The 144,179-nt window shown below is 42.5% G+C and overlaps 2 protein-coding genes, 1 non-coding gene and 3 pseudogenes across 4 annotated transcripts; 1 reads left to right on the plus strand and 5 right to left on the minus strand.

Annotated features, from left to right (window-relative positions):
- Positions 1–14,407: 14,407 nt before the first annotated feature.
- On the minus strand, positions 14,408–17,003 carry LOC120603849 (L-lactate dehydrogenase B chain-like; annotated as a pseudogene).
- Positions 16,994–50,078, plus strand: APMAP (adipocyte plasma membrane associated protein). Its single transcript, XM_039864720.1, is given in 12 exon segments — positions 16,994–17,182; positions 26,637–26,759; positions 30,073–30,104; positions 30,107–30,187; positions 39,651–39,712; positions 39,715–39,751; positions 41,031–41,159; positions 42,539–42,713; positions 43,294–43,355; positions 43,358–43,427; positions 43,888–44,080; positions 49,281–50,078. Coding segments are annotated over 12 exon segments (1,260 nt in total). The 5' UTR covers positions 16,994–17,096; the 3' UTR covers positions 49,491–50,078.
- On the minus strand, positions 36,818–37,710 carry LOC120603869 (dnaJ homolog subfamily A member 1-like; annotated as a pseudogene).
- Positions 39,106–39,209, minus strand: LOC120603936 (U6 spliceosomal RNA). Its single transcript, XR_005653235.1, has one exon. It is a non-coding gene; the product is annotated as a U6 spliceosomal RNA (small nuclear RNA).
- Positions 50,079–53,631: 3,553 nt separating the features above from the next.
- CST7 (cystatin F) lies at positions 53,632–65,423 on the minus strand. Of its 2 annotated transcripts, XM_039864709.1 has the most exons (4): positions 65,209–65,420; positions 56,524–56,696; positions 54,487–54,603; positions 53,642–54,302 (listed from the first exon to the last, which is right to left on the minus strand). In XM_039864709.1, exons 1-4 carry the CDS (start codon positions 65,396–65,398, stop codon positions 54,225–54,227), a joined length of 558 nt encoding a protein of 185 aa, XP_039720643.1. In that variant the 5' UTR covers positions 65,399–65,420; the 3' UTR covers positions 53,642–54,224. The 2 variants fall into 2 exon arrangements, with proteins under 2 accessions (XP_039720635.1, XP_039720643.1); XM_039864701.1 differs by having other exon boundaries at positions 53,632–54,603; positions 65,209–65,423.
- Positions 65,424–68,242: 2,819 nt separating this feature from the next.
- Positions 68,243–69,638, minus strand: LOC120603928 (dual specificity mitogen-activated protein kinase kinase 5-like; annotated as a pseudogene).
- Positions 69,639–144,179: the final 74,541 nt, after the last annotated feature.

Below are 144,179 nucleotides of genomic sequence, written 5' to 3' on the forward strand. Positions count from 1 at the left end.
TTAAATGACCTCTAGTCTGAATTATATAAGTTTTTCCTTCATCGTTGGGAATTTTGCTGCATAACAGGATCAAACCAAGTAAATATATCATTTCTGGGTTTTTGAATACCAGTTGTGTCTGTTTCGTTTTTTAGTGTTATTTTGAGTTGCCTTGTTTTTATTTGTCCTACTTGGACTCTGTAGGGCTTCTTGGATCTGTGGTTTGATATCCATCTTAGTCAGTTTTGGAAATACCTCAATCACTATTTCTTTAAATGTAGTTTTGGCCTATTCTCTCTTCTTTTTTGAGGACTGCAAACTTCCCATATGTTAGAATTTATCACATTCTATTTTCTATATCTGTTAGTGCCTTAGACTCAACTGTTCTGAAAGCAGAGCCTGAGGTAAATGCTTGCATGCAGGAAATTTACTTAGGAATGTGATTCCAGGAAGAAGTGTTAGCAATGGGAGATATGAATTAGGGAAGGAGGAAAAACCAACACAAGATTATATATAATATAGTTAGTCAGCACTGTGGGCAACTGTGGCTTGATCTTGTAGGACTTACGAGGAATTTTATTAAATGTGTCTCCAAACCATCTAACTCAAGAGCTAGCTGTCAGAAATGTGGCTTGGCCTCTCAACCTTCTCTGGAAACTGCAAATGCACTTAGGGAAAAAGTAACCCCCCAATTCTGGGCTCATCTTCCTGGGCCTCTGACCTTTTGGGTCAGAGTAATTCTTCACCATGTTCAGGTTCTCCAATGTCTTCTAGCAAATATTTAGTTCATCATTGTTCCCATTGAGAGTGTGAGTCTCAGTTACCTAGTCTGCTATCACACAAAGAGAATATCTTGCATATTATTCCTAAAATGCGAGATTCTGAATTCCAACATGCATTTCACCCAAGCATTTTACATAAATCATCAAGATCTGCATGTATTACATCGTACTTGTTTTTTCTCTTCCAATATGATGTGAATATTTCCCCATCAGTATACCTGGACCCATCTTATTCTTTGTAATGAATGCCTGTGGGCAGCCATTGAATTTGAGCATTTATTTAACCATTATTAATGAACATTTAAGATGATTTAAATTTGGCTACATCAGAAACAAGACTGAGATGATATCCAAGCATATCTTTGCACCATGGGATCAAAAGTTACGATCGACCGCTGCAATGACAGGAATGTTGTGCTTCCCCTAATTCATATGTTGAAATCCGAACACCCAAGGTGATAGTGTTGGGAGGTGGTACCTTTGGTAGGTGATTAGGTCATGAATGTGGAGCCTTCATGAATAGGATTAGTGCCCTTACAAAAGACCCCAGAGAGCTCCCCTGCTCCTTCCACCATGTGGGGACACAGCAATTAGATGGCCACCTATGAACTAGGAAGTAGGCTCTCATCAGACACAGAATCTGCCTAAGCCTTGAAATGGGACTTCTCAGCCTCCAGACTGAGAAATAAATTCTGTTGTTTATATACCACCCAGTATATGATATTTTGTTATAGCAGGCTGAATGGACAAAAAAAAACAAACTGTTATTCTACCGATGTGGCTTTTGTGTGTGTGTGTGTGTGTGTGTGTGTGTGCGTGGATATAGTCTAAGAATACAGACTGTACATAGAAACTTATACAGTAAGAAAAAGAAATGTGTCACAAATAGAAGGACCATTATAATATAATTGACTTGATACAAGATTATCTTGATCCTGAAGCTTAAAGAGCTAGGAATTACTAATAGAGTGTGTTATAAATCACTCATTAGATGTAGAGGTAGAGATTAGCCAGTGATAAAAAGTAATAGAATGATTTTCAAACCATTACTTTTCTAGTCATTCTGTTTTTCTGGAACAATTTCCCTTGAGAGCTGTAGTCAATACTTACTACAACCTTTGAGCTTTGTCTCTATGTGGAACTTTGGTTCAGAAATAGCCTTTATGATTGGGTCATATGAAGGCATTTTTATAACTTTCATGTTCAAGGCACAAGAGAGACATTTTATTATAAAATTATCTTCTATCAAATCATGTTTTGGAAGCAACTTCTTGTGCTAATGTTTTATTTCCAAACTATTGGGTTGGATGGAGATTTCTGCTTTCTTGAGTTCAAGTAATTGAGACAACGATAAAAATAAATTCTATTTTCTCGCAGAACTTGCTCTAAATCAGTTACATACTGATTGCTATTCCAAGAGCTATGGGTTCTTCGGGTCCAGAGGGCTTTCCAAATGCAAGTTCTCTGCTGAGGCTTGAGTTCATGACATGCTGCTGTCTGTGGAACATGTGGTAGTAGTCACCAGGCAAAGCTTCCAAGGCCTAGGCTCACCTAGTGGCTCAATGAAAACACAGGTTCGTGGGCTCTATCTTGGAATTGCTGAGCTTGGATCTCAGGAGGGTGGAGTATGAGAATCTAGATTTTTAACAATTCCCAGGTGTTTGTACAGTCTGCCAGGCCCTGTAACATATAACAAACATATAACATATAACAAACATAAATAGAAATGTGTACAAAACAAATGTACAGATTAACAAATTAATTAATAAAACAAAATCCAGGTAATCTCCAGCAAAATCATGACATGAAACCTTGTCATCATGTCAGAAATCACCCTCTGCCCATTCCTCCTCATAATCTATGCCCCCACTGGCAAGTATTAGCCCTTCAGGGTCCCAGCCCAGAGGAGGGTTGTTTTATTAGGGCCTTGCCAAAGTCTCTGCAGCCCCCGTCAGCCCAAAGCTGCCTCTTAGATGTTTTCTGTAGGCAAGCAGTCCTTCAAGTTTGTGGTGGGGGTGATTATCCCAGTCTCCAATCTTAGATTACTGGACTCAAGAGTCCTACCCCTCCCACAAGCTAGAACGCTATATATATTTCCCTATTTCCTCTTTAATCAGTGATGCTCAACTTTGACTTTTAAAAGTATCTGGGATTGATCTTTGGAAACATGGCAGAGTGAGAGACGTTCCTAGATCTCTCCCCTTGAAACAACAATTGCTGAACATCTAAAACTCAACAACAACAACAAAACACACCCAAACTGCATAACAGCATGTCTGAGCATGGGATCTGTGCATAAGATCTACACAGGTCAGAATCCTAGCGGTTGGACGATGGACTGAGAGAAATAAAGGAGCTGTCTCTCTAGGCTGCCGGATCTACCTGTAGGAGGAGGAGGAGAGGAGAAAGAGTGGCCAGTTCCCTGAACAGCTCTGCCTGGGAGAGCTGTGAGCTCCCTGCAGCCAGTGGCAGGGCCCAGTCATCAGGGCAGAAGGGAGAGAAGCAGGATGGCAGAAAAACAGCAGTTGATTTTTACCGGCCATGGTTGCAAAACTGAGGCTGAACTGCAGCCCCTAACCCCCAACCCAGAGAGCCCATCCCCCTATATCCTCTGAGATGGAAAACCAGGGGAATCTGAGCAAATGCTACCGAAACTCTTGCTAACACTGACAGGGACTGAAACAGAGGGTAGCGAGCGGGATTAAATAGCTATCAGGGGTTGGCTCCGTAATGTAGTGGTTAGCATGTCTGCTTTACATGCAGAAGGGCCTGGGTTCATGCCCCAGGTGCGCCAGGCCCCTTGGGTGCACACTGCGAGTGTGTGGGAAGAGATGTTCCGCCTTCAGAGATCCAGTTCTTAAGGAGAAATGGCAATATCTATAGATCAGGGGTGGAAGTGGGGGAGGGGAATGAAAGGGGGAAAATATATATATATATATATATATATATATATATATATATATATATATATATCAGAAAATAAAAATGCATTTTTAAGGCTTTATATGAAGCAGGGATCCAAGAGGCTTAGATGTCACCTACTGGAAGCCAAAGGAAAAGTGCCTTCTTTGCAACAGGCTAAAGAGAGACCTTTATGTAATCTTTCTGGAAAAAAAAAAAGCAGAATACACTTCCATTAATGCCTAGGCAGAGAAATAGTCCATTAAACACCATGAACAACCAAGGTGACAAGGTATCTCAGAAAGAAATAGAAAAATCTCCAGAAAATAAGCTTATAGACATAGAAATATGCAACTTAAATGACAGAGAATTCAGGATGGTACTTCTGAAAAAACTCATTGGGTTCTGAAAGGAGTTATATCAACAATTTCAGGATGAAAAAACACCTAGATGAGCAGAGTAAGGAGATTGAAACCTTCAAAAGAACCAAATAGAACTTCTGGAGATGAAGAACACACTGCAAGACTTGAAATAATGAAATAGCAAACTTAGAAAATAGAGTCGACCAAATCGAGGGAAGGATCAATGATATGGAAGACAGAAATCTAGAAACAGAAGGAAGACGAGAGAAACCGAAGAATGAAAAATAATGAAAGAGAAATATGAAAACTAGCTGATACTATGAGGAGAGGAAATATATGAATAATGAGCATAATTGAAGGAGAGGAAAAGGAGCAAGGATTAGAAAGCATTTTCAGACAAATAGTGAACGAGAATTTCTCAAATCTAAGGAATGAACTGAAGCTTGGAATGCAAGAAGTCAACAGAATACCCAATTATCTCAACCTCAAAAAGCCTTCACCAAGACACATCGTATTAAAATTATCAAAAATCAACAACAAAGACAGAATTCTCAGGACAGCCAGCAAAAGGAAGATAGTAACCTATAAAGGAAAACCTATTAGATTATCCTCGGAATTCTCAGAGCAAACATTACAAGCCAGAAAAGAATGGAATCAAATATTCAAACTATTAAATGAAAGGAACTACCAGCCTCGAATAATGTCTCCAGCTAAGTTCTCCTTTAAATATAAAGGAGAAATTAAGACCTTTCCGTACATACAAAAATTGAGGGAATTCTCCACTACAAAGCCTGCAGTACAGGAAATACTGAAAGGAGTCAGCTCACCTAAAACAAAATGATAAAAAAGAAACAAAACATAATTAGGAGTAAAATGACTATCAGGCAAATAGAAGCAGAGGAGTGCAACATTTACTAAGAACAGGGGATTATTAGCTTAAATAATAAGAAGAGAATTGTTATAACAAGATAGTAAAGAATGTACAGCATACATAGGGACAAATTGTGATAACAATGACTGAAAAGGGGAGGATTCAAAGATCAAAATTTACAAAGGAGAATGGAGATAAGGCAAACACAGAAGAAAATAGACGACTGTATATATATAAATATCCTTTTCATATTCATGATGGTAACCACACAGAGAAGATTCAGAACTGAAGCATATAACATAAAACAAGAAGAACCAGAGAGAAAACCCCCAAAAGCCAACTAAAATAAAAACAAAAACACAAGGACAAGGAAGCAATGGAAACACCAAGCTACCAGAAAACAAAAGATAAAATGGCTATAAGAAGACCTCATATTTCAGTAATCACCCTAAATGTAAATGGACTGAATTCACCAATAAAAAAGCACAGAATTGCAGACTGGATCAAAAACAACACCCAACCATATGCTGCCTCCAAGAGACACATCTCAGCTCCAAAGACAAATATAGACTCAAAGTGAAAGGGTGAAAAATGATATTTTAAGCATATGGCATTCTGTGAAAAGCAGGAGTAGTGGTACACATATCATATGAAATAGACCTCAAAATAAAAAAGGCAAAGAAAGATACTAAGGCACATTTCATAATGATAAAGGGAATCATGCACCAAGAACACATAACATTAATATCAGGAAGCCCAGAAATATATAAAGCAATTACTAACAGAACTAAAGGGAGAAACAGACCAAAACACTATCATAGTAGGGGACCTAAATACCCCTCTGTCGGATATGGAGAGATCGTCCAAACAAATTCAATAAGGAAATAACATCCTTAAATGATACATTAGACCTACTGGACATAATTTATATTTACAGAGCCTTCAATCCCCAAACAGCTGCTTATACATTCTTTTCTAGTGCACATGGAACATTCTCTAGAATTGACCACATTCTGAGACACAGAGATAGCCTCAACAAATATAAGAGGGTTGAAATCATACCAACAATATTCTCTGATCATAATGCTTTGAAACTAGATATCAACTGCAAAAAGAAAGCAGGAAGCACCACAAATACATGGAGATTAAACAACATGCTACTGAAGAATAACTGGGTCAGAGAAGAAATAAAAAGAAATCAAGGTATACACAGAAACATGATAATGATAGTACAGCATATCAAAACTTTTAGGACACGGAAAAAGCGGTCATAAGAGGAAAGTTCATATCATTACAGGCTATCTCCAAAAGCAGGAACGAGCCCAAATAAATAACCTAACACTGCATCTTAAAAATCTAGAGAAGGAGGAACAAATGAAGCCTAAAATCAGCAGAAGGAAAGAATCAAAATTAAAGCGGACATAAATGAAATGGAAAACAAAACAAACAAAACAATAGAAAAAATAAATGCAAAAAAGAGCTGGTTCTTTAAGATTAATAAAATTGATAAACCAGTGGGCAGACTCACTAAAGAAAAAAGAAAAGGACAGAAATAAACAAAATCAAGGGTGAAAGAGGGGAAAGTACGACAGACACCTCAGAAGTACAAAGGATTATACAAGTAAACTATGAAAAAATACATAACACCAAATTTAATAACCTAAAGAAATGGACCAGTACTTAGAAAAATACAATCTTCCTAGACTAAACCAAAAAGAACTGGAAAATCTAAATAGACCAATCAGCAGTATGGACATTGAAACAATCATCAGAAACCTACCAAAAAATAAAAATCTAGGACCAGATGGCTTCACCAGTAAATTCTATCAAACATTCAAAAAAGATTTAACACCTATTCTCCTTAAACTATTTCAAAAAATCAAAGAGGAGACAAGACTACCCACCTCATTTTAAGAGGCCAATATTACTTTGATACCAAAACCTGGTAAGGATAACACAAAAAAAGAAAACTACAGACCAATATAGCTCAGGAACACAGATGGAAAAATCATAAATTAGCTACTAGCAAATCGAATACAACAACATATTAAAAAGATTATACACCATGATCAAGTGGGCTTCATCCCACTTGACACAGGGATGGTTCAACATACGCAAATCGATTAATGTGATACACCACATAAACAAATTTAAAAATAAGAATTGTATGATCATATCAATAGATGCAGAAAAAGCCTTCAACAAGATACAGCATCCAATTATGATCAAAAAACTTAACAAAATTGGTATAGAAGGAAAGTACCTTAACATAAAAAAGGCCATATATGACAAACCCTCAGCCAACATTATACTTAATGGTGAAAAACTAATCTTCCCTCTACGATGAGGAACAAGGCAAGGCTGTCCACTATCGCCACTGTTATTCAATATAACATTGGAGGTCCTAGTTAGTGCAATCAGACAAGAGAAAGATACAAAAGGCATTCAAATAGGAAATGAAGAAGTCAAACTCACTATTTGTGGATGACATGATTTTCTACATAGAAAACCCTAAAGACTCCACAAGAACACTACTAGAAACAATAAGCAAATACAGTAAAGTCTCTGGATACAAAATCAACATTCAAAAATCCATAGCATTTCTATACTCTAATAATAAAGTATCAGAAAAAGAAGTAGAAAAAAATTCCTTTTGCAATTGCAACAAAAAGAATAAAATATCTAGGAATAAATCTAACGAAACGTGAAGAATCTATATAATGAAAACTACAAGATCATATTATAGAAATTGAGGAAGATACAAAGAAATGGAAAGATATTCTGTGTTCTTGGATGGGAAGAATCGATATAGTTAAAATGACCTTATTACCTAAAGCATTATACAGATTTAATTCAATCCTCATCAAAATTCTATCAGCACTTTTTAAAGAAATAGAACAAAAAAATCATCAGATTTTTTGTATGGAAGTGCAAAAGACCCCAAATTGCCAAAGCCATACTGAGAAAAAAGGACAAGGCTCGAGGCATCACTCTGCCTGACTTCAAGTTATATTACAAAGTGACAGTAATCAAAACGGCATGGTATTGGCAGCAAAACAGACACACAGGCCAGTGGAACAGAATCAACAATCCTGAAGTAAACTTATATTTATATGGGCAAAAAATTTTCAACAAAAATCCAAAAACATACAGTGGAGAAAGGAAAACCTCTTCAATAAATGGGGCTGGGAAAACTGGAAAGCTACCTGCAAAAGAACGAAATTAGACTGTTGTCTATCACCATACAAGAAAATTAACTGGACATGGATTAAGGGCCTGAATATAAGACCTGAAACAATAAAATGCATAGAAGAAATCATGGGAATGAAACTCAAGGACCTTGGACTTAAAGAGGATTTTATGAATTTAACTTCAAAGGCAAGGGAAGTAAAAGCTAAAATAAACGAATGGGATTATATCAAACTAGAAAGCCTCTGCTCAGGAAAAGACAACCATCTGAATGAGAAAATATATTTGCAAGCAAAATCTCTGATAAAGGCATATTTTCCAAAATATACAAAGAACTCATACAACTCAATAACAACAAAAAACCTAATGATCTAATCAAAAAATGGGCAGAGGTCCTGAACAGACTCTTCTCCCTAGAGGACATATAAATGGTCAATAAACATAAGAAAAGATGGTCAACATCGCTAGCTATTGGGGAAATGCAAATCCAAACCACAATGAGATACCATCTCACACCTGTTACTATAACTATATATCAACAATACAAGTAATAGCAAATGCTGGAGAGAATTCAGAGAAAAAGGAACCCTCTGCTGGTGGGACTGCAAATTGGTACAGCCATATGGAAAACAGTATGGAGAATTGATCTGCCATATGATCCAGTAATCCCCCTACTTGGTATTTACCCCAAAGACTTAAAACCCATATCCGAAAAGGTATTTGCACACTGATGTTCATAGCAGCATTATTCACTGTGCCCAGGACATGGAAGCAACTGAAGTGTCTTATGATAGATGATTGGCTAAAGAAGCTGTGGTACATACATACAATGGTATATTACTCAACCATAAGAAGAGATGAAATACTGACATTTGCGACAACATAGAAGGACTTTGAGATAATCATGCTAAGCAAAATAAGCCAGACAGAAAAAGTTGAAAATCACATGATATCACTTATATGTGGGATATAAACCTAAAAGCAACAAATGAACAGGACAAACAGAGACTCATGGACACGGACTATAGAGTAGTGGTTACTGGAGGATAGGGGTTGGGATAGTAGGGGATAGGTAGACAGTTAAAAGGGGTCAAATATAGGGGAGTGGGGGAGGGTGATGTGGGTAAAGGGGATCAAATATATGATAGCTGAAGAAAACTGGACTTCGGATGGTAAACATACAATAGAATATACAGATGTCAAATGATAATGTACACATGAAAATTATATAATTGTACTAACCAATGTTACCCCAATATAGTTAATAATAAAAATAATATCCGGGTGCTTTTAAAGCTCATAATGCCCAAGCCACATTCCAGATCAATTACACAGGAAATTCTTGGGTGAGATGCAAGAATCAGCATAGTTTAAATCTTCCCAGATGAGTCTAATGTACAGCCAAAGTTGAGAACCACTGTTAAAGTTCAGCACTCTGGAGTGACACAATTCATGATGATCCACTGTGTCGGAAACCAGCCGACCAAGTCAAACCGGGTACCTGAATGGGGGAGCGGGGACTGAGAAAAAAAGAGAAGACAGACAGGGTGCAGGAGGGAGAACAGATCTCACAACTGTCTCTCCGAGTTTATTTCTTATGCTTCTTTTTATACACAATCTGTTCCTTTGTGTATCCCAAGATAACATAATTAAAGTAACATCCTGAAGATCGAGGTACAATCCACACTTCCTTTGACACTCCCTTCGACACTCCCTTTGACACTCCCTTTGTCTATACTTAATCTTCTTCTTCCTGGAATTCCACAGAACCAGCCTTTTCTTTTTTGTGCAAGCAGGCCTCCCGAGATAATCCATGCACTCTTTTGAATTTGGGGAGCTTTAGCTCCCTACACCACTGAAGCATTTGCCACTATTCCACAGCATACACGTTTATTTTTCTTTTGAGGCACTCAGGTGCCTTTGAGTCTAGTCACTACCACTGCAAAGGTTACAACACTCCTGTTATGTATGGAGTCTAACCACTGGGATGGTCCTAGCACAGGTGATTTAAGAGGAAGCAAACTGGAACAGCAGCTCCATGATGTGGCAAGGGCAGGAAGAAGTGCTCATCTGTTTGTCTCTAAGGAGGTGACAAGACAGAGGGAAAGAATCCTACTCTAAATAAACCCAGAAGTAGAAAGGGAAGAAAGCCAGATATTGGCTGTCCTAGTACAATATTAAACCAGTAAGTATCAAGGAGTTGAGAAAACCTGTTGGAATAGTCCATCTGCCAACTTCTCTTGCAATGGGGTGAAATTTTGTGGGTAAGAGCCACCAAACTGGGTAACCTTGAGTTGTCCTATTCTCCCTGCGTCTGCAGATCCAAACTTCTGCCAAGTAGTTTGGATCAAACAGATATACCTGGGTCCAATCCCCTGAACAAACAGATATACCTAGGCCTTTCCTAAAGGACATCACCTTACCTAACTACACATCTCTTTTTTCCTGAGAATCTAGGAAATCTTTAATGCTTACAAGTTTGCATCTGTTTGTTCAAAACAACAAAGCAGTAATTGACCATAGAGAAATGATTGTTGCTTTCAAGAAATGGTTGCTGGCTATAATGAAATGTGATAAGTGAGCGACAAGTGCCAACCATGAAATGTCAGTGTTAAGAGTTCCAAGAGAATAAGAGACAGGTGAGTTCACTTTTCAACAGAAATACCGACCATGAACATCATGCCCATGGCAGACATTGACTGCTGAATGTCTTTCCTACTGAGCACATTTTCCTGCCAAGTCTGGGGTGACCTTAAGAATCTTCCTCATTAAGCCTATTGAGGCCTTTTTCTCCAGTCAGCTTATTTATAATCCTCATTATAAACATCATTCCATGTGACAGTCCTGCCCTGTTCTTGCCTGTACTTTCTAGTCTGCTCTTTTGGGTCCTGTTGAATGGTCAGTGGGCCATGGGATGCTGTCCTCTAAAACAGATAATCAGAGAAGCTTGGGCACCTCAATGAAGTTGGGAACATCAGATTTTCAGTCCAGGAATCCAGACATTGGCCAAAGAGACCATTCATTGGTATGGGATACTCGAAATGGGAAGTCACGGAGAGGTTGGCTTGAGGAAACAATTGTGTGCCATAGGCATGCTCAAGCAGAAAATGCTGGTATATCACATGGAATGTGCTCAGGTGCAAGCACAAACTGTCAGCTGACAGAAGCCTAGATGCACATGAGATTGCTTCCCTCATGTAAAAAGAAACCCCGGGGGCAGGTGGTTGTTGGGTCAGCAGCTCAATGATTCAACCAAGGACCTTTGGTTTTCTTTTCTCAGCATATTGTTCTCTAGACTTCAAGTGTCTCCAATAGTCATAAGTCACTGCTGCCATCCTAAGCATAACTCTGGTGTTCAAGGCAGGAGAAGAAAAGGCAGGGCCAATACTATCTCTCCCTTTTATTGGAAAAGTAAAAACTTTCCCAGAGGAAAAAATAATTCCTAGATTTCTGCTTTTATATCATGGCAAGAACCTTGCCTGTGACCACCTTAGCTTCAAGAGCTGGAAAAGTGGCAATGTATCTTTTCTAGCTCTAGCGTAGAGGGTGGCAAAAAGTGAAGGCCAGCTAAACAATAGGGCTTGCACAGAGTCTTGGAGGGAACGCAGAGACAAAAACATCATGAGGCATAAGGAAGTGGAGAGGATCTTTGCTCCTGTTTATCCAGGTCTTTTTTCCAGTGTCTGTGAGGCCTGGTTGTATTTTCTGCATTGAGTTCCACAAGATTGTCCCCATATCCTTTCTATAAATCCCTCCCTCATCTTCAACTAGCATTTGTGGATGTCTCTTTCTGGCAACCAAGTGATCTCAAAGATGTTTTTTTTTTCCTACTGTGGAGAAGCTAGTCTTTATCCTCTAACTTTATACTCTGTGTGGTGTCCCTGAGCTAAACCAGAGCTTCCCATCACAGCACAACGACTTAGCCTGAAACCCTATTCCAAGCAGGCCACTTCTCCTGTTCTCCTAGATCTGGGAAGAGGAAGGACTCAGTCCATTCCTGCTCTTCTTCACTCCTTTCAGACAATTTTTCCTTTGTTACTCCTAACCTTGAAGTTTACCCTGATTGTCGCCCCTTTGTTGATCAATCCTTGGGTACCCCACACTGCTCCCCTAGCCTGTTCCTTGTCTTTTACCATCCCTTCAGCCTTCCCATAATAGTCTTACTCACTCAAGGCATAGTTCACAGGTCACTTCCTCCAAGAAGCCTTCTCTGGTCACTCCCAGCTAATTGGACTTGTTCTTCCAGCCTACAAGGCACTCTTTGATTCTTCTGTGGCATTGTTTTACATTGGTGATTATGCTTCTTATTTCCCTTCCCAGACTGTAATATTCCTGCACATTGACTTACCTTATTTCACCTTTGTTTCGTCACAGCATTTCACTGAACACCTGGAAGGCTTTCAGGAGATATTTGTGGAATAGAAATAGCATGGGATTGGGAAAAAGCACTGAACTAGAAATAGGGTGTGTTTCTAGTTTTAGCTGTGAGACACACTATTGGCTGCCTGCCCAGCATCACTGCTTCCACATTGTCAGAACCCTGATTTTGTTGAGATAAGCGCCTTCCATGTTGGCCAATGTTTCAATAGAAGTAGAAATCACCCCCAGTCTTAGAGCGTGTGTGTGTGAGGATGGTGGTGGGAGGATGGGTTCTAGATGGTCTAACCCAGTGGTTCTCAACCAGGGGCTATTTTGCCTCTCAGGGGACATTTGGCAATGTCTGGGCACATTATTGATTATCATGACTAGGTGGGATGCTACTGGAATGGAGTAGGTGGAGGCCAGGAATACTGCTAAATATCTCACAATGCACAGGTGAGCTTTTCCAATCCTGCCCTCCAACCCCCAACAAAAATATTATCTGGCCCAAAATGTCAACAGTATTAAGGTTGAACCTGGTATAACCAATCATAGGTGTCCCACCCTACTGCCAATAGCAGAGTAGTAGTTAGGCTGGAGGGTGGGGCGGAGGGGAACTGAGAACTGAAACAAACCACAACTGACAAAGTGGACCGCTCCATGACTCGTATACAGAAAAATGACACTAAATTGTGACATATAACATGAATGATCTAAGCTTAGACCATTTAACTCATTTAGTTCATTCAGACCATGTGCTCCAAGACCACTGACTCCTTCCAGGGACATTCCTAGTTTACAAATCTGACTATCCTTGCCAAGACCATTTACGAGTAACTCCAGCCCCCAAACCCCAAGATGACCCTTCTATAACTCCAGAGCTTTGAGGAGCCTCATGGGGGCTCTGGTGCATTCCTTTGCTGTAGCAAGTTTAATAAACCTAACTTGTTATGTTTTTTATGGAGTAATAATTGCCATACAGCATTATATTAGTTTCAGCTGTACAACATAATGATTTGATATTTGTATATACTGCAAGATGATCACAAGTCCAGTTAACATCTGTCACCATGCATATTTTTTTCCATGTAATGAGACTAAGATCTATTCTCTTAGCAACTTTCAAATATGCAATAAGGTATTATTAACCTGTCACTATGCTGTACACTAACATTATATTTTTATAGATATGTTCCTGGCTATTTTGGTTGGAGGGCTTTAATACTGGGCATGGAATACAAATAACTCTAATATGATGAGCTAAGTCCTATAATTAGGGCATGTTCAAAGTGCTTTAGAAACAAATACATTTTCTGCTTATGAAATCAGGGGAACAATTTTCAGAACTGATGCTTGGGAACAGGTCCTGAATGATAAATGTTTTTGGCCAAGTGGAAGTTAAGGAAAGCATTATCACAGGGAGGAAGAATAATATGGACAAAGACAGGAAGGCATAGAATTAGAAATAGCAAGCAATCGAGTCCGAAACATGCAATTCAGGGCAGGAAGGATAATCCAGATAGGCAGGAAGGGCCAGGTCATGCAGTACTGTTAAAAGTGGGCCAGATTATGCAGTACTGTTAACTGTCTCTGATGTAATAGCTATTCTGGTTGTATTCAACAGGGAATGAAATAAAATGTCCATGCCTGAATTATGACCTGGGATCCCTGCAGACTTGGATTTATAGAACTCTTCACTTCTCTCATGCTAGTCTTCATCTCTTTTCCTGTGGAGCAGTCATGTGGTATTCTAGTGCTATCTAGCACTGAGAAAGGTAAGGGCACATTTCCATCAGGAAAGCCTTCGAGTGCAATGAGGAAATTCTGAATATTTTGTTTCAAATATGCCTTTTCTATAGATGATGCATAGTAACAGGACTTGGTTTCCTCTGCCTGTAAATTCTCTTCTCTGTTTATCTTTCAGCTCCTTCATCTGTCCAATGCTCTCACAGGATCATGTTATTTCCCTTTAATGCAAATATTACATTTAAAATTTTATATTTATTATGATCTGATTAAAGTAATCTTTCCTTTAGTTAAATTTCCATAAGTGAGCAAATTTGTCTGTGGTTTGCTCATCATCATCTTCCAGCACCTAGAAATATACCTGGCTCACTAAAATAATTAATGAATGAACTGATGATTGCTTCATGCTTGTTTAGACTTTATTTATTGTTATTTTTTCACATTATTATGGTTAATTTTATTTGTGCAAGCATTAAACCAAGCATGGGCTTTGATTCTGTGGGCCCAGATTCATATATTTAGAAGGATAAACGTGTGATCCATGTACATTGATGGCAACTAAAGGCTCATGGTTAATCACATTGTAATTTTTAAATTTCCACAGCCTAAAAACCTGAAGTCACAGGTCTTTGAGGTCCTTCCGGTTGTCTCACAGGGTAGCTTCACTTTTCTTGAGTTGAGTAATCTCATCATCTTTAGTTTCTGGTTGATAACACTGGTTAATCCTCAAGCATTCAGGATACATGGAAGGCTCAGGAAGACTTCATTCTCAATGCCATACATCTCTTTCACCATAGTTGGCAAGGGACAAATCCTGGATAGATTTTTCAACATGGATTCAATGAAATCAGCCACATTTAACCCAATAGCCCAGTTGGTGTATCCTTTTAGTTTGATGACTTCATAGGCACTTTCAATTACCATCTTATGCACATTCTTCCAATTTTCACTACCATTGTCCATTACCATTTCTGGATTCAGTTCCTGGAGAGAAACATTTACCACATTCATTCTATTCCACACAGCCTCACTTCAGTTGCCATGTTCTTTTAAAATCCATTCATGGCAACTGCTGGGATGAATGCCAAGTTTTTTGGTCATATGATAAAAAAAAAACCTAGCAGAATCCAGATTACATCCACTTCCAATCACAGGGTACTTGGGTAATCCACTTAGTTTCCAGGTAACATGTGAGAATGTACACTGTGTTCGGAACCACAATTATGATGCAATCAGGACTGTACTTGATCTAAGGAATAATAAATTTGAAGACATTAACATTCCTCTGTACCAGATTGAGACAATTCTCCTTCTTGCTGGTGCACTCCTGAAGTTACCACCACAATTTTAGAATTGGAGGTCACAGAGTAATCTTAATGTGCCACAATTTTAGGTGTCTGAAAGAATAAGCTCTCATGCTGCATACCCATCACTTCTCCTTTGAGTTTATCTTCTAAAACATTCACAAGAGCAAGCTCTTCAGCCAGACTTTCCCAGAATGCTGATGGAACATGCCATACCAACTTGTGCAACACCTACTACAGTGATCTTGTTATTTGAGACTGCTGCCCCTTCTGCAACTGGTGCAGTTTTTCCTTAAGAGTTACCATTGTGCACAGGAGAGAGGCTCTCCAGACCATAGAAAGAGTCACTAGAAGAGCTTTATTTACTGTTAATGATACTTTCCATTTATACTCTGTCTTTACTTCTAAAGATAACCTTTTGATATGTTAAACTAAAAATTTTTAACTTCCATGGCTGAAAGTCTTTTTGTAAATAAAGTTTTATAAAGCCAAAAATGCTAGCCAAAAGACGGGTCTTGGGGCATGGAATCTAAACTAGCAGCAGCATCCTAGATAGAATAGACAGCATGTCCGCAGTCCCAGAGATCTGCAAGCATTTTATACATCAAGAAGGGAGAAGAAAGTCGTAGTCTGAAAGAATTTACATAAGCTATAGGCAAAGAGGTGGGGTGAAGGTAAGAAATGTCTGCTCCCGTAGATTAGCTGGGGGCAGCAGTTGGGAAAGCCCTCGTGTAAACAAATGGGGCTCCTGGAGTTAAATGATGCCTGGCGAAAATAATCTGTAGAAATAGCCACCTGGAAACTAATCCAAAATTCCAACAGGAAAAACGGGAATGTAAAGTGTTTTGTTAGCTGATCAGCAGCTATTATTAACAGGCTATCAGTTCTCTCACTTTCCTGCCGCTGTAATTTAATTTAGAACATCTCAGAATTTTTATCGCTTTTATAAACTTTATCGAATGTCTGTTGTAACTATTACAAAAAGACTTAACACTCAACATCTGGCCTTACCCAAAGGGACATATTCTAACCCGTTTTTCCCTTAATTAGATTGGTTTGGAAAAAGTATAATTTTTAGGTGGGGGTTATTGCACTTCTGTGTCTCGAAGAATATGAACCCATTGTTTTTTACGCTGCCTGTAGAAACCGGGGTCTTTGTCATTTAATAAGTAGCGCCAGCCTCTCTGCCAACACAAATTACCAACACTTCAGACCAGCACTGTCTAGGTGCACAAGAATTGTCGATCACCATCAGAAACGAAATGAAATGAGAGAAGGCAGCGCAGGCGCTGTGCTGGGCCGCGCGCGTTCCAAGTTCCAGAGGCCGGCGCTGACCAAGGCTCTCACTTGGGTCCGGCTTCCAAGACCCGGGTCCGGCTGGGGGAAACTTGACGTTCCACACTCTCGAATTTGCCTGACAACTCGCTGAGAGACGTTCAGGAAGCAGCTGGACGAGCGACCGGAAGGGGCGGATCCAGACACGTCACTTTTGCGCGCGGCTGAGAAAGGGGTGGTGCGAGGCGCGGGGCGGGTCGCGGCGGCCTTCGGGACCGCACTAGTCTGTCTAGGAGCCGCTCCTGCAGCCGGTTGTGGCAGTCGCAGCATGAGTGAGGCGGACGGACTGCGGCAGCTCCGGCCCTCGCGGCCACAGGTCATCACGGACGATGGCCAGACCCCTGAGGCAAAGGACCAGAGATAGGCTGGGCTCCTAGACCTGGTCCGCGAGCTGCTGAGTCTACTCCCAGAAACGATGATGGCAGTTACAGCAGCAGGGTCAGTTTGATGCCAACCTTGGGCTTACACCGTGTCATTTAATATCCTCGGCAAAACTCGTTTTATGGGGAAGAAACGGTCTCTGATCAAGCGGATGCACCTGCCGGGTCCTGGAGACTTTCGTCGCACTGTGCGCCCTATCGCGGCGTTATCTCTGGCTTTCTGTCCCAAGACCACGTAAAGCCACACCTGCCCCTCCTGCCCCTCACTCCCGCCCCAGCTTCCAGAGCGATGGCTTCCTCGCCTTTCCTCCGCTCCCCGTTCCCTTCCGTGCTGTCCTTCCCGCTGGCTCACCTGATTCCCGGGGACAGCCTACCTAGCCACGGCCCGAGTCTTCCTGGCCCCACGCTTTCACTGTCCTGAAGGGAGGTCTGAAAAAATGTTCGGGTCGCTCCTCGTGATCCTTGAAGGACAGCTATACTATAGCAGGAGCGTTTTTGCTCTAAAATGCGATTTACAGAGAAGACTTTTTGGTAATATCTGACTCCTGGGGTCAGTGGAAAGGTCAGGAACATGATATAGTCCTGACTGTAGGATGACCAACCATCCTGATTTGACCTGGACTCAGAGGCTTCCAAGGGTGCAGGACTTTGAATGCTGACCTTTGCAGAGAGGGACAAGTTGGTTGCTTGATTGACTGTGGATATTGTGAAATCATCTTCTGCTGATGACTGAAGAGCTTTTTAGAAGGGATTTGCAAGGACTGGCAATGCTTTACTACAGAAATCATTAAAACAAGGTATTGCTGTGTACACTTTTACATGAAAAACGAAAACACAGCTTGGCCCTGAGTTTGCCATGAGGTGCAGTGTGTTGGAAACCAAGGTATACAGCATCTGAGGTCACTTGTTGGATGGGTCCAACTCTCAGCTGGATTCCTCTGACACTCTTGGCCCTGGGGCACAGGGGCAGAGTTAAATTGTTTTTCAATTTCTCTGTGGGGATTTCTGACTTAATGGCAGGGTAAATTGGATGTTCCAAAGTCATCATCTGCTGCTTGTTTTTTTACAGTGCGCCTTTTACATTGTGTTCATTTAAGATAGTTTCTTGACTTCTTGTCGAACATTGTTCTTATTTTTTCTGTTTTCCTCTTTCTCTTACTTGTTTGATCCCTTTTCTATATATATGTAATGGTCTCTTTCATAGTGAGTTCTTATCACCCACCTTCCTTTCTGCATTTATTATCATAATGCTATGTTTTTTTTTTGTTGTTTTTAATTATTTGTCTCGTGATTTTCCTCTATATTTCGTTTCTTTTGTGGTCATTTTTAGTAGTTCATCTTATTGTCTTCTTGATTACCTTAGAAGTTGAAGGTTCACCACAAGAAATGAAAGTATTGTGTATAGTGATTGAAGTAAGGGAATCTGAAGCAAGTAGAACCCTGACAATCACAGGATAAACTTTAGATGTGCTAAACAGAATAAAAGCCTTGAAAGATACATTATTCAATTAACAGAAGTAAGACAATAGATTTTAGTGGAAGGGACACCTAGCAATACCTTGACCTTCTTCTGACTCTTGGCGTGAAGGTGGTGTTAGCTGTTTCATGGATGAGGTTGTTGAGGTCTGTGTGAGTGATGTAGTTTATATAAAGTTACAGAATATTGAAGTCAAAGAGAAATGAAAATGAGTAAAGGAGGATAGAATTGGCAGCTGGACAATGATTGAGAAGCATATTTTTAAAATTATGCTTTGGAAATAGGTTTTATGCCAAAGTTCTTAAATTTCTGTGTTCTAGCTATAATGGAGAATGCAGGCATTAAATCTTTTTATTCAGTGCAGAACATAGATGAGCTAAGCACTTTAACATACCAGTGCAAGCTTGTAATTAGTATTATTTGACATCAGTTTCCCCAGATGCTTTAGAAACTTTATTGTCAGAATGATTGTAACTCTGAAACTGTTCCTTCCCTTGTGAAACATAGTTCTGTCTGGGAAGAGAGAATAGTTGTTTAATGTCCACACATAACTCTTTAGGACTGAAGAGTGAATACATTGAAAATTTAACAGCTGCTTTTTCAATAGTTTTTTTCTAAAGGATTTTAGACTAATTAAAATTCTCTACTAGGTCAATTTTCCTTTTTCCTTTTTAAGACTGAAGAGTAGGGGGTGCAGTGTAGAGAGACAGATTGGGCTATCATAAATTCATGAAGTCATGAGGAGTTAGGAATCTTAGCTCTTTCCCCCAGGTGTGTGGTTTCGAGTGGCTCTTTTAACTTCTTAGTTATTTTCAATGCTAAAATAAAGAATTCTATAGTCTAAGAGCCCCAGTATAAACGACTGTGAAAGATGAACAATTTCAAGGTGCTTCACTTAAAAAGACTGTTTGACTCTATTGTTTGATTTTCTCAATTTTCAGGGATTACCTTGACACCTGGGGTTCTGGTCCTTGTGGATTTGGGGCTTATAGATTTTCTACAAGAATCACAGGTCGTTTTTGCTCTCACAGGGTCTGTTGGTCAGGACTTTAGACCATGACTTGAGGCTCTGATGTCCTGGTACAGAAGGGGTTAGAGAACCCCCATCATATTTGGCTGGTGAAAGAACAGGATTTTGTAAATCGTGACTGAGTCAACAGTAATGGTTAAATCCTGTTGCATCAGAGTAACGTCTCTTGTCCTTGGAGATGTAGGAAATTTTAGGATTCAGATGTCCTCAAGGAGGTGAGCTGATCACCTGGGCCTCTTCCAAGAGATTAGGGCAAACAAGTTGATTTCCCAGACTGTACCTAGAAAGTAAGTTGACAGCTTTCCTGAATGTGTCAGCACAGATTAGGAAGGAGAGTATGATGTGATGGGCTTTGTAATTGAAAATGGATAGGGATAAATGTAGTGTCCTTTATAATGCAGGTATGCAGAGGCAACACATGGAGGAAAGGCAGAATTGTAATTGTGAGTTTGCAGGAACCAGCAGTGAGATAGGCCTGCCAAAAAGTTAATGAACCTTGGGCTAAAGTAAATTTGTATGGGTACAGAACACCCCACCCCCACCCCAAGGACTCTACAACAGACAATCAGGGACTCAGATGCCTCCAGAGAGCTGCAGTCCTGCTACCTACCATTTTCTGAAAATTTTTGTATTCCAGCACCTGGTCTTGGTGTCAGTCCCATTGGTTTTTGTACCAGCCTGATGTGGTACTGTCTGCAGCAAGTGTGGGGCTGGGAAAGGAAAGTGCATGCATGTCTGAAGAGTGAAAATACTTGTGCGGCTGCCCTGCAATTTGAGTTTTATAGGCACAGATTTGCTACTTTAAAGAGAAGCTGGAAACTCAAATTTTTCTGTGAAATTTCCTTATTTTTCAGTTTTGGCAACTAACCCCATTTTGTGGAGTGACAGTTTATGGTTTAGACTAGAACTTTGCTTTGATTTGTGGGCACCACATTTTATGGGGGACTTTGAGAAATAGGAAAACAACCAGGAAAGAGAATGTTCTACAAGCTCTACCATCTGCAGTACTCCCATAGGACTGACTGGGAATTCGTTGCCTGGAGAGGAAAGAACTGAGGGTGGTGTGACCTCAGGCATCAATTCTAGGGAGGGCTGTCTGAGAGGGCAAGGATTTGCTGCACCTGAGGGCAGAACTGTACCTAGTCGATGTGAGCCAGGGGAAAGCATGTTTCTTAGAACATGTTGCATGAGATGACCTGAGCAGCCAAGATCCTTGCGTAAAAGATTAGGGAAATGCTCTGTATTCTGGCCTCTTTGGACATTGACCGTGCTTGCTGGCAGGCACTTCCCTGGTCTTCAGGGCTCTGTGGGATCTGCCCTGGCAGTGTGCCTGACCTGTTTAAGCAGCTTCCACTCACTCATTCTGTCTCAGGCTCTCTGCTATGGTCATTCTGCCTCTGTAATCAAGGCATGGGAATGGGGACTTTTAATTCTTTTATGCATGTATGCTTTACTCATATGCCAAGAATTTGTTGAGTTCTACTGTGTTTCCTCTGCCTGTGTTGCTCTGCCACAGATACTTGATTTCACCCAGCTTCACTGAATATCTCTATTCAGAGATTATTTGCTTTGACCCCTGTGTGTGATCACAGCCCTCTGCATCACTGTAGTGCCCCTGACCCTGCTGTATTGTTCTTCATTGTTCTTCCACTGTCTGGCATTTGCTTATTTATACTAGAATACAAAGAGGGCAGGACACTTTATTTTATTTATGGCTATTTTCTCAGGGCCTTACATAGTACCTGGCACATGTATATAAGTGATTATTAAATGCTTACAAGTGAAAAAATAGTAAATAAGGCTGCTGCCTGATGTCATAGCCACTTGGCCATATTCAGCTGTTTAAGTTTAAATTAATTAAAATGAACTAAAATTAAAAATTCAGTTTCTCATTTGTGCTCTGTTAGGGAGTTTGAGGGATTTGGGGGCTGATCAAGGAAAAAGATATGACTATGAGGTAGCAGCAGCACATATGAGCTTTCTTAGGTGACATTGACAGGATTGCACATGGGGAACATCTCACAGCGGAAATGGGCCACAATCCTAAGGGGAGGAGGGCCAAGGAACTCCGAAGGAGAGGGGAAATGAAGAGAGGGCTCCCTGGTCAAGGTGAGTCTCTGGATCAGAGAGAGTTCCAAGGGCAGCAGTGGCTGGGGCAAGGCCCTCTTATCAATGAGCAACAGCTGTCAGGTGTGTTTTCACAGATTATGCAAAGCAGGCAAACTCTAAATCGCTAAATATTTGCTTGTTTGGGCTATTTTAAAAAATAATTGAATATGTAAAAGTTGGAGTTTGGCACTGGTGGGCCTTTTGAGCTAATGGTTCTCACAGCCTGCAATGAAGAAATAAACAACCTAGGGTCTGATTGACAGAGGTGGTCTTTGGCTCATTTATGTAACATGCTAGTCTCATTTCAAGTGCTCAGTAGCCACATGTGGATAGTGGCTGCTCTATTTCTGTCATCACAGAAAGTTCCATTGGACTACTCAAGGAGTTTAAGGTGCTATTTGTAAAATGTGAGCACAGAACTTTCCAATAGAGGCTAGCTGATGATCACCAGACTTCTTTCACTGGGAAGGGAATTAGATAAGGTTGGTCATGTCCAGCTGCACATCAGGAACAACAGAAGCATACTAAAAAAAAAAAAGGTTTTCTAGGCCCCTGCTGGACCTGCCATTCTGAATCTCTGGGCCTTGTTTAAAGCCACCCTGATGATTTGGTATAGGTGATCCAGGGGCTGGCCAGTCTTATGGGCACCGGACTGGGTGGCCTCTAAATTCTTCAGCTTTTATAGTTTGTGATTGTAAGAGGGCGTTAGTTAGGTCTTCAGCAGGGATAGGCCATGTGGGACACAGGTCATCTTGGACTTCTGGCTGCCTTTCTAGTTATCAGCACTGATGCTTTCAGTTCTGGCTGGACTTTTTTTTTTTGGAGATAAGTGAGCCTTTTACCATTGTGTGAAGGGGCAGCCAGATATTCAAGTAGGATGTCACAAGCTCTGAATCAGATTAGTAAATTTAGATTAAAAAGATGTAAGCTACAGTGTGGTAAAGGAGAGTTAACAATATAGGAGTCTAAGACAAATGAGAAGATTCTGTTTTATGTAGAATCATGTTAGGTATGAAAAAGGTAAAGTAGCACTTTGGCCAGAGTGTCACCATTTTGTTAACGACAGCCCTATGGTGACAGATTGCACAGTGGAGCTTCTCCCAAGGGACTGCTTCTCTGCCTTGGTGGGGAGGGGTGATTGTATCAGCTTCCTTTAAGGAAAGGGACTCCTCTCTCTGTTAGACCCTACCAGAATGCCAGAGTGGTCAGCACTCACCACTGACAGCCACACATCTTGACCATTTGTCTCTCTTCAAGGTTCTGCTTTTGAAAGAACCACATGATCAAAGTCATTGCTGCCACTTGTAAACAGCCCTGCCTTACTGTACAGATACTTTGTTATTTCCATTATGTTGAAAAACTAAGCCACTTAAAGAAAATCACTTGAGTTACAGTGTCCCAGCCTCTGGAGTGGCAGTTTGCATAGTTGAGTCATTGACTTTTTTTTAAAAAAGTATCTTTGAGATATAATTCACATACTATAAAATCCACCCACTTAAAATGTTCAATTCAGTGGTCTTTAGTATACTCATCGAGTTTTGCAACAATCACCACATTTTCATCACTGTTAATTTTTTTCTTAAATTGAGGTGAAATTTAACATAACAAAATTATCCTTCTTAGACTGTGTAAGTTAAGTGTTATTAGTGTTGGACAATCACCAGCTCCCTAGTTTCAAAACTTTTTCATCACCCCATGAAACACCTTATGTGCATTAAGTAATCACTCCTCATTTCCCCCTCCCACCCACATGTCCATCAGCAGATAAGTGGCTAAACCAATTGTGGTCTGTATTTAGCAATGGAATATTATTGAGCCATAAAAAGGAATAAAGTCCTGATATATACTGCAACTTGGGTAAATCTCGAAACATTATTCTGAGCAAAAGAAGCCACTCGCAGAAGTATTGTTTGATCTCATTTATATGAAATGTCCAGAATAGGCAAACCACCATTAAATTTGGTAATGAGTGTTTTGAACTCTGACTTTGAGGGCTCTAGGTCCCGGTATCCTCTCCCTGTCTTCTTGACTCTGGCAGGCGGTATTGCTAATGGTGATCACAGGCTTAGAGTCAGACCTGGCACTTGTTCGTACTCTTCCATTGGGCTATGGGCAAGTCACTTGTGCTTTCTCTGTCCACTTCCCTTGTTTGTAAAGCAAAGAGATACATAGTTCTGCTTGGTTACCCATGTAAATAAAGCACATTACATGGCACATTGTTGTCACTGTTTTTATCATTACTCTCGTCATGGCCCTTACTCTTTTACTGCTGTAGACCTTTTAGGTTGTATTAACCTTCTATCGTGTGGATTAATAGCTGATCTGTGCCAGAGATGCATTTTTATCCACTGTGTTTTTATACACCTGATCAGCATCAATTAGTCACCTTAGAAGAAGGTTGTGTGGCCCTGGGGTTTGAAGATAGGGCTGGGAGGGAGGGGTTGGCCTGATTTTTCTTTTCCTTTCCTCTTCCAGGACCCTGGGCTCTCTCGGCTTCTTCTGACAGGATCTGTGGGACTGGACCACCTTCTTTCCCAGCTAGCAAAGGAGGTAAAGACTAACAACTTGGCATTTTACCTGGCGAGGGGTGAGTTTTAAACCTCATGTGAGTGAAGAGAAGGAAGTTAGGAACAAAATTCATTCTTTTAGGTTATTAGAATTCTCATCGGCAAAGGGAAAATGACAAAAGTATAAAAGAACTGGTTAGCATTGTCCCCTATGCTGTCCTGCTCTAGAGGAGAAGGTAGCAAGAAGAAATGAAGCCACACTCTCAACTCTACTTGGAAATGCTCTCAGCTAAAATGTCCTAGTTCATCAGTTACAAGTTCTGCTTTCCATATCACTGCAAGGAACAATTCAACCAAGCTTTCTGCCACCATATAACAAGGATCTACTTTCTTTCTTATAATAACTTGTTCCTAATAACTTGTTCCTGACATCATTCTGAGCCTTCACCAGCAGTGCCTTCAATGTCCATATTTCTGCTAACAGTCTGTTCCTGACAGTTTAGATATTCTCTAAGATGATATATGCTTTCTCTACTGTGCTCCTTACTTCCTTCTGAGCTCTTGCTACCAGAGTCTCTTTAACGTCATATTTCTTCTATAGTCTGTTCAAAGAAATATAGACTTTCTCTATCTTCCTCCTCAAAATTCCTGTATCCACAGCCTGATTCCAAAGCTACTTCCATGTTTTCATGTGTTTGTTACAGCAGCGTCCCACTTTTATTATTAAACTAATAAAACTAGTTTAATTAGAAAAACGTATTTAGTTTTCTATGGCTGCCATGACAAATGACCACACACTTAGCGGCTTAAACAACACAGATTGATTATCTTATAGTTCTGGAGGTCAGAAGTCCTGGACAGGTTAGTGTGCTGAAATCAAGGTGTCACAGGGCAGTGTTCCTTTCTAGAGGCTCTAGGGGAGAACCTGTTTTCTGCCCACACAGTTTGTTGGCAGAATTCAAACACTCTTTAGTTGTGCTGTCTTAAATGTCTAAAGGATGACATTCTATGAAAGCCTCTCCCTCTCCCTTCCTTTGCATGTCTTTCTCTTTGCCTTTCATTTCCACCTACCCCTATAGAAACAGAATGATTTATTTTGTTTTCTGTTTTATTTAATAAAATCATGCATATTCAGAACTGGGCAGGACTTTGAGATTCTCTGTCCCACACTACATTTCACAGAAGGGAGTATTGGGCTTTGGGTGAAGAAACTCACCTGCAGTGGCTTGGCTGGTTGTTGGGAGGTTAGGACTGGTACCCAGGCCCCCATATTTCTACCTGGAACAGTTTTATGCAGCAGAAGACTATCCTGTCAAAATGATACAAAATACTACCCTTAAATTAGTTTCGTTAAGTGTAAGTCTTGATTTTTTTCTTTAATTCACCTTTTTTCCCCCTCATGTATAGAAAAAGATGATCTCCATCTTAGGAGATCATGATTTTATTTACTTTGAGTTAATCTTTATGTCAAGTGCTTAGTAAATTTGAATGCACTTAACGTAAGCGACTCATGATCTTGTAAAGTTTATTTAGTAGCAAGAGGCTAAGTGTGCTAACTTGTTTACCAGATGAGAATGATGTATATGAGAATCGTTTGAGAGAGATTTTTAGTCACTGTTGGTCATTTGTCCAAAATTTTAATGCAAGATTCCCAAGGTAGCTTTCAGATCTTCCTAAGGCTTTAGTAGAGATGACTTGAAATTGTAATTTTATAGATTCTTCGTAAATAACTGTCAGTATTTGTCAGACTATTCCAGGTGGAAGAGCAGGGATTACCTTTGAGTTCTTAACGGTATGGTCTGCAAATGCCTGGGGAATTAGATGCTCAGGAAGTTGTTCTGCTTCCATCTCTTCACGAATTTGACTCTGTTGTTTATCCATAAAACCTGAGAAACCTGTACTGAGTGTTGCTTCTTTGAATACATGTGCCAGGAAATAGTAGCTTTTGGGAAACACCTGTCTACCAAGTAGATGAGTGTCTCCTTTCCCTTATTGCAACTGTTTACTCCATTACGTTTTGTGTTTTTTCTCTTTAAAACTGTTAGAGGGTTCAAGATACAGCCTATCATGCTCTCTGGAAAATTACTGTTAAGAGTGCTCCACACAGCTGGAAGGTTAAAAAAAAAAAAAAGCATGTTTGCCAATGCTTGCAAACAGTGCTAAAGTTTAATCGCAAGCCATAGAGGTTGGCAGCCTTGTAGTGGGCAAACTGGGTGAGAGGCCTGCTCCTACTAAAAGAGCTTTAGGACCAGCCGAGCTTGTCACCATCTGAGCCTCTGCTAATTGCCTTTGTATGTTTTATTTTTGGTAGCTCCTTTACTGGTAGAGTTTTCCGAGTGACATTCTTGATGCTAGCTGTCTCCCTTGCTGTTTCCCTGCTTGTAGCCATAATGCTGCTGGATTCTCTCATAAATCCACAGCCTGTCAGGTGACCTGTCCCAGCAATTCTCGGGAGGTGTTACCCAGCAAAATATAATAGGCTGGGATGGTTTCTAGAGTAATTAAACCAATCTGGTCTGAACGGTAAGTTATTATGAGAAATAGAGATGTGAGATTTCTTTGGTGCCTGCATTTTATGTTGAATTAGATGTTCCACAGAATATATACATGGTATTGCCCATGTTTTTGTTTCAAAAACAAAGCTGTGTAAACCAAAAACAAAAATCAGAAAAATCCCAAATAAGAGAAGCTTCAGTATTAGACACAAGTGACCTGAATTCATATGAAGTGGCAAAAGCAGATACAAATGAAGGTTAAGTTTAAGTTACCTGGTTTAAATTTTATAAGTAACTGATTTTTAAAAAACTTGTAATTAGTGTTCTCTTTTTCCAAAGTTACCATTCATCAGTGGGGACCTTTGAGTAATGCCGTTCATTATAACTTGAAAAAATAGTGTACAATTAGGAGGTCCATGAAATGTATTCACATTTTTAATTATAGTGATGCAGAGCCAGGTTCTTATAGGTATGATTTCTGACATTGATGTCGAGGTGGTGTAAGTGGATTGCACAATCTGGTTCAGTAAGTTCCTGTTTTTCCTTGCAACCGCCCAGAGGGGTGAGCTGTCTGAAGTTTAAGTGAGTCCATGTAAGGTTTTAGAAACTTCAGAAAGAACCATTCATTAATTCATTATAGAGTGAATATAATATATACAACTGTACAATGTGTTGGTGTTTTGTAAATAAAATTAAGGTTTTAGATTGGGTTCAGTTCACTAAAAATGCATTCAGCACCTATTATGCTTGAGGCAGGTATCCAATTAGATACAAAGAGGACACAGTTCTGATCTTAGATTGACGTATGTTAGAAGAGTCAACTTTTTGCTGTTGGATTTAGAATTAGTAAAGGTACAAGGTGTTGTTAAAACACAATTAGCTTGCATAAGATTGAGAATGGGCCAAGGCCTGGACACTCTAGACCCTTCCAGAGTGGATTTTTATACAGTGGTTTTAGTTCTAGGGAGCAAAGTCACCTGGAAGGTTGTGGGGCCTTGCCCAAAATCAGCCATCTAAAGCCACCTTCTTTTCCTTTTTGGAAGATTGGAGGACTGTTATAACAAAAGTGACATCCTGATTTCTGGAGGATGTTGACCAATATCTTTCAGAATACATTTAGCAGGAATTAATGTGAGTTTACAGGAGTTAATAAGAGTTAACAGCTTGCTGGCTTTAACCAGAGACCATGTGGCCTGGCTGACCATGAGTGCTGATTTGGGTTTCCTGAGGTCACTGTTGCTTGTGCTTTTGCCACCCTGCTGCAGGAGTGGGGGCCCTTCTTGCCAGTCCTTTGTATTTTCTCAGATGAGTTTTTTCTTGTCTTCCTATTGAGATAATACTCAGGCTCCTTTTGGGTAGGGATAGTGTAGGATATACTAATTGGTTTGATTCTACAAATATTTCCTAGGGATGTCCTGTGTGTAGAGAAAAAGGCAAGGTCCAAGGACTGGATGAGAAGGGCTGGCTGAGTGTCCTCTATCCTTGGACTTTCTATGCTTGTCTGTGTTCTTCAGTCTTCACATGTACCTTGGGAAGTGCAACCTTTCAGAATTTGAACCCAGGTGTGTTCAACTATATAGCACAGGCTTTTTTTTTCATGAAAGCATGAAAGTTGCAGTTCTGTTCTTCCTTTGGAAATAAAACTCCTAGTTAAACCAAGAGTGTTTTTATTAAATAGGTAGAAAGCCAGAATTGGGAGCCTGGCAGAGAGTGAAGGAGGGGCAGTTTAATTTGAGGGAAGTTGTGCTGTGTCCTGCAGAGGTGCCCACTCATAGCTGGTGGCAAGGGTGAAGTGCTTTGCCAGCAAGACAGAGCTTTTCTGTCATTCCACATCATCAGCCCACCCTTTTCCCTTAGTTCTCCCACTCTGGTGGGCTGGCTAGGAAACTGCCTTGCTGTAGGGCAAATGGGAGGGGAATTGGGAGATAAACCCCCCTTCCCATAATCCTCACTCCCACCTCTTCTACAGTCTTCTTTGGGAGCCTCATGTATGCCAGGTGCTTGCAGCAAAAAACGTGGAATAATTTCCTGATCTCATGTGCTCTGTTGGGGATAGACAGACAATAAAATAACAGAAGTGAGAAGCTGAAAAGGGCTAATAGAATGAATCAAGTAGAGTGGTGGGGGAGACTGGGCTTTTGGGGAAGGTATTGAATATTGTATTGGGTGGTCAGAGCAAGCCTCACTGAGAAGGTGAGGGTAGAGGGAACAGCCAGTGCAAAGGACTTAAGGTAGGAGATTACTAGTATAGTCAGGAACCAGTAGGGAGGGGCTGGCATGGAGGCAGAATGAACTACTGGGAGAGGAGGTGAGAGAGGTGACAGGCCAGATGGTATAGGGCTAAGAGCCACTGCAAGGACTTACATTCTGGGTGAGGTAGGGCTGTCGCAGGGCATTGAGCAGACAAATACTGTGATCTAACTGCAGGGCTCCTGTGGACTGCTGGGTTGACAATAGACTGTAGGGGACAAGGGAGGAAGCAGGGGAGAGATGGTGGCCTGGACTAGGGTGGTAGCAGAGGACATGGAGTGAAGGGGTTCAATGATGTCTTTCTTTTGGCAGTGGCATCAGCATGATTTGCTGGGGGATTAGGAGAAATAGCATATTTGCATGTGGATGGGAAGGACCTGAGGAGAGAGAAGAGTTCCTGGAGCCCAGTCTGTGTGAAAGGAGAGATCCAGGAGCCAGTGGAGTCCAGCTTTAGAGAGGAGCCAAGTGGGTCCTGAGAGTGTGCCTGTGCTGGACAATGGGGCAGTGGTTCCAGTCCCAGGATAGCTCCCTATTGTGTGTTATGTCTTCTTCACGAAGCAAGAAGCAAGGCTGTCAGCTGTGAAATGTCAACATGGCTCCTCTCCAGCTCTGTTGAACTTTCATGAGAGGGCAACCATTGGGACTATAAATGCCAGGGTGTGTGATCAGAGGGTGTGAGGAAGTCTAGCCAGCTGTTAGGCATTGGACCAATAATGAGAAGCTCAGGTGGGTGGAAGCCCTGGAGTGTTCTCAGGCAGCAGATGATTGCCAAAGTTATTGTATTAGCCATGTTTATATTTTCATTTTTATTTAGTACTATGACTTTCTGATATCCTAGGACAGTTTTTTTCTTAATCTTTGTATTTCTGGCAAATAAAGATATTATTGGAATGAAACTTGTTTATCAAACTGAATTATGTATGTCATAGATCCTTAGTAAACACTCTCTTCATATATTTCCTATAAACAAATTCCTATAATTGTATTATTTTACAGCTTTAAAGAACGCCCTCTTTTGCTTGGTGTTCTCAACCAAATACGAAGTTACGACAAGTGGAAAGGCTATTTGAAAATCAACTCATTGGGCCAGAATCCATAGCAAATATTGAGGGTAAGTAGACCTTGGAACTTAAGAGTCTGGGGTGACTTCGGGACTGTCTGTTGCTTGAAGTGGGGATTCTGTAGGAGCAGCCACAATGGCACCCTGCCCTTGGGGGAAACCTTAGCGGCAGATGTGGGATGTGCATATGCTTATTGAGCAGACACCCCTTGGGAGCATCTCGGCTCTCCCAGTTGTGGGCCATTTTAGTACTGGGTGATTTTGAGTTCATGTCTATGGAGCACTTTATTCTGTTCAAAGTGTTGGACTCATTATGTTTAGTTCATTTATCAAAGTTAGCAGGTATTACTTGATAGATCATTGTTTCTTAGCTCAGTTTATCTTTGTATACATTTCGTTTTTGAAAAGAATATGAATGATTCTCAATATTTCCATTTTTTTTTAAAGTTCACAATGGTGGGTATATTTAAGGTTAGCTATCTTCTTCAGGCTTGCCCAAACCTAAGAACTAGAATTGGGTTTGGTTCTAATACTTGAGTCTCTAACCACCCGAAACAAGGCATTTTCTGTCAGTGAGAATTAAGCTTAGGAATCAAAAAATAAAATTAATGAAAAGGTTGCAGAACTTAAAATGGTGTGAGGATTTCTGAACAGCTTAACTGGCACTCTGCTCCTCATTCCTTAGTACAATGTGTTTTCCGTGGAGTAGTTGTGAACCCTTGCATCTGGAGTGCTCCTCTGTTTTGTTTTGAAGGCAGGTCAGGGCTGCTCCTGTGGTGATGTTGACCAGCTTGGCTTTCCCAGGCCTGCTGTTTAATGTGGGACCCAAAGACTGGTGCATTTCTGCAGTTGTTTGTTTGGCTGGCAAAGTCAAAATTACTTCCAGAAGTATATAGGTGCTTCATGATAGAACTTTGTATTTCTTCTAAAAAGACATTGACATTTATTATTGATAAATTTTACAAATTTTATGGGATTTTTTTGGTGAAAAATTAAATATTGATATTTAAAACAAACTTCGAGGAATTAAAGTGATTTTTTAAAACCTTTCAAAGAGAATGTTTTTCTTGTCTTTTTCCTTTCCACTTGGGCTAACATCTCCTTTTATTGTGTCACCAGATAAAGGAGCTGGTTATCTTCTTCTCCTTTTTTTTAAAAATTAATTTATTTATTTTAAATAGTTTCAAGTATTAGTACATTGGTTAGACATCTATATAGTTCATAAAACGATCCCCCCAATTGCTCCCTCCCTCGGCCCTACATCTAGCCATTACCTTAATGCTAACTGCATTCCCTATGCCACGCTCCCCATCCCCATGACCATCTATCAACTACTAATTTGTACTTTTTTAACCCTTCACCCTATTCTCCCAGCCCCCCAAAACCCCTCCACTCTGTCCATCACCAAATTGTCCACTATATTTGTGAGTCTGTTTTAGATTAGTTTGTTCGTTTTGTTCCTTAGATTATGCATATAAGTGAAATCATAGAATATTTATCTTTGTCTGACTTATTTCACTCAGCGTAAGAACCTCTAGGTCCATTCATGTCATTGCAAATGGTAGAATTTTATTTTATTTTTTAATGGCTGAGTAATATTCCATTGTATATATGAACCATAATTTCTTTATCCAATCATCTGTAGATGGGCATTTAGGTTGCTTCCATATCTTGGCTATTGTAAATTGTGCTGCCATGAATATTGGGGTGCATAGATCTTTACAAATTATTGTTTTGGTTTTCTTTGGATAAATACCCAGAAGTGCAATTGCTGGGTCAAAAGGTATATCCATTTTTAATTTTTTGAGAAACCTCCATACTGTTTTCCATAGCGAATGTACCAATTTGCAATCCCACCAACAATGTATGAGGATTCTCTGTTCTCTGCATCTTTACTAGCATTTGTTTTTTGATTTATTTATGATAGCCATTCTGACAGGTGTGAGGTGATATCTCATTGTGGTTTTAATTCGCATTTCTCTTAATGATTAGTGACTGTGAGCATCTTTTCATATGTCTATTAGCCATCTGTATTTCCTCTTTGAAGAAGTATCTATTCATATCTTTTGCCCATTTTTTAATTGGATTGTTTGTTTTTTTGTTGAGTTGAATGAGTTCTTTATATATTTTTGATATTGACCCCTTATCAGATGTATCATTTGTGAATATTTTCTCCCAATCAGTCTTTTTGGTTTGTTGATGGTTTCCTTTGCTGTGCAAAAACTTTTTAGTTTGATGTAGTCCCATTTGTTTATTTTTTCTTTTGTTTCCCTTGCCTGGCAGATATAGCGAGAAAGAAATTCCTGTTAGTAATATCAGAGAGTTTACTGCCTATGTTTTCTTTTAGAATTTTTATCGTTTCTTGTCTTACATTTAAGTCTTTAATCCATTTTGAGTCTGTTCTTGTATACAATGTAAGAAGGTTGTCTAGCTTCTTTTTTTTTTTGCATATATATGTCCAATTTTCCCAACACCATTTATTGAAAACTTTCTTTACCCCATTGTATATTCTTACCTCCTTTGTCATATATTAAGTGAGTGTATAAGTGTGGATTTATTTCTAGGTCCTCTATTCTGTTCCATTGATCAATGTATCTGTTTTTATGCCGGTACTATGCTGTTTTGATTACTATAGACTTATAGTATAGTTTGATATCAGGTAGTGTGATACCTCTAACTTTGTTCTTCTTTCTCAAGATTGCCATGGCTATTTGGAATCTTTTATAGTTCCATATAAATTTTAGGATTATTTGTTCTATCTCTCTGAAAAATGTCATTAGCATTTTGATAGGGATTGCATTGAATCTATAGATTGCTTTGGGTAGTACGGCCATTTTAATGATGTTGTTTCTTCCTACTCATGAGTACGGTATATGCTTCCATTTATTTGTATCTTTTTCAATTTCTTTTTTTCAATGACTTATAATTTTCTGAGAACAGGTCTTTTACTTGCTTGGTTAATTTGATTCGCAGGTATTTTATAGTTTTTGATGCAATTGTAAATGAGATTGTTTTCTTAATTTCTCTTTCTGCAAGTTCATCATTGGTGTATAAAAGCTGGTTATATTCTTGATGACATTTCTCGTTAGACACACAGTCAGGACCTATCTAGTTAGCTCCTGCAGGTGTTGCCTCATTTGGAAGTTGTCATTTGGATGGCCAGCATGTTGCTAACAGTAGAGGGAGGCACCAGGTACTCGATTAACAGGCTTTAATTTATTTAAAAATAGACTTTATTTTTAGACTTTATTTTTATTCTAAAAATAGACAGAGATTTCCCATATACCCCCTATCTCCACATATGCACAGCCTCCTGCCAACATCCCACACCAGACAGTACATTTGTTTCAACTGAGATGTCATCATCACCCAAATTCCATAGTTTATATTGGGGTTCACTAATGGTGTTTTACATTCTATGGGTTTGAACAAATGTATAATGAAATGCGTCCATTGTTTTAGTATCATGCTGAGCAGTTTCACTGTCCTAACAATCCTCTGTGTGCTGCCTATTTATCCCTTTCTCCCCTCAACCCTTGGCAACCACTAATCTTTTTACTGCTTCCGTAGTTTTGCCTTTTCCAGAATTTTATATAGTTGGAATCATACAGCATGTAGCCTTTTCAAATTGGCTTCTTTTACTTAGTAATACGCCTTTAAGGTTTCTCCATGTCTTTTCATGCCTTCATAGCTCTTCCCTTTTTATTCCTGAATAATAGTCCATTGTCTGGATGTACTACAGTTTATCTGTTCACTGATTGAAGGACATCTTGGTTGTTTCCAAGTTTTGGCAATAATTAATAAAGCTGTTATAAATAGTCACACACAGATTTTTGTATGGACATGTTTTCAACTCATTTGGGCAAATACCAAGGAGCACAATTTGCTGGATCTTATGATAGGGGTATATTTCTTTTTGTAAGAAACCACCAAACTCTCTTCTAAAATGGCTGTATAATTTTACGTTCACACCAGCAATAGATGAGAGTTCCTATTGCTCTACATTCTCACCAGCATTTGGTGTTGTCAATGTTCCAGATTTTGGCCATTCTAAAAGGCGTGTAGTGGTTTCTCATTGTTTTAATTTGTAGTTCCTTAATGGTATATGACGTTGAATATCTTTTCATATGCTTATTTCTTCTTTGATGAGGTATCTATTTAAGTCTTGTGGCCCTTTTAAAAATCAGACTGTTCATTTTTTTATTGTTGAGTTTTAAGAGTTCTTTGCATATTATAGGTAACAGTCCTTTATCAGATGTGTTTTCTGCAAATATTTTCTTCCCGTCTGAGGCTTGTCTTCTTATTCTTTTGACAGTGTCTTTATAGAGCAGAAGTTTTTAATTTTAATGAAGTCCAGCTTATCAGTTCTTTTTTCGTGGATTGTACCTTTACAATTGTATCTAAAACATCATTACCACATCCAAGGTCAAATAGTTATCTCCTCCTGTGTTATCTCTGGGAGTTCTATAGTTTTTCATTTTACATTTAAGTCTGTGATTCATTTTGAGTTAATTTTTGTGAAGAGTGTAAGGTCTGTGTCTAGATTCATTTTTTCTTTTTGCATGTGGGTGTTCAGTTTTTCTAGCACTATTTGCAGAAAAGACTATCTTTGCTCTATTGTATTGCCTTTACTCCTTTATCAAAGATCAGTTGACTATATTTATGTAGGTCACAGCATTTTGAGACCCCATGAAAAAAAAGTTTAATGAGAAAAAAAAACAAGCCCCCCCCTCCAAAACACTGATCTTTTTATCTATTCTTTTGCCACTACCACACTATCTTGATTACTGTAGCTTTGTAATAAGTCTTGAAGTCAAGTAGTGACAGTGCTCCCTCTTTGTTTTTTAGGATTGTATTGGCTATTCTGGATTTTTTGTTTTTCCATATAAAAATTAGAATCAGTTTGTGGATATCTAAAATAACTTGCTGGGATTTTGATTGGGATTGCTTTGAATCTATAAAGCAAATTGGGAAGAATGACATCTTGACAGTATTGAATCTTCATACCTATAAATATGGGTTATTTTTCCATTTACTTAGTTCTTTGATCTTTATCAAAGTTTTATAGTTTTTCTCATTTAGGTCTTGTACATATTTTATTATATTTGGACCTCAATATTTCATTCTTTTGGATGCTAATGTAATTGGTGTTCTGTTTTTAATTGCAAATTTTACTTGTTCATTGCTCGTGTATAGGAAAGCAATTGACTTTTGTATATCATGCAACCTTGCTATAATAGGTTTTTTGTTGTTATTGATTCTTTTGGATTTTCTACATAGGCAATCATTTCATCTGCGAACAAAGATGATTTTATTTCTTCCCAATCAGTATAGCTTTTCTTGTCTTATTGAATTAGCTAAGATTTCTAGTACAATATTGTAAAGGAGTGGTGAGAGGGGACAACTTTGCCTTATTCCTGATCTCCATGGGAAAGTTTCTATTTTGTCATCATTAAGTATGATATTAGCTCTAGATTTTTTTTTTTTATAGATGTTCTTTGTCAAGTTGAGGACATTTCCCTCTATTCCTAATTTACTGAAAGTTTGATTATGAATGGCTGTTGGATTTTGTAAAATGCTTTTTCTGCATCTCTTGATATGGTCATGTGATTTTTCTTTAGCCTGTTGATATTGTGGATTACTTAATTGATTTTCATATGCTGAACTAACCTTGTATACTTGGGATAAATACCACTTGGTTGGGTGTATAATTCTTTTTATACGTCATCGTTGGGTTCAATTTGTCAATATTTTCTTAAAGAATTTTGTATCTTTGTTCATGAGAGATGTTGGTTCATAGTTTTCTTATAATGACTTTGTCTGGTTTTGGTATTAGGGCAATGCTGGCTTCATAGAATGAGTTAAGAAGTATTCCTTCTGCTTTTGTCTTCCGAAAGAGATTGTAGAGAATTGCTATCATTTCTTCCTAAATGTTTGCTAGTATTCACCAGTGAACCTATCTTAGCCTGGTGTTTTCTGTTTTGGAAGGTTATTAATTGATTCATTTTTTCATTAGGCCTATTCAAATTGTCTCTTTCTTTTTACGTGAGTTTTGGCAGATGGTCTTTCAAGGAATTGGTCCATTTCATCCAGGTGATCAAATTTGTGGTCATAGAATCGTTCATAGTATTCCTTTATTATCTTTTTAATGTCCATTGGGTCTATAGTGATGTTCCCTTTTTCATTTCTGAAATTAGTAATTTGCATCTGCTTTTTTGGCTAGATGATTGTCAGTATTGTTCTTTTCAAAGAACTAGCTTTTAGTTTTGTTGATTATCTTTATTGATTTCCTATTTTCAATTTCACTGATATATGTTCTAATTTTTATTGTTTCTTTCTTCTGCAAACCTTGGATTTAATTTTCACTTTTTCTAGTTTCTTGATAGCTTAGATGGTTGGTTCTAATATATGCATTTGATGCTGAAAATTTTTCTCAAAGCACTGCTTTTGCTACATCCTACAAATTTTGATAAGTTGTTTTTTTTTTAATTTTTATTTAGTTTAAAATGTTTCTTTTTGAGCTTTTATATTTGAGTTTATTCTTCATTTCACTTTTAAAACACTACTATAAATATTAAAACAAAAAACAATAGCAGGTAGTGAACATATTATGGTTATAGTCTTTTGCTCATTCACTACTGCATATAAAATGCCAAAAGTGAGTGTCATTCACTGGCTCCATTAAGAAGTCTGACCCTGAACACCACCCCTAGCATGATGTTCGTCATACTCATGTGCTTCTCCATTGTAATGGTGCTGTCTTTCTTGACTTAGATCAAAATTCATCAGTTCTACCTGATCCATTTCATCAGTCTCTTCTACTTCCTTCCTTTCAGGTAGGAGGTTTTCAAGCAAAGAGAGTTTAGCAGGAGAAAGAAAGTCATTCTTAGGAAAGTTTGCCTTAAATTTGATGATTAGGCAACCCTTTTCATTTGCTCTATAATAAATGGCATGCCTTCATTTAGCATACACTTGATATCTACATGCTTGACAATCTGACCTGGATGAGAGGTGATGACTATGGTTTGGTTGTCAAGAGTAGATATTGACTTTTGGAGGCCACACAATGCTTCAGCCAGCTCTGTGTCCATACACATGAAAAGATCTTCTTGTCAAGTAAAAACAGCATGGTCTTTCTGATCTAAAACTATGGTAATATCTCTGCGCTCAAGTCCTGGTTCTTGGTCTCTTTCACCATGGAATGTTATCTTCTGGCCATCTTTCATGCCTTTGTCCATATGAACTTCTAGAATCTTCTTATCTCAAACTATCTTCTTTCCATTGTAGTTTTTACATCTGTCTTTAGGTCTGATCTGTTTCTTATGGCACCGGCACTCCATGCACATAGACTGAATTTGCTGAACCATTCTGGGTCCTATCTGATGAATTCTGATTTGCATCCCAGTACCTTGACAATTAGGACAGCATTGTACTGCTCCTTTCTTACCACCTTGGCCTTTACATTTGTCACAAATTTTTGTAGAGCTAGTTTTCTTGTTGCACCATTATATAATTTTTCTAAGATTACTGAAAGCTGATGCACAACATATTTACCTCTCCTTTCTCTGCATTCTTCCTCCTCCTCCTCCAAAAAACATATCAAAGGTGTCCATGTGGGAGCCAAAACCGCCATCTGCTCCACCTTCTTTATGACTGTTCTCCTTTGTCATATAATTCCCTTTTCTTTGCATCAGAGAACACTTCATAAACTTGAGAGATCTGTTTAAATTTCCTTGCTTCATTTGTATTCTTATTAGGGTGATAATTCAAGTCTAGTTTCTTGTAAGCCTTTTTCAGTTCTTCCTGGGCGGCATTGGGTTTGACCCCCAAAACATCATAGTAAGTGATTTTTTTTCACCATTTTTGACAGCAGGTGAGCGGGCCTAGCTGGTGTGGGGCAGCAGGAAGAAGCGTGTTGTTGTGTGCAGCTCGGGCAGCCGCGACTCCTTCTAGTTCAAAATATTTTTTAAGTTTTTTTTGAGATTTCTTCTTTGACCCTTGTGTTATTTAGAAATGTGTGTTATTTAATCTCTAAGTATTTTGGGATTTTTCTAGCTGTCTTTCTCTTGTTGATTCTTAGTTTATTTATATTCCATTGTGGTCTGAGAGCAGACATTATATAATTTCTATTCTTTTAAATTTGTTAAAGTGTGTTTTATTGCCCAGAAGATGTTCTATCTTGGTGAATGTTCCATGTAAGCTTGAGAAGAATGTATATATTCTAGTGTGTTTGGATGATATAATTGATAGATGTCAATTATATCCAGTTGATCCATGGTGCTGTTAAGTTCAACTATGTCATTATGGATTTTCTGTCAGTAGGACCTGTCCATTTCTGATGGAGGGGTTCTGAAGTCTCCAACACTAATAGCAGATTTATCTGTTTCTCCTCGTGGTCCTGTCAGTTTTACCTCTTGTATTTTGACTATTCGTTATTAGGCCTATACGAAGTAAGAATGTCTTCTTGGAGAACTGACCCTGTATCATTATGTTATGTCCTTTTTTATCCTTGATAACTTTCCTGGCTCTGAAGTTAGCCCTGTCTGAAATTAATATAGCTTTTCTAGCTTTCTTTTGTTTAGTGTTAACATGATATATCTTTCCCTGTTCCTTTATATTTAATTTATGTGTCTTTATATTTAAAGTGAGTTTCCTGTAGACAACATATAATCGGGTCTTCTTTTTTTTCTTTTGATCTGCTCTGACTTTTAAAAGTCTCTGTCTTTTAATTGGTGTATTGAGACCATTGATGTTTAAGGTAATAATTGATACATTTGGATTAATATCTACTATATTTATTACTGTTTTCTATTCATTGCCCTTGTATTTTGTTCTTAATTTTGTCTTCCATTTTCTTTCTGCCTTTTGTAGTTTTATACAATTCCATTTTCTCTCCTTAGCATATCAGTTACACTTTTTTAAAAGCATTTTTTGTGGTTGCCCTAGATAGAGCCTGTAACATACATTTTAAAAATATGTAATGCTTTATGAATTTGCATGTCATCCTTGTATAGTGGCCATGTTAATCTCTGTATTTTTCCAATTTTAGTATATGTGCTGTTGAAGTGAGCACTTAACATGCTTTAATTTTATCCCGAGGGACCTCCTAGCAGTTCTTTTAGTTGGATATGATCAGCCTCATGTGATCAGTCTGTGAGGCAGATGTGAACACATGCCCCCGAGTGCCAGCCCAAAAGCTTATGCTCTTCAGAGAGTAGAAAATCCTAATGGTTTTGTCACTGACTAGTGTCTGCTCCACTCTTGTTCTGGTGTCAGGTTCAAGGCCACATGCTGATGCCCTAGGCCCCCATGGTTTTATCGCTACACATTTCAATGACTTTTTGTTCTCAGCATCACTTCTTCATCTTCAGAACTGCCATTTTCTCTCTGGAGATGGAAAACACCAACAAGCCACCTCTGTTGTAGAAGAAGGTGGTATAAACACAGTTCTTAGGCTAACCCAGCCTAACATGCTTATTTCTTTTTCTTTTTTTTTTTTTTTTTTTTTAAACAGATGTGATGTTTACTGGTACAGCAGATGGCCAGGTCATAAAATCTGAAAATGGTGAAATAGAGGCAGACCATCATGCGATTGGTTGGGGTCAGGCCCGTGCAGTAAGTCAGCAACAGTCCCCCCGACATACATCTCTTCCATTCATTCAGAAAGGAGCCAAATGGCCTTGTGTAAATTAGGTTCACCCTTGGAGAAAAAGAGCCCTGACCACCTGGCAGAGAGCTTGACTTAGTTGTTACCACATGCTCTTCATTTGTTGCTGGTCCCTGGACCTCACGATGCCTGGTTTTCACCTTGCATCGCAATTTCCCAGCTAGGCAGTGGCCACGGCACCTGCTGATTACTTCTCGGGCCCCACCAATTGCCATTCTGCAAAGGCCCTTGTTCACTTCTGAGGTAACTTGGAGAAGATTAATAGGTGGCGTTTGAGTGTTGCTATAGCAAAGCAGTTGGCTTTGTCATTACTTGGATGCTTAAATGTGTTTCCTCCATTAGCTTCTCAGAAATTTTAGTATTGTTAATCAAAGTGAAAATATCCTGAAGTCACTCTAATTTTAGAAAACTGGAGTGGAAGAATCTCACTGTTGAAACACTGGTAGTCCAGACTTTTTATTAGTTATCATATTTTAATAGCTAGAATGTTTTTATAAAAATGATACATTTTCATTGTGAAATGCAAACAACACAAAGGTACAAAGAAGAAAAAAATCACTCCAGTCTTCTCAGATTAGCATTTTAATGAATAAGTTTTCAGATATCTTTCTGTTCATGGATGCTCATACATACTATTATATGTAATGGAATAATGCTATGCATTTGGTTCTTTAACCTGCCTTTTTCCACTCCATATTTGGTTGTAAGTGCCCTATAGTAAGCATACTGCAGCAGGCACTCCTGCCGTAAGCACTTCTGCAGTGAACACTCTGCAGTAAGCATCCCACAGCAGGTACTCCACACTAAGCACCCTACAGTACGCACCCCTGTAATAAGCACCCCACAGTGGGTGCCCCTACAGTAATCTCCCTGCAGTAAGGATTCCTACAGTGAGTATCCTAGAGTAAGCACCCCACAGTGGGCACCCTGCAGTAAGCACCCTGGAGTAAGCATCCCATGGTAGTCACATCTGGAGTGAGCACCCTGCAGTAAGCACCGCACAGCAGGCACCCTGCAATAAAGACCTCCACAGCGTGCACCCTGCAGTGAATATGCATTACCACAGAATACTGGGTGGCGAGGTCTGCCTCCAATGCCATGGTCTTTTTTATTCTCTGTAGTACTATGCATATTTAAGAAGAGAGGAATGAGGTGCTTAAACACTGATAGGGGCGCACAGGCAGAATCTTGCACCAGCCACCAATTCCTGTCTGTTTCTTTCCCTAGAAACCGGAGGCAATGAGCCATGTGGGAGACCCATGGGCATCCGGGCAGTGCCCAATGGGACCCTTTATGTAGCTGACACATACAAGGGACTATTCGAAGTAAATCCCTGGACGTATGTGACAATATCTTGTTTCCTTCTGTGATGATTTATTTTATTTTATTTATTTATTTTTGTTATTTTATTTTTTATTTTTTTTTTAGGCAAGGCAACCCTTGATTGACCTCACAGATTGCAAGGACCTTGTCAGCTTACAATCCTTATTTTTTATTTTTTATGCCTACAGCACCTGGTCTTCCTAGGTGGTCTCCATCTAAGTACTAACCAGGCCCGACCTTGTCCTTCTGTGATGATTTAAAAGGAAAATGTCCCTTTAAATAATATGTACATAAGTAGATTTAATAGAATTTGTTCAATACATAAATAGATTTAATAGAATTTGTATTGAACTAATATTTTCTTATAGAATAGTACTGAAAGCATTGCCTACGTATATCAGCTAGTATAAGTACCATATAAATCCCTACTCATGACTGCACTTGGTCACTACTTTAATTTTCTCTGGCATTTGTGCTTTAGCCACAGGTCTCAAGAGGACTTATTTTGAGGACGTATACCTCCTTCTTCCATCTTTATTTTTCATTGTCTTTTTACGTCATGTTTTCTACCTCTCAGTCTTCTCTTTTTTCCTTTCCCTTTGTCTCTTTTTTTTCTTTTTCATCTTTCTCCATCTCTTCCTCCTATTCTTCTCTTCCGACTGGTCATGATGTCACCTTGACCAGTGGTATAACATTTGCTGTATGTGCTTCAGCAGGAGAGGGTCATGCTATGGAAGAGTTTATTATCATGGTTGGTGCATGGGGCCCTGGGCTTAAGCACCAAAGACTGACTGCCTGGATAGCCTATCTGTATCATTGGCTGGCTGTGTGATGATGCAAGTTACCCAGCCTTTCTGTGCACACTTTCCTCATCCATGAAATAGAGATAATGTAATTGCCTGCTTTGTGGGATTGTGAGGATTTAAATGATATTATACATGGAAAGAGCTTAACAATAAATGTTCATTCTACTATTTAAAAAACTTACTACTACTCTTCTTTCTTTATTTAAAAGCAGATGAGTATAACATGTTATATTTCTCTCAAAACAGAAGATTGCCTTTTACTAAGACTCTTGATAGATTTTTAAGTCATTGGTCTCCATAAAAGAAAATTCTTCATCCTTAGAGGAAGGATTTTGCTTTAATGAAAGCAAAAATTCATTAAAAAAATTGGTTTAAAAAAATTCATCAGCTAAAAGGTGAAAGAAAGGAAAACACTGTATTTTACTATAAGAAGGAATAAATCTGACATATGAATGGAGAAGCTCATTTTAGTTTTTCTTTTTAAAATCAGGCTAATTAATATTTTGAAATTATTGAGATACAGGTTCTTAGAATGAAAGCAAAACTCTTACCCTTCTTTCCTCCCTTCCTTCTTCCTATCCTTCCTTTTCTTCTTTGCTACTTCAGGTGAAGTGAAACTGTTGCTGTCCTCTGACACACTCATTGAGGGGAGGAAAATGTCCTTTGTGAATGATCTTACAATAACTCGGGTTGGAAGGAAGATTTATTTTACGGATTCTAGCAGTAAATGGCAAAGATGAGATGATCTGCTTCTGGTTATGGAGGGAACGGATGGTGGGCGGTTGAGTATGTATTTCAGATCTTGTGCTCAGTGAGATCATCACTCAGGCAGGGTAGCTTCAGCAGAGCTGATTACTTCTAGGAATTGTTAGAATGTTTCTGAGTATAATATTTCAGCATTTCAGAAATATTAATGGTTTCTTTGGAAACAGGTGATAGACGCAACAAAACAGAGCAAGATGATCTTACTTACCCTTTGATGAAATGAAATAAAAATAGGCCGGTTCATGTGAGGATGTGGCCTAGGCAGTCTGGGAGAGACCTTCAGGCAGGCCTGGGTTTCAGACTGTCTCTCTAAAGGGGGACTCCTGTGAGGCTGGAGCCATGGTGGCTCCCGGGTCAATGAGAGAGCTAAGTGGGGGTTGTCTGTAAAAGGATGCCTAGGGCTGCCATTGATGGGGAAGGGTGCCCAGGGGCCAGCCTGGAACAAGATCTGAGCAGAGGACCACCAGGGGCCTGTCACTCCAGTGAGAGGCTGAGTCTCCCTCCATAGGCCCCGGCCCAGAGGGGGAGCAAGATTCCAACCCAGCGTGGGGGCCGTGGACCCTCCTTGCGTGATCCTTTGCTGTTGGCACCCACAGCCTGCTAGAGTATGATAGTGAGGCCGAGGAAGTGAAGGTTTTACTGGACCAGTTGTGATTCCCAAAGGAGCACAGCTTTCTCCTGGAGAGGACTTCATCCTGGTGGCAGAGATGACCATGGCAAGGATAACAAGGTGTATGTGGCATCTGCTGAGCTGTCAATTTTCTCTAGTGCTCTTTATTCCCAGAATGGGTATGGAGATGTCTATTGACAGAATCTGAGATGTGGCAGGGCACCTTCTCCTTTGTGTAACAACGGTAAAAGTCATACTCAAAGATGCGTTTTCATTCTCTCATTTTTCAGCCTACTTGAGTGTTGCAGTCTGGGAGAGTCTTAATTTAATGCTGACTGTGCATCCCAGGTCCCTTTTCCTACCAGTGGGTCTTGGCTTGCTCCTTCTCCTCCCCAAAACTGCGTCTAGCGGGGCCTAGGACCCCTGGGTGCCTCTTTCAGGAGCTGTGCCGTGTTCATGATAGACATGTTTACAGTTGTTTCCATAAACTTAATAGAACCAAGACCAATTTCGTGCTTAACTAAAATTTTTTCTTAAATTGGGGGACTGCTGCTCATGCCTACTTTGGTGAATTTTTCAGATTCTACGGGTCTGGCCTGATGAAGGAAGGGGCTGACCTGTTTGTGGAGAACTTGCCTGGATTCCCAGACAGCATCTGGCCCAGCAGCTCTGGGGGGTACTGGGTCAGCATGGCAGTTATTCGCTCCAGCCCTGGGTTTTCAATGTTGGATTTCTTATTCGAGAGACCTTGTATTAAAAGAACGATTTTTAAGGTAACTGAAAACTGTCATTCCAGAAACCAAAATGAAGATGGATCTAATTATCCCTTTTGACCTTTTTTAGCTCTAAAAATTCTAGTTCTGCTTATAATATTTAATACTTTTAGTGACTTCTTTAAAACAGCTTTTATTCTTCAGCCTAACGTGTAAACTTAAATATTGAGACCCTTTGAGTTTTTTCTTCTGGTTTCCTGGTCTGTGTGTTTTTATCATTGCCCTCACCATTCTGACCTTTCAGGGCTTCTACTCTGCCTGTCAACCTCATTCTTTCAGACTTTGATGGCTTTTTCAGACTTTCTCCCTTCTCCTCCATACCCTATGATCTGTCCCTCCCCTCTCTGCCAGGAGATGACACTGCTTTTCCTCAAATGGTTATCAGGTGCGTCTTGCTGTGGCCACACACAGATAAACCCCTTTACCTTGGGTCCCCATCCCACTCTGCTCCTTTCAGCCTTCTCAGAACTTCCCATCAGTCATCCATCTTTGACATCTTTATACACTAAATTCTTTTCCATTAAATAAAAGAATCATTTACCTGCACCAGTGACCAGCCACAGACCCTTCAATACAACCTTTAAATGTTCATCATCCTACCCTTTTCCCAGTGACTTCCATGAAAAGCCCTGAATGTAACTCAGCATGTTTTACACTGGGATGAGTAACTTGCTGATACTGTCGCTTCTGTCATATAGAAATCTTATTTTCAAAAAAACTCCATTTTATAGGCTGAATAGATACTTGAAGTTGATAGTGAATATTTGAATAGATATTGAAGTATTTGTAACTTAAAGTCCTAGCAGTTACCAGGCTGCAGTTACTGAGTCTATACAGTGCCAGGCCCTGTGTCTGGGCCCTGGTGAGGGGCTGCATGCATAGTCAGGCTGGCCCATGGCCTCTGTGTTGTTCTGAATTCAGTAGGTCACTGTGGAAAACCCCCATCTGTTCAGAAATAACACAGTTCTCCTCTTTATCTTCTTGGCTCCTGAGCCAACATCTATTTCCACTGGAACCTTAGAAGGAGGAAGAATGATAGGGCAGGCAAGGAGAAGGGTTTTGAAGACGGCCAGACCAACCGTGAGACCCTGCGCAGATGACCTGGTCTCTCTGCCTCATTTTTCCATCTGTCAGGTGGGAAGAATAATAGCATTTCATTAGGTGCTGAAAAATTTAATGAGAATATACACATAATGCCTTAGCCAAGTGTGGTTAATGTTCAGTTTCTGTACCTGTTGGTTTTTCTACAGTAAGGATATGATCTGTTGGTAGCAGGTGTTTGTCTGTCTCCCCCGATAAAATGTGTGCTACATCAGAGCAGGTATTTTTTTTCTGCTTAGTTTACTCCTTCATCCTTAGTATGGAGAATAGTGTCTGGCACACAGTGAAAGTTACTGTTGAATGAATAAGTGGTTAGAGAGCTGAGACTAAGTGTGAGACAGAGCTGGAGTGGCGGGATGTGTTCCCAGTGATGGGGAACATGGAAGGCATCCCTGGGGCAGGAGAGAGCTCAGCATCTGTGTGTGACCTGGGATATGGCAGACAGAGAGCAGGTGGGAGAAGTGGGTGAGGACCACAAGTCTTGTAGATTAGATTTTATTCAAAATGTGATTGAGGTCATTGAGGATTCTTTTCTTTTTAGTTTTGAGACAATATCAGACTTAGAAAAGTGGTAAGAAGGATAGAAAGAAATTTTCCCCCCAAGCTATCTGCAAGTAAATTGCTGTCCTGATGCCCCATCATCCTCAAATACTTTAGTGTGTTTCCTACAACAAGGATATTCTCCCTCACGACCACTTGTCCAGACAGGAAATTCACATGGATAAGTGTGACTGTCCAACCCATACACCCCATTCAGATTGTGCCAGTCGCCCCAGTGATGTCCTTTATAACAGAAGATTCAGCCTAGGATCAGGTGCGGTCCTAGTTAGCACATCTCTATTCACCTTCAGTCAGGAACAACTCAATCTTGACCTGTTGGAGGATTACAGATTAGTCACGTTGCAAGATGCCTCTCTATTTGGGTTGTCAGGTGTTTCTGATGGGTAGATTCAGGTTATCATCTCTGGCAGGGAGACCACAGAAGTGAAGTTGGGTTCTCAGTATGTCCTGTCAGGAGGGGTGTGATGTCACCTTGTACCATGCTGGCAGCAGGTATTCATCACCAGATTCAGTGGTGAATGTCAGGCTTCTCTACTGTGAAGTCACTCTTTCCATTTGTAATTGTGAATATTTTGTGCGAGGTACTTTATAACTAAGTAAATATCAATATGGTCTCATGATTGCCTATTTTATTCAATGGGTTATATAATTCATTGCTATTATTGTTTATTTTAATGCTCAAATTGTCCAACTGTGGCCAGTGGGAGCCCCTTCAGTGTGGCTCCTTGACCTTTGGACATGTCCCTATCAATCTTGGAGTGGTTCCTCACTTCCTGATGCCACATGTTCAGGCTTATCTTGTACTATCCCCACCTCAGCTCTGGAAGCAACCACTTCCCCAAGGAGCCCTGGTTCCTTCAGAGGAGATGTGGTGCTAAGTGTGCACATTGCTTTGGGGTGTCATTGCTCAAACCAGGTCCTCTCAGTGGACGGAGTGGGGATTGTAGTCATATATGCATACATGTATACAATGTACACACATGTTTATACCTATATTTATTTATCATATATTTATTTACATTGAAAATAAATATCATATATTTATTTACTTATGCTCCTATGTAAATATAAATTTACATTTATATTTACATAGGAGCATAAGTAATGCTCCTATCTCTACTTCCAGTTCAATACCACAGGATTTATTCTAGTTTTCTTCCTTTCTGTATTTGTACTTCCCTTCTTTAATATCAAAAAACCTGAATCTCATTATTCTTCATATCTATTTGATCAGTTTCTCCAAAGGTCACCAATCTGTAGTCACTGTCCCTTATCACATGGCCCCTGCTAGGGCTCTAGCACCCACTCTGGGCCTTCTCTCTCCTCCTGGCCATGGGCAGGGGCCAGCCTTTCCCATCAAGTGTTCTGATACTTACACAAGCTGTCTCCCAGGTAAAAACCCTTCTCATTTTGTCTGGGCTCTGACAGCCTGTGCCAGGCTACCCCACTGCGGGGACACTGTCTCAGCCTGCTTGAACTCTGATGCCATCCTTCGTGCCACTGCCTTTTCCCTTCTCCCAGCGTGGGCTCCCCCTCACCCTGCTCAGACTGACTCTCTGGTCTGGGCCGCTGTAGTTCCCTCACCCTCTGCACAGACGTACCCTGCTCAGCCCTACAAGCTGCTGCTTGACCGAATCGTTCGGGAGGGGAGTAATGTACTACAAAGAATGTTTTAAAAAGATAACTGCAGCTACTGTGTGGAGAACAGCCTGTAGCAGGGCTCCACTGGCTTGGGGAGCCTGTGTGGAGGTGGCCAGGAGAGGTGGTGGGCAGAGCCCAGGGTGGGGGCAGTACATGTGGAGCAGATGACAAGACCCCATGGTACCCTGCTCATGTTGTTGGAGGGATTAAGTGTGAGGGCCGAGTTCCTGGTGTCAGCAGCTGGTGTCAGGGGCCCTTTCTCCTGAGCTGGGGAGTCTGTTGAGTTTGAAGATCTGTTAGAAAGTCTAGGTAGAGGTAGGTCTTGGGCAGTGAGGAATTTAGCACTGGGCATGAGAAATAGAGGTGGAGATTTGAGAGCTTTCTGGGAAAGTGGCTAGTTAAACTAATAAGAGGGGATGAGATCTCTTAGTGATAAGATGGAAAGAACAGAGAGGGGAAGATCCTGTGGCTGCAGGGAGATGGCATTTCATGGGTTGTGAGAAGCCTTATGGAATATTTTGAGTTATAATGCAACTTTGATCAATCTCTATAGAACCTTCTAAAACACAGTCAACTTGTATGTCAGTTTGAACATTTTCAGTGACTAGGAGACATTATTTGTTGGACATTTGTAATTGGCTATTTCCCCTTATTTTAAAAGGTAGAAATCTGCCTATTAATTTTCATTCGTTGGTCTCATGTAGTGGTATCCTTTGTCATCATTTCCTACCAGGTGTCCTTTTGCTGTGCCAGAAATTACATGTCTCACCATCTGTTTGGGTTTTTTACTCCTTAAAATCCTTCAGTAGCCGTTTGTGTCTCTTGGTCCAGCTGAACTAGGGGCTAGGCTCCTAGAGGGTGCCTGTTCAGCATGGGCATGTTTGATTTCTATGCTGGGTGCAAGGAGAACCGAGAGCCATTGTCATGTCTCTTAGGGCAAAGACATGTTCTTTTAACATACCTAGGTTTTTTTTTTTTTATTTTAACATGAACCTCTCTCAGATCTCGCACATTTGAAATATTTTAAATCTAATCAGAGGGTTTGGGATTTATTCTGGTTGGTCTGTGCTAGTTTTATCCCCGCATTCTGGGGTTAATGTCACGCTAGGCCTTGGCTTCATGTCGTATCTTCCTCAGATGTGATTTCTGCTTCTTTATGTTGAGCCGGGTCATCCAGAGGTGTGCCTACGTTGCGGGTCTGATGGACATCACATGAGGGCTGTTGGACAGCTGCTGTCCTTGTTCTGGGTTAGCCTTGCGTCTTTGCATGCAAGAGGCAGGGAGCTCTTTGGCCTGACTACACAGGGTGTGGGGTGGGGGTGACCTGCTGTGAGACATGCCTGATTCTGGGAGTGGAGCTGGTTTAACCTGGTTCTGTCCTATGTGGCCTTCCTGTCACTGGAGGAGCTGGGCCCTTACTAAATGGTGAGGGACTTCGAAGTCTGTTAAAAAATAAAATTCAACTGAGTAAATTTTAAAGAGCTTATTGGCTTTTTTTCCCATTGATTCATGAACTGGATATAATGTAGTCTTACAGGTAGAAAGGAGCTCCAAGGAGCTGTACAAAAATGAAAGACTTTTGTAGGCAGAAGGGAATGGGAACAAGGAGGTCATACTAGGTAAAAAACAGGTTGGTTATTGTAAGGTCACTTTCCTTTAAGGGACAGCGATGTTCTGGCAGGCAGATAGCCTAACTGATAAGGTGATTCCTGATTAACTGGTTAATATTCCATTTCTGGGAGAGTCCAAAGTATAACTGAGTTAAATCTTGGTTTGGTGACATGGGTTATCATCGGTGACTTTACTGTGTGCCTGTTGTCTTGTTTTTAACAGATCAGATCTAATTACATCCTTCTCTTAGAAGGTAAACTCTCCTCTTACTGTGCTTCCCTTCCAGCTGTTTAGTCTGGAGATGGTAATGAAGTTTGTGCCACGTTATAGACTCGTCCTAAAACTCAGCGACAGTGGAGCCTTCTGGAGAAGCCTGCACAATCCCGATGGGCAGGTGGCCACCTACATCAGCGAAGTGCACGAGCATGATGGGCACCTATATGTGGGCTCTTTCAGGGCCCCCTTTCTCTGCAGACTCAACCTTCAGTCTGTTTAGTGGCCCCGATCACAGCTCTGATCACAGTTGGACCAGGAGTTGCTACACTGGATACCACACCTGGTCCAGAAGGTACCATGGACACAGGCCATCCCACCTGAACTCATTCTTGGAAGTATGATGTGACCCTGCGGTTGTGCAGGCCCCTGTGGGACAGCCCTCACCTGGGTGTGACTTTGCATTTAGAGGGAAGCATAACATCTGCTATTGGGAAGATAAGTTGAGTAAAGCCATTTTCTCTTTAAAAATCCTTTCTAAGTACAGTACTATCTAGGACTTAGGAGGCACCATGCACTTTCAGCAGGCCTCAGGGTTCGATGGGTAGAGCAGTGGATGAGCTGTCCAGGGCATTGTTTTAGCTACTGGTTCTGTCTTGCCAGCCTCAGTGTCATTATTGTAAAATGGGATAATGCCTACCTTAGGGAAGGGGCACAGAAGGGTGTTTTATTTGATAATTTGCTATGGTGAGATACATATATAGTCTTATTAGGTTTAAAAATGTGATATGCTTTTGTTGTAAACAGAATGGATTTGCTTTAATGTGAGTTACTAACATGTTTTTAGAATTAAATCAAGTGGTTCATTCACTGTGTGCTTTTTTATCATATATTATAAAAACTGTATCAGGATTCAGTTATTGACTTTTATAGGACAGCGGTCCCATTTTGAGATTTTTTTTTATCAACACACACTTACAGAGTGGTCGATGGTTTTGAAAGTGTTTTCACATACTCTGACCTTTTACTGATGCAAGGAGATGTGGCCTGGTTTACAAATAGGAGCAGAGGGTGGTGGAGAAATGACTTGCCCAGTGTCATAGCCCACATACAGCTGAGCCAGGACCTGTGCTGTGACTGTGGAATCTTCTGGGGAATCTGGGAGATAAGGAAGAGGCAGGGTGGTGTTGCAAGGACCTGGCTCTGTGGTGGCTATCGCCCAGCCCAAGGGTCAGATCTTGGCTGCACGTCAGAGTTTTTTGGGATGACCATGTCTCTGGGGTAGGCTGGGCATCAGTGTGGTTTTGTTTCACAGGTGGTTCTCGTGGACAGTGGATAGCCTGGGCCCATCTGCAACCTCAAGAGGGGCTAGGCTGGGTGGACATCTGGAGCAGGGGGCAGTATAGCTGAATCCCTGAGTCTGTGTGCAGCTGGTGAAAAGGTATGGAGGAGCATTGCTAGGGAAAAGCTTAAGAACAGGTGTCCGCAACCCATGGGCTGTGGATTGGTACTGGTTCGTGGCCTGTTACTGGGCCACACAGCAGGAGGTGAGCAGTGGACTAGCATCACCACTTCAGCTCTACCTCAGATCATCAGGCATTATATTCTCATAGGAGTACCAGTCCCTGGTTCTGAGGAGGAATTTTCCACTCAAATGGCTAACCTTGTAATTAGCTTTTTGTTCTGATTCTATAGACATGCTTGCTGCATAGGTCGAAGGGCAGAGTAATCTCGAAATCAACTGAAGACTCGCCCTCCCCTTTGTTTGTTCCGTCTAGATAACAGATGTATCCCCTTTGCTTGTTCTGTCTAGATAACAGATGTATTGCAGATAAGCCCTATAAAAGTAAGGTTACCCCTGAGCTCAGGGCCCAGACCTTCAGAGGAAGGAACTTCCCTAGTTCCTCTGGGACCACCAGTGTAATAAACCTGAATTCTCCAACTCTCCGAGTGATACTTGGTTTCTCGCTGGCCTGGTTTTATGACATTTCTGCAACCATTCCAAAAAGGTTGGGGACCACTGCTCTAAAACACTAAGGCCAGGACCGTCTTAGAATTTCAATGATTTTGGTGGTTTGTCCAAGTTTGAGAAAGTGCTTCTTTTTGGTCATAGTTTTGGTATGTCTTAGAATCATGAATACTTTACATTTTCTCAGTGACAACATTAGGTGATGAAACAACTTCCCTCTGAGTCAGAGTAAAGCTAATGAGTTTTCAAAGACAGGTGGAATTGGGTTGGCAATACAGGACGTCAGGTCATCACTGTTTGACATCTCGTACTTGTAGTAAGGTACACCATCTTCACATGGGTGTTTGGTTTTACCTGTTTGAATCCACCTCAGGGCTCTGGTAGTTCCTTCTATCAGGTGGGGCTTTGGTGTGTGAATCTGAAGAGAACAATCTCTTCAACAGAGTTATGATGATGAAAAAAGTGGAGCCGGCATAGTCGAGTGCACATAGTGCCTGCAGGGCCTGCTCTCCAGGCAGCTGGAGCAAAATGTTTACAGTGGTTTTGTTAGTGGATGCATCTCTGTGAGAGTCAGAGGTGTGCCAGCTGCTGGCTTCTAAAAATCAAGGTGGCCTCACAGTGGCTCACTACCCAGCCCCTTCCCTTCTGGCATCACCATGGTGAGTTTAAGACTTATTCAAAGACAAGCATTTACTTCTGTGAGGTACAATATGTAAAACAGATTGGGACTGGGGATGATAGATGGTGAATGTCTTATAAAGTAGAGCCCCTTTCCACCTGGAATTCAATCCCAGAGGTCCCATGGAGGGAAGATTTGCAGAAACCTGAGGTTGGGAGCACATAACCATGGGCTTCGGTGGTGGCTGTTTTGCCTTAGTTCTAAGACTTCTCTCTGTTTACCTTATAGGAGGGGGATAAATACATTGCCCTAAATGATGTTTTGGCCAATACAGGTTCATATTCAAACCTGAGAGTTTTGAGATTGGGATTTGAGGGGTTTTCTTCTCTCCTAGGAGAGAAGGTTAGCCAAGGTTAGCCAAAGTGGTATGGGGGAGATTTCATATGCAGTTCCAAGCAAGGGTGTTGTGAAGCTGCTCTCCCCCACAGCTGCGTATGCATTCTCATTTCCGATGCTGAATATAAGGGCAGTGTTGGGGTGGGGGAGCGTCTGGAGGCCTATGTTATTTTAAGGACAGGCCTGGCCTGGATGGACTCTGGTCCATATTTAAATGTAAATGAGGACTGTCTGGGAGCTCAGAGTCTGTGGTCTTCCCTTCATTTGCTACACCATCTTGCATAAATCATGAAGGCCCCCAGGCCAGTCTGGCTCACACTTCTGGTGTTGGTGTTCTTGCCGTCTTGTTGACTTATGAAGTCAACAGCCTGGGTGAACTCGTCCATCTTTATGAAAAGATTGCCTTCAGGGGCCTTCAGAATCATAGGGTAGATTAAATGTCTTGTGACATAGTTGCTACCACTGTCCCTGAATTAAATGACCAGAAGGAAGTGAGTCAAGGCAGCAAAAAAATTGAGGGTTTGAAATTATAGTTACTCTCATCACTGAAGGAGGCTGAGTGAGGGTCATTCATTTTGGTTATTCACATTGATCAAGTTTACGATAGCATGTTAAATTGCCATACTTAATGCAGATTTTCTCTTGCCTATGAATTATCAAGTCCATATTTTTTAAAGGCAAGAACATATTTTGTACTAATCCATAGTCTGAAGAGGGCCTGGAAAGGAAGAAGTCCAAAGTGAGGGGCCCCTGCTTTTGCATGGGGCTCACTGGAGCAGCTTGTCCAGGGTCCTCTCTTAGCTCTGAGTGAAGCCTCGGGGCTCTCTAGCCTTCAGCAGCTGCTGGGCTGCTTCTTTGTGGTCTAGTCTTGCACTGCTTCCAGTCAAATGCAAGATCTGAATTTTACAAGGACCTGGGGCCTTCCAGGCCACAGCGGTCTCCTCCTTCTCCCATACCCCCAGTGCAGCATTCCACCCTGACCTTGTCTTCCCTCTCCTGGGTGGAGCTCTGTGTGTGTGTGTGTGTGTGTGTGTGTGCGCGCGCGCGTGCACACGCACACGCGTGCTCCTTTACCTAGGTGGTTCTGTGTTGGGGAGCTCCCTCTCCTGAGTACATTGAGTCTGTGTGTTGCTCCTACGCTGGGTGGTTTCTGTGTGGGTTGCTCCATGTCCTGAGAGGGTTCATGGGGGTACTCCCCTTCCTGGATGGGGCTGTGTGTGTGCCCCCTCTTCTGGGTGGGTTTGTAGGGAAGGTGCTCCTCCTAGGTGGGTCTGTGTGAAGGGTGCTCCCTTTGGGTAGGGCTGCGTTTGTGTAGGTGTTCCCTCCTGAGGATCTGTGGGTAGGTAGTGCTCCCTCTTTTGGGTGGGTCTGTGTGGGGGTGCTTCTTCTGGGTAGGGCTGGCCACACAGGCATGGTGCTCCCTCTTCTGGGGGGGGGGCTGTGGTCCCAGCACTCTATCCCACCCTACTTGTCTAATCACAGTTGTACATGTGCTGAGCCTCAAAGGGAGCAGAGAGATTTGGGTGACAGCCTACAATCAGAAAAAGCCCAGCTGGAGAGTGAGCACCCTCTGTGGTGTGCTACCTACCCTGCCAATTCATGATGTGGATACAGGCTGGCCTGTTTCTGGCTGCTTTGGTTTCCAGTATCTTGTAGCCAACAGCTAATGGTGAGGAAAACCTGGGGCACTTTATAGAGGTAACTTAGACTGGTCAGACCACTCAGCGAGGGGAACCCCTCACAACATTCACCTTCCTTATTCTCCTTTTAGCAGGTAAAGCAACAGCCATTGCGTGGAGTGGTCAGTTCTTTATTCTTATTTATTTGTAATTTTATTCATCCATAAAAGGTCAAGATATATAACTGCTGGGTTACTGGGTGGGAGGGGCTCCCTCAAGGGTCAAGAACTTAAAACATTCCCATTGGAGGACCTAGTCCAATAGGGGAAGTATCTCAGGGGTACTTCCATTCTGCTTGCTGGGAGATACTATTTTAGAAGTGACAGCAGCTGTAGTATTGCTGAAAGGCCGAAGTTAGTAACAATGGAGAATGGGCACCTCAAACCTCTGGAGCCAGGGGATGACCCAGACTTCAGAGTAGCAACTGAGAGTCTGAAACAAAGAAGAACATGAGAATTGTGCTGCATGTCACCGAGGCCACCCACCTTACTGAGGCCACCCGCATAAAGCTCTGTAGAGTTTCCAGTATTGCTGCCTGTGGACTGTGCCTGTGTGTACATGTGTGTGTGCGTGTGTGCGTTTTCCTTACTGAAGAGGTGAGACTCCTTTGCCTTACCCGCTTTAAGGTGTGGTTGGTCTGGAATTCACAGTTGTCCAGACTGGGGTGCTTGGTTTTCTTGCAAGTAGTTCTGCCAATTTCCATATTGAGCATATATTTCAGGCCTTTCACTATCTAAAGAAAACAGAGAGCAGGGCCTGGGTTACTTGGTTCAGGTCAGGAGGGATGGCAGCTCCTCTAGCAGCAGGAGGTAGCATGAAGTCAGGTGGTAAAGATGCCCTGATAGGACTGGTCCATGCCACCTGGAAAGGGAGCGAGCAGTGGATAGGGAACATGGAACTTACCAGAACCACGGTGAGAAGGAAGCCTGCAACTGGATCCCAGAACCCTCCCTGTTCCCTCCTTTATTGCCTCTTCTCATTCCTGCTCAGGAACCTAGCTCCTGGTCCCAGGGGTGAGATAGGCTCTGTGTCCTGTCTTAGGGACAACTCCTTCCTGCCCAGGACTCTCCCTCAGGAGGGCAGCAAACTAGGGCTGCCCTTGAGGCTGCCCTGGCCCCTGGCCAAAGGTGAAGTTCTGCCCCCTACCTGACTCCATGCCCTAACCACCCACTGGTGCCTGCCCTGCGTGGCTTTTACATGGGATGAGTGCAAGCAGGCTGCTGGCTCTCCTCACCATTCCTGACAGTGGTGTGGAGATATATTACATATATAAATATATATATTATAAATAAATGATCGAATGAATGAATGAATGAATGAATGAATTTGGTTTCAAACTAGCCTTTCTCCACTTGGACGTGGTGGCAACCTGGTTCATTCCCCTCATTTGTGGTCTCAGAGGAGTCAGAGAAAAAGTCCTCAATTTTCAATCTCAGCCCCATTAAGTGCCCATTAAGTGCCAAGTGAAATAAAGTCCCCAGTTTTACTGAGGGATAATTCCCCCAAAAAGGCCTTTGGGCACCGGGCACAGGGAATCTCAGACTTGGAGCTTTTCTACAGGAGGCCACAGCCTCACACAGTCCCTGAGGCTGCATCCTTGGAGGGATGATACTTGGGCTGTTCTCTTGGAAAACCTTATAAAGCCTTTCCCACACCAGACTGCCTTCTACAAGGTGCTTTTCCAATAAAAATACAGTGCTCTTAAAAGGTTTGCAATTTCCAGAAAGATAAAGATAGAAATCACCTATAATCCTGTGACTCAAGGGTAACCAACCATTGATAGTGTGTAAAAACTATAGTGTCCTTCTTCCTTTCCTCATCACTGCACATCCATGGGAGTGTGTGGATTTTGTCCAAAGCTAGTTCCCCACATCTATGTAACTTGCTTTTGAATGACTGTATGGTAGCCTTGATTTTATTAGCAAAGACAGAAATCACCAGGCAGACACCTCGTGACTGTTCTGCATCCCTTATCCAAGGTTGACCCTGTGTTCTTGGGACACAGATGAGCAAGGCCTGGCTCTGCCCTGTAAGGTCCCCTCTAGAAAGGAGAGCACTGAGCCATCAGTGTGACAGCCTCATAGAGTACGATATTAGGGGAAGGTTGGAAGAGGAGGGGTTTCTTTGTAGGGAAGGGGGTACATCTTGGGTAAAGCTCAAATGTGGAAGAACAAGACCCAGGTGGAAAATGTCGAGCGGTCCTTTGGGGCTGCGGTGTGGGTAAGGGGGTGAGGCAGGAGTGGGATGCTGGGCATGGGCAGCTCTAGCAGGTGGTGCAGTAGGCCCCTCCAAGAGGGCAGCACCTTCATCAGTTTGGTTCTGTGACCTAACTTCCAGTTTCTCCCCACTGGCAGCCTTTAGCATGCCCACCTATGGTTCTGCCTTCCTCAGTGCTGCTACTGGTGGCTCTGCCCAGAAAAAGCTGGTTTCAGTCAGTAACAGATTGCTCTAGGACTTTTTGTTCAACTCTAGTGACACTGATTTGTGCTCCTCGTAGGCTATCTGTAGCTGCTGCTGTTAGCCACCTGGCCTGGTCTGTGTTCTAGATGGCCAGGGTACTCGATGGGAGGGCCCCTGGTAGGACAGGAGCCTGTGTGGCCTGGCCTCCTAGTGATGTCCTTGAGATGCTGGCCGCAAGAACCCAGACCATCACCTGGACCAGGGCTTTGCTGATGTGGGACTCCTTGAACAAGAAGATGTCATTTGTATAGTTGTTGAACCTTTCAACGCTGTGTCTGGCTGCTTTGAGGACTCCTGGGTCATTGGTCTTGATTGTTTTGGGAAATCCTGGCTTTACACATGAGTTAAAAATCTGGTAACAAACATCTGAAAGAGAAACACAGAACCAGAAAAGAACATTGTTGTTAGTGGCGCCCTTGGTCCAGGTGTCACACCTCATACCTTAGCACTCACTTCTCTCTGCTCCCAGTGTGGCCCCTAGCCCCTCTAGCTCTTCCCTCGCTTGTTCAATCACCCCAACCTGTTCAGACCTCACTCATGGTGTATTTCTTATGCATCCTTATGGTTGCCCCTTACTGTAAGCTGAGGACCAGGTGAGGTCCTCCTTACAATGATGAATAAGATATAGTTAGTTCCCTCCCCTATTCCTGCTCACACAGCCTCCTACGGTACCCAGGGCTATTTCTAACATTGTTAAAGAAAATCTAAGCAAGTCTGAAGGTGGCAGAGCCTCGGGACAGGATGCATCCTCAGGGTGTAAGGAGCAGTTACTCCAGCTAGCTTTCAAGGCCACCATCTGGCCTTGCCCTGTCAGCTTGTCCTCAATAAGTGGACCTTGGAAAAGTGCCCAAAGGCTGGTCCTTTCTTCTCACTTGTAAGAAGAGCTGCTGCCATTCTCTGCCTCAGGGACTCTTGTTAGAACCCACCCAGATTCCAGGCCCTGCTTGTAAGCACCCCCCACTCCTCAGCACCATAACACCTGGCACCCCTCAATTGCTGCCTCATTTTGCACTGTTTTGGGTACAAGTCTGAGGGCAGGCTGAGGCCTAGGTGACTTTATCCCATGCAGTTCCCCTATGGAGCTGGCATGTGGTGGAGGGAAGGAAGGCAAAATTTCTTCCAACCTCCCATACTCTTCCTGTCTCGAGGGGACCCATAGTTGTATAAGATGCGGGAAGCAACATGAGGGGCTTCTCCTCATCCATCACATCCCCCCGCCTCTGACAAAGTTGGACAGAACCAGGGACTCTGATACCTCTTTGTTCTTCATGTCCTTTGCTCCCAGCTTCCACAAGTAATGGAGCCTGGGTGAACCTGAGGGTCCTCCCTGAAGAAGAACCTGACTTTTCAGTCCTTTGTCCAGCTCCCCACAGGCTGAGCTGTCCTCATCCTGCAGGCACAGGGGACTCAGAAACTTTTGTTTGCTGGAGCTCACATTCCACAAGTAAACAGGTAAGAAAAATATCAGAGCAGTGGATGAGGAAAGGCAGGAGTCGTACCTGTGTGTAGGGATGCAGAGTCTGGCCTCACCATCTACACAGGTCCAGAAGAAGAGCCTGAGAGCCATTTGTGGGCCACAGGGCAGAAGGTGGCCCAGGGCTCAGGGGACCACATGGCTAAAACAAGGAGGACACAGGGAGAAGTGCTGGGAGGCAAGGCCAGCCAGGTGTGGGTGTGTACTCACTCAGGTTACAAACTTTGGATTTTATTATAAAGAATATAAGAATGTGAAAAATTCACAGGCTCCATATAGCAACAAGTGAATGGTGGCCTATTCTGGTTGGTGACTCATGGATGAATTTATTTTGCCAATTTTACTATGATGGTCATGAACTACTTGTATATCAAAATAACAAAATGTTAAAAGTTGTGGGGGAAAATCTAAATAAATTAGGGGGAGGGAGGATGGGTAAGAGGGTTTATAGGTCTGTGAACTTCTTCTCTTTACCAAGACTTTCCCCATATTTTCCTGAGATGTCAGTATGCCAGACATGATCCAGAGCTGAGCTGCTCTATAAGACTGGCACCGGCCCAGTCAGCAATTTTATTTCATTAACTAAAGTAAACAGAGTGTTCAGCTCTTCGGTGGCACAGCTGGTGTCGGGTGCTCTGTAGCTGAACGTGGCGGCCATGGCTGCTGTCTGGGTTGGTGCAGGCAGGGATGTTGCGTCCTTGCAGATGTGAGTTTAGCATGTGGCAGAGGTGCCCAAGCAGCAGGAAGTGGAGACTTGGGGTATGTGGGCAGCAGCAACGTTAACCAGACAAGCTTCCTGCTTAGAGATCCCTGTTGCCCTGTGCTACCACCCTTCCATTCCACACAGGCTCTAGCTGAGACTGGAGAGACCCAGGTACATTTGGGTTATAGACAGGTGTTGTTTGAAAAGATAATGGTGGCAAGGGATATGGGCTTCTCGGGATAGTCAAGGTACCAGTTGGTTCCCTGGGCTGTGAAGAAATAAACATTTAGAAATACAGCAGCATCCTGCCATCTGGGGCTGACCCACACTGCCCAATCAAGCAGGACCCAACCTGGTCAGTGAGTCTTCCCCAGCTGGTTCCCTGGGTCCAAAGGCAAAACGTCAAGCCTAAACTCACGATTCCGCTGCAGGGCTCCCTATGCTTTAGCAGCCCTTCCCAACAGAGGGTTATGGCCATCTGCTGGTCTCTTTTTTTCAGAGCTTTGTCTTCTGCAGGCATCATCTGAGATTCTCCTTTCCAATAACCCAGGCCTCATATGACATCCCCACAGAAGCTGGGCTGAAGCTTTCACTTGAGGTGTCTGAAGATGGAAGCAACGAAAATTGTTTCTGTCCCTTGAGCACTAGGAGCTGGGTTGATCAGGCTGTGTCAGGCCCTAGAACCTTCATTTCCCCTACCAATGTCGCTCTGACTCAGGTGGGCCTGTGTACACATGTGGGGGATGGCTGCTCCTGGGGTACCTGTGCTTACTGACCATAGGAAGATGGGTGTGGATTTCAGTTTTAACAAACACTGTTTTAGAAAACAGCTTGGTTTCTGCTCATCACTGTAGTCTACACAGTGGAGAAAGAAAAAAGCCTCTTTGAGGGCGGGATCGTGTCTCGTTATTACATGGTCCCCCACTGCCCATTGTGGGTTAATACATTTATTAATTTGTAAAAATTACATTCATTGCATTATCCGATTATAAGCTTACCTATTTTTAGTAGGAAATTTAAAAAATACCTAATATTTTAGCAAAATTATGAGAAATTCTTATTATCTCCAAGGTAACACCACTGTCAACTGTTTTTAAATAAAATGTATTACATTTAATTTTGCTTGAATTTAGCAGAATTAAAACGTTTAAGTGAAACCAGATGTGGCTGAACCTCCGATGAATATGATGTTAGTTCCTAAGTTATTCTGGTAAAGTTATAAAAAAGTTATGAAAAATATTGAAGCTGATTTATTTTTATTTAACTCCATGTTTCCTAAATTATAGGCTTCAGGTCAACACAGGGGTCCAAACAAACAATAAAACTCCATTTTTAATTTTTAAAAAGTTGACAAGTCAAACCGATTTTTAGAATGATTTAAGAGAAATTAACAAAGAAGGGCTGATCATGAAGAAAAGCATCCCAATGAGGTGACTCCTGCAGGGAGAAAACATGCATTCAAGTGGGTGCTGAGCCCATGGTGAGCTCCCTGGGAGCCGGCCTGGGGGCCAGCCCTTCCGGAAGACAGCAGGCAGGAAGGGCATCTGGGCTTTGTGCCAGGGCGCTGAAGTCTGAGGGAACAGGAAGAGCCTGCTCTTTTCACACCTTTGCAGGGGTGGTGCTCACCCCATTCTACAGGTGAGGAAACTGAGACCTCAGAGGAGTGCAGGGCAGGTTTAAACCCAGGTTTGACTAATTCTAAAAACGATGTTTTTTTTTTCTCATTCAAGAGTAATATTGTGTGTGTGTGTGTGTGTGTGTGTGTATTTGGCAGCTTTTATGGGCAATGCCAAGATGACTTTGAGACTGGGGAGTCCACAGTATAGGAAGAAAGGAGGCATGCATACCTGGGCTGGACAGGTTCCAGGAAGGTGACTGTAACCTGTGCATAGAGAGTGCTGAGGGAGGAGCACTGCCCACTTCCAAAGGGTCCCTTCCCTGTAGGGGCCAGGGGATGTGGAGGGAAGATCAAGATGACCTCAGGGCAGTGCAAGCCACTGAGCAGGGTATGATGTGCTTGTGACCGAGGGGCACCCCCAGGATGCACAGCTGTAACAACAGGAGGGGACAAGCACAGTGTGCAGATGGAAAATGCTGGAGGACATGGAGGAAGACAGCTGAGTTCCAGCCCTCAGAGCATCGGGATGCCACCAGCTTTCTGCCTGCTCATGTGGACTCTTGCCTGGGATGGTGCAGATAGTGTCCTCAGACAATAGGCCTTGGAGAGCTGACACTGAGACCCAACATCTGGGTAAGAATCAGCCATGGGAGTACCAAGGCACAGACCCTCCCTATCTGCCTGTGAACAGTTCAGACTTGCTGCAGGAACAGGGATGACTAAGGGCTGTGCCAGGCCTGCACCAGTGGATCCCTGGACCATGTCCCCTGCACCCCTAGTCCTCTCCAATCTTTCATGTATTAAAGACATCTAGGGGTCTCTCCTCTCCCTAGTGATCAAAACGGGAATCAAAGCTTCAAAAGAAATTCTGATGTTTCTCACTTAAAAATGTAATTTTTCTATACGAATCACAAAATGATTCATACTCTAGCACACTGCTCCTGTTCCTGTCGCATCTCCATATCCCCTTCAGAACAATGACACTGACCCTGGATTTGCTTTTAGCATGCCAGTCTCTGCAGGCTACCCTCATGGACACTGCCCTGTCCTCTGTGAGCAGAGGACTATATTTATAGGCCCACTAGTATGTGTTGACAGGAAAACAGCTAAGAGTTTCAGTCAGAGCCACAGGCGAATAGGTGACACCACAGCTTGGGAGGACTGTCAATAATGGGAGTATTCGTTGCAGCATCAACAGTTAAGTGTTTCTAGGCAGATTAAAGAGGGTATAATCTGCCTTCAAATTTCCATGAACATACATGCAAATGTCCCATAAGAGACATGGGACAAAGACTTCCTGACAACAGTTGATAAAATAATCCATTAGTGAATGTTTTTGGTAAACATCCCTTAATTTACTCTTCTGAAAAACTGACACACTGGATGCATATCCAGTAGGGGGGAACCAGAACCTGGGACATTGGCCACGTGTCTACATCCATATGGAGGATCAGACTTTTCGGAGAGAACTCCTGTCCTCTTGGGTCTGCCCATCCTGTGCACTGTCCTGCATGTGGAGCGAAAGGGGTACTCAGGGGAGGCTGGGATTCTCCACCACTTTCCTCTTTCAGGAGGTTTCTAGGTGCTGCCTGGGATGTGGAGATAACCCAAGTATGAAACCATCCCCGAGAAGAGAGCCCCAGGGTGTTTAAAAGCCAAACACTGGCAGCCTATGCTAGTGTCCTCCTTGTGTCACCTTCAGGTGGCTGCTTGGGCTTTCCTGGCCATTATCATGAAACTGATGTAGGAATTCTCTAAGTTCTGTAGGGCTCAGTGGTGGGGGATAGGATGGGGGTGGGTGGGAAGCTGCTGGAGGCTCTGCATTTAAGTCAGTGCAAGTTTAGTGCCTGAGTGTGGGAGAAGCCAGATGTTCTGATGGTACCACCATCAGGGGCCTGCCCCCGCCCTCCCTCCACCACGCCACGGGAAGGCTCTGGAATCTACTTATTGTGGGCAAGGTGCCAGAACCTTTTTGGAGGAGCCCCCATCAGCCTCCTGCTCCTGGAGCGCACTGTCTAGAGGGCTGGGCCTAAGGACTGGGGAGGTAGGTGGTGACTGTCAGGCTCAGGGGTGCTGGTGTCCACTCTGCCTACCTGGAGATGTCATCCTAAGCCCTGTGCCTCTCTGCTCCTCTCATATGATACGAAAATTCAGTGCCATTTATTCCAAGAGTCGCCCCCCTCCCCCAGCTGTGTTTTGGGGGCTCTGAGTAATGATTAGGCCCTTCTTTCTTAGGGTACGTATTATTTTGGCACAAACAGGATGCTGGCCTTAACTCATTGGGATATGCCCGGAGTTTGAATCTCAGCTCTGGCTTTCACTGACTGTGTAGCTTTGGGCAAGCTGCTTAACCTCTCTGAGCCTCTATGTCCTCATCTGTAAAATAGAGATGATGATAGCATTGACTTCACAGGGTAGTGGTGAGACTATATGAGATGTAACAGATAGGGCTCTTAACAATAAATGCCATGCAATAGTGTAATTATTATCAAGAATTATATCAAATATGCAATATGGCTACAGTGTGAGTCTCTGAGGGCAAATTGGTGTCCTCCACTGGAAGAAAAATCTCAAGATTCAGAGAGTGGGTTAGTAGCCCTCATGGGCCCCAACACAGTTCCCAAGGCCCCTCTCCAGGATGCAGGGGTGGAATGGACCCTCCCTTGATGTAGGTGGTCTCTTGGCATGACAGGTGCTCCCAGCCCTTACTACTGGTAACTGAAGACTGATGTCACCTTGTAGGTGGAAGGAATGATGGCTTCTGGACCCCAGGCCCCGGACCACATGGCCTCAAAATGAAAAGATGGGCCACTGCCAGCTTGGCTGGGGGTGGCGGGGTGACATGGTGGCTAAGTGGAGCTTCCTTGGAGAGCTAACAGACTGAGAAAGAAGGGCTCTTCATTTTCAACTGAAGGCAAAAAGGCTAAGGAAACTGATGTAGCAATTCCCTAAGTTCTGCAGGGCTCAGTTGGGGGCTGGTGAAGCTGCTGGGTCTCTGCATTTAGGTCAGTGCAGTTTAGTGCCTGGTTATGGAGAGAAGCCAGATGCTCAGATGGCACCATCCTGTGGGTACTTGACCCTCCTCACCATGGGAAAACTCTGGAATCTGTTCTCAGGAGGTGAGAGAGAGGCTGAGGAAGCTTTGGGGTGGGGTAAGGGGTTGGGGAGAACCAGGTCGGGGACTAGGTTCCCATCTCTGGTCCACCACCAGAGGGGTCTCCAAGTCCCTCATTTTGAGGCCCTTGCTGAGGGCGTTATCTGTCAAGTGAAGGAAGCACCAGAAAAGATCCAAGCCAGGGTAGGATGGGGTGGGGCGGTAAAGCACAGGGGCTGCCAACACCACACAGACTCAGGAGCAGGGCAAGAGTGGGCAGCTGCAAGAATCTGGGGCCCAGTGAGAATGCCTTCTGTGGCCACAGCAGTCAAGCCTCTCCAGGGGCCTGAGGAGGATGGGTTATTTATTCATTTCATGGGTCATGAGACTGATGCTTAGGAAGGCTCCAGGCTCCACAGCTAGCAGGTTCAGGGAATCTGTGTGCCCCAAAGTCCTCTGAATGTGTGTGGACTGTGGACCCTCTACCTGGGTCTTGGTGGCAGAGAGCAGATCTGACAGGGGAGGGCCCAGGGAGAGGCCATCTCCCTCATCTGTTGAGGCAGGCGCAGCTGTGGATGGGGGAGTGGATTGGAGAGGCCTCTGTCCAGTGCAAAACACCAGCTGAGAGGCAACAATCCTGCCAGTGAAAGGCACTGATAGTTAGTTAAAGATTTCCCATGAAATCCTAGTGCTATCCCTGCTTTGTTAGGAGAGGAACCTGAAGTAAATAGAAAGAACTTAGAAAATAATTGCCAGTAGTATGAATAACTAAATGTCAGTACCATTGAGAAGGCAGGCACCACATCCCCCAGGGAGCGCCTTCACTAAGGTTCGAGAATTAGTGCGCTTCTCTGGTCTGAGCATCTCCCTTCTTTCTCTGGCTTGTCTCATCCTATAGGCACTAGGGGGGCACAGGAAGACAGTGGCATCCAATCAGGCCAGGCCAGGAAGGGAGTGTCAGGGCATCACCGTGCGAGCTAAGAATGAAGCTCGGGGAAAGAGAAGAGGCTCAGTGTCCTGTCCCCATCGTCCCTGAGTGCAGCACCCACCTGAGATGGTCCAGAGGCCTGAGACAATGCCACCATGAGGGAGTGTTACCCTTCCATGGACTGAGGGCTCTGGGGCTTTCTCTTTGTCACTAGTCCTACCTGAACACCTTCCACTTGGTCTCCTGTGGCCAGGCTCCAGCATCCTTCTGAAGAGGGAGGAGGGCAGAAACCAGCCACCCTCTGGGCACTGTACCTGCTCCCTGGGCAGTGGCTGTATGACTTTAGCAGGTCACTTCAGCCCTCCAGCACCAGCTTCCTCATTAGTTAAAGGAGGTGTGATGGGGGCTCTCTAGGTTTCCACCAGAATCCATGGACCATTGATTCTGGTGCTGGGAGGGCATCTCCAGCTCTGTCAGTGCGTGTGGGGTTGAGTGGGGGGAAGCATTCACTGGCTGTGTGACTTGGGTAAGTCACCTACCCTAGCAGTGCCTCAGTTTCCTGGTGCAAAGGCCATGTGTCTCTCTTCTTCCCCATCTCCCCCAGCATTGGCCTGGCAGGAAGGACGATGGTGTCTGATCATCACGGGCCCTAATCATCAGGCCAAGTCACAGGACAGCAGCCAGCAGGCAGGAAGGATAAGCCATAAGATAGCAACCGTCTAACCACGGACATCCCTGTGCTCAGTCTTTGAGGAGGGGTCATGGGGAACCTACCTTGGGAAGAAGGTCCTCTCTAGCTACCCCGTGGATGCAGGGAGCATCAACAAACAGAAGATGCTTCCCAGGCGGCTTACATATCCCCATCCCTGAACCACGTGAAGGCAGCTGCAGCCAGCACTCTGGGTCCCAGCACCTCGCTGTATTGTTCTCTGGGGCCGCCCAACCAGGAACACGCCTCGGGGTCCTAAGAGTGTGGGGAGTTTAAGGCAGCCCGGTCTCCACCTGGCAATATCCAAATGGTGTCTTGGAGAGGCAGAGATGAGGGGAAACCCTCTTCTTACCTGGGGAAGGGACTTCTGTGGCGTTCCAGATTAGGCCGCAGAAGGCAAGTAGCGCCCTGGCGGGTTGCATGGCTGTGCGGAAGGCAGTTACTGCTGTGGATTGCCCGGGCAGGTGCTGGAGAGCTTGGGGCCTAGGTGGGGGCTGCCTGCCCTGCAGCGGGGAGGGCGTGGTGGTTTCTTGCTGAATCATTTTGACCAGAAGTTCTTCACCTCCACATCTGTTAGCTACAAAGTCAACCACTTCCTTTATTAAAGTTTCCAAAGTGCGATTCTTCTCAAGGGGAGGAGGAAGAAAATGAGACCTATGAACAAAGCTGCTGCCATCTTCTACCCTCGAAACACACATGGAAGAGATGTTGCATTAAAAAATTAACAGGAATTTTCGGAAGCAGAATCACTTAGATTTCCTTCTCCAAACCATACTTCTGAGGCTCCAAGACTCCAGCCTTCTGAGGTTCTGAGTGGCCCCATGCAGGGGACTGTCTGCCTGTTGGTGTGAGTGGACAACTCTTCCCCCAACTCCAGAAGTGGGCAGGAAACAGGCAGACTGCAGTTTCAGAGGATGAATGTGGTCAGGGCACACACTGGTGATTTCTGCACCTGGAATCCAGAGACCAGCAGTGTTTGCTGATTGATGAATCAAGCCCATCTTTGGCTCAAAGTTAGTGGAGAAGAAAGAACAGTATGTGGCCCAGAGGTTCTAGTACTCCCCGCAGAGCGCCTGTTAACATGTCAGACCCAGCATTAGGAGTGAGGCTCTGGAGCCAAATGGCAGGAGTTTGTTCCAATCGAGCTCTGACTGTTAACACCTGTTGGCCTTGGGTGTGGGACAGGCTCTTATGCTTGATAGGGTTGTGGTCAGGATTTGAGGACTTCCTCAATGTAAATACTAAAGGCCTGGATAGAGTAAGCTGTGTGGGCAGTTCATGCACTCCTCCAGACTTCTGGGCAACACAGGAGATGCCCCAGTCTTAATGCTCCTGGTGCCATCTAGACCTTGCATGCTCTAACATTCCCCCAGTTGGTCGGACAGGCAAATCCTGAATCAACACTTGCATTTTAACACTGTCCAGAGGACGATCTGTCCCAGATGGTTCCTACTGGGTCCTACCGTATTCTAGGTAGGGGATCTGGGTTTTGTGTGACTTGGCAAATGGCAGGGACAAACCATGTAACCTCTTGAGGCCCCTTGGGTTCCTGGCTGCTGTGAAGACTGTTAGAGTGGACTGAAAAACATTGATTAGCTGTTTTGTCACCAAAAAGGACTTATTTAGGAAAAAGAAAGAGTTGCTACTTAGTACGTGTAGACATGGCAAACCATGTGCACACTCTGGCCTGCGTGCCAAGATGGAGGGGTATTTATACAAAAGAAAAGGAAGTTTATGGGAGGGGAAGTTAGAAACATAGAGCTTTATTATAAACATAGGGTTCTTCCTGTAGGGCTCTCACGTGTAGGGTTCTCATAGTTATACAGAGCGTGAGAACTTCTATAAGCCCTAACTCCTCCCATAGGCCCTCCTGACTGATTATGTTTGCTTAAATTTCCTGTTTGTCTTTATCATCAGCAAAGTGCATTTAGCACAGTGCATGGTAGATTGCAGCATTTAATAAACTATGGCTGCTTTGATAGCCTGCATGTTCCACTAGGCCTGCTATGCAGGTCCTGGTTGCTCACTCTCTGGCTGTCACTCGTTGTGGCGTAAGGGCTCTGGGGTGGTGGCTCCTTGCCAGGCTCTATGGCCTGATCACATGTGCCATGTCTGGGATTCATTCCCAGCAGGGGACTTTTCTGAAAGAGAGGCAAGTGCCATGGCACTGGTGTCTTTGCCAAACTCAGGTGGCAAGTTGTCCTTAGTGCTTGCTGTTAGTGCTGTGGGTTATTTTTGCACTGAGTGAGGCTCAGAGTGATTTTGGGACTTGCCTCAGTCACTGTATGTTCTCTGGGCCTCAGCCTTTTCATCTGTGAATGTGGGTGATGGTTGCATCCCCAGTCCTGCCACCCTCAGAGCTGTGGGGTAAGCAAAGGTACAAGGAGGCCCTTGTTAAGTCACAAAGTGCCATGGCAAGAAGGAGAGCTGATGTTGCATTAGCATTGTTACAGAGTTTTCCAGGCAAAGTGTGTGTGTGTGTGTGTGTGTGTGTGTGTGTGTGTGTGTGTCATATATGTAGATGTGTCTGTCTGTGTCTCTCTGTATTGTATGTGTCTAGGAGCCTATCTTTGCTTCAGTCTTTATATGGTTTGAATGCGAATGTGTGTGTTTTTCTGAGTGTATACAAAAGATGAGTTTATATATGCTTATGTGCATGTGTGTGTGTATCTTTGTGTATGTATGTTGTGAAGGTTAGTTTTATGTGTCAACTTGACTGGGCCATGGGGTGTATCTATGAACGTGTTTCTGGAGATTAACATTTGCATCAGTGGACTGAGTAAAGCAGACAGCCCTTCCCAATGCGAGTGGGACTTATCCAATCCGTTGAAGACCTGAGTAGAATGAAAGACTGAGTAAGAAAGAATTCTCTTCAAGCCAGGATTATTAGTCTTCTGCTTTCGGACTCTGACTTAGATTGGAACAGACACTGTTGCCTCCTGTTTTTTGGGTCTTTGGACTTGGACTGGAACTATAACATTGGTTTTATTGTGTTAGTTAATCCTTATGGTAAATCTCTCTCTCTCTTTTTTTTTTTTTGAGTTCTGATGCTTGAATTTTAATGGCCTCAAAAGTCTAAGCTTGAGTTACACATTTCATCTTTAAGACTAATGTGGTTGCAAAGATGATGATTTTAAGACTTGGGTATTCTGAATATAAGGTGACCCCCACAAATAAAAAAATAAAAATCTCTCGAGTTCCCACTATGTGTGTGGCCCACCCCTCCCTGCAGTCTGATTTACTTAGGCTGAGACTTGCTGCGTTCACTGATGGTCAGGGTCACAAATCTGTAACTCTCAGTATTTCTACCCAACCCAATCTCTGATTTTCTTACTTTGATTTGGAAAGCACAGGCCCATAGGGAAACCTCTACAATCCTGCAGGCCTCATAGCCAATGCGGCCCAAGCTGTGCAGACCACTTTGGTACCTTGGTGACTGGAATTACCATGCTTAGGAGATAAACTGCTCTTTTTGTGAAAGGCAGGCCCTCATTCACAATAGCAAGTGGGTTCTCCAGGTCATGCATTCCAGTGGATGCTCTCAGCATCAGTTCCTCAGGTGCGGGCCTTTCTTTTGGCTGTTTTTGCATGCACTGAGTGATGAAATGTACAAATGGTTTGGAGAACTCTCCAACTGGAAGGACGGGTGAATCCTCATCAATAATACACTGCAGAAGCTGGAGGGACATTAAACACCCCTGGTTTTTCTGAATCTGAGGATATGGAAACCTCCCAAGAGCAAGCTCCATGAAAGAGATTCCTAAGCTCCAGACATCAGAATGGATTCCATACTGCTCCCCTGAAATTCTTTCAGGTGCCATATAAGCATTTGTTCCAACATACGTCTTGGCTACAGAATTCACCAGCTGAGTGCTAACTCCAAAATCACACATCTTGACCTGTCCTCCTGTGTTTACATATTGGAGGGTTTCACATCTCTATGTAAAACCTTTAAACTCCACAAATAGGTAACAACTGCTACTGCAATCCTTTCAAGGACATGTTCCAGAATTTTCCTATATATGTCCAAAGATCCCCCATCCGTGAATTCTGTACATGTTGAAATCCTGTTTTCTACAAAAAAGTGCACCATAAAACCCTATGATATATGATGAATCACACTTATAAAGAATTTCCAATCAGACATAACTTGCTTCTGAAGCTCCAGTGTAATATCTAGTAGTATGACCTTTACAGCTGATATTTTCCCATTTAGGACATGATATGTTTTGTAGACTGTGCTTCCATTGCCATGACCAACAGTGTCTGGATACCATATGTATTGTTCATTCATCTGGCCATTGGCTAATATATATATTTTTTCAGTTTAATAGAAGACTTCTTTAAGCTACTGCTTGGAAATAAATGTGAGACTGTTGGGCTGCTGTGTTGAGAGGGTCCAGTCCAGGTATTCACCTTCAGGCCATGTATGTTCTGTTCCCCAGGAAGCTTACAGGCTTTTGGAAATATCTTCAGAGGCTCTATTACCTGTCCATTTACTTGCTGTTCCATTACTTTGGGATAATATGACATCATTGCCTTAATTTCTTCAACACTTCTCACTGTAATTCTATTAATTCTATCACCATCTTCATCTTCATATTCAAAAGCTGTGGTTGTTGCTTCAGGCAGAACCTGGCCTATCACAAACAGCACACCCCTGAAGAGTAACTGTGGCTGGGAGTGCACTGTTCAGTCCACTGCACTATTTGGAATCTTGATGTGAATCACCAGCACCTGGTTCACCATGGCATGGAAGGGGCCAATGGCTGGTGACAGCATTACAGGTTAAAGGGGCTCACATCCTGGGGTAGGAGGTTTCTGCTGGCCCCTGGTTAGGTGGTGGATCCAAGGAGACAGAAGAAAAGTGGACATAGGGTGTGAGGGGTATCAGGCTGTATGGGGTTGACGGATGTTTCTCTGAAAACGTGGACTGGGCAAGTGGCAGGGACCAGTAGGAACTAGCGCAGGTCAGAAGGTTCCAGAGTTTGAAGAGGGCAAAACGGTATCCCCCAGCTGTCAGCCGACTGTGTGGTGAGGAGACGGCTGCAAGAAGCCCCATTTTAAGGAAATACAGTGGCAGGTGTCCACTCTTCCTTAGAGGAGAAGGGGAGGGTCTCAGACTGGAAGGGACTCACTCTGGGGCTGTTCGGTGTTTGGAAGGAGCCCAGAAGCTGCCAGACGACGAGAAAGCCGAAGGGAACCCTCTGCCGGAGCGTCAGGGGGCGAGTCCTCTGCCCCACCTCGAGCCAGAGAGCGGGCTCATGCAAAATCGGGCCCTGCCGCCCGCGGTCGTGCATTCTGGAGGCCTCAGCGGCTGCAGCGGTGACGCGGAGAGTACAGTTACACCGGAACCAAAATGCGCAGGTGCAGGGAACCACAGTGCCGCTGGCAGAGCCTCCTTCTGGGCGCCATGTTGGAAGAGGGCAGCTCTCAGGCTGCCGCCTGCCCTTACAGTAAATCTCTACACACACACTGTTGGTTCTGTTTCTTTGGAGAGCCCCTGATTGATACATTTGTGCACATGTGTCTGTGCCTACACGTGTATACATGTGTGTAAGCGTATATTGTTTCTGTGTCTGTGCCTTTGTATGTTAGCATGTTTATGTGTCTGTGTATGTTCTTGTGAATCTGGGTAAAAAGCTTTGTTTGTGCGTCTCTGTGCATGTGATCGTGTGTGCACAAGTGCATTTGTGTCTGTATCTGTGCATGTGTGTGATTATGTGTATGTGTGTTATGTGCACTATTTCTGTTCCATCCAAGGCATGCATGAACGGCTGCAGGTGTGATGGGCTCTGTACTGAGTCTCATTCATTCATTTATTCATTTATCCATTTATCACGCTTCCATCCTTCACCTCCTTGCTACTTGAAGTGTGGTTCCTGGACCAGTTGTGTCAGCATTCCCTGGGAACTTGATGGAAATGCAGATTCTCAGCCCCCATCAGAACTTCTGAATCAGACTCTCTGTGAGTGGGGCCCATGAATCTGTTTTCACAAACTCTCCAGGAGGATTTTTGGCTTCTAAGGTTTGGGAAGCACTGATTGAACCCACTTTATTGCCTCTCCTGTCTTCCTCTCTTGTGGATATGCATGACGTCCTTCTGGCCTCCACACTGTGCCCACTGCTGACCTTGGCCAGTTATCATCCCACCATGTGAAGAACATGGCTTTGCCCACTAACTGGTCCTAAAGCAGGGCCCCTAGTGATCCCTAGTCCCCCAAGGGTGTGAGGGGATGCTGGAGGGATGTGGGTAGGTCAGGGAAGCCTGGCTTGGTGAAGTCAAGGTGTATGCATGCTCCTTCTCCCCAGTGGATGTGGCCATGACTCCAGATATATCCCTCCACTGATTGTGAAGCTGTAGAGTCTGGTTTTGCAAGAACCTCTGGAGCCAGGACTTCGACAGCCCATCCCATGCAGCTGGGGAGGCTCCTGTCTCTGGCTCAATGGGCAGGGAAGTGCTATTCATTTTTATTTGAGTAGTTAACAGAATTACGGACACTGATGGTGACAGGGTGGTATGGATCTCCTTCCCCCACCCTCCCCGCCAGACTGGGTCTCCTGGGAGCTCTTCCTTGCCTCCCCTTGGGGTAAAAAAGAAGCAAGTGAATTTTAGGTGGTGGGAACCCTGACACCCAGTCTCCCCAACTCTCCTCTGATGTTTCTGACTTCCCTCTGCCCTATTTTCTGCAGCTCACAGGACATAGCTGGAGGCCACACAATCAGTTTAAATACATCGAATTTCACTACAGAGGGCACATCTTGGCAAAGATGGCATTGCGGTATGAACTTCTGGGCAGGTCCTGTTCTCAGGGTACTTGACTTGTTGCCTTCATCATGGATCTCTTGCAATTTGAAATAAAAATTCAAAGAAGTGTATCCAGTTATTGGATTAGTTATGTACTGCTACATAACAAATAACCACAAATTTAGCAGCTTAAAACAGCACACATCTCTTATCTCACAATAATTGTAGGTCAGGATTTGGGCACAGCTGAGCTAGGTTCTCTGCTTCAAGCCTTACCACACTGTAGTCCAGGTGTCACCAGGGCTACAGTTGCATTTGAGCGCTGAACTGGGGAAGGATCTCCTTTCAAGCTCACATGCTTATTGGCAACTGTCAGTTTCTTATGTATTGTTCCTAGCCATGTGGGCCTTCCCTTGTGGCCATGTGATTCCTTAAACGCAGTAACGGAGAAAGAGAGTGTCCTAGAAAAATGGGTTACAAACTTATGTAAGGTTATCACAGAGGTGACCACCCGTCACCTTGGCCAAACTCTATTGTTTAGAAGCAAGTCGTAGGTCTTGCCCTCACTCAGGGGGGAGCAGCATAGGTCTGCATATGAAGAGGAAGGCATTGTGAGAGCCACTTTAGAATCTAGCTACCACACCGAGTAAAGTTCAGTACAAACACTTGTATTGAAGACGCCTACAAAAAATGACCAATGAGGTGGCAATGAGCACCTCTAAATGCAACTTCTCATTAGAAAGAGCTAAGGTTTCTTGGAGAAATGGTGGTTCCAGGCCAAGGGAGAAAATGTACAAGGTGAGTCAGGAACATCTGGTCTTCCAAGAGAACAGGGAAGCCATCAAAGACCATTGGGCTCATGTCAAAAGAACATATGAGTCAACCTGAAGAGGCTACCACTGGCCCAAGGGGACAACTTAGCATCAATAAGAATAATAATGACAGAGGACTGAAACACACCAAATATTTGTAAATGGTGAGTTTATAATGACACTTACAATGATTATAAAGACGATGCCCCCTCCCCAACCTTTGAGGGCCATGTGGTCGATGGGGGCCCTTCTCCCAGACACTGGCCTCTACTCTACAACCCAGCTGCAGAAAGTGTCCTTCCCATTTCCACAAAGCTCCAGGAAAAAGATACTTCTATGCCGTGGAAATTGCAGCCCTCCTTGACCTGCACAATGTCATGTTCCTGAGAAACCATAAGGATGGAGTTTCCTGGTGCTAGCTGTGGTGGGTCAATAGACTTCTCCAGCCTCGGTCTCCTTGTCTGTTATAAAACCAAAGAAAGAAATAAAGAAAGAGACATTACGCTGTTCACCTCCTAGGCTTCTTGTGGGATTTAGAAGAGGTGATATGGAGGATGGCGTTATGAGCCAGAAGATGACCCACAGAGTGCCTGACAACAGTAAGTTGTTTTATCACCATCCTCATAGCTGGAGTAGCGTTCTCCAGACTATCTGATTATCAGGTGTGCACCAAAAAGTTTCCTTGCACAAATATGCATGATGTATGTGGGACTTAAGAGCCTTTAGAAAGCAGGGATAGTGTGCAGATACCCAGATTTATTTGTAATGGCAACACAGAGCCACCTCTGCTCGAAATGTCTCTGACCAGTGTATGGGGCTCCAGTCTGAGGGTTCTAGTGAGGGAAAGGCGGGACTGTGGAGAGGAATGACAGGTGGGCAAGACTCAGTAGGGAGCTGGGGGTGACCTGCTGCAGCCTGCCCTGGAGTTTTGAGTTCAGTGAGGAGGCACTCCCAGATGTGGCCACTAGAGGGCTCCTGTCACATTAGGCCCAAGCAGTTGACTCTTTTGGACTGCAATGGAGCATGCTGCCGTTGAGCTCCAACTTAGCAGCTTTAGTGGCTTGCGGCTCTCTGAGCCTCAGGATTCGCATCTTCATAAAAGGCACAAGCCATGCCCTGTGGTTTGTAAGGGTCCAACACCAGCCCTGTGAAGGCAGCCCCAGGCCTGTGGCTTTACTTGGAGACAAAGGGCCAGGAAACATGCTCCTGGCAGAATCCCTGCTAGGGTGAAAGGATGTCAGTCAGGCACCTATAAGACTGTAAAAACCACCCTCCAAAACCAATGGCAGAAGTGTGATTGTTTGCAGCCACCAGGCTAGCAGCTGGGTGGCCTTCCTCCCCAACCCTGGAAGGTCAGCTGGTCTTGGGCTGTGGGCAGGCAGGAGTGCTGGGAGGAGGCAGAAAAGGTCTGAGAGTGGCGGGATTGGCATGGTTGAGTGGATGGAAATAATCAGAACAGCTTTGTACTGACTGCTTCCTGTATGCCCATTAGCAAATTGGCTCAATTGGTTGTCATCATAACTCTATAAGATGGGTGTGAGTGTCCCCACTTTAGAGATGAGAAACACTGAGTTTCAGGGGCTGAAGTCGCTTGCATAAGGTCACACAGCTAGTGTACTCAAGCACCCGCTCTGAGATTTTGCTGAGGTCTGGACCATCCGCCAGCAGAGTGGGCTGCTCGCAAATGCACCTACTCAGCAACACTTGGACGTTACATTGAGCTTTGGAACATTCCAGAGCTCTGGCATCCTAGGGAACATAGCTGGAGGCCACAGCCTTGCCCAGAGGGAAGGGCCTGGCTGGCCCTTTCAGGGTACCTTCAAGATCTGACATTTGACCTTATGCAAGCGACTTCAGCCCCTGAAACTCAGTGTTTCTCATCTCTAAAGTGGGGACACTCACACCCATCTTATAGGGTATCTGTTGTTTCTGTGGAGGTGGGATTGAGCATGGGATCAGAAGACCAGTTTGAGTGGGTTCTGGGCTCCAATCTTTGTCAACTGTGACTGGAGCAAGTGTGTTTAATCCCAGGACAGATGACCCTTTGTTCTTGCACTCAGCTCTCTCCATCAGCCCATGGCCCTTGCTGCAGGGCTCGGGAGTCTAGGCAGCGGCCACAGGAGACCCTGCCACCTCTGGCCAGACCCTGCCTGGCCTCTTGAATGAGGAGCTGGTGGTGAGAGGTGTGTATGCGTGAGTGCAAGGGCTTAGGTGTAGGCAGTGAGGTGGGGAAGGGTGCAGTCCCCACTACCCACTCCCTATCTATCCAGGCCACTGAGACCCTGGTATACAGGCCTGGTTCCCAGGAGTGCAGACCTGACTCCAGCCTGGGACTCTGCAGGGCTGGATGGGTGAAACCCCCAAACCCTGTGGGCCCATTCTCTGGTGCGTGCCTGCCCTGCTCTGGTTCATGTTTGCAGCACACGGGGCTTGGTTGACCAGAACCACCCACTCAGCCAAGAAGCAGATGGGACATCTAAGACATCCTGTCACCTCTAGATCCTGAGATTCCTCCTTATGCTGCCTGCCTCAGCCACAGCTGGGTCCCAGGGCATTTGGGGCTCTGTCAGCAAATGCTGCATTAATTATGATAGCAATGGTAATAACAAGAGGAAGCATGCTGACAGTACTTACTATGTGCCAGGCAATTTAATTACCATTTCTTCATTTAATTCCCACAGCATCATTTTACATACAGAAAGGATGAGAAGTTGTGGAAAGTTCTGCTGAGTTGGAGCCCAGGCCCTGGTACTGGTTTCTGTCCTTTGCCTGTCCCCCACTGGGCCCAGTGCCCTGCACCTGTGGCTTTATGTGCTGGGCATGCTGGCACTGGCTGAGCTGGGGTTAGGAGAGTGATTCCTGAGCTCTGGCCAGCCTCCAGATGCCAGCTTGGCAATGCAGGTCCCTAATGGTGGCCTGAGCCTCTGGAAGAAGCTAAAGGCCAGGTGGTGCTGATATACCATCCGGAATGACTGTGAGCAAAAAATCACAAAGCCTTGCATAGCAAGGAGTGAGGTGGCTTCAGAAGGAGTCTCGGGGTATGTGTGTATGTGGTGAGAGAGATTTTTTGTGTACTTAAACAATGTATGGAAGAAACAAAAACTGGTTGCCCCTGGAGAGGATTATCTGATGGCCTTCTGATACTTTTGTGTTCTGTCTGTACTTTATTTTTTTAAGTCAGTGGTGGTTATTCGAGTGGTAAGGATAGAAGACCTTTTATCGTCTTTATATTTCTCTGTGAAGAATGCTGTTTAAACATTTCTCCTGAGTGGTTGTGACTGTGAGGAGAATGTTATCCACATGATGGCGCTGTGAACTAAGAAATGAGCAAGGCCTTGTCAGGACACTGATAACTCCCAATTTTTCTTCAGGACTGGGTGACTTCCTCCTTAAGGGCCTGCCATTAGCCCTCCCCTTTGTCCTGTTCTTAGACTTGCTCCAGTCTCAGGCTTGCTTCCTTTGTAATAGTGTTGGGATTTCAGCAATCCTTGGCCTTCCCTAGGGAAAAGCAGTTCTGTATAAACTGCAAAGCTCTGTGCATTCCATGTTCTCAGAGAATGGGAAGATCCTGCAAATCGTCAAGGCCTGCAGACCCTTCACACTCATTCTGACTTGATCTTATCCAGGAAAATCTGGGCACCTTGTAGAAGAAGGGTTTCCTCACGTAATTCTGTGTGGCATCCACTGCAAAACTTAGTGGTATAAACTGACAACTGTTCTATTATGATCACACAGGCTGAAGGTTGGGCACTCATGTGGGCATGGTCTGTTGCCACAGAGTTCTAGGATCTCAGCTGGGAAGAACCGAAGGCATGGGCATGGAATCACCTAAGGCCTGTTCATACCAAGTCTGGAGTTGATAATTGCTGTTGGCTGAGTCTCCACTGGAGCTGTTGCCTGGGACACCTCCACCTGGCTGCTTGGGCTTCCTCACAGCATGGCGGCCAGGTTCTAAGAATGAGTGTTTCCTGGAGCAGCAGGTGGAAGCTGCATTATCTTTTATAATTTAACCTTGAAAGTCGCGTAGTGTCACTTCTGCCATAATCACAGACCTACCGAGATTCAAAGGATGGGAAACAAAGCAGACCCCACCTCTCAATGGGACAGTGTCACTGTCACATTATAAGAAAGGCATGTGGAAGGGGACATACTGATGTGAGTAGTTTTGTAAAGTTATGTGCCTCAAGTGGGTCCAGAAAAAATTAAGGTCTAAAGATCTCTGGAAAGGAGCTTGTCTCCTTGACTTTGCCCATTTAGTGCAGATGGCACATGCTTGCCATAATGCTGGGCATGGTAAGGGCCAAGCCATGAGGCAAGAAGCATGCTGAGGGATTTGGGAGGAGTTCATACCACTCTCAACTCTGACCCATGTAAGCTCACTTGGTTCAGAAGGTGGGCAGGTGACTGAAGGTGGCTCAGAGTCCAGTGAAGGACTTATGTACTCTTTTTTGGGGGAAGAAAAGGTGTACTCCATTCTTCATCCTGTTCCCCCTTCTTCCTTCCTTCTAATTCTCATGGATGTGAATAAAGCAGCATGTAGCACCCAGAGTTGCTGGTAGCCTTTTTGGTACATGAAGCCAGCTAGGCTGAGGAGGAAGCTACAAGAGGGAAACATTGTAGAGAGAGTTATGACAAACCCCTGGATCAAACTCACCCTGAAGCTCACATGCTGCTAGATTTTCCAGTTATGAGTTTCCACAAAGTCTCTCACTGTTTAAGATAATTCAAGCTAGATTTTCCTGTTTTTATTTTTCTCAGCATAAAAAGGCCACAACTGACATAGATGGAAAACAGGTTTGTGGCTGGGTAAGTGTCAGGAGTGTGTGCTTGCCAGTGGCTAGCAAATCAAGAAGGGCAGAGAAGTTGGTACTGCTGTTTAGTAGGAGAACTGAGAAACTTTCTGGTGGTGACAAAAACCCAGATTCAAGGGTGGATCTGAATTTAGATCCACGGGCCACGGGCATAGTCACTTTTTAGCAGGCTGGAATGTGGTTGGTTCTTAGAGGCTTAACACAGCCTGCCTTACTTGTCCCCAGGTCTGTGGCATATGTCCAGAAATGACTTAAAAACCTGGCATGGCTTCTGACATCCCATTACCTAAAGTTGCCAATTAAAATGCAGGACACTCAGCTAAATTTGAATCTCAGAGAAACAACAAATACATTTTTAGTATAGACATATCATAAATATTGGGATATATTTATACTAAAAATTATTCATTATCTGAAATTCAAATTTAACTGGGCATTCTGCGTTTGTATTTGCTAAATCTGACAGCCCTACCTTTCTGTAGCCTGGTGAATTTTGCAGAAGGACAGAATTGCCAGCTCTTTACACATGATTCTTCTGTGTGAAATAGGGGAGCTCTCAGCTCAAGGCTTTGGATCTCAGGCTTTTGGTGGATCAACCTGGTCAGCTGACCACACTGGCCACACCCTGAGTTCTGATTTGGTCACCAGAGCAGAAGCAGAAGCTTGTACTGATAGGATGGGACATGTTTTCTTTGCTTCTATTACTCTTACAATTTGTGGGTGAGAAGTGACCTTAGAAGCCCTGATAAACACGCTCACTTGTGTGGGGAATGGGCTCTGCACCTGGCCAGGTAGATCTAGGAGGGCTGGGCTCACTTGCCTGGCTGCCCAGGTTTCCTGCTGCATTGTTCTGATAATTTCTCACCACATTAACTTATTTATAAGTGTTTTGTTTTGAAGGAAGCAGCAGCCTCTTTCTCTGATCCCGAAGAGTGTCCAGAGACCAGAGTTCTGCGGGCAAAGCTATCTGTGCCTGACCTAAGGACAATGGGGCCCAGCCCGTGTCTTAAGAGGGGAGTTCAGATGGCCAGCACTGCCCAGCAAGAGCTGAGGGTGGAATTTTGCACTCTGTTGGGTTGTTTGGTGGGCGTGGGGCACCACCAGGCCCCAGGTCAGGCCTGAGGTGCTCATTCTCCTAGTGACTGGGAGGGATGCCTTTGGTTGAAGATAGCCGAGTGGCCCAGGGTCATGCCCTTGCTCAGGGCCAACCTGAACCCCTTTAGCTTATGGCAGGATATCTCTACAGGCATATCACTGTTCCAGAATTCTAACTGTCCTCACTCCCCACCAGGTTCTGTTCACCCAGCACCATCTCATTTTCTCCCCAGGGAACTTATCCCTAAAAAGTGGGATATACCATCTCCACAGAATAGATATTTAAGTCAGGTTCTGATGACTAGGAAGGAGTTCTCTTGGAAGGAAAGGAGAGGAGTGAAAGCAGAGAGAACAGCGTGAGCAAAGCATGAATGCAGTTATTAGGGAGCTCCTTGTTAGGACAGCCATGCTGCTTCTATGTGACTTCAGAGGAGGCCAGTCCAAGCCTCATCATGTGGTCCTGATCTTTAGGTCATTCTTGGAACTGCCTGACCTTAGGAAGGTTTGATCAAGGGGAACAAGTGGTGGTATTGAAAGTGAATTTTGTTCTGCAGTTATCAGCAAGGCACATGTCCAGTAGCTATTTAAGCCTCACCTGCAGAATAGTGGCAGTGTGACCTACAACCTGGCGTTGGGAGAACCAAGGGCCGTGTATAGATTTAGATTCTGTGTTCACCGTAAATTGCGCCCCGCCTCCCTGTCCCCCGCCCTCCGCTTCCTCTCCCCTGCCCACCGCGACTGCCCTGCTGAGATTCTACCATGCATTATTTCCCTAAATTGCGTTTTTGTGTACAAGAACTGTTGGGAAAACCTCTTCTCCATGGGTTTGAAGTGGGAACTCTTGGCAATTTCTGGGAAGAAGCTGGGACTGGAGGACAAGGAAGAAATGGCACAGGGCAGGATGCCTGGGTGCCTGGAGCCTAGTGTGGCCCTGGGACAGGGACACAAGGAGTGCTGACTTCCAAGGGGAGATGTCTCTCTGACCTACCTTCCCTCTTCAATCTTTCTGACCAAAACCAGTTCTTGGCTCTTACAGATTCGTGTGATTATGTTTAGGGCCTACCTGGGTAGTCCAGGGACATCCCCTACCTCAAGGTTCTTAATCGCATCTACAAAGTCCTTTTGCCTTATAAAGTGCCATGACACAGGTTTCAGAGTTAGCACATGGGTATCTCTGGGGACCATTACTGTGTCAGCCACATGGTATATCAGGAAGAGGAAGACCTACTCCTGTTGCACAGGCTGATTCTGCCCCACTGGACTTGAAACCATGCTTCCTATGGCCTTGCAAGATGGTGGGCAGAGCTGGCAGGCCTCTGGGGAATGCCCCATGGCTCAGCTGACTTACAGACCACTCCACCTGCATCCTCATCTTTGGGACTCTCTTGGGCTGAGTTCCCAAAACAGACCCTGAAATAAATGCTGGAGTGCACCCAGCATATCTGGGAGGGAATCTCAGTGAGAAACACATATAATGACAATGGCTAGACAATACATGACAATAGAACCCTGATCCACCACCTATACCTCCAGCTCAGGAAGCCAGGCCAAAACCTCTGCAGTAACCTGTCCAATGGTCAGGCTTGGTCAATAAATGCCAGTTGCCCTAATTTTTGTTCCCATGTCCAGAGAAGAAAGACAAATGTGCTCTCCTAACCATTCACATGGGATACCCCACTTCTACTTGCCTGCCTCCAGCATTCCCAGACCAACCTGAAACTTTTTTTCCATCATAAACCTTGCCCACTTCCTAGCCTGCGTTTGAGTCTGTGCCACCTGCAAGTGTCAACCAATGGTTGTTGGTGTCAATTCAACACCAACAGGAATCCTCAGTTTTGGGTGCAGAGATAGAGGAAACCTTATTCAGTACAAACAACTCAGATGCACAGTAGCTATGAGAACAGAAGGGCTGCAGAACAGCTCAATAGTGTTACAGCTCAATTATGAATCAGCATGGCTGTGAGGCATCCCTGAGGCCAGGATCCTCTCTGGCTAGACAGCTCTGCTCAGCCCTGGTCTGCTCTCTGCTCCTGTGAGATTTCAATGTATCATCTTTGGTGTTTCAGCTGCAGCTAGAGAAACATAGTCTTCAGTCTTTGATGGAAAGAGAAAGTGTGTGGAGACAGCAGGGAGCTGACTTATGTAGGCAGAAATCCCTGACCCTGGTCCCTGATTGGTCCGTCCTCATTTAAATGAGAGTTCCAAATCTTTGCAGTTTGGTTGGTCCAAAGGCACTGTCCTGATTGGTCAGAATGGAGCAGCTCTGATTGGTCGGTGAAGATGCTGATGGGGATATACCTATGCAGCTTCAATTGAATAGGAAAAGCCTCAGTTCTATTGTCTGAAATACTATTCCAGGAATTCCTTATTTAGGGCTGGCTTAGATGGCAGGAACACAGTGCAGGCAGGCAGTTCAGTGCAGGAGGAAGGCAGCTTAGTGCAGCCTTCTCCCTGAAGTGTAGTTTGTGTGAGAAGTCCCTGTGTAGAAATGGTTGCTAGGCTCTGTTTTTGTTTTGTTTTTGTTTTTGTTTTTGTTTTTGTTTTAACTTTGAGCCCAGTTAGCTACCAAGTGCTGCTCTTAATAGGTATCCTTTTTCTCAGGGTCCACATTTTCCCCTTTGATCAGAACCTGTTACAGACAGCACTGAGCACTGATGATTGATCAGGTCAGTTTGTCCCATGTCAGTGCCAGAGTGGCTTGGCTACCTGCTCCAGTTTCATCAAGTCCCATGGTGCTCCTGGGGTAGGGCAACAGCCAATAGGGCAACTAGAGCCATTTGCTTACAAGAGATTTCTCAGGAACCTGAGGAACTAAAAAAATTCAGTCTCTAATAAAGGCAGCCAAAACAATTTGAGAAAGATTAAAGAACAACAAATGCACTTAGTTCGTAAGAGAAATCAGGAGTAATTGACAAAAGGTATATGACAACAGGAGTAAAGGTTTTAACCATCATGAATTACAAACATGGAGTGGACAGTGGCTTGATAGGTTATTTCTATCCTTCATGTAAACATTATTTGAGTTTTTGTAGGTTTTAGACATTCGGTTATACAGAACATCAATAACTTGACAGTGAAATATATTGAACAAATTAGAATGACAATGAGCAAAACAATTTGCAACTCAGACTTTAAAATATCTCTAAGCCCAGTTGGGAGCCAAATGAAAATGTCAGAAAATTTAAATCCTAACCAGCCATTGACACTGGAAGCAAACCTGGAATGTCCCTTAGGGGATCTGGCAATGTAAAATAGGAGTTCCAGCCCTGGGCTCAAACCTGGGTCTTTGGTATTCTGAAAAACCACCGGGAGGATCAGAAAGGTGTGAAATGCTGTTTATTATTCATGAAACAGGGAAGCTTTAGCACTTGATTGGTTGGAGCTGCAGGAAAAGGCACCCGACCAAGAGCAGGTAATGTTTTACATGTGAGCAGAGTGGAGAGGGATTACCTACCTCATCACAGGAGCAGGTGCATTCCCAGGTAGATGAAAATAGAACATGCTGCCTATGATGCAAGACAGGACCAATTTCCCCAGTGGAAGGGAGACCAAGCCCTGCACTGAGATAAGAAGAGGATGCTTTGGTGGAGAGTGCGGAAAGAATTCAACATACACATCAAAGTTAGAATCAAAAGGAAAGTTTATTAGAAAAGGGGTAACACTCCACAGAGTTTGGTCTCCTTTTAGAGGCAGAGAGGGACAGTGAGAGGGACAGCGACAATAGAGAGGAGAACAGTGAGAGAGACAGAATAAAGGCACTGAGTGGGACTCAGAGGGACAGAGACAAGAGAGACAGAGAAAAGCCACTGAGAGGGACCCTGAGTGTTCAGGGAATTCAGTTTATATGTCATTCTTTAGTTCCCACTTCCTTTGATGTAGACATACAGTGAGGAAGGAAGTGAAAGAGTATGTAGCCTGAAAAGGTAAGGTTCCCCATGGTTTTAGCCATGAAAATGACTCTTGGTTCCTGTTTCCTCTTCACAAGTATGGGGCATGTGTTGTTAACAATCCAGCAGAAATCTTCCTTTGTTTTAAAGGTGTCCTCCTGGCCTGGCTGTGGGGCTGATCAGCATATTGCAGTCTCTGATTGTGGCTTGATTAACATTTTAATTCTCTTGCTTCCTCCCTACATTACCTAGATAGCATTTGTGAGGATGGCATGTAGCAGAAATGTTGCAAAATCAGAGCGGTGAGAAACCAAGTACCACTCAGAGAGTTGGAGAACTCAGGTTTATGCCAGTGGTCCCAGAAGAGCTAGTGCTCTGAAGATCTGGGCCCTGAGCTCAGGGGCTATTTTGCTTTTATATCTGCGTTGTTACAGTTAGCATGGGCTGATAGGTTGATTTGTCCTCAGCCGGTTACAGACCACGTGAGCTGCTATGGGTTACAGGCGCGTGCAGGAGTTGCTATGGGCTATGGGCAGTTATAGAGCATGAGATTTTCAAACAGGAATTTAAGTAATACGTCTGTTATGGAGACAGAACAATCAAAGGGGCGGGTAAGTCTTCAGTTGATCTTGAGATCACTCTGCCCTTTGGCCTATGCAGCAAGCAAGTCCATAGAAGCAGAACAAAGAGCTGATTACAAGGTTAGCCATTTGAGGGGAAAATTTCTCTTCAGGCAGACCAGCCATGTCCTCAAGCTGAGCGGGCAGATAATGTCCATGAGAACTGCACAAGGAGCAGATAGTGCTCATGGGAACAGTTGAAAATATCCTTGGGAGCCAGTATAGCCCAGAGAACTATTTGTTCACTGTCCTCTTTTTTCCCTGTCCTCCTGGGGCTGCTGACCAAGCAGTCCTTATTGTCTTCTGTATGTGGAGGGGCTACTTTTGAATTAACTCCACAGGCAAGATTAAGGAGTTTGATTCTTTCTAATTCTACCTGGGAAGAAGTATTCATCCAGGTACAGCAGGAGGTATTGGCCATGGTGCAGACTTCTCCTTGGGCTGTGAACACATAATAAGGGGTAATTCCGTTGTTGAGGATTATTCATGCTAAGGAGTCTAAAGATGTTTGCTGGGCTTGAATGACTCTGGTGGTTGAATAAGTGGTTTGATTGACAGTTCTAGTTAGGTTTCTCATTATTAAGTTTAATTGAGCAGTACCAAGGCCACCCCATGAAAATATAATTAAATATAATTCTGAGAAAGCGATTACTCTCATCTCCTGAAAAACCTGCCAGCAAGTCACATCCCAAAGAAAAGCCACAAGAATCATTTTCATAGACAGAGAGATTCTCATCAGGATAGTAATCCACTATTGACAAGGCCTTCTTTTTCTTCTGATGAGAACTTGGATGAGTGGCTATTATCATTTTGAGGACAGCAAAAGAGGATATCGACCGACCTTAAGGGCCAATCAGCCTCCAGCTATCTAGATATTCAAATATTCAATGTTGATTTTTGTGTGTACAGACAAAAATATAACCTGCGGGGGCACGGTGATTGACTGCAAGAGCTTGTTCATTTATGGATTCATTAACAAGAAAGGAGGTGAGGACGTTTTCCAACCAGGGCTCTTTTGAACATCCCTGGGAAGAAGTTCTTCCCAGTATGTTTAAACATTGTGGGGTGAACATTTAGGTTCATGACAGTGTGAGCTGTTTCCATGCACAAGGGCCTTATAAAGGGGAGTTCAACAGCAATCAGGGTTGAAATAAGTGCAGTCAGATTTAAGGCATTTAAGATATAGATAGCGATGTGTTAAGAGGTGACTAGCACCTAATTCAACTGTGGGAGATAGGTCCCACTTAGGGTGAGTGTGGCCCATACATAGGGTGTGCATAGAAAAAAAATGGAACTCACTTTTGCAATTTAATCTGATAAGTTTCAGAAGGGGGAGGTTTGGTGAAATCAATAGTAAAGTTAGGAATGATTGAGAAATTGCTAACAGAAATAACTATGAGATCATCGGTTTTACTAGAAATAGAGGAAGGCATTGGATGGCAATCTAGCATTGTATTATAATACCTCTAAGCCAAGGTTTCCCATTTGTAAGAGTTAAAACAGCAAAATCAGGAAGTACTATATAGGCAAGGATTAATGATATGGAGTAGCTGGAACACATAATTTAAAACATAGAAAAGGTGACTGATTTGTTGCAAGAGAATTAAGATCACTAATATACTAAAAAAATGACAACTATGAAATGAACATAAGGTTATGTATGTATAGCAGGAATTGACTTTATTGGCCCAGTCCCAGAATCTGGGAAAAGCCATTTGCTTCAAGTGCTGTCTGCTTTTTGTGTGAGCAGTTCTCTACCCTGGATAACTTTCAATCAGGTGAATGAGGTGCAAGCATGGGAATCTTTTAAAAATAAAAAAACATAAATTCATGTATCAGTACCTTTTAGCTTGGCAACTCAGGGATTAGTTAACAATACCCGGTATGGTCCCTTCCAGTGAGGCTGGAAGGAGTCCTTGTGGACTTAGCCTTTTTGAACAGACAATATCTCCAAGTTGTAGGCCATGATGTTTGATGTCTTTATCTCCTAGAAGTGCACTTTGGAAAGATTGCTCTATGAGCTTGCATTAATTTCAAGAGCCTTTATAATTTTCTTTGCAATAAGGTAGAAAGTCTTCTTGATAAGACAGGTTCGCACACACGAGATGGTGGCTGGCTCTCCTTGCTGTCACAGCTCTATCAGGTAGCTTTTGCTTATTTTCACTGTGGTGGTTTTTGTTTATTTCCAAACTGGGAGACACAGGTGGAGGAATGGAGCAGATGCAGCCTGTATAGGATAGGCTTATGGGTTACAGGATAGGTTTTTGTCAGGCATCCAGGGGAGGGGCTCTATCAGAGTGAGGAAGCTGCTGGTCTGAGGGCTGTGGGCTGCCCCCAGGAGGGTAAGGAGCATTCCGGGCAGAGATGGTGTTTGCAGTGTACCTCCATCAGCATAGAGACAATGGGATGTGACTGGGGCAACAAGAAGAGCACCTGCCTCAGGAAACAGGTAGCTTTTCTGGTGGGATTCTTGGTTCTTTTGGTGGCCACTCCTCAGAATAGCCCTGCACACTTGGTAAAATGCAGACTGTTTCTTCCTCAGTGGCTCAGTGGAGCCTCATCTATGGGTCTGTGTGTATATCTGAGAATGAGCGTTTAAATGCTCCTGGGTGTCCAGGTTAGACCCTTGTGCACCACTGAGTCTCCCATGATTCTCATGCAGACCACTTGCCTGACATATCTGTCCTGTGGCCCTGATTTGCCTACTTCCACGTTTCCCCTCCTCATTTTCTTTACAGAATGATGACTGACTTAAATGGATAGAGATGCCATCTCTGCCTCAATTTCTCTTCTGCATCTGACAACCCATTCATTTATTACCACTACATTAAGTGCCCTGGGTGTATCTTCCCTGGTGTCTGTAATTCTTGCGTATCATTCATTTGGCTCAATGCTGACAGGGAACAGAGGATAACATATTTTACTGGTTTTCCTTCCTCCTCAGTTTCTGTAGCTCTTGTGTAAAATTTCCAGATCACAATTCCAAGACCCTGAGTTGATCCTTCTTGAACAAAGCCCTTTTGTGTGGGTGAGTTTAGGGTTGGTTTCTTCACTTCTCTCACCTTTGTCCCATCTTTAGTGGCCATCTTTCTCTTGAAGGTGAATCTGTTGAGATGTTTGCCCTCTCAACACCTCTAGTATTGACCCAACCCCAGGAGCTGGCTGGATTTACAAATAGTTGTGTGTGTAGGAATTGGTGTTAGAGAACTACGAATCCAGGATTGAAGGATAGTCATCAAACTCAGTTCTTCACTTGATTTCTTTCTACAATATTTTATATAAAAATTTTCAATTTTTTTTTCAGAAAAGTTGAATGAATTGTTCAGTGGATGCTTATATTCCTACCCCCTGGATTCCAGAGTTAAATTTTCCTACATTTGCTTTACTGTCCATTGATCCATCTGTCAGTCTGCCTTACTATTTTTGGACACTACAAAGTAAGCTGCACTTCAGTTGATGTTGAATCCCAGGGACTCCACCCTGCCCAATGGCTGCATGGCCTTTGTTTATACTCGGGAGATAGGAAACTCACTATCTGATATCTGATATGGTTTTCATTATATCCGCTCCAGCTGTCACCAAGTCCTCTCTGTGCCAGTGGTTTCAATAACAGGCTCACCCAGAGGACACTGAAAGGAATGAAGAGTCAGACCTCCTGGAATGAGCTGTTAGAGCTGGAGGCTGTGTCCCACACCAGGGCTTCCTACTGAGGAAGTCTCTGGCAGATTCTGAGAATGTGCATTTCTAACAAGCTCCCAGATAGGGTGACATGGCTCCTCTAGGACCCCACTTTGAGAACCACTGGTCTAAGCCTGCACAGCAACTTGAAGGTATAATTTTTCCTAAAATAGCTGGGTAGCCAGAGTCCTGGGCATCCTTTTGGAATAGGTCTAGAAATATGCTTTTGGCCCAAGGGTGCTATAGTCTTTACTCTCAAGGAAGGCCACGACACCCCTCCTGTGGTGGCCCCTGTGCTAGCTGTGAGGGCAAATACCTGCACTGTGGTGACTTGCTCCTATTCTGTGTGTAGTTTTCTTTGAAAACTGTGTGTTTCCTCTGTGGCTTTCCTTTCTACCTGAGTGTCCAGTGGCTCTGTGGACCAGTAGAGGATGGAATCCTGGCCAGATTCTTGGAGCGAGGTGTCATCATTAGACCTGGATGAGCTGTCGGACCCAATAACCTTTCTTTGTTCAATTTATTTCCTTACTGTCTGCAGTTAAAATGTTCTGTAAAAAAGCAAATGTGTGTCACCACGTTTGCCTTTGCCTCTTTGCAGACTGGAGAATGCTGTCTTTCACATTCTGCTTTCGCAAATTAAGTCATTAAAGAAAGAATAAACTTGCATTAATTGTTCATGGCTTATTAGTACCTATGAGGATGGCCAGCCTGGGACAAATGTGAATTTTATTAATTTCTTTAAGCTTTTGGAGTTTGGCTTGAACTCAAAGGCCCTTTGTGAGTGAACTCTTGTAAAAGTTTTAATTAACTCTTGCCAGTGTCAATATGTTTTATTACAGTCTGCCCACAGCCTTATCATGTGGCTAATTTACTCAGAGCCTCTCTAATGCCATGATGAAGGCAGGTGCTCAGTGCCTTTGCAGAGTGGATTATGTTGCTTCGTGGGCTCCAGCTGGAGGGCAATGCCTCTCCATTGGAGAGGAAAATGGATGGCTGCTCTTCTGAGGGGAGCACCTTGAACTTGTAATTGGAACTTGCTGCATCAGAAATGGAGATGGTAAGCTTGGAATTGTGACTGTGGTCATAGCCTTCAAGAACATGAATGTGGGGTCTAAGACTTGAGTTCAGGTCCTGACCATTACTTTGAAGGTGTGGAGTGAAGAGTGCATCTGCCCCACCTTAGGCACCCTTCCCCTTTATTTCAAAGTGAGGGGAGGAATCTTGATTTTAGAAGTTTAGGCTGGGGTTGGCGAGTTATTGTCATGACAACAGGTGGATGCAGGGCCACTGACTTTTTGTTGGTTTGATTGTCAGGGGACCATAGTTGCCTGGCCTTCTGGCTTGGGAGCAAGAAGCCAACTGTCACAGGCCTTTCAAGTGGCCATTGCCCATGATAGTGCACACACACACACACACACACACACACACACACACTTTCCTGGAGTCTCTGCCCACAGGACTGGAAGGGCTGGGGGGTGACAAGCCCCATCCAGGAGGGAGGGGCTAGAGGGCAAATACCCCACCTGAGATGTATCTTTCCCCAGTCTCAGAGTCCCAGCAGATGGAGACCCATGGCCCACAGTGGCCACTTGCCAACCCGTTTCCTGGCCTCTCCTCCCCTCACACCCCTTGTTCTGCTGCTTCCTGGGTGTAAAAGGTAGAGGTCTTCAGGTGGGACCTCAGCCTGCCATGGCTGCAGCCCTATGCCCTTGCCTTCCCCTTGGCTCCAAATCCAAATTAATCCAAATGTTGAGCTTGCTACTTTGATTTAATTGAGGTCAAATTTACATATAGTGAACGAAAGATCATAAGTGAATGACTCCATGAGCTTTGACAAGTGCAGATATATGCCACACCCCAGTGGAGGCAGCAAGTGCGTCCCTCCCAGAGCTCACTCATGCCCTGGCAATCAGTCCACAGGCTGCCCAGGCAACTGTGTTCTGATTCAATTTCCATAGGCTGGCCTTGCCCATCCTGAATGCCACGTAAATGAGATCACACAGCTGGCACTCTTTCCTATCCTATTTTCTGTCACGTTTTTGAGGTTGAGTCATGTCATTGTGAGTATCAGCTGTCCATTTCTTTTTATTGATGGGTAGTATTCTAGTCTATGAACAGACCACATATTGTTTGTCTATTTACTTGCTGATGTACGTTACGTTTTCCCTAGGTTTTGGCTAATGCTGAAATTTTCCCTATTTTGATGAACATTTTTTTATACCGTACCAGAACAAACTGAATTATAACTTATGTTTCATGATTTGGGAAACCGATTTCACATACAATTTTAAAATTCATTTGTTGTGAAATTTGACATACACACTGAAGAACATCTAAAACCTGTGGACTGTACAAAGAATAAAGATAAATTGTGCAGTCATGAAACTAAGACTGAACCGAGGCTGAGCGTGAACACCGCCAGGACCCCCGCGAGCCTCCATGATCACAACCACTCCAGGGATGGTCCTGATGCAAACAAACAAACAAACATACAAATAAAACCAATATTTTTTCTCAGACCATATTAGTATGCCATTTTTAATTACATTTGAGGCCGTACTGCTTTAGAAATATTTATGTTAAACACATACACAGGGGAAAGAAATTAAGAAGAAAATAGTGTTACAAAATAAAAACAAAAACCCAAAACCAGTACATTGGTTCATCCACTGAGGCCATAGACAGAGATTGAAGTCACTTTTTTTGATTGCTGCTGAATAATACAGAGAATGAACATATCACAACTTATTTTATCACTTCTCTTTTTAAAGAGTTTTATCTTTTTTATATTGCTGGACATTCAGGATATTTCCAGTTTCCTGCTACCTCAAACGATGCTGGAAACCAAGTATGCAAACAAGCCAGTGACTATGCAGTGGGCACAGATCTCTGAAACCTGTTGCTTTCTTCCTGTGGGATAACTTCCAAGGGCAAAATAGTTGGATCAGACAGTGAGTGTATTTTGAAACTTAACAGCTATTGCAGATTTCTTCCCCCAAAGGCTATAGTTAGGAGTTCACAGTCCCAGCCCTACCAGCAGTAGTTGAGGGTCATTTTTCAGTCTCATGGCTAATAAAATTTTACTTATTTCACTTTAGGCCAATTGTACTTTTTCTATTAATTTATCTTAAAAGCTGATTTGTAAAATTTATCTACATGACATTTTCTGTTTAGAAATGTTCTTTTACTTTTATTCTTTTCTTTTTCTCTCCAGCATTCTCTCTTGTTCTTCACTTTGTCACTTCTCAAATGACACGTATCAAACATTTTCAAACAATTCCCAGGAGATCCTTGTTTTTATGCAGTTATTTTTCACACATGTTTCCCTCCAGCCCTTGAGTCCTGCTTTCAGTGCAGTGTGCACACTCATGAGTTCCTTGGGAGTTCAGTGTCAGAATTTCTAGGTAAGAATTTTATCACAGCTTGCTTTATAGGAAAATTTTCAGTTTTGTAATTGTGTCCAAGTGTTCCAAATGCATTTTCTTTTTAGGGAAGAAAAGTCTGAGAGTCAATGCATCTTGACTGCATCTGAACCCCGCTTATGATTATTAGTTACCTCATGGTGACTAAGCTGGATTTTGAGCATTTCTTCCCACTGGTGGGTTTTGTTGCTAGAGAGACAGCTATTGGCTTCTGTGGAACCTGTACTATCCATTTCAGTGCTGTTATACCCCAAATGACTAACTGAAGGGTCTTCACGCCCTACGGAGGAAGGGCTGTCCTTCAGGTTACAGTAAGCAGGTGTGCACAGCAGGGACCATGAGACCTTGTTCAGAGGAAGATGAACAAGCAGTGTCAGCTGACATGTGCACATAGGCCACGAGCAAATGGAGATTTGGGGACAGGAGTCAGTCCTCTGAGCACCTTTTTTCTCATTAACTCTGGGTAGCTTTTTGAAGAACTGCAGAGAAAACCAAATCTCAGAATTTTTGTCTTTCAGTTATATTGAGATATAATTGACATATAGCACTGTATAAGTTTATGATGTATGGCATAATGACTTGACTTACATATATTGTGAAACGAGTACCCAATAAGTTTAGTTATATCTATCATTTCATACACATGTAAAAAGAAAAGAGAAAAAACTGTTTTTTCCCTCATGATGAGAAATGTTAGGACCTACTCTTAATAAATTTTAAATATGCCACACAGCAGTGTTCACTACAGTTATCACATTATATAGCACACCCTAGTACCTGTATCTTTTAACCACTTTCATCAAATTCCCCCACCCCACACTTCCCGCCTCAGGTAAGCACAAATCTGATCTCTTTTTCTATGGATTTGGTTTTCTTTTTTGTTTTTCTTTTTTAGATGCCACATATAAGTGAGATCATACATGTCTGACTTAACACTTAATATAATAGCTTCTGTGTCCATCCATGTTGTTACAAATGGCAGTATTTCCTTCTTTTTAATGGCTGAATAGTAATATATATCTCACAACTATTTTATTCACTCACCCATCAATGGACTCTTAGGTTGCTTTCACGAAAACAGAAAATAGTTTTCAAAGAATTAAAACCTACATAACTAGGGTTTGAATCTTTTAACATCCCCAACTGTACATGAATGTCTTACATGTCAAATGAAAGAGCTGAGAGAACTATGCCTTGGTGGCAAGTCTGTCTATTTGTCTGCCTGTCTATCTATCTAATCTAATCTATCTATCTATCTATCTATCTATCTATCTATCTATCTATCATCATCTATCTAATTTATTTATCTATATAAGTGATAATGTTCTATGTATTAAATTTGAATTATTATACCAAGAGTAGGATGAATATAAACTGGACTTTGGGTGATAAACACAATAGAATATACAGATGTCAAATTATAATGTACACCTGAAAAATATATAATTATATTAACCAGTTATCCCACTAAACTTAATTAAAAAAAAGAAAAAAAAAGAGTAAGATGAATATAAGAAAACTTGAACATAATCTCATTATCCACAGATAATATCTCAAAGTATTTTTGTGATTTTGTGGTTTTTCTTTCAGTGACACACACGGACACATGTTTATATATAGTGTTTATATATAGTTTCTCCAGCTGCTGCTGCAGGCTTAGTCATGTCACCTTCTCTTCTCTGTTGTGTCCACTAAAACCTGGTGAACCAGTGTCTTCAGATGCCCCATCCTGAGGCAGCTCTGAGGCCCTGGAGGATTTAGGATTAATGAGCCCCATCTTTGGGCAGAGATCGGATTAGGGCATGTCACATATGGGTGCCACTGGCATGCCTTTAGTAAGGAACAGAGATGGGTCAGAGTTTCTGCGTCCTGCAGTTTACTTCACGGGGATGAAAATCATCCATATACTTCCCTACATAGGTGCTCCCTATAGGAGAGCCTGGTGGACCCTGAACTCAGAGAACTCTTTGAGAACTCTTTGCTATGGCCTCAAGATCCCTGCGGCTTCTGAAGAAAGGGAGCTACAGCTGATTTCAGAGCTCAGGGCTGCACTCTACTAAGTGCAGAGATCCCATGAGGCTCAGGTCATTGGCCCTGCAGTGTCACTCTGCCAAATGGTTATGGGGATGGGAGTCCATGAGCAGCACTGACCCGGGGTGGGGGTGGAGGTGACTGAAGACCTCATACCTGTTATTTCAGAGCTGGAGAGAACCTTTGATCAGTGGTTCTCAACCTTGAGATTATGTGCAAATCAGGCGCAGATCTCATTAGAAAAGGTTCAGCAGGTCTGGGCAGGGTCTGGGATTCTGCATTTCTAACCAGCTCCAGGTGTGGTATTGCCCAGAGAGTTCAGGGCCTGTGTAAGATCTTACAGGAGCTTAGTGGGGGCTGGCAGGAATTTGAGGTTCAGGTTCAGTGGGAAATCAGGTGGCATGAATGGAATTTGGGGCTCTGTCCTCTGGCCCTCTCTTTTCTGAGATTCCAGTAGCTTTCCAGGACTGTGGTAGTGCTCCAGGTGCTGGCTGAGCCTGCCAGCAGAATGGAAGCTGCGGGCACAGGAAACTCCCCATGCACTTCCCTTCCTCCAAGTGTCAGCACCTGACTGGAGTCAGGCTTGCCTTGGGTGACTTCCCAGTGATGTGAGGGTGTTGATTTTGGATTTTGTCCTGAGGCTAGTGTTGTAATCCACTGGAAGGTCTATCTGATGGGAGCTTGCTCGGCCATCACCAGAAAGGAACCTGCATGGGGTCTTGGATGTATGGGGAACTTCCACATAGCCTAATGTACATTGTTATTTTCCACATGATGAGAAGGTATTGTCCAAATCTCCCGGGCCCCCTAGACCTCCCTGTTTCTGACCCAAATTGCATCCCACATCCTCACCCTCTCTTCTCTCTTCTCTCCCTTCCTACACTACACTCCCATTTCTCTCCCTATAGAGCTACCCTGCACCCTCCCTACTCCTTACACTTGGACATATACTCCAAATAGCATGTGGGGAGGGCCCTGGGCCACACCAGAGTGACTGCATCAGGCTTATTGATCCTACTCTGCTGGGAAGTGGAAGTCTGAAGACATCTGCTTTTGATGCGACTTGGCAATAAAAGAGAGTTGGGTTCAAAATGGCTGCGTGGATGTTTTATCCCTGTGCCAAGTCCCAATTGTGCAGAGACCCCTAAGGTAGGCTCACCACCCACTCAGAACTTGTGGGACACCCAACAAAGGGGCCAGAATTGGCCACACATCTAGGGCTACTGTCCTCTTCTCTTCTGTTCCATGCTTTATCCCTGCTCAGCCCCCACCCTCTGCCACCACTACAAGTCCAGCTTTTCTTCATCCTTATAAAGCTGCTGCTCCGGCCATGGGAGTGTGTGGTATCTTAAAATAGAGCCCCATAAATTGATAAACTGCATGTCTGCTAGATGACCCTTTGAAGACAATTTTGCTAGTAGGCTGAAAACTTAATGAGAATGGAAAAGTGAGCTTGTACTGGACCATGAAAGGCAGAAGATGCTGCTGGATTCAACCTGGGCCTGAGACAGTGAGACCAGGCTGTCAGAAAGAAAGATGTTTTTGCAAGGAGAAAAGGTGATACTTTGGTGTCCTCTCATTATGGATTGGCTGAAGTCGTGCAAGGGAATGGGTGTCTTAATAGCTGCCACTCCTAGACTGCGGCACTTGGAGTTGTTTTGACTTTTCTGTTTTGTTGCAGAGCTGCAACGGAAATGAGGATATTGGCATTGTCCCAACACACAGATTTACTGTACAGCAGAGCTGGCTGTCAAGATCTCTCGATGCCCCAGGCCTGGCAGACTGCTCATGAATGGTCAACACTTCCATGGCTACTGTGGGTGGGGGTGGGTAGGTGGTGGTGTGTGTGTTTGTAGGGGGTGGGGGGCGGTTAGAAACCATAAGGCAAGGAGGCAAGGAGGGTTTCTATTCTCCCAGGGATTCGAAGCTGTCCCATTAGGATGGCCAGAAGCAAAGTAAACTGGAAGAAAATGGGTTTTAAAGTGAGGCCCAATTGTGCATCATTTGTTTTTCAGTCTTTTGCTCTATAAATGTTTACCGAGCCCCTACTGTGTGCTTGGAGGGCCTGGAGGCTTACAGGAGGTGTGGACAAAATTCAGGCCTGCCAGCTACTCATGATATATTCTTTCAGCCTCCGTTTCCTCATCTGTAAAACTGGCACCCAGCCCAGTCCACATGTTATAACAATGTGGGAGGCCTTCAAAACCCTGTCAATAACCTGGCTAGGGCTTGTCCATGCCAGGGTCTCTTCTCAAGGAACTCATAGGCCCTGGGAGGGCTGACCACAGGCAGAGGAGCAACAGGCATGGCATTGCTAATATCTGGACTCCCGGAATGCCATCCTTCCAGGAATCAATTTTCTATTAATGGACAAGAGCTCCTGTAGTTCAGAGCAGTTATTGACTAAGATTTCTGGTAATAGAGTTTTGTAGTTTTCTTTATGTTCACATGTTTCTTTAAATTTATTCCTAGATATTTTATTCTTTTTGTTGCAATTGCGAAAGGAATTATTTTTTCCACTTCTTTTTCTGACATTTCGTTGTTAGAGTATAGGAATGTTATGGATTTTTGAATGTTGATTTTTATCCATGACCTTTACTGTATTTTGTTATTGTTTCTAGTGGTGTTCTTGCAGAGTCTTTAGGGTTTTCTATATAGAGAATCATGTCAGCTGCAAATAATGACTGTTTGACTTCTTTGTTTCCTATTTGGATGCCTTTTATATCTTTCTCTTGCCTGATTGCACTTGCTAGGACCTCCAATGTTAAATTGAATAACAGTGGCAATAGTGGACAGCCTTGCTTTGTTCCTGATCTTAGACGGAAGGGTTTTAGTTTTTCACCATTAAGTATAATGTTGGCTGAGGGTTTGTCATAGATGGCCTTTATTATGTTAAGGTACTTTCCTTCTATACCAATTTTGTTAAGTGTTTTCATTATAAATGGATGCTGTATCTTGTTGAAGGTTTTGTCAGTATTTATTGATATGATCATATGATTCTTATTTTTAAATTTGTTTATGTGGTGTACCACATTAATTGATTTGCTTATGTTGAACCATGCCTGTGCCCCTGGGATGAAGCCCACTTGATTGTGGTGTATAATCTTTTTAATATGTTGCTGTATTCAGTTCACTAGTATCTTATTTAGGATTTTTGCATCTATGTTCATGAGAGATATTGGTCTGTAGTTTTCTTTTTTGTGTGTTATCCTTACCAGATTTTGGTATCAGAGTAACATTGGCCTCATAAAATGCATTGGGAAGTATTGCCTCCTCTTCAGTTTTTTGGAAGAGTTTGAGGAGAATAGATATTAAATCTTCTTTGAATGTTTGGTAGAATTCACTAGTGAAGCCATCTGGTCCTGGACTTTTATTTTTTGGTAGGTTTTTGATGATTGTTTCAATGTCCATACTGCTGATCGGTCTATTTAGATTTTCCAGTTCTTTTTGATTCAGTCTAGGAAGATTGTATTTTTCTAAGTGCTGGTCCATTTCTTCTAGGTTATTGAATTTGTTGTTATATACTTTTTAAATAGTATTCTTGTATGATTTTTTTGTATTCCTGCGGTATCTGTCATAATTTCCCCTCTTTCATCCCTGATTTTGTTTATTTGTGTCTTTTCTTTTTCTTTTTTTAGTGAATCTAGCCAGGGGTCTGTCCATTTTATTAACCTTCTCAAAGAACCAGCTCTTTGTTGCATTTATTTTTTCTATTGTTTTTTTTTTCAATTTCTTTATTTCTGTTCTAATTTTGATTATTTCTTTCCTTCTGCTGACTTTAGGCTTCATTTATTCTTCTTTTTCTAGTTTTTAAAGATGAAACGTTAGATTGTTTATTTGGGCTTATTATTATTTTTGGAGGTAGGCCTGTAATGATATAAACTTCCTCTGATGATTGCTTTTGCCGTGTCCCAAAAGTTGTGATATGTTGTACTACCATTATCATTTGTTTCTATGTATCTCTTAATCTCTCTTTTTATTTCTTCTCTGACTCAGTTATTCTTTAGTAGCATTTTGTTTGTTACATGTGGTTCTGCCTGATTTCTTTTTGCAGTTAATCTCTAGGTTCAAAGCATTATGATCAGAGAATATGGCTGGTATCATTTCAACCCTCTTATATTTGTTGAGGCTATCTCTGTGTCCCAATATGTGGTTGATTCTTGAGAATGTTCCATGTGCACTAGAGAAGAATGTATAAGCAGCTGTTTTGGGATCAAAGGCTCTGTAAGTGTCAATTATGTCTCTTTGGTCTAATGTATCATTTAAAGATGTTATTTCCTTATTGATTTTCTGTTTGGATGATCTGTCCATATCTGACAATGGAGTATTAAGTCTACTACTATGATAGTGTTTTGGTCTGATTCTTCCTTTAGTTCTGTTAGTAATTGCTTTACATATTTTGGGGCTTCCTGATTGGGAGCATAGATATTAATAAGTTATGTCTTCCTGGTGCATGATTCCCTTTATCATTATAAAGTGTTCCTCAGTATCTTTATCTTTTTTATTTTGAAGTCTATTTCTTCCTATATTAGTATCGCTACTCCCGCTTTTCTCTGAATGCCATTTGCTTGAAATATCATTTTCCACCCTTTCGCTCTGAGTCTATATTTGTCTTTGGAGCTGAGATGTATCTCCTGGAGGCAGCATATGGTTAGGTTTTGTTTTTTGATCCATTCTACCACTCTGTCCATTTTTCTTGGTGAGTTCAGTCCATTTACATTTAGGGCGGTTATTGAAATATGAGATCTTATAGCCATTTTATCTTTTGCTTTCTGGTAGCTTGATGTTTCCATTGCTTCCTTGTCCTTCTGTTTCTGTTTTCTTGATTTTGGTTGGCTTTTGTGGGTTTTTCCTCTGGTTCTTCTTGTTTTATGTTATATACTTCAGTTCTGAAACTTCTCTGTGTGGTTACCATTACGAATATGAAAAGGATAGTTATATATATATATAACTATATGTGTGTGTGTGTGTGTATGTATACACACACACACACACACACACACACACACACACACACACACACATATATATATATACACATTCATTTTCTTATGTGCATGTCTTATCTCCATTCCCCTTTGTGAATTTGGATCTTTAAATCTTCCCCTTTTCAGTCATTGTTATCTCATTTTATCCCTATGTATGCTGAATGTTCATTACTATCTTGCTATGGCAATTCTCTTCTTATTATTTAAGCTTATAATGCCCTGTTCTTAGAAAGGGTTGCACGCCCCTGTTTCTATTTGCTTGATAGTCACTTTACTCCTAATTATGGTTTTTTTTTTTTTTTTTGCACGTGTGTCATTTTGATTTAGGTGAGCTGACCCTTTTCAGTATTTCTTGTAGTGCAGGCCTTGTAGCGTAGAATTCCCTCAATTTTTGTATGTCTGGAAAGGTCTTAATTTCTCCTTCATATCTGAAGGAGAGCTTAGCTGGATACATTATTCTAGGCTGGTAGTTCCTTTCACTTAATAGCTTAAAAATTCGATTCTATTTCTTTCTGTCTTGTAAGGTCTGTACTGAGAAGTCCAAGGATAATCTAATGGGTTTTTGTTTATAAGTTACCGTCTTCTTTTCCCTAGCTGCTCTGAGAATTCTGTCTTTGTCATTGATTTTTGATAATTTTAATACAATGTGTGTTGGTGAAAGCCTTTTTGAATTGAGATAATTGGGTGTTCTGTCGACTCTTGAATTCCAAGGTCCAGCTCATTTCTTAGATTTGAGAATTCTTGTCCACTATTTGTCTGAAAATACTTTCTAGTCCTTGATCCTTTTCTTTGCCTTTGATAATGCCCATTATTCTTATGTTTCCTCTCTTGATGGTATCATCTAGTTCTTGTATTTCTCTTTTATTATTTTTCCTTCTCTCTTCTTCTAATTTATTTCTAAAATTCTGTGTCAATATCACTGATCTTTCCCTCCATTTGGGCGACTGTATTTCCCAAGGTTGCTATTTCATTTTTCAACTCTCGCAGAGTGGTTTTTTTTTTCTTTTTAGCTCCAGAAGTTCTATTCTGCTCTTTTTGAGGGTTTCAATCTTGCTCTGCTCATCTAATTGTTTTTTTTCAACTCCTGAAATTGTTGATATGACTCGTTTCGGAACTCACTGAGTTTTTTCAGAAGTGCCATCCTGAATTCTCTGTCATTTAAGTCACATATTTCTATGCCTGTAAGTTTATTTTCCTCTTCTTTCTAAGATGCCTTGGCACCTTGGTTGTTCATGGTGTTTAATGGACTATTTCTCCACCTGAGTATTAATAGAAGTGTATTCTGCTTTTTTTCTAGAAAGATTTATTATATAAAGGTTTCTTTTTAGCCTGTTGCAAAGAAAGCACTTTTCTTTTGGTTACTAGTAGGTGACATCTAAGCCTCTTTAATCCCTGCTTTATATAAAGCCTTAATAATGTCTTTTTTATTTTCTTGATGATATTTAATCATGCTCACTACCCTCAGTTTCAGACCTTGTCAGTGTCAGTGACAGTCTCGGCAGCATTTACTCAGATTCCCCTGGGCTCCGCAGTGATCGGTCTCGGAGGGTATGTGGAAGAGGGACACTCTGGGATGGGGTTTGGGGGCTGTGGCTCGGCCTCAGTTTTGCAACCATGGCTGGTAAAAATCAACTGTTGTTTCTCTGTGGTCCCGTCCCACTTCTTTGCTTTCTGCCGTGATGACAGCTCAGCCGCCAGCTGCATGAAACTCATAACTCTCCCAGGCAGGGCTGTTCGGGGAAGTTGCCACACCTTCTTCCCTCCCCCTCCTCCTGCAGGGAGCTCTGGAGGCTGTGAGAGGCAGCTTCAGTCTCTGCAGCGTTTGCTCAGATTCCCCTGGGACTCCGTGGTGATGGATATGGGGGGAGGGGCCATCCGGGTTGGGAATTGGGGGCTGTGGTTCAGCCTCGGTTTTGCAATTGCAGCCAGTAAAAATCAACTGTTGTTTCTCTGCCATCCTGCTTCTCTGCTTTCTGCCCTGATGACTAGGCCCTGCTGTAGGCTGCGTTGAACTCACAACTCTCCCAGGCAGGGCTGTTCAGGGAAGTTGCCGCACCTTCTCCCTTCCCCTTCCCTCTATAGGGAGCTCCGGCAGCTGTGAGAGGCAGTTTCTTTATTTCTCCCACATCGCCCAACACCCAGGATTCTGACCTGTGGTAACTCTTATGCGCAGATCCCATGCTCAGACATGCTGGTGTGGAGTTTGGGTGTTTTTTGTTGAGTTTTAGATATTCAGCTTATTGTTGTTTCAAGGGGAAAGATCTGGGGATGTCTCTTGCTCTGCCGTGTTTCTCTATCTGTTTTCCCCGCTAACGTGCTCTTCATCTCAGATATTGTATTCTTTATTTCTGACTGGCTCCCTATTATGTTTTCATCTCTATTTTAATATTATTTATCTCTTTTTTAAAGTTCTCACTGAGTTCATCTACTCTTCCCATAAGTTCCCTGAGAATCCTTATAACTAGTTTTATAAGTTACTATAAGTTATATGTTTTATATGTACACACACACACACACACACACACGCACGTCTGATATATTGCTTGTTTTCATTTTGGTGAATTCTTTTTCTAGAGCTTAGCTCTGTTCTTTCATATGGGACATGCTTTTTTATTTCCCCATTTTGGCTGCCTTTCTGTTTCTATTTCTATGTACTAAGCAAAGTTCTTAAGTCTTCTGGTCTTATTAGCATGGCTTTGTGTAGTAGGTATCTAGTGGCACAGTCCTGAGAGGGGTCCAGCTGCAGGCCAAGTTTAGCCCCAGCCTGTGCCTTTATGGGGCCACCTGGTAAAAGTCAGAAAATAATCCATGGATGTTATGCTTATAATTGCCGTGAGAGACCATGCCAGAAACTGAGGCCAGGTGCCACCAGTGTAGGGCTTGGAGATCCTCAGCAATAGGCACAGGGCATACCAAGGACTTCACTGGATTTGGCTTGGGTAGGGCTGCAAGTTGGGAGAAGTGGATTTTCAGGGAATCTTCTGGGGGGAACAACTTGTGTCATCCCATTTGAGGATGTCTCAGCTATGGTGGCACCTGTGTCTGCATACTGAGAGCAGGGAGGATGGAACAAAGAAACAGTGGATACCACAAGCACTTCTGCCGGGAAGAAAGCCTCACCTATGCTCCAAGCTCCGACAACTCAGTGTCTTCCTGTTAAGTCCCCGCAGCTCCCTGAGCAGCTGTCTTGGCGCTAGTTCTCAGAGAGAACAAGTCTGCTACCACAAAAGTCTGGTTATAGTCATGTGCCCTTTAAGAGGAATGTCTGTAGCCTCTGTCTCACCCAGCCACTGGAGACTGGGCAGCCTCATGTCTCTGCCTCTCCTACCTTGCAGGGTGATTTCTTATTTTTCTCCCTAGTTGTAGGGCTTATGTTCATTTAGACTCCAGACTACTCTGCTGTTTGCTCTGTGTTTACATTGCAACTTTGATGTGGTTGCAAGAGGAGATAGACAAAGCCTCTATGCCATCTTACTCCACTTCTCACTCTCTTGTTCTTAAGTGTAGCGAGAACTTGGGGTCTATTCTTCATACCCCAGCAATGCCTGTGTGAATGAATGCACTTGAGCAGTTTCCTATGGAAAGGGCCACCTTTCTGTGTTGGGTTTTGCAGCTGCCAACCTTTGGTTTGAATAGGCATCTCTCTCTAAGAGGGGGAAGGGCTGGCTTGGTGGCAGTGTTGGTGTTCATGGAAATATAGTACCCAGAGGGTGCTTCTCTTCAAGTGTTCCAGCACACAGGAAAACAGTGGTGGGCCAGAATCTAGGAGGGGAGGAAGCTGTGGAAAATGGGCAGGCAGCTCCTGGGCTTACCTGTTTACACTGGTTGTGCATGCGACAGGTCATCCACAAAGGATCTACCATTTCTCATGCTCCATTAGTTTATATTCACGATTATTTGCTTTTAAAATAAATGATGTTTTTTATTGTGATTACAAAAGAAAAGCATTCCATGCAATAAATTTGAAAACTAAAATGTAGGTTAAATAATAGATGAGAAATCACCATAGTCCCACCCATCCTGGCAGAGCCTGGTATAGAAAGCTGAGAAGCCTCAGACAGTGCAGTAATGCACACAGCCATTGTTGTCAGAGCAGGTATAAAGCCACAAGATCATGAATTTTATTCCCTTGCCTCATCCAACTTGACAGAAGCAGGTAGAGAAAATTGAGATGTCTTAAACAGCACAGCGGGGCTGTGAAATCATGACTTGCTTCCTTCTTGACCCACCCATCCTAGCAGAGTCTGGGAGAGGTAATGGAGATTCATCCAAAAAAACATTGGGGCCAGCAACCATTGGTTAAAAAAAAAAAAAAAAAAAGGTAGTGCTAGGAGTCTGCAAAACCCTTCTCCACCACCTGCTACATATGTTTACCACAGTGGTAGTGCCCTGTAAGTGAGGTAGGCCAGTCACAGAGAGACACCCACAATCCCAGCAGGTACACAATATTTTCCTTAACCAAAGAAATGCCACTTCACTGTGATACTAGATGTGCAAATAGTGCAGATAAGAGAAAACAAAAACTTGCACTATAACACCATCTACTGGAAGACAAAAGAAAGTTTCTTGCTTAGCAACCTACTGAATTGCTGAGAGAAAAACAGTATCTAAACAACAACAACAAAAGAGTTCACTACCTCAGATATTCAGGCAGAGAAATAATTTACCATATATTATGAACAACAAAGGTAACATGGGAGCATAGAAAGAAAGGTTTCCAGAAAACAAACTCAAAGTTATGGAAAACTATGACTTAAATGATAGAGAATTTAAGATTGCAGTTATGAAAAGCTCAATGAGATAAAAGAGAACTTGGAAGGCAGTTTAATCAGCCCAGGAAGAAAACTAATGAACAAAAGGATTATTTTACTGACTTACTTGCTGATGAATGCACTTGCTCTGAGCTCTAGCACTGGAGCAGCAGTTTGAAAGACACTAGGGACATATGAAGAGGAGCTGAATTGTCTGGCTTCAGGGTGAGGGCTGAAGGGGCAGCATTCTCTCAGACAGTAATGTTGGCAGAGGTCATTGTCCTTTGTTAAGCCATGCCCCCACCCAGCCTGTATGTGCCAAAGCTGAGTGTCTATCAACAAACTAACACTGTTTGCCCCAACCTGGTGATTTTCTGAGACCCAGTCCCATACAACTTTTGAGTCCACCCAGGCTGCTTTTGGTGGATTTTCCATATAAATGGCCTGTCTTGGCTCATGCTGTGGACTTTCCTAAAATCTCTCATATGTTCACAAACACAAAACAAGCAGCATCTGGCCTTGACATGCCCAATATCTCTTGCTAAGCAGACCCAAGCCCGACACTAGTGGTAGCTAGCCTCAGTTCACAGCTTAACCTCTCCCAGACAATCCCAAGTCCAGCACAATAGGCGGTCATTTGCAAATCACTTTGTAGCTCATACCAAGTTGCTCTGGGCAGGGCATAGGCAGTGGCTGACCTTGGCCTGCAACAGAGCTCCACCCAAGAGGCCCCCAAACTGACAAACCCAGTGGCAAGCTTTAGAGCACAACACAGCATCACTGAACCACCTACACAAATGACACTCTCAAAGGGCAGACTCGGCAGGCAGCAGAGCCCTGCCAAAGTGAATCCTGTTCTATAGAGTTATCCCCTGACAACAGCTCCTCCATTGTAGTTACAGCCAGTCATCATGATCAATCTGCCTGAGGGTCAGCCCCTCCTACTGACATATAAACAGCAGTTAATCTCAGCAACAGCAGGAGGGCATACACAACCCACACAAGAGACACACCTGGAGCATCCAGCTCAGGTGACTAGGGAGATGGTGCCACTAGATCCCACAGGACCCTTACTACATAAGCTTACTCTACTAAGACTAGGAGAAATAGCATGTCTACCTAACACATGGAAACAAACACAGAAAGTTAGACAAAATGAGGAGACAAAAAAATATGTCTCAATTGAAAGAACAGAACAAAGCTCCAGAAAAAGAACTAAATAAAATGGAGACAAGCAATCTACTAGATGCAGAGTTCAAAACACTTGTTATAAGAATGCTCAATGATCTCAGTGAGAACTTCATCAAAGCAATAGGAAACAAAAATGGAAATGGAAAACATAAAAAAGAACCAGTCAGAAATGAAGAGTACAAAACTGAAATAAAGAATACATTAAAGGAAATTGACAGTAGATTAGACAAAGCACAGGATCAAATCAGCTATTTGGAAAATAAGGTAGCAGAAAACACCCAGTCAGAACAGCAATGAGAAAAAAGAATTAAAAAAAAAGAGAATAGTTTAAGGGGCCTCTGGGACAACACTAAACATATCAACATTTGCATCGTAGAGGTACCAGAAGAAGAGAGAGAGTAAGGGATTGAAACTTATTTGAAGAAATAATGACTGAAAACTTTCTATATGAAAAGATGTTCAACATCGCTAGCTGTTAGAGAAATGCAAATCAAAACTACAATGAGATACCATCTCATACCTGTTAGGATAGCTATGATCAGCAGAACAAGTAATAACAAATGTTGGAGAGGATGCGGAGAAAAAGGAACCCTTATACACTGCTGGTGCAGCCACTATGGAAAACAGGATGGAGGTTCCTCAAAAATTTAAGAATTGATCTACCATATGATCCAGCAATCCCCCTACTGGGTATTTACCCCAAAGACTTGAAAACCCATATCCAAAAAGATATTTGCACACTGATGTTCATAGCAGCACTATTCACAGTGGCCAGGACATGGTAGCAACCAAAGTGTCCTACAATAGATGTCTGGCTAAAGAACTGTGGTAGATATATACAATGGAATATTACTCAGCCATTAGAAAAGATGAAATACTGCCATTTGCGACAACCTGGATGGACTTCGAGATAATCATGCTAAGCAAAATAAGCCAGACAGAAAAAGTTGAAAATGACATGATATCACTTATATGTGGGATGTAAATCTAAAAGCAACAAATGAACAGGACAAACAGAGACTCAGGGACATGGACAATGGACTAGTGGTTACCAAAGGGTAGAAGGTGGGGGAGGAGGGAAGAGGTAGAAAGCATAAAGGGGATCAAATGTATGGTAGCTGAAGGAAACTGGACTCTGGGTGGTAGTCACACAATAGAATATATAAATGTCAAATTATAATGCACACCTGAAAATTACATAATTGTATTAACCACTGTTACCCTAATAAATTTAAAAAAATAAAAATAAAAAAATCTTTCTTAACCTGGTAAAGAAAATAGACATACCAGTCCGGAAAGCGCAGAGAGTCCTAAAGAAGATGAACCCAAAGAGGCCCGCACCAAGACACATCTCAATTAAAATGCCTAAGTTTAAAGACAAAGAGAGGATCATAAAAGCAGCAAGAGAAAGGTAGTTATTTACTTACAAGGGAGCTCCTAAAGACTGTCAGCTGATTTCTCAACAGTAACTTTGCAGGCTACAGGGGATTGGTACAAAATATTTAAAGTAAGGACCAATAATCAAGATTACTCTGCTCAGCAAGACTATTATTTAGAATTGAGAATTAAATGGTTTCCCAGAAAAGGAAAAGCTGAAGAAGTTTATCACCACCAAACCAGTTTTAAGATGAGTGAAAAAGAGGAAGGGGTGAAGATGTACAAATTGCATTATAAAAACAGTCACAGAGATGTAAAGCACAGCATAAGGAATATAGTCCGTTAATATTGTAATAACTATGTATGGTGTCAGATGGGTACTAGACTTTTAGATGATTACTTTATAAATAATATAAATGTCTAATCACTGTGTTGTATACCTGAAACTAATATAATATTGTATGTCAATTGTAATTTAAAAATAATATTAAAAAAAGAAACAAAATTTCCCAGAAACGAGAAGTTTGATTTTCCAATTGGAAAGGTTCCTTATGGTATGTCCAGCACAATGCTTGATAATAGACTTATACCAAGACATTGCATCAAGAAATATAAGACCACTAAACACCAAGGAAAGATGGTCAAAGTATATAGAGAGTAAGAAGAAAAAGGAACAATTTTTACATGAAGGATCAGAAATCAGAATGGCATAGAACTTCTTGAATGCAATACCAGAAGCTGAAAGAAACTACAGCAATGCCTTCAAATATCTGAAGGAAGCTAACATTGGCGTGAATTCCATTGTCAAATAAAGGTATCAGTAAAGAGAAAGGCATTTTTAGTCATGCATTGTTTCAAAATATTTATGTCTTATGTACCCTTTCTCAGAAATTAATCAAGGGATACACTCCACCATAGAAAGGAGTAAATCAGAAAGAAGAAGACAGAGGAAACAGGACATCTGGTCAGAAAAAAACACTAAGGTTCTGGGGAAGGGAGACATCAGGGTGGTGAAGAGACAAAGCAGACAGAAGCTCTGGAAGAAATTTTTCTAAAATGAAATGGATAGACTTCATGGTGTGTTTTAATGCAATGAGAGGGAATATATAATACCAAGGCAGTGCTTGAGAAAGCATCTGACATGTGCCTAGAAAACTAAGCCAACCAGAAAAACAAACAAACAAAAACCATTTTTACTGTCAGAGAGAACAAACAGTTGGGCCAGCGGAGTTGTCGATAGCATTACCTTGTGACGGTCATGCAAACTCAGAATATTGATGTGTCCAGTTACAGAATGACTATGTTTTTCAAGATAGAGGGTAGGATGTGTGCATGTATATGGTGAGGAAAATGGGTGATGACATAAAAAAGAGCTCAATCTTCAATCTCCAAAATGGGAAGCCAATGGATACTGCAGAAAGTGAAAAATTAAGACGTGGTGACAAAAGCATGTAACCTGGAGGCATGAATGATCACCTTCCAGGCAGTCAGTTAAGGCTGTTGCCTTGGGAAATAGAAAATAAGGAGTGAGGAGAGGGTGAAGGTGGGGAGTGCTGCTTTTCAAATCAAGCCTTTGGAACTATATAACTTTTAAAACTATGCGCATACATAACTTCCAGAAAAATATTAACTAGATTTCAAAAAAATAAAAAGAATTTTTTACCAAAGAGATTGAAACTACAAAAAGAACCAACCAGAAATTCTAGAACTGGATAATTCAATAAATGAGATGAGGAATGCATTGGAGAAATAGAGAAGACTGGAAACAGAACAGAGCAAATAGAACATACAATCAGTGAGTTTGAAGATAGAAACCTAGAAATGACCTAGGAAGAAGAAGAGAACTAAGAGTTTAAAAATATTCAAAGAACTCTACAAGAACTTTCTGACTCCATTAGAAAGAGCAAAATAAGGATAATGGATATACCAGAAGGAGAAGAGAAGGAGAAGTGAACAGAGAGCCTACTCAAAGAAATAATTGATAAGAACTTCCCAAGGCTATGGAAAGAACTGGACTTTAGGACAGGATATTCTAAATGGACCAAATGTACATAATATTTATAAAACTTTCAATTCCCTAAATGACAGAATATACATTTTTATCAAGTGTACACAAAACATTCTCAAGGATAGACCATATATTGAGGTACGAAACTAGTCTCAATAAAATTAAGAAGATTGAAATCATACTAAGCATATTTTCCAGCCACAATGGTGTGTAATCAGAAATTAACTACTATAATAAATCTGGAAAAATCACACATATATAGAGATTAAACAACATGCAATTGAACAACTACTGGGTCAAAGAAGAAAGAAAAGAAGAGATCAAAAGATACATAAAGACAAATAAAAATGACAATATGACACCAAAACTTTTGGGATGTGGCAAAAGTGATACTAAGAGGGCCATTTATAACATTATGGGCCTACCTCAAGAAACAAGAAAAATCTCAAATAAACAATCTAACATCACACCTTAAAGAACTAGAAAAATAAGAACAAATGAACCCAAAAGTAAATAGAAAAAAGGAAATAATAAAAATTAGAGTAAAAATAATGAAATACAGAACAAAAAGACAATAGAAAAAAGTAATAAAACAAGGAGGTGGTTCTTTGAAAAGATAAATAAAATTGGCAAACTTCTGGCTAAGGAAAAGTGATAAAAGACTCAAATAAATAAAATCAGAAATGAGAGAGAAGTTACAATGAACATCACAGAAATTCAAAGGATTATACAAAATACTATGAAAGGCTATATACCACCAAATTCAATCACCTAGATGAAATGGACAAATGCTTAGAAACACATAACCTTCCCAGACTGAATCAAGAAGAAATGGAAAACTTAAATAGACTGATCTTGTTAAGGATCAAAACTGGTAAGGAAATTATAACAGTAATCAAAAGCCTCCCCCAAAATAACAGTTCAGGACCGGAAGGCTTCACCAGTGAATTCTACCAAACATTCAAATAAGAGTTAACATCTATCCTCCTCAAACATGTACAAAAATTTGAAGAAAATGAAATATTTCCTAACTCATTTTATGAGGCCAACATTACCCTGATACCAAACCAGGCAAGGACAACACAAAATAAAATTATGGGCCAATATATCTGTTGAACATAGATGTAAAAAATCCTAAACAAAATACTAGAAAATCAATAATACATTAATACATTAAAAACAATAACAATAATACATTACAAATTAATAATTCATTAATAAATTAATAAAAATTAATACAAATAGATAACACATTACAAAGATGATACATCATGAACAAGTAGGATTAATTCCAGAGATATAAAGATGTTTTAAAATATGCAAATTGATCAATGTGATACATTGATAAATTGTTAATAAAATAAAGGATAAAAATCATATGATCATAACAATAGATGTAGAAAAAGCATTCTAAGTGAAATAAGCCAGACTGAAAAAGTTGGAAATCACATGATATCACTTATGTGTGGGATAAAACCTAAAAGCAACAAATGAACAGGACAAACAGAGACTCAGGGACATGGACAATGGACTAGTGGTTACCAGAGGGTAGGGGGTGGGGGAGGAGAGAAGAGGTAGAAAGCGTAAAGGGGATCAAATATATGGTAGCTGAAGGAAACTGGACTCTGGGTGGTAGTCACACAATAGAATATATAGATGTCAAATTATAATGTACACCTGAAAATTATATAATTGTATTAACCAATGTTACCTCGATAAACTTAAAAAAAAAGATGCGAAAAAAGTGCTTGATAAGATACAACATTTATTTATGATTAAAACACTTAATAAAATATTTATAGAAGGAAAGTAGCTTAACATAATAAAATCCATATATCACAAACCCTCAGCTAACATCATACTCAATAGTGAAAAACAAAAAGTTTTCCTCTAAGATCAGGAACAAAACAAGGATGCCCACTCTCACCACTGTTATACAACATAGTACTGAAAGTCCTATCCAGAGCAATCAGGCAAGAAAAAGAAATAAAAGGTATTGAAATTGGAAATGAAGAAGTAAAACTGTCACTATTTGCAGGTGGCATGATTCCATATTTGAAAAACCCTGAAGACTCTACCCCAAAACTATTAGAAACAATAAACTAGTACAGTGAAGATGCAAGATATGAAATCAATATACAAAAATCTGTTGCATTTTTATATATTAACAACAAAATATCAGAAAGATTAATGAAGAAAACAATCCTATTCATAATCGCAACAAAACATAAAATATCTAGGAATAAATATAACAAAGGAGGTGAAAGTCCTGTACTCTGACAACTAAAAGACATCGTTGAAATAAATTGAAGACACAAAGAAAGGGAAAGATATTCCATGTTCATGGATTGGAAGTGTTAAAATTGTTAAAATGGCCATATTACCTTAAACAATACACAGATTTAATGTAATCCCTTTCAAAATACGAATGGCATTTTTTCACAGAAAAAGAACAAAAAATCCTCAAATTCACATGGAACTACAAAAGACCCTGAATAGCTAAAGCAATCCCGATAAAAACAAAAACAAAAACAGAAAAGCCAGATGTATCATGCTCCCTCACTTCAAACTATAGTGCAGAGTTACAGTAATCAAAATAGTATGTTATTGCCCTCCAAACAGATACAGAGACCAATGGAAGAGAACTGAGAGCTTAGAGATAAACCCACACATATGTGGACAACTCATTTTTGACATAGGAGCCTAAAACATACAGTGGAGAAAAGAAATTTTCCTCAGTAAATGGTATTGAGAAAACTAGAAAGACAGCCACATGCAAATGAATGAAACTAGACTAACTGAGACCATACACAAAAATTAACTCAAAATAAATTATGAATTGAATATAAGACCTTAAACAATAAAATACAGAGAAAAAAACATAGGCACTAAATTTATGGACCTTGGTCTTATAGAAGTCTTTGTGAACTTGACTCCAGAGCAAGGGAAGTAAAAGCAAAACTAAATAAATGAGACTACATCAAACTAAAAAGCTTCTGCACAGCAAAAGGAACCATCAATAAAACAAAAAAGCAACCAATTGAATGGGAGAAGATATTTGCAAATGATGCCTCAGAGAAGGGGCTAATATTGAAAATATATGAAGAACTCATACAACCCAACTACAAAAATACAAACAATCTGATCAAAAAATGGGCAGAGAACCTGAATAGAAAAATTTCTAAGGAAGACAGACAGGTGACCAACAGACATATGAAAAGAAGCTTAACATTACTAGTTATAAGGGAAATGCAAATCAAAACTACAATGAGATACCACCTCCTACCCATTAAAGTTAATGGCTATTATGAATAAGACAAAAAATAACTAGTATCAGAGAGGATGAGGAGAGAAAAGAACCCTTATACACTGTTGGTGGGAATGTAAATTGGTGCAGCTACTATGGAAAACAGTGATAAGTTTGCTCAAAAAATTAAGAGTAGAACCACCATAAAACCCAGCAATCCCTCTTTTAGGTATCTACCCCAAAATTTTGAAAATACTATTCATAAAGATATATGTGCCCTTATATTCATTGCAGAATTATTTGTAATAACCAAGACATGGAAACAACCTAAGCGTCCTTGATAAATGATTGAATAGAGAAGAAATGGTACATATATACAATGGAATGCTACTTAGCCATAAGAATGATGAAATCTTGCTATTTGCAAAAACATGGATAGATCTTGAGAGCATTATACTAAGTGAAGTAAGTCAAATGGCAAGGACAAGAACTGTATGATTTCACTCGTGTGGGACATAAAACAAAAAGCAACAAATGAACAAAACAAACCAACTGACAAAAAACTAAACTCATAGGTATGGACAACAGAATGGTGGTTACCAGAAGGGAAGAGGTGAGGTGGGAAGAGGATGAAGAGAGTAGAGGGGGTCAAACACAAGGTGATGGAAGGAAACTAGACTTTATGTGGTGAGCACATAATAGAGTATACAGATATCGTATTATAAAGTTTTATACTTGAAATTTCTATAATGTTAATCAATGCTATTCAATAAATTTAATTTAAAAAACTAAATGAAAAAAAAAATAAAAATGAGAAATCATTTACCACCCAGGGAGAATGCCTGTGAAGATGTTGGTGCATGTCCTCCTAGTCCTCGTGTCAAATTGAAACCCTACACAAAATTTAGTTATTTTGCAGCAGTTCTGTGAGGTCAATGGGAGTAGAAAATGCCATTTAGTGGGTTGAGAAGCATTATCTGGGCCTCAGGGTAAAGGTGAAAGGTGAGATGTGTGCTGTGAGGTAGTAATGTGGATATTCAACTTTGGGGGATACAAAATCTTTCATTCGAAAGCTAATCTTCCCAGAAGACTTGCTAATGTGCAGATTGTGACGCAGTGGTCTTGGTGGGCCTGAGGTTGTGCATGGCTAACCAGTCCCACAGGAGGCCCACACTGCTGGTCTGGGGACCTCATCTGAGTACCAGGGACTAAGAAGAATTGAGAAAATCCAGCTGAACTGTGCTGTAGACCCCTGTGGTGCTGTGGTGTGAGATGGAGAGAGGTTCATATCTATTTAACTGTCTGCTTTATCCCCTTTCACACGGAATTTGCAAAACTATGTCTTATTATAAAAATTATTCCATAGAGGAATTTAATGGTTTTCAAACTAAAATACTGGATCTCTGGGAAGCCCCTTCATTGTCAAGGATAAATACAGCAAGCGTGTTGCTCATCCTGAGGCATCTTCTCAGCTTCTGGGAACATCCCCCTGACCCCAGGCTTTCCTGTTTTTTGTGAGGAGTGCGCTTGTGCCTCAGGCTGGTGGGCAGAACCAGCCTCTCACCTCAGGCCTGCAGTTAGCCCCTACTCTGCAGGGAGGAAGTAGTGCAGGCGAAAGACCTCCGGAGGGGCGGCACCACAGGGCGGCTTTAAAAACAGGGCTTAAATGTCTTTTTCTCCATTAAAATATGTTTTCCTAGAGAACATAATTATGCTGTCAAAATACTCCAAGTAGCTTGATAATGAGATGAAGAGTACCACAAAATAGAATGAAGGAGCTGGTTTTATCTTTTAAAAAATCTGGAAAATTCAAAATGGCTTAAATGTACAGCTTTGAACAGCTCATAAGCCTGGGAAGTTAGAGCTGTTTTATTATGAATATTACTTCCCGTTAGTGAACTCAGCAGCTCTCTTCATCGTGGTGGCACTTGTGGTTTTGAGGTAGGAGTTGCACTAGGGATCCCCCACTCTACCCCCCAGCCAGGGCAGTCAAAAAGGTTAATAGCTGGACTCGGTTTGTGTCACTATTGCGTCAGGTGTGGCTTAACCAACTGCCAGATATGGCCCAATGGTGAGGCCGCTTGTGGTCTGAAACATCTTGCTGAGGCTTGGAAGGGCCAGGGAATAGGAATTCCCCAACACAGACATGCACAGAGGAATAACGACTGTGACCTAGAATTTAGCTTTTCTTCATTATATTGATGCAGGACAGGGCAAATTTCTCTGAGTTGGTGGGAAGACCAAGCACTGCACCGAGAGAAGAGGATGCTTTGGCGGAGAGTATAGAAAGAATTCAACACACACGCCAAAGTTAGAGTGAAAAGGAAAGTTTATTAGAAAAAGGATAACACTCCACAGTGTGGTCTCTTCTCAGAGGCAGAGAGTGAGAGGGACAGTGAGACAGACATGGAAAGAGAGTGAGTAGGGAGTGTTCAGGGAATTCAGTTTATATATCATTCTTTAGTTCCCATTTCCTTTGATATGGACATATGGTGAGAAAGGGGAAGAGTAAGTAGCCTGAAAAGGTAAGAATATGCTGAATGAAAGGCTGCTGGCAATTTCCAGCCTTTAATCCTTAGATCGCCCTTGGTTTTAGCCATAGGGAATGACTCTTAGTTCCTGTTTCCCCTTCACATGTATGGAGAATGGGTTGTTAGTAATCCAGCAGAAATTTTCCTTTGTTCAGAAGGTGTCCTGGACTGGCTGCAAGGCTGATCAGCATATTGCAGTCTATGAATGTAGCTTGATTAACATTTTTAATTCTCTTGCCTCCTCTCTACATTAGTATGATCATTATAAAAATTTACATTGAGATTCCCGGCCCCCCTCCTCTGGTGAGCAAATGCAATGTATTATGGGGATGCGCATGCTCAAAATTTCAAATGTTATATGAGGTTCCCCTGTCAATCAAGGCCATAAAGAGGCAGCTAGGAAAGAAAGGGAGGTTGGAAGCTCCAGCAGGTAGGGTAAAAGAACCTAAGGCAAAAGTCTTCAGTTGACTGCTCTTGGCAGCCTGCTCTCCCATTTGAGAGTGTACTTTTACTTTCAATAAAGCTAGCTTGCTTGCAATTACTGTGCGTCTGCCTTCAATTAATTGTTCCCAGATGCAAAGAACAGAGGTCTAGCAACTCCAGGACTCCCCAGAACCGGTAACAGTTTGACAGCCTTTTTCTTGTGATTTGATGGTGACATTTTTGGCCTGGATGGGGTCGAGCAGCCTTCACAGCCCCAGCTTCCAACTGGGTTTTGAAGACAGCCGTACCTGGATTTGAATCCAGGCTTCTTCGTTCTCTGGCGGGGCGACATGAGGCAACCTGCGTGTCACCACCGAGAAACCCTGGTGTTCTTACATGTAGATGAGGACTTGCAAAGTTGGTGCTGGGTGCACTGAATGGGGACTTTAGTGTATAAAGTGTCTGAAGCCAGGCCAGTGAACACAAGGGTGGAGGTGTGGTAGCTGATTACCCAGGATCTGCAGACTTCAGAGTCATTGTGATCCCAACCCGATGTTTTACTTGTCTGCTGCAGAAAGGGTCGTGGAGGCCGAGACTTGTGACTTACCCAGGACCTTGCAGACCCTGAACTGGGGGAATGTGAAAAGCTCCTCTTGATGATTGTGTTAGGGGAGATTTTGTTCCTGCCAATGGCAATTGAGGAAACAGAGGTGGCATCCTACACAGATCTTTCTGGATCCTTTAGTTGTTCTTGCTTGTCAATTCCTAATGTGTGTACCTGCAATGTTTATCACACTTTCGATAAACAAGAAATTCATGAATGCGCCCTTCCAGCTTTCTTAGCACAGTCAACCCTCTTGCTTCCTTTATACACACTGTAGACAGTGTTCTGGAAACTTCTCAATATTGAGTGCAAGTTGGCAAGTCTGCTGAACCACTTTACACTGAGGACTTCTACTATTCCTGGTCCTCACCCAGGGCCTTCGTTTTTAGAATTTTGTTTCTTGTTCATAACTTGCAGGACAGCCTTGGCTCCAGGGAAGAGGGACCAACCACTCTGTAGGAATTGCAAACTTAAACGGAGGTTTTTATTCTTTATAACTAGTATTAATTTTTAAGATTATGAAATATTTCAAATGTACAGGAAACATTACTATAAGCATTACCATACCCTTGACACTCAGATTCAACTGATGTTCATTATTTACCCTATTTGATTCAAAATAAAAATATTGTTAAAGAAACAAAACATGTACAGCTGAGAGCCATTTCAGTGTATTCCTCATTCCGCATATCCTTCGTTTCATGTGCCCCTCGTTTCACGTACTCCTTGTTCTGCATACCCCTGGTTCTGCGTATCCCTCTGCAACTGGGCACAGCTATTTGGAATCGGGCATTCAGCATACTTTCTGGTGTTTAAAGTTTATGTAGAGAATATTATGCTGTCCATAATCTGCAACTTGTCCTTTCACTCAATATTTAATTTTCAGAACTATCTATATTCATACGTGTAACTCTAGTTCCTTAGCTTAGCAGCCACAGAGGATCCCATTGTGTGACTATGTGATGGTTTATTCCCCAATTGCGTGTGTTTCATTATCCATTTTCGTAATCGGAACTCTGAGATCTTTGTGTACAGAGGTGAAATTCTCTAGGGCATTGCTGGCAAGCAGAATTTCTGCTCAAAGGAATGGAGAACTTGTAGCTCAGAGTACAAAAAGTAGTGTACTAGTTACTATTCCCACCAGCAAGAATTCCCTTAGCTCCACATGCCTGCCAGTTCTTGAGATTTTCATATTTAAAATATTTCCCCCCCAATATGGTTGGTGTGGTTGGTGTAACCCCATGTGGTTGTATTTTATATTTTGCATTTCTCTGATTAGTAATTAAGTTAAGCTCCTTTTAATGTATTTACTGACCATTGGTTTTCCTCTTCAGTGAATGTAAATTTTTGTCTTTTTCTCCTAGGTTGGTTTTTTTCCTTCATATTTTGCTATTAGTTTTGTATGTATTGTGGCTTCGAATTCCTTTTTAGAGTATATTTCACAAACCTTCTAGTGTGAGAACTATCTTCCTTACCTCTGTATAGCATCTGTCGATGGATAGTTTTAAGTATCAACAGCAAGTATACCAGTCTACAGTCTTGTGTCCTAAGTAATGACTTGTACTCTATAGTTATGAAGGTATGTTCTTAGGTTGACTCTTAAAATCTTTATGGTGTCACATTCCACGCAGGTCTTTGTCTGGAACTGGTGTTGTGTGCATATGAGATGATGATCTATTTTCACTCTTTTCCATGGCTCTCATCAACTGCTCAGGGCTTCTTCCTCAAGTCTTTTTGTATATGTCATTATTAGGTTGAACAGGTGTCTTTCTATTCCTCTTTTGCTGAGTGTTTTTTTAAATTGATGATCTCTCCACAGTTCAATATATATATATATGCCTTATAGCTAAATAGTATACCTGAAGCTTACTGGATTTTGTTAACCAATGTCACCATAATAAAAATAAATAAAATAAATAAATTGATGATCTCTCTCTCTTTTTCTTTTTCATTTTCTATTGTGGTAAATATACATATACATTACATAAAATTTACCATCTTAACCATTTTTAAGTGTACAGTTTCAGTGGTATTAAGTACATTCATATTGTTGTACAACCATCACCACCATTGATCTCCAGAGCTCTTTTCATCTCGTAAACAGCAACTAGTAAACAGCAACTCCCCATTCCCTCTTACCCTGAAGTCCCTGGCAACCACTATTTTGCTTTTTGCCTCTGATTTTGACTACTCTAGGTATCTTATTTTAACTATTATGTGCTAAACTACATTCTACAATTTTAAATCAACTTTGCATTTCTGAGATGAACCCCACTTAATCATGGTATCAGTTTTTAAGTGCTCCATTCAAATTCCTAAGTTTTGTGTAGGACTTTGAATTTATGTTTGTAAGCAAACTTGCCTTATAAGTTATTTGAGTTTGTTATCAAGGTTTTACCATTTTTGGAACAAGCTCTTCTTACATGCTCTGGAGAGACTTTGTAATTCAGAGATCTGTCATCTGACTTATTACCTGATCTGTCACCTGACAGTAAAACCATCTGGGCCTGCTGTTTTTTGTGTGGGAATAGTTCAACTTCTTCTTCAATTTATTTAATTGTTATGAGAAAATCTAGACCATCATTCTTAAATAATGAAAAATGCCCAATCCCCAGTTATCGCTTGAATTTTCACAGTGAACACATCCATGTAACCATCATCCAGATCAGTTTCACCATAGCCTCTCGTGTTCCTGCCTATGTGTGGGTATTTTATCAAATGCTCATCTGCACTGATTGAAATGGTCATTTTTTCTCCTTTATTTTACTAACGTGATGAAACACAATAAGTGATTTTCAAATGATAGGTCAACCTTGCATTTCTGGAATAAACCCAACTTGAACATTCTATTACTTTTAAATATATTGTTGGATTTTACTTGCTAACATTATCTTTAAGGTATTTGCATCTATGCTCATGAACAAGATTAACTTCTAATTTTCTATTCTTAAAATGTCTTTTCCAGGTTTAGGAATCAAAATTATATGGCCTCATAAAATAAATTGCTGCATGCATCTCTGTGTTAGTTTGTTGCCTTTCAATGGCAGAGAATTGACTAATAGTGGTTTAAAAAGCCACGTAATTATTTCACATTATAAGAAGTAGGGAATGAACTGGTGCTAAGGCTAATTCAGGGGCCCATCATTGTCATCTGGGACCTAGGCTCTGTCCATCTTTCCTCTCTGTCGCTCTCAGCTTGTTGGCTTTTTGTTTTCAGGCTTGTTGCCTCATGGTTGGCAGATGGCTGCCTCAGCTCCAGGCTTTGTTTTCCCATACTGTCTCCCTACATTATCATGTTCAAAGGCAAAGAGCAAGTGGACAGACAGCCTGGGAGATGAGATAGGTAGGTAGGTATACAGACATGTATTATAAAGGAAAAATATCTTCCTCCAAAGTCCATAGAAGATTTCTTCCAAGGTCTCAGTAGTCCAAACTGGGTCATATGCCTGCATATGAACCAAGCACTACAAAAGCAATTGGGCTCCTAAGTCTGGCTTAGACCAGTTATGCTCCTCCCCACTGCCCCTTCCCCACTAGGTTTGGCTACTGTTTTCTAAACATAAGAGAGATTTGTTGGCTAGATAAAGGAGAAATGTCTGTCAACTAGCTTTATTTGCCATACTTATGTCTAAGACATTTAGTAGGCTGATAACGGTTCATAAGGGAGACTGGCCCATGTTTTAAGACCTGATTTGTGTCTGTGACATGGGGTCCTGAAAATTGCCTGAGTTCTCAGAAATGAAGGCAGAAATGTTGTTGGTAGCATAGAAATTAGACCTATTCTGTATATAAACAAGGGACAGGGGACACAGTGCCTAAGCAGAAGCAAGCTGACAAGATTTTTTTTTCTTTTAGAATGTCTCACACCTCTTAATCATGGGTCTAGGATAGAGTTCACAGCTGGTGTTAAATTTTTAAAAGTGTTAGCTTTATTTTTCACATATTTGTTAACAAGGTATAGTTACGTGTGGGAAGCCGGAGACCACACGTAAGTACATGTCCATGAAGACCTGTCAACATGGAGAATATAATTAAATCCCAGTTCAATACATACAGTTGACGGCCACCTCCCTTAAAGAAAGGCCCCATTCAGTCTCCAGAGCTTTCTTTCCTCTTTTCTCATCTGTATTGGCTTCTAATGGAAATCAGGCAATTTGATGTACAGAATCAAAGAGAAAGAAACAGAAAACTCTAATGGAAGAACAACCATTTGGTTAGAGGTAATTTTAGGAGCTCTGGCTCAGTTCTACAATTTGTGGCAGGCAGGAGCTCTGGCTCAGTTATATAAGTCCTAGGAGTCAGATGGCCTGCGTTTAATTCTCAGCCCCATCACATACAACTTGTCTGATCTCAGGCACTTCTGAACCCCACCCTCCTCAGCTATAAGACGGAAGTATGATGCCCAGTGTGCTCATCTCAAGTGAAGTAGTGACCACTGAGCCTGCTAAGTGTTGCTGTCTTACTAATGGCTCCAGAGCTCAGCTGCGTGTCCTTAAACACATATTGTTTATAGAGGGACGGAAGAGAGATCAGCAACTGCCAAGAGCTGGGGATAGGGTGATCCCAAAAGGGCAGCATGAGGGAGTTTTTGGGACAGTGAGTCTATTCTGAATCTTGATTGTGGTGGTGGTTCCACGACTCTATACAGTTGTCAAAACTCACTGAATTGTAACCCAAAACAATGACTTTTACTGTATATTAACTTAAAACAGAAATTAAGGAGTGAAAAAACGTGCTGTTGAGAGGCAGCAGAACTTTGGGTGAGAGTGCCCTCTGGTGGCAGACCTCCTGGGTTGAAGTCCAGGCTCCTTCACATCCCAGCTGAGTGACCTTGACGACTGCTACATGCCTTGGTTTCTTTTTCTGTAAAAGGAGGGTGATGGCCCCTAATGCATAGAGTTGAAATAAGCCTTACCTGAGTTTAGCCATACAAAGCTTGGGGAACAAGTTTGTATGTAGAACGTGCCAAGTAAGGGATTGCTATCATCACAGGCATCTCTGAACCCTAAGGTTGTATATGTGTCTTTGGGAGTAGGGAAGGAGGAGCTGATGGGTGGGATGGGTAGAAGTTTCTGGTCCCTATAAAGTGCTTTGTTGTCAGTTGGCTTTATTTGTTCATACGCACTGTAATACTAAGATCGTGGGACACTCTGGCTCTTACAAGGCATCACTCATGTCCTGGGAACGTAGCCTGAAGAGGCAGCTGTGCTGGGCTGGCCCATCTCTCCTGGGCTTGCTGATGACTACAGCCCCATTCCCCAGCCCTCAGAGGCCTCAGCCCCATGGCCCTGGCACTTTCTACATACCAACTTGGGCCTGTTTCTTGGTGTAGGTGGTGCTTTCGATATGGTGTAACTCATTTTGGTGTAACTCATTTTGTTGGTCAGCAGTCACAAAGACGGAAGAACTAGGTATGGAAGGTGAGAGCCACTTTGACTTGTGAAAGAATCACTATGCTCTGTTATCCAGGTGCTGCACAGCCCAGAGGCTTGTCTTAGAAGAAAAGAAAAAATATAACCTGTTATGGTCTGTTGCCTGATGGGAGCGGTTCCTATAGATTTTCCTGGTTAAGGGGTAGAAGCTAGGTCCCCATCTTTTGGGTGGTCTGTGGTATCCTTTTCATGTGTCTCTTTTCAGATTTACCCCCATCCCTGTGGCAGAGCAGAGGCCTTTCTTGGTCCTTCCAGGTATACTCACTCTCATCTGCCTGTATTTTGGGATGCAAGCTCTCTACCCTCTGTTTCTTCCACCAATGCATTTCCATCTGCTTTCTGTCTGCCAGAAATTTATCGAAATCTTGTACCAGCTTGGTGATGGCTTGCTTCCAATTTTTTTTTTGTATTAACAGGTTTATTCCCTTTGAAATTAGCTAGGGACCAGAGTGGTCTCCTTTAGAAGGCAAATATATGTAGGGATTGGGGAGCCTGGCAGTCGTTTACATTCTATCGAGAATGATGCAGATCAGATAGAGTGTTTTTGAAAAGAAATTTTGGAGTGTGGAGAGCTAGAATGAGCCAGTCGTGTCTTAAGGGACCAGTGTGAGAACAATGGGCCCTGGTGATGGGGAGAAAGAATACTGAGAGATGGGGGTGGCACCTGGTGTAGGAGCAGCAGATTAGAACTAGGATTACCATAAAGATGGGCTCTTTGGAGATGGCCCGGCAGTGGGGCTGCTGAGACAGTGTTCTAGGGTGTTCTAGGGGAACTGCTGGTTAGACATCAGTGGCTATCTTTTTCTTCTTACCAGGCCCCAAAATGATTCATAAACCAATTTTATCAGGTGGAAAGTAAAAAGCTTGGAACTTAAACAGACAAACATCAATCAGAAAGGTTCCACCCAAGCCCTTTATTCAAAAAACAAAAAGTAATAACAGTTAGACAGTTCTCATATTAGATTCTCTCGGTGAGATCCTTCTCAAAGGCCTGGGAAAAGATTTGAGACACGATAGCTTTTAGGCTATCCTGAGGCAGGAATAAGGGCAGAGTGAAGAAGCAGGGAAGGAAGAGAAAGACTGTACCTGGTGGTCCCTGAGCTGGGTGGTGGGGAGTCATGTTCCTCTGCCCCCACTGGGTAATGCTCTCCTTGGCATTGGCTCCAGTGCTTCCAGGCCAGGCACTGGACTGCCTCTCTCAGCTGAGCAGCATTGGCAGCACTGGTGGAGCCCAGAGTAGGAGGCCAGGGGCACACGGTGTGGGTGTGGGGTAAGGAGACTGAGTGAGGTACACTCAAGTGGCAGAGCTCTAGACTGGCCAGCAGGCAGAGGCTGAAGTTGTCCCAAATGCTATGGTACAAGCAGGGAGTTGTCTTTTTTCCTAAAAGGCTATTATTCTTTTAAAAATTCTTTCTAAAATAAAATAATTAGCAGTGGTGGCTCGACCTATAACAATTCCTTTATCATTCGCGGCACTAAACAGCAGGCTTCCTCCAGCCCAACAGAGATGTTCCAGTGGCACAAGCATGCCAACCTCAGGGAAGAGTGAAGCACTGCAAGGACACAGCCACACGCCCTCTTGCTCTTGGGGATGTGTGCACAGATCCGTCCCTCTCCAGGGTCAGGTGTTTTCAGGTGGCAGGGCTACGAGAGCTCCTGCCACGGGTGCTTAGCCAGGCTGCTGCTCAGGCCTCCCTCTTGGGACCAGATGAGGTGGGGGTGACTTGGGTCTGCACACTCCAGGGATCCCTTGTTTATTTCATCCATCACATGCTGTCAGTGGTCCAGGAGGGCAGCTGCTGTATAGCTTGGGCTGCCTCTGTGGGCCTGGCCCTGTTATCCACAGACTCTGTCAATGCTCCACATCTGGGGTGATCTCTGCATATAGCCCCATCCATGGGGTGCTCATCCTGTCAGGTGGCTGCTGTTTCCCCTCTTTGTTTGCCAGGAAGGAAATCAGTGGCAGGTGGTGTCTCTACTTCATTCCCTGCCTGATGTGGGCCCAGCACAGGCTCTCCTGAGCCCTGATAGCACACACTGCTCTCCGTCTCTTCCCCATGCTGGTTAAGACCCTGGATGCCCCCACAGCACTGGGCAACCTGTTGCTGTACCCAAGTGCCCTGGATCCCACCTGTCTGTATGCCAGTTCTGATACGAGGAGCAGGAGAATCTGTCATCTCACCCCAAAAACTGCTCTCAGTGAAGCAAGGGCTCTTGATGGATTTTCCTTTACTTATTTCATGATGAGCAGAAAAATCTCTAGTCCAGAACTGCCTGCCTGGCTCTTTCTCCAAATACTAGGTGGAGATCTGATCAGGGTTCCCTGAGAAATGTTACAAAACCTCACTGCGACCTCCATCCCACTTCTCCCTGTGCACTTCCGTGCTCCACTCTCTCATCTCCTCCAAACAGCATGAGCCTCCAGGAAGGAGGCCTTGGCAAGGAGTAATTGACCACCCTTCATTTTCCTGCTTGTCCCACACACTGGCTACTCACACTCTGGCTTCTCCCAGGGGGCGGTGAGCCTGAGTGAGGGGCAGCTGTCCCACTTGGGTTCTAGGAAGGGCTAGAGGAAGGTAGAACCAGGACGGAGCAGCCTGGAGAATGCATGTGGCCTTAGGATGCCCCGGTTTAGAGTGGCAGCTCAGCACAGCTCACAGTGAGCATACATCAGAGAGATGGGACTCCTTTCTGGCAGTCTAGTGCCAGCTGGAAGTTGGGGGGGATGCCAACTGAAGGGGACAAAGGGCATTAGAGCCTGGGCTGTGGATGAATTAGCAAGCCAGACATGCCCTCCTCCTCTCTGTGTGGTTCTGAGGGTGTCACACACACAGACCGGAAGGAGGTCAGCAACCAGGCATCACTTACTCGATGCCAACAACCTATTCCTAAAATAAGCCTTCCAGTCTAAGAGTACCAACAAGGAGCCTGTTCCCATTACTCTAAATGGGAAAAGTTATAGTGCATTTCTTTTCTATCCAAACCTCAAATAAATCCCTAAAATATATCTAAAACACCACAAAAATTCTTATTTATAAGTGATAACCCTAAACGCGTCCCCGCATGTAGCTGAAAAATTGGATCATGCTCCCTCATTGAGATAATCTGTGGTTCTAGGATATCATACACTCAGCACATCCCTTCTTGGTCATTAGTCAACATGACTTTATGACGTCTGTGTTGCAGGAGGTGACATGCCATCCTTGGAGCCCTTAGAGCAAGCACCACCTGAAAGCAAATCACAGTTATGCTGCAGTGACTGTTGCTGTGTAAAAAATTACCACCAAACTGAGTGGCTTACGACCACCATTCTGTTACCCTGTCACAGCTTCTGAAACCCAGTGATTGGGGCAGGGCGTAGGGGCCAGCAGATGTTGTTCCATAACATCATAGTCTTGGCTTGGAGACCCCAAGTCTGGCAACTGAGGTACTTGGGGGGCTTCTTCACTTATATGTCTGGAATCTGGTCTGGGGCTTCTTCACAGCATGGTGGCTGAGCAATAGGACTTCTCATTCTGGCTCAGGGCTCTCAGAATGAGTGTCAATGAGCAAGCAAAAGCTCACTGCCTTTGAGGACCCCTCTTGGAAGTTACAAAGCATTGCTCTATCTGTTGGTTGAGGCAGTCACAAGACCCAGTACTGTTCTAGTGTTTTTAATCACAACATTTTTGGCACCAAATGTGTATGGATTTTCCCCTACACCAGTTCTTCGACACCAACTGGGTGTCCTATAATTCAATTAGACTCTGACACTATCTACCTGGAGTTAGTGCAGACCCCACAGGTTAAAGACTCAGTCCTACAAGACTGCCGTATTTCTCACTTTAGACACCCATTGCAAGTACTGGGCAATGGTACTTCTGAAAACTCTCTGAAAACTGTTATTTAGGGTTCTATGGAGGTTCCATTATGTAGGCATGGGAGGTGAGGCTGAAAGTTTCAACCCTCTAGTCATGCCTTGATCTTTCTGGTGACCAGACCCTCATCCTGAAGTGATCTAGTGGCCCCAGCCACCAGTTGCCTCATTAGCATACAAAAGACACTCTTACCACTCTGGAGATTCCAAGGGTCTTAGAAGCTTTTGTGTCAGGATCCAGGACAAAGACTATTACAATGAAAGATGCTCCTAACATCTTCATCACTCAGGAAATTTCAAGGGTTTTAGGAGCTGTGCTGGGCACTGGGAGCAGAGACCAAATATACATTTCTTATTATATCACATCACACTCAGGTTCAGAGATGAGAGGCATGGATGCCACCTCTCAGTGGAAGAGTGTCAGGGCCATACTCTAGAATAACAGGTGGGATGGCAGATAAGGTACGGCAATCTTTGGAAAATACACGTTGCCATGTGGTGATTGGCATTCTGTTCAAAATGTGTGATTTGGACATTCTACCAATTGTATTTTGAAACGTTCTTGTCCACTATTTTGTTAAAAATTGTGTATTGAAGTTTTGGGATGTAAAAATAAAATTTTCCTATGTAAATATTAGCTGAGACCCACTAGGAAGGCTATGAAAAAAGACAAACAATAAGTGTTGGTGAGGATGTGGAGAAACCAGAACCCTCATACAGTGCTGCTTGAAATGTAAAATGGTGGAGCCACTTTGGAAAATGGTTGGTTCCTCAAAAGTTAAACAAAGAGAAGCTTCTGGTTAAGATGGCAGAGTAGATAAATGCTGTGCTTGCCTCCTCTTGCGACTACATCAAAATTACAACTAATCTAAAGAATAGCCATCACTGGGAGTCACCTGAAGTCTAGCTGAACAGAAGTCCTACAACTGGGGACACACAGAAGAGGCCACCTCGAGACTGGCAAGAGGGATGGAAATGTGAAACGGGCTGGTCCCACATCTGAGTGTGGCAGCTGAGAATTGGGAGAAATATCTTGGCTGTGAAGATCCCTCTGGAAGAGTGAGGGGTCCCAACCCCACACTGTGTTCTCCAGCCCGGGGTTCCAGTGCAGGGAAGAGAAATCCCATAAATTCTGGCTGTGAAAACCAGCAGAGATTGTGGCAGAGTGAGGTGGATGGCTGCGAGAGTCACAAATTTTCCTCTTAAAGGGGCCATATGTGGAATTACTTGATGATGGACTCACTTGCTCTGAACTCCGGTGCTGAGATAGCAGCGGAGCTCCAGCGTGGGACGCCGAGGATTTGTGGAGAGGAACTGAGTCGTCTGGCTTCAGGGTGAGGGCTGAAGGGGCAGCTTTCTCTCAGACAGAAGTGCTAGCAGACGCCGTTTTTCTTTTGTTGAGCCCTCCCCTACCTGGCTTGCAGACCCAGGCTGCTGACATATCTGAATCTCCATCAACATAGCTAACACTGGTCACCCTGCACAGGTCACTCCCTGAGACCTTGCCCCTCCCAATGGGCAGACCCACCCAAGACACTTCCAGTGGTTTTTCCATACAAGCTATCTGTCTTGGCTCATGCTACAGACTTTCCTAAAACCTCTCAAAGTTTCACAAAACCTAAGCAAATAGCATCTGGCCTCAGCATGCCCATACCTCTTGCTGAGCAAGCCCAAGCCTGGCACTAGCGGCAGCTGGTCTCAGTTTGTGGATTGGCCTCTCGAGGCACTTCCAAGCTCAGTGTGGGTGGTGGCAATCTGTAGCTTGCTTGGTGGCTCATGCCAGGTGGCCCTGGGTAGAGCACAGTTTGCAGCTGAACTTGGCCTGTGGTAGAGCCTCTCTCAGGAGGCTTGTACTCCCAGTGGCCAGCTTTGGTCTGAGATGGCACCACTTGGTGTCACATATGAGGATGACACACCCAAATGGCAGACTGGGCAGGCACTAGAGCCCTGCTAAAGTGAATTTTGGTCTATAGAGTCAGCCCCCTATACAGCAGCTCCTCCACCAGTCACTGCCAGTCATCACAACCAATCATCCTGAGGGTCAATCCCTCCCGTTGATGAGCAAACAGCAACCAAGATTCAAGTGCAACAGGAGGGCACACACAAACCATACAAGGGATATACCTGGAGCACCCAGCTCCAGTAGCCAGGGAAGACTGTGCCACTGGGACTCACGGCACAACTGCTATATATAAGGCCACCTACTAAGAGCAGGAAACATAGTAGCCCTACCTAATACATAGAAACAAACACAAGGAGTAAAGAAACATGTCCCAAATAAAAGAACAGAACAGAGCTCCAGAAAAATGACTAAACAAAATGCAGACAAGTAATCTACCAGATGCAGGGTTCAAAACACTGGTTATAAGGAGTAATTAATAGCAGATTAGATGAGGTGGAGGATCAAATCAGTGATTTAGACGATAAGGTAGCAGAAAACATCCAATCAGAACAGCAATAAGAAAAAAGAATCCAAAAAAAATTAAGATTGTTTAACGGGCCTCTGGAACAACATCATGCACACTAACATTCACATCATAGGAGTGCCAGAAAAAGAAGAGAGCAAGGAATTGAAAACCTATCTCAAGAAAACCTATCTCAAGTTTCAAGACTGAAAACTTCCCTAACCTGGTGAAGGAAATAGATGTACAAGCCCAGGAAGTGCAGAGTCCCAAAGAAGATGAACCCAAAGAGGCCCATACCAAGACACATAATTAAAATGCAAAATGCTAAAGACAAAGAGGGAATCTTAAAAGCAGCAAGAGTAAAGCAGTTAGTTACTTACAAGGGAGCTCCCCTAAGACTGTCAGCTGATTTCTCAATAGAAACTTTGAAATTCAGAAAGAATTGGCACGAAATATTCAATGTGATGAAAAGCAAGGGTCTACAACCAAGATTACTCTAATCAGCAAAGCTATCATTTAGAATCAAAGGACAAATAAAGAGCTTCCCAGACAAGAAAAAGCTAAAAGAGTTTGTCATGATCAGGTCAGCATTACAAGAAATATTAGAGGGACTTCTTTAAGAAAAAGGAGAAAAAAGAAAAAAAGAAAAAAAATATGAATAATAAAATGGCAATAATTACTCCAACACAAGAGCTCTAGGCCAGGAACCTGTACCTGGGATATTCCAGGAAAACCACCAGGGAGGACCAGAGGGGTGTGACATGCCTTTATTACTCACGGCACAGGGAAGCTTCAGCAGTGGCTGGTTGGAGCTTCAAGAAAAGGCCTCACGTCAAAGGTAAGCGATGTTTTTATGCTCACAAGCAGAGGGAGAGGTAATCTCACTGGAGGAGCAGCCTCCTTCTCAGGTGGGTGGGAGCAAAATGTGCTGCTGGTTACAGGAGTAGATAACATCCATGGGAGCAGCAGAAACATCCTTGGAAGAAAGCACCGTTGAAAGCCCTTTGTGTACTGCCTTTCTTGGCTGCTGGCCAGACAGCCAATTGTCTTCTGAGTATGTGGAGGGGCTATGTTCTGAATTAACACCATAACTACATATCTAGAGACAATTACTTTAAATGTAGATAGGTTAAATGCTCCAATCAAAAGATAGGGTGGCTGAATGGATAAAAAAACAAGACTCTTACATATGCTGCCTGCAAGAGACTCACTTCAGATTGAAAGACACAGACAAAAGTAAAGGGATGAAAAAAAGATGTTTCATGGAGATGAAAATAAACAACAACAACAACGACAACAAAAGCTGGGGTAGCAATACTTATACCAGACAAAATAGACCTTAAAACAAAGGCTATAACAAAAGACAAAGAAGAACCCAGTTATCCTACTTTTGGGTCTTTATCTGAAGAAACCTAAAACACTATTTTGAAGGGACATGTGACTCCATATGTTCATTGCGGTATTATTTACAGTAGCAAAGATATGGAGGCAAACTGGGTGTCCATCAATGGATGAATGGATATATATACAATGGAACATTAGTCAGCCATAAAAAAAGAATGAAATCTTGCCATCTCTGACAACATAGATGAACCTAGAGTTTATTGTGCTGAGTCAAAGACAAATGTCTTATGTGAAATCTAGAGAATAGGATAAACAAACAACAGAAACAAGCTCATAGATACAGAGAGTGATTTGATAGTTGTCAGATTGGGGGCTGGGGATGGGTGAAGGGGGGAGGAGATTAAGAGGTACAAATTGGTAGTTACAAAATAGTCATGGTGATGTAAATTATAGCATGGGGAATATAGTCAGTAGTATAATAATTATGTATGGTATCAGAGGGTACCGGATTTATTATTGGGATGATCACTTCATAAATTATATAAATGTCTAATCACTATGTTGTACACCTGAAACTATATAATATTGTCATCTATAATTGAAAAAATTAAAAATGTAAAAATTAAAAATAATTTATACATAAAGTTACCATGTAATGCAGCAATTCCGCTCCTAGGTATATGCTTAAGAGAACTGAAAATATAAGTTCACACAAAAACTTGTACACAAATGTTAGTAGCAACATTATTTATGATGTTCGAAAAGCAGAGACAATCCAGTGTCCATCGACAATGGATGGATAAACAAAATGTGGGGTATCCATGCAATCGAATATTATTCAGCTATTAGAAAAAAAGGAACAAAGTGCTGATTTATGTTACAACATGGATGAATCTTGAAAACCTTATGCTAAATGAAATAAGCCAGACACAAAGGGCTACATATTGTATGATTTCTTTAACATGCAAATCCGTAAAGTGGATTACTAGTTTCCCTGCAATGGGCAGATAGAGAATGGAGAGTGACTGCTAATGGGCTTGGAAATTCTTTTGGAGTGATGAAAATGTTATGGCATTAGACAGTTACACAATGTCATGAATATACTAAAACCCACTGAACTGTAAATTTTAAAAGGGTGAATTTCACGGTATGTAAATTAAATCTCAATAAAAATTATTTCAGAAAGAATATTTTAAAATATCAGATGAGAGACATGAACTGAGTATAGAGTCAAGTGCCTTTTTACTAGGGGGATGTAGCTGGGGAGACGTTATACAGGTATAGCTGCAAAGTGGTTCAGGCTCCGCCACTGCCCAGCCCTCAGGCAGGCCTCTTTGAAGGAGGATGAGTAGGCGATGCAGCTTACACTGGCAGTCCAAGCTGACCTTCTACCCAAAACCAAATATGCGTCTTGGGACCAGTTTGCTCAGCCAGGCCTGATGGGTGGGGTGGAGGAGAGAGATGAAATGAACAGAAGCAGAAGTGAAAGCTCAGGGCCCTGCAAGAATGGTGATTTTGAAGGCTCAGTGACCCTGCCAGCTAGTAAATAGGGCCCAATGAATGTCCGACTCCTCTACTGTGTGGGTGTTTAGGGGGTGGTGGGTGCTAGGTAGAATCAGGGGGTGTACAGCATTAGGGAAACCCTGGAGTCAGGTGAGACTCATGCTAGGCAAAGATGAACAAAGCTGTTTCAGGGCCTCAGTCTGGCCATAGACACTATTCCTTGTAAGGACAGCGTAGACAAGGTGTCAGTGAGATGTCATCACCCCAGAGAGTGGCCTGAAGTTGAGGGTAGATTTTCTTACCCAAAGGGGTGTGGTCATGTTGGGCAGGGGGGTACCATGTTGATGTAGGGGATGGATTGGCTGCCACGAGGTGGGGAGAAAGGGGTTACTGCAAATCTGGGGACATGCTCTGTGGTAGTCGGTAACATAGGGCCCCCAATGAATCAAGCTTGCTGGTATATAAGACTTTGTGTAGCCCCCTGCCCTGTGACTTTCTTTAACCAACAAAATGCAGAGCAAGTGACACTGGTGCTAGTTCCAGGCCTAAGCCATGAGGAGGCCAGGCAGCTTCTGCTTTTGCCCTTTTGGGGGCCCTGAGTCTAGTGGAAAGAATGAGGACCAGCTGTTCTAGCATCCAGCTGGGCTCAGGCTCCAGCTGACCTTTCAGCTAAATGCAGCCACATAAGTGACCAGCAAGAGAGCCCAAGCTCAGCTTGCAGAATCATGAGCAATTAAACCATTGTTTTAAGTCGCTGAGTTCTGGGATTGCTGAAATTGTGTGTTCCAGGCCCGTTCCATCTGATTCCTGACTGGTGGGCAGAGGTAGCTGGTCTTCCTCCTGCTTTGGACTGGACTGGCCCCAACCCTGGGAAGAGGTGATGCCGCAGGTGGAGAGAATCAGTGAGAGGCTGGCAGGCAGGGTGCCAGCACAAGCTACTTGAGCTCAAACTGCATCTCTAGGACAGGGCTGCTCTGTCCATGATGTTCAGGGCAGGCACAGCTTCCAGCTCATTCTAATCTGCCCACAATCCAGCTGACTCCTTGAAACTCAGCTGACTTTTTTCCCAGAATGAGGTTTAATCTGCAGAGTCATCCTAAGTGCAGCTCAAATGCTACTTGTCATAAAGCCTGGTATGCATCGCCCTGTTCCCCACTGAACTGGCACCAAGCACAGCTTCTGACACAAGTGGGTTCAAATACCAGCAACATGGATGAGTGGCCGAGGAGGTACCTTCTTTAGTGGCTTCAGTGGCTGGATCCCTCTATAGCTCTTACCACAGATCCTGAATTCTTCATGTTTACACTGCATGCATCAGGAAGCCAGGACCAGATCTTTCCTGCCCTCAGGTCTGGAAGGGTGCCTTGCACACAGGAGGTATGAAGAAGTAAAGATGGTAGACCAGGCTCAGGGCAGAGAATGGGGAGCCCTAGCTTCTGCAGGAAACCGAAAGGCCATAGACACTTCTCTTGGAGGCAGGCGCAGCATGAGAATGGGCAAGACGGAGCTGACAAAGGAAAGCAACCTTCATCTCTGGCAGGCACAGACTCCCATGTCTGCTCTGTGTCAATGATTCTGAGTCATTTAAAATTTAGCTATTGTGACCAAGGCACACATATAATCTCACTTGTCAATGTCTCTCTCCATCTTCTCTTCCAACAATGAAGCAGGATGGGAGGAGAGGACTATCAAGAAAGATGAGTAATGACTTCAGGTACAAGAAGGGCCTTTGTAGGGTGTGGAGTCCTCACTGCAGAGCTTGTTTTACTTCTTGCTATTTAGTTTCTTGTTATCCTTGAACTCCATTTATCCTCCTTCCTCCTTCACTGTCTCCAGTCCCACCTCCCCACATAGTTTCCCTCTGATGAAAGCAAGTGAGATATGCACAGGTGTTTTGTGTATTCATGTGTTATTGATGTGCACATATGGATGAGTACTACGCATATTCTATTTCTTACCTTTGCTCTTGACAGAATGTTTTTTGAACCTATCCACAGTACTGCCTGGGCATCTGACATCATTTTTTACAGCTGTTTAGTATTTCTAGGTGCATTTAAGATATTCCATTGACCCTTCCCCTTGGTGATGGTACCAGCTGCCCTGAATTCTATCATGATGCCCCCAGAAGCATCTCTCTATGTGTTTCCTCAAGGACTCCTAGGAGTAAAGTCTGGTTCATCCCCACCTTTTCCTTCCAGATTGATCACTAAGTATTTTATATTTTTTGATGCTTGTATGGGTTATATTTTCCTGCCTTGTTACATGCTTTGTAATTTTTGATTGGATGTCATATGTTGCAAATTTTACCTTGTTGGATGCTGGACATTTTTGTATTTCTATAGATGTTTTTGAGCTCTGAATGCCATTAAGTTACTTGAAAAGAGTTTGATCCATTTAGTTCTTACTCTCAGAGATTATTAGGGAAAAGAAGAAGGCCTTTATTTTCAAGCTGATGTTCCCATGAATGAGGTCAGACTTCTTGGAGCACTCCACCCAGTTCCTGTGACTGATGGGGTTTTGCAAAGTGGCTGGTGGGAGGAGGCCTGCTACTGGCCCATGCGAGCCCCTGTAATGCCCTCTTGTCCTTTTGAGCAGGTCTTTCCAGGCCTCAGGTGGTGTCCCCACACACACGGGCTCAGCCATTCTCACCTGAAGACTGGGGCCCCTACAGGTCTCCCAGCATTTTCTGCTTCTCTCCTCATTGAGCTCTGTGCCCTCACTGCACTGTTCATCTTCCCCTGCACCATGCTTGGACACGATCCTGGCAGTCAGCTCTTGTTTCACATTACAGACATTATGTCTTTTGCTGCCTGTTGCCCAAATCTTGAAAATAGTTATTTCGTATATTCAATCCTGTATTTTGGTCATTTCAGGTATGTGTGAGTGTGTGTGGGGGTATAAAATCGGATCCCTGTTACTCCATCTTGGCCAGAGTTTTAAAATGTGCTTTTCTCTGGTTACTAGGGAGTTTGAGAGCTTCCATGTATTTGCTCACCTAAAGGTTCTCATTCTGCGAACTGCCTGTTTATATTCTTTGCCTGTTTTCCTATTATGTTTCCTGTCTTTTTTCTTATTTGTATGAGTTCTCGCAGCCAGAAGGACTTTGCTTTCTAAACATTAAGAAATATCTCAAAGTCTTAGTGAATATATGAATGAATTAATGAATTGCAAATGCTATGCAGAAATACATACATAGATCAAAAGTACACATTATAGAGCCCAAGGCATACCCACAGACACACAAAGTCTAGATAAATGGTAAATTTGACAACACAATTCATTGTCAGTTTAAGATGTTACAAATGTCTCCTTACAATTTGTCATCTCCCTCTTAATTTTGTGTATGGTGCTTTGTTGAACCAAAATACTTCATTTTGGTGTATACAAATCTATCTAGGTCTTGCCTTTTATTATTCTTTAAGGATTACACCATTTTTCTACATTTTCTTTGATTTGATTTGTAATTTTACTGTTCCTATTTAAGTATTTAATTCATCTGAAGTCTATGTTCATGAAATAAGGTAGATCTCTAGTTTCTTTTACTCTCGATACTGTGCCAGTTTTTCTAATCTAGTTTGTCACTTATTTATTGTTTTGTGTTGTCAAATTTACCATTTAACAATACCAAATTCTTTGGTATATAAAAATCTCACTCTATGAAAAAGACTGAGCAGAAAAGATGAGAGGGTTCCTGTTGATGCTAACAGCTTATTCTGTACTCAAGAGCAGCTCTTGACTCCACACATTATGTGGAGTCCATTGACACCTAGCCAGGGCACGTCGGGTAAGCATGAGGCCTGATTTGGGGCTGGTGGTGTCTGCCCCAAAAAGAAAGAAGGAAGAGGACAGAAATCATTGGGACCATAAGACAAGTGAGGAGATATGGGGCATGTGTGTGGGAACTGTCACACTCATTCCGACATGGCTGATGAATGGAGCATGTTGAAGGCTTCTACGTAGCACTAACCTTTCCAAGATGAAGATGGAGCCACTGTGGAAGAAACTGAAGGTAGTGAAGTGGTTGGAGCTAAGTCTTTCTGCTTCCTGAGTTTGTCCCCAGCCTGAGTCTCTAGTCCTCTTCTGTCCTTACCCCACAGCCAATTTCCTTTCCTAGAGGTAACTTCTGTTTATGAGATATCTTTCAATCTGTCTTCTCTCCCAACATCCCTTTCCAAGTAATGAACATAAGATTATTCTGCAATTTGCCTTTTTTCACTTACCAACACACACTGTTTAAGTCTTCATGTTTGTACCAGGATCAATAACAATCTTTAAAAAGCAGCTTTATTGAAGTATAATTGATATACAATAAACTGTTCATGTTTAAGATATACGATTTTATTGTTTTACTATCTTAACCATTTTTAAGTATACAGGTAAGGTACAGGTTAAGTGTACAGGTAATTTCTTCTTTTGTCTTTATTATTTTCTTCCTTCTATTTTTTTTTGCATTTATCCATTTTTCTGAACTTCATAAATTTGATGTTTAGCTAATACTTTCCTAAAAATTTAAGGTATAGACTTTCTTATAAGTGTCATTTTGTTGGCGTACTGCAAGACTTGCTGTGCAGTATTTTTGTTATTGCTCAGTTCAAAATGACTTGTCATGTCCTTAATTTTGTCTTTTTTAAAAAAAAATTTAGTTTCAAGTATACAGTACATTGATTAGACATCTATATAGTTCATAAAATGATCCCCCCAACTGCACCCTCTCTCCCCTCACCCTCCACCTAGCCAACGTATTAATGCTAACTCAATTCCATGTGCCATGCTCCCTATCCCCGTGACCATCCATTCAGCTACTAATTTGTACTTCTTTAACCCTTCACACCATTATCTCAGCCCCCCAAACCCCCGTCCCCTCTGTCCAACACCAAATTGTCCACTATATTTGTGAGTCTGTTTTTTGATTAGTTTGTTCTTTTTATTCCTTAGATTCCGCATATAAGTGAAATCATATAGTGTTTATCTTTTTCTGTCTGACTTAAATACCTTTTAGGTCCATCAAAGCAATATCTTATTCTATCCCCTTCCTTTTCATATGTAGGAGTCTTGTTTTCTTATCCATTCAGCCATTCTATCTTTTGTTTGGAGTGCTTAATTCTTTTTCATTTAAGGTACTTATTGATAGGAATGTAATTGTTACCATTCTTTATTCCTGTTTTTGATACGTGTTTCTTCTTCTTAAAGAAGTCCCTCCAACATTTCCTGTAATACGGGCTTGGTGGGGATAAATTTCTTTAGCGATTTTTGTCTGGGAAGATTTTTATCTGTCCTTCAACTCTAAATGATAACTTTGCTGGATAAAGTATCCTTGGTTGTATATCCTGGGTCTTAATCCTGTCGAATATTTTTTGCCAAGCCCTCTGTCCTGCATAGTTTCTTTTGAGAAATCAGCTGCCAGTCTCATGGTGGTCCCTTATATGATATTATTTGTTTTTCTCTTGCTGCTTTTAATATTCTTTCTTTGTATTTAAACTTTAGCATTTTAATTATGATGTGTCTTGGTGTGGGGCTCTTTGGATCTCTGATTTTTGGAATCCTCTGAGCTTCCTGGGGCTTTATATCCATGTCTTTCACCAGGTTAGGGAAGTTTTCCATCATTATCTCTCCAAACAGCTGTTCAACATCTTGATTTTTTTTTCACTTATGCCAATCAGACAAATATTTGGAGCCTTAATAGTGTCCCATATCCTCTTTAAATTATTTTTATAGTCTTGGCATCTTTTTCTTGCCATTCTGATTGTGTGTCCTTGGCTTTCCTGTCCTCTAGATAGGGTATTTGATCCTCTTTATTCATTTTGTTTATTCCTTTGTTTATTCCATTAATATACTTCTCATCTCTGATAATGTGTTCTTCACTTCAGACTGGTTCCCTTTTATAATTTCCATTTCCATTTTTATGTTGTTTTTTTTTTAAATCTCTTTGTTGAAGTTCTCACTGAATTTATCTACACTTCCCAAAAGTTCATTGAGCATCTTTATAACCAGTGTTTTGAACTCTGCATCTGTTATATTACTTGACTTCATTATATCTGGATCTCTGTTCTGTTCTCTCATACAGTTAGTTTCTGCTTCTTTGTCTTCTCATTTTGGCTGCCTTTCCATGTCTGTTTCTATGCACTAAGCAAAGCTCTTAAGTCTCCAAGTCTTATTAGTGTGGATTTGTGAAGTAGGTGTCCAGTGGCACAGTCTTAAGAGGGGTTCAGCTGCAGGCCAAATTTATCCCAAGCCTCTGTCCTTCTGTGACCACCTGGTAAGATTCGGCAAGCAATCTACAGATGCTGCGCTTATAGTTGCCTCAAGAGGCCATGCCAGAAACTGAGGTCAGCTGTCTCCAGTGTGAGTCCAGGAGCTGCTCAGCAAGGAGCACCTGATTTGTTGAGGACACACCTGGATATGGCTTAGGTGGGGCCACAAGTTGGGGTTTCAGGGAATCCACTGGGCAGAGCAACCTCTGTTATCCAGTTTGATGACATCACGGCTATGGCAGTGCTGTGTCTGCACACTGGGAGGGTGGAGGGCTGAACAGGGAACAGTAGATACTGGCGGCACTTCTGTACAGAGTGAATCTCGCCTTGGCCCTCGCTCTGACAATGTCTCCCTGTAAGTCCCTGGTGCCCCCGGTGCACAGCCGAATCAGCACTGGTGCTCAGAGCGAGCAGGTCCGTCACTCCGAAAATCCACTCGTGGACGTGGCCCCTTTAAGAGGCATCTGCTGCTGACGCTGCTGCAGCCTCTGTCTCACTCAGTCTCTTGAGGCTGGGCAGCCCCTCGTCCTTACCCCAGGCAGCCTCGTGTTCTGCCATTGCAGGGTGATTTCCTGGACTTCTCCCTAGTTGTATGGCTTGTTCATCTAGATCCCAGGTGATTTTTCCTTGCTGCTGCTCCTTATTACTGTCACAACTTTGATTTGGTCACCAGAGGGAAGAAAAGAGCCTCTATCATTTATGTCATTTTTTTTCTCCCCCAATACACTGATTCTTGAAAGCACTGGATGTCATCCTACCTATGTCTTAAGAGCCTGTGGCTCCCCAGCACAAAAAACCTTGTTAAGGGCTTAGTAAATCCAACTATTGGGCAGGTCTCCTGACGCAGGGGTTTTGAGATTGGTCAGAGGGAATGATGGTGTCTCTGGTGTCCATAGATGGGTATTCAAGCCTGAAGTCTCTCATTTTTCTTCTTGAACTTACTTATTTCCTTCTTCTATGAGTAATTTAGAAGATGTTTCAAATTTTCAAACATATGGATGGTGTTGTTTTGGATATACATTTTCAATTCATATAACAGATAAGTACACATATTCTGAACATAGCAAACATTTCTATAAGTTAAAAAGAAAAAGACCAAAATATTACTCAGCCTAAAAATAGATACTTTACCATTTGTGACAACATGGATGAACCTAGAAAGTATGATGCTAAGTGAAATAAGTCAAGCAGAGAATGACAAATACTATGTGATTTCACTTATATGTAGAATCTAAAGAACAAAACAAATGAACTGCAACAAAAAAACAGAAACAAATTAATAGATACAGAGAACAAACTAATAGTTGACAGATGGGAGGAGGATTGAGGGGCTGGGTGAAAAAAGGGGAAGGGATTAAGAAGCACAAATTGGTAGGTACAAAATAGTCATTGGGATGTGAAGTATAGCATAGAGAACATAATCAGTAATATAATAACTAGGTATAGTTCCAGGTGGATAATAGATTAACTGGAGGGATCACTTCGTAAATTATATAAATATCTAATCACTATGCTGTTCACCTAAAACTAATATAAAATATTGAATGCCAACTCTAATTAAAAAAAAATGAATTACAAACTTCTGGTTATAAAGAACATCATGGGGATGTAAAGTATAGCACAGGGAATAGAGTCAATAATATTGTAATAACTAATGTACAGTGACTGATGGTTACTAGACTTATTGTGGTGCTCACTTTGAAAGGTATATAAATATCGAACCACTATGTCGTGCACCTGAAACTAATACAATGTATTTCAACTACAATTAAAAATAAAATTAATGAATTAATTTTAAAAAGAAAAAAGACTGATAATCCAATAGAAAAATCGACAATAGATGTGAGCTGATGACTTTTTTTATGATGTAATTTTTTAAAATTAAGTTTATCGGGGCAATATTGGCTAATGCAATTATATAATTTTCAGGCATATATTATAATTTAACATCTGTATATTCTATTGTGTGTTTACCAAAGTACAGTTTCCTTTAGCTACCATATATTTGATCTCCTTTACCCACTTCGCCCTCCCCTTTCCCTTCTAGATTTGACCCCCTTTACCCCAACTACCTCCCCCTTCTTTCCCCACCTCCTACCCTCTGGTAACCACTAGTCTATAGTCCTTGTCCATGAATCTCTGTTTGTTTGTCCTGTTCCTTTGCTGCTTTTAGGTTTATATCCCACGTATAAGTGATATCATGTGATTTTCAACTTTTTCTGTCTGGCTTATTTCACTTAGCATGATTATTTCTAGTTCCATCCATATTGTCACAAATGACAGTATTTCATCTCTTCTTATGGCTGAGTAATATTCCATTGTATATATGTACCACAGCTTCTTTAGCCAATCATCTATCAAAGGACACTTCAGTTGCTTCCTGCTCACTGTGAATAATACTGCTATGAACATTGGTGTGCAAATATCTTTATGGATATGATATTTTAAGTCTTTGGGGTAAATGCCCAGTAGTGGATTGATGGATCATATGGTAGGTCAATTCTTAGTTTTTTGAGGAACCTCCATACTGTTTCCCATAGTGGCTGTACTAATTCTCAGTCTTACCAGCAATGTATGAGGGTTCCTTTTTCTCTGCATCCTCTTCGACATTTGTTATTACTTGTTCTGTTGATTATAGCTATTCTAACAGGTATGAGATGGTATCTCATTGCGATTTTGATTTGCATTTCTCTAATAGCTAACGATGTTGAGCATCTTTTTTATATTTGTTGGCTATTTGTATGTCCTCTGGGGAGAAGTCTTTGTTCAGGTCCTCTGTCCATTTTTTGATTGGATCGTTTGTTTTTTCTTGTCATTGATTGTATGAGTTCTTTGTATAGTTTGGATATTAGGCTCTTATTGGAGGTGTTGCTTGCAAATATATTTTCTCATTCTGATGGTTGTCTCTTTACTTCTTTGACGGTTTCTTGTGCTGAGTAGAAGCTTTAAAGTTTGATGTAGTCCCATTCATTTATCTGTGCTTTTACTTCCCTTGCCTTTGAGGTCAAATTCATAAAATCCTCTTTAAGTCCAAGGTCCTTGAGTTTTGTTCCTATGTTTTCTTTTATGCATTTTATTGTTTCAGGTCTTATATTCAGGTTCTTAATCCATTTTGAGTTAATTTTGGTATGCGGTGATAGACAACAGTCTAGTTTCATTCTTTTGCATGTGGCTTTCCAGTTTTCCCAGCACCATTTATTGAAGAGGCTTTCCTTTTTCCACTTGACGTTTTCCGCTTTGGTTTTTTTTGTTGTTGTTGAAAATTATTGCCCATATAAATATGAGTTTACTTGAGGACTCTCGATTCTGTTCCACTGGTCCGTGCATCTGTTTTGCTGCCAATATCATGCCATTTTGATTACTGTCACTTTGTAATATAATTTGAAGTCAGAGTGATGCCTCCAGGCTCGTTCTTTTTTTCTCAGTATGGCTTTGGCAATTTGGGGTCTTTTGCACTTCCATACAAATCTGATGAGTTTTTGTTCTATTTCTTTAAAAAATGCCAATGGGATTTTGATGGGGATTGCATTAAATCTGTATAATGCTTTAGGTAATGTGGTTATTTTAACTACGTTGATTCTTCCAATCCAAGAACATGGAATATCTTTCCATTTCTTTGTATCTTCTTCTATTTCTTTTAATAGGGTCTTGTAGTTTTCATTATATAGGTCCTTCACATGTTTTGTTAAATTTGTTCTTAGATATTTTATTCTTTTTGTTGCAATTGCGAAAAGAATTATTTTTTCCACTTCTTTTTCTGACACTTTGTTGTTAGAGTATAGGAACACTATGGATTTTGAATGTTGATTTTTATCCAGAAACTTTACTGTATTTGCTTATTGTTTCTAGTAGTGTTCTCGTGGAGTTTTTAGGGTTTTCTATATAGAGAATCATGTCAGCCGCAAATAGTGACAATTTGACTTCTTCGTTTCCTATTTGATGTCTTTTATATCTTTCTCTTGTCTGATTGCACTTACTAAGATCTCCAATGTCATATTGAATAACAGTGGCGATAGTGGACAGTCTTGCCTTGTTCCTTATCTTAGAGGGAAGGTTTTTAGTTTTTCACCATTAAGTATAATGTTGGCTGAGGGTTTGCCATATAAGGCCTTCATTATGTTAAGGTACTTTCCTTCTTTACCGATTTTGTGAAGTGTTTTGACCATAAATGGATGCCGTATCTTGTTGAAGGCTTTTTCTGCATCTATTGGTATGATCATATGATTCTTATTTTTAAATTTGTTTATGTGGTAAGTCACATTAATCGATTTGTGTATGTTGAACCATCTCTGTGCCCCTGGATGAAGCCACTTGATTGTGGTGTATAATCTTTTTAATATGTTTCTGTATTTGGTTTGCTAGTATCTCATTTAGGATTTTTGCATCTGTGTTCATGAGCAATATCTGTGTGTTGTGTGTGTGTGTGTGTGTGTGTGTGTGTGTGTGTGTTATCCTTACCAGATTTTGGTATCAGAGTAATATTGGCCTCATAAAATGAGATGGGAAGCATTGCCCCCTCTTTGATTTTTTTTGGAAGAGTTTGAGGAGAATAGGTATTAAATCCTCTTTGAATGTTTAGTAGAATTCACTGGTGAAGCCATCTGGTCTTGGACTTCTACTTTTTGGTAGGTTTTTGATGATTGTTTCAATGTCCATACTGCTGATCAGTCTATTTAGATTTTCCAGATCTTTTGATTCAGTCTAGGAAGGTTGTATTTTTCTAAGTACTGGTCCATTTCTTCTAGGTTATTAAATTTGGTGTTATGTACTTTTTCTAGTATTCTTGTCCTTTGTATATCTGTGCTGTTTGTCGTAATTTTTCCTCTTTCATCCTTGATTTTCTTTATTTGTGTTCTTTCTCTTTTTCTTTAGTGAGTCTAGCCAGTGACTTGTCAATTTTATTAACCTACTCAAAGAACCAGATCTTTGTTGCATTTTTTTCTATTGTTTTTTGTTGTCAATTTCATTTATTTCTGCTCTAATTTTGATGATTTCTTTTATTCTGCTGACTTTAGACTTCATTTGTTCTTCCTTTTCTAGTTTTTTAAAGATGAAGTATTAAGTTATTTGGACTCATTCTTGTTTTTGAAGATAGGCTTGTAATGATAGGAACTTTCCCTTTATGACCACTTTTGCCGTGGTCGAAAAATTTTGATATGTTGTACTATCACTATCATTTGTTTCTATGTATCTCTTGATCTCTCTTTTTATTTCTTCTGTGACCCAGTTATTATTCAGTAGCGTGTTGTTTAATCTCTATGTATTTGTGGTTCTTCCTGATTTCTTTCTGCAGTTGAGCTCTAGTTTCAAAGCATTATGATGAGAGAATAAGGTTGGTATGATTTCAACCCTATTGTATTTGTTGAGGCTATCTCTGTGTCCCAGTATGTGGTCAATTCTTGAGAATGTTCCATGTGCACTAGAGAAGAATGTATAAACAGTTGTTTTAGGATTGAAGGCTCTGTAAATGTCAACTATGTCCTGTTGGTCTAATGTGTCATTTAAGGATGTTATTTCCTTATTGATTTTCTGTTTTGATGATCTTTCCCAAGGGGTGGTGGGCATTCTCAGCCCCATTTTCAGAGGTGTAGGATGCTTTCCTCAAATCTTGCTGCAAGGAAAGGGCTGAGCTGGATTCAGACTAAACTAGATCCAGGCTGGCCTGGCCCTGTTTTGTTGGACCCACTGAGTGCTGAGGGCAATTTCAGACCTACATAGTTTATAGTTTCTGTTTCAGGGTACCTCTTTGACTGTTGCCCAGAGGAGAGCATTGACACCTGAGCCTGGGACCACGTGGTAGGACTCGTAGGGCTACACAGAGAACAAACTCTGAGTCTCACAGCTTCTGGTGTTTTGGCCTGGGACTTGGAACCTGGCAGGTCATCCCCTGGAGACTCTGCTGGCCTGGGCTACCACTATATGACTGTGGGACTGGGATGAGGTATTAACCCCTTTTTCTTTAGGTGCCTGTAAAATGTATCCTTTGAGCATGAAGTAAGAAAATGGATATGCAGTAGGCACATAATGAGGGTACATTCAAAGATGGTAGCCATTGGAAGGGGACCTTTGTATTGCTTCTGCTCTTCCTCCTCCTTCCCCTCTCCTCTCCCTCTCCTCACCTTTCTCACCCCTGTACTCCCCCATCCCCTTCTTCCTTACCCTCTTCCTCTCCTTTCTCTGTCTCCCCTGTCTCCATCATCCTTTTTCTCAGGCACTAGGAGGCCTCAGCCTTGACTTGGTAATTAAACTGGAAAGTTAAATAGGTTCATGCCACTGACAGGCATCACCTCATTGCTGATGGGAGTTTGATGTTCAGTTTCCAGTTTGAGACTGTAGAGACTTTACACCAAGTGTCAGTTTCCAGTTTGAGACTGTAGAGACTTTACACCAAACCCCAATCTAATATGACTGTTGGATTCCCCCAAAGTAGACTTGAAATGATGATTTGAGGACAGGCAGTTTATTTGGGAAGTTGTCCGAGGAGGGGGGCGGTGAGAGAGACAGGGCAGAGGAAGCATCTGATTCAGGGCAAGGTCAAGCTCCTCAGAGCTGTGTCACCGAGGGCTAGGGCTGTGGAACTGGGGGAGACATGTCAGAGTGCTGGGAACTGTGGCAGGGGTGTGTTGGCTTGTGCTTACAGTGTCTATTACAAACACGCCAGAGCCTTTTTTCTTTTCTTTTTAAATAAATTACTTAAGATTCATTTGAGGCAAGCATTGGCTTCCCAAACTTTCAAGGCACCTAAGGCCTTTAGGCACATTTCCTTACACTCATCTGAGTCTATGGTGCTGTAGGTGACAGTTGGCAGATGGGCTGTTGATTTGTCCTGGGGGCTGGGTGAATAAGCTGCTGAGATGACCAACAGAAAAGAGCACTAACAGTGGCTTCGAGAGAGGAGGAAAGGGGCAAGACCCTCACAACCCCGTGGGCAGCAGATATAACTGAAACTCTTCCCAGCGAGCAGCAAAAACATCAAGAAGCAGCCTGGGCCTCCTGGAAGGTTGGAATTCTCAGCTCTGTAGATCCCCTGCCACATATTTGCTTGCAGAGTACATGATGTCCCTCTTATGCTGAGATACAGCAGAGCAATACCAGCCTCCTGGCCAGCTCATAATCCCAGAGGTTGGGCAACCGAATCACTGCAGATGGCTATAGATAGCTCTATGGGACTTGGGGAGGCAGCTGTCGGAGCCTGTCCCTTCCTGTGTTTCCCTGAGCAGCTCCAGCATGGAGATTAGGGCAGAGAGAGAAGCAGCCTGCCTAGCACTGCCATCTAGGGCCTGGTCTGCCCATGCTGGAAGCAGCACCTTTGCAAGGTTTACAATAGGCATGTGTTTTCATTCTGAACCAAATGCCAACCCAATGGTTGTGCCAGGAGGATGATCTCTGAGTTAACTGAGAGCCTGCAGAGGGAAGCTGGATGGTGGCATCAGTCGAGAGGGAGTCGGGTATCTCAGGAAACACTGGCCCAGAAGCAGCCCCTGAGATGGGAGCAAGTGTTAATTTGAGAGAGGTCACAGGAAGCAGATGGTGGAGGAAGGAATGGGGTGTGAAGGAGAGCCAACCAATAGATGGTGTGAATCAGCCATCAACTGCTGTGGATAACTAAGGCCGAATCCTGTGGGACCTCTGGGGAACAGTGAGGGCATACCCCATGGAAGGGCAGGGAGCTCGGATCCTGTATGCTTTGGGTTGGGGTCTCTCTCGTGGTGTTCTTACTCCTGCTCATTTGGCTTTGTTGGCTGTGGGCAGAGCAGGTCCCAGTGTCCAGAGAAAGCCTTTTTAGAGAGATGAAGTGCTGGCAGCCAGAGTGCAGCTGCTGGCACTAACATAGCAAAGCCTCAGGGAACATGGGGGTACACTCTTCCTCCTCCCTGGGAGGCTATTCTCCACCCAGCACAGCACAACCACAGAGCAAGTTGTACCCAGCGGGTCCCTGATGCTGCTCTCATTAGCTGTATGAGGTGTGAATTCATGCCATCCTTCTGACAGCTGGCCCATCTCACATGTGGCTGAGGTAATTCCAGGAGATAGCACCTGTGCACAAATGCTCAGGCACACTGTGGTATCATCATGATCTCTGAGGGAAACTGAGGGATTCAATCATCCTGCAATCAATTTCTAAACTACCTGCCAGTGAAGAAGAGCCAGGTGCAGTGGCAGAAGCAGCCTGTTCCTTTTTTCCTTAACATTTAAAGGGAAGAATATGTGAAACACAAGTGTCACTTTGCAGTAACCTTTTGGCCTCCATGTGCTCCTGACCTGCATGTCCTCTGGCTTATGACAGTGGGCAGCTATCTCCAGCAGTCTTTCACATGGCCACACAATCTGGGCAGGATTAGCCATCATGCAGGAGGGAAGATGTGTCCCCCTCCCCCTGATTACCAGGACTTTGGTGAATAGAGACCTCTGGCTGGTTCCAAAGACCTTACATCCCAGATGGTTATTGAGCCTGCAGTCCATCAGGACATTTGAGGGACTCTGAGGGCTGATCTTCTGCTCATAGGATGCACTGAGAGTGGGTGTGTATAGGACATGTGACAATCCCAACTACCTGCCTGCAGCTCCCTGTGCCTCTTAAGCAGCAGCCAATGTGTACAGAGCACAGTATTCTCCTGGAAGCCCCTCAAGGTGGCATGTTCAAGGAGAGTCCTTTGATCCAGGGAGAAGCGGCAGAAGTAGAGAAGCATCAGGGGCTGGGAAAAGTTTTACACTGATAGGTAAGCAGTTCCACTTAAAGTAGCAGAAGAGTTAGAACTTGGGCTGCAAGGCCAGAAAAATTAAAAATGTCCTTAAGAAGATGAAGCAGGTTGAAAAATCAGAACAAATGAGATATAGCAGGTGAAAGCCTTAATAAAGAACCGCCAGCTATGAAAGCCTTAACAAATAGTTGCCATGAACTGCAGCCCCAACCTAACTAGTGGCCAGAGAAACCAGTTCTTGACCAGTACGCAGCGACAGAGTGAGATATCAGCTATGCCCATAGGCCAGGAAGCCAAGGACACTCCTCTCCTGGGAAGGGACCTAGTGAATTGTGTAGAATCATGGAGATGAGACATGAGGACATGGGCTCTCCATTGATCACTTACTTTTCATTGGTTCAGACATCCTGACTTCTCCATGACACATTGCCATATGACAAGGCCATTGATGGCCACACAATGGGGCACACACAGCTTAGGAGCTTCTTTTAATAGCTTGTACCATGTCACTGGTGGGCTCATACATTGGATACAGGCTTGAAATCCAAGAAACTCCAAAGTAAACCTTAAAAGTAGCTTCCCAGTGCTCCTTCCCACTGGGTGCTGATCAGAAAGCACCCTAGTTTCCAAGGAAGAGAAGAAGCCATGGTACATAGGCATGACATGTCCTCCCATGGTGTGTCCTGGCTTCTTGGGTCCTGTCTTGGGTGTACCCAGGCTCGGTCCCAGGATGGCTTGGCTGCCATCTTCAGCCACTCTTAGCCCACAAGACCCTTGTACTCTCACTGGCTGCCATGGCTGGCATCTGAGCGTTGGGGCTCTTGTCCAAGGATGGGAGAGAGAAGGATCAAGAGTGAGGACACTGGTCACAGACTCTTGGGGCAGCTGAACTCGGGATGACTATACTTTTACAGAAGAAACAGCAGAATGGCCTTGAATCTAGAAGGCTTTGTAGAGTGCAGTGTGGCAAAGCAAACAGTGAGAGGGCCGAGTGCTGCATTTAGAGGAAACTGACACACCCTAGAAATGTCCTTGGTTAGGTTCCCAGTTAAGAAAAATGGCAATTATATACATACGTAGGCTTATATACCTGGAACAATAGTCAGATGAATGCACTGGGATGGGCATGGGGGTGAAGGGGTAGTCTTGCCTCTCACCTCCCAGAGCTACCCCGGATTTCTGCTCTCTTAGCCCAGTCTCCAGGCACTCTTGTTCAGAGGAATGGGTTTCCAGGGCTCTCCACAGGTTCTAGCCAGGGTGTCCTATAGCAGGCCTTTCTCCTGCCCATGGGGGAGTCTGGGAGTCTGTTCAGATAGCTGTACCTGCTTCTCTCAAAAGTGAGCACCATGAGAAAGACCTGGCTACAAGCACTACCCATGTACAGTGTGTCATGCTAATGCAGGAGCTGCCTCTGCCAAAGTGGCAGGATGCTGTCTCTCCTGGGAAGCAACTACAGCACCCTACTATGCACCCCCAGAAGACAAGTACAATCCAAGCTCTTCAGCTAGTCTGTGCCATGGGCTCCCAGGCACCCTAATTTTCAACATTCTCTTTGGGAATCTGTCTCACACTGTCTTTGTGCTCTACACTTCTCCCCGCAGGGCCC

The sequence above is a fragment of the Pteropus medius genome, unplaced genomic scaffold (genome assembly GCF_902729225.1).
Source record: "Pteropus medius unplaced genomic scaffold, Ma_sr-lr_union100, whole genome shotgun sequence".
NCBI lineage: Eukaryota > Metazoa > Chordata > Mammalia > Chiroptera > Pteropodidae > Pteropus > Pteropus medius.

Excerpts from the sequence above, each read along its gene's own strand:
- CST7 (XM_039864701.1), bottom strand. The coding sequence starts at position 65,398 with ATGATTCAGCAAGAAACCACCACGCCCTCCCCGCTGCAGGGCAGGCAG. Across the intron at positions 56,697-65,208 it reads CACAGAAGTCCCTTCCCCAG|ATGTTTGTTACCAGATTTTT; the intron begins GTAAGAAGAGGG and ends TTTCTCTTTCAG. Across the intron at positions 54,604-56,523 it reads TCAGCAAAGCCCTGGTCCAG|ATAGTGAAAGGCCTGAAATA; the intron begins GTGATGGTCTGG and ends TGTTTTCTTTAG.